The sequence below is a fragment of the Macrosteles quadrilineatus genome, unplaced genomic scaffold, assembly GCF_028750875.1.
Source record: "Macrosteles quadrilineatus isolate MER2022 unplaced genomic scaffold, UCM_ALF_1.0 Scaffold_8__2_contigs__length_117827958, whole genome shotgun sequence".
Classification (NCBI taxonomy): Eukaryota; Metazoa; Arthropoda; class Insecta; order Hemiptera; family Cicadellidae; genus Macrosteles; species Macrosteles quadrilineatus.
In genome coordinates, this window is record NW_026542601.1 from 6,106,122 (window position 1) to 6,231,264 (window position 125,143).

At 33.8% G+C, this 125,143-nt stretch overlaps 4 protein-coding genes across 6 annotated transcripts; 3 read left to right on the forward strand and 1 right to left on the reverse strand.

The window, feature by feature from the left end:
- Positions 1 to 14,418: 14,418 nt before the first annotated feature.
- On the forward strand, positions 14,419 to 19,467 carry LOC128999523 (pro-resilin-like). The gene is made up of 5 exons (XM_054426089.1): positions 14,419 to 14,463; positions 15,379 to 15,470; positions 16,314 to 16,899; positions 17,885 to 18,022; positions 18,880 to 19,467. Exons 1-5 carry the CDS (start codon positions 14,419 to 14,421, stop codon positions 19,321 to 19,323), a joined length of 1,305 nt encoding a protein of 434 aa, XP_054282064.1. The 3' UTR covers positions 19,324 to 19,467.
- An 11,744-nt stretch (positions 19,468 to 31,211) lies between these two features.
- Positions 31,212 to 40,502, forward strand: LOC128999525 (keratin, type I cytoskeletal 9-like). Its single transcript, XM_054426092.1, has 4 exons — positions 31,212 to 31,223; positions 32,988 to 33,228; positions 33,944 to 34,098; positions 39,119 to 40,502. Exons 1-4 carry the CDS (start codon positions 31,212 to 31,214, stop codon positions 39,863 to 39,865), a joined length of 1,155 nt encoding a protein of 384 aa, XP_054282067.1. The 3' UTR covers positions 39,866 to 40,502.
- A 4,917-nt stretch (positions 40,503 to 45,419) lies between these two features.
- Positions 45,420 to 108,004, reverse strand: LOC128999526 (collagen alpha-2(I) chain-like). The gene is made up of 15 exons (XM_054426093.1): positions 107,948 to 108,004; positions 102,666 to 103,139; positions 101,432 to 101,679; positions 95,787 to 95,829; positions 94,389 to 94,565; positions 93,419 to 93,553; positions 89,144 to 89,209; positions 88,274 to 88,603; positions 87,627 to 87,844; positions 84,211 to 84,627; positions 82,802 to 83,093; positions 64,865 to 65,044; positions 63,883 to 64,175; positions 56,675 to 56,804; positions 45,420 to 46,779 (listed from the first exon to the last, which is right to left on the reverse strand). Exons 1-15 carry the CDS (start codon positions 107,954 to 107,956, stop codon positions 45,532 to 45,534), a joined length of 4,260 nt encoding a protein of 1,419 aa, XP_054282068.1. The 5' UTR covers positions 107,957 to 108,004; the 3' UTR covers positions 45,420 to 45,531.
- Positions 70,731 to 84,756, forward strand: LOC129001480 (keratin, type II cytoskeletal 2 epidermal-like). Of its 3 annotated transcripts, none has more exons than XM_054428783.1 (5): positions 70,731 to 70,818; positions 82,679 to 83,074; positions 83,306 to 83,440; positions 84,097 to 84,298; positions 84,341 to 84,756. In XM_054428783.1, the coding sequence occupies exons 1-5, from the start codon at positions 70,810 to 70,812 to the stop codon at positions 84,655 to 84,657; spliced, it is 1,059 nt and encodes a 352-aa protein (XP_054284758.1). In that variant the 5' UTR covers positions 70,731 to 70,809; the 3' UTR covers positions 84,658 to 84,756. The 3 variants fall into 3 exon arrangements, with proteins under 3 accessions (XP_054284758.1, XP_054284757.1, XP_054284755.1); XM_054428782.1 differs by having other exon boundaries at positions 82,679 to 82,913; positions 82,956 to 83,074; positions 84,097 to 84,756; XM_054428780.1 differs by having other exon boundaries at positions 84,097 to 84,756.
- Positions 108,005 to 125,143: the final 17,139 nt, after the last annotated feature.

Consider the following 125,143-nt stretch of genomic DNA (forward strand, 5'->3'; position numbering starts at 1 on the left):
CACACGTTACAGTTAACCAGGAGAGGACTGTGGTCGACTAACATGATTCACATATATCACGTTTGCATGAGAAAAATTACTTACATTATTTTGTTTTCGTTTTAATTTTAATAACTAATCTGGACAGTCAACTTGATCTATTGCATGTGAACGTACCACCAACGTTTCATATTTTTAAAATATATCTGAAATATTTACCTACTAATATAAATACAGTATTGCTAAAATGTAAAGTATAAATTTGCTACACGATCCTCCGTGGTTTTTTTGCAGTTTTCAAGGCATACGAGGTGGTTTTGCGCGGTAGCTTTCGGTGGTCGGTGATTTCGTCTTTATCGTCGTTTGATAATTCAAGTATATTAGTCTCTAATTTGTGCTGTTCTCTATGAATTAAAACAAACCCCAGTATGACTCTAAGGTGCAACCATTACAAATACACACTACTTCTCTGACAATGCATTTTGGCAGTGACGGATAAAATGAAATAACAGATTACTGAGTACAGTACTTAAACAGCAATTTTTCTTTTCATAGCAAGTATACTTATCAATAGTGAACCAAAAGTGCTATTAATACCTTGATTGTTTTACCGAAGTTTTGTTATCTGGAAACGATTCATCGTATTCCAATGTAGGCACTCGCCTAAACAGGCAGTCACCTGTGTTAGTTTCCAAGTCACGAGCTTGTCTGATAGTCGGTTCCTCTGCTCCACGACATCATGATTTATTTCACCTAAGTAGTTATTTTAAAAATTAATCCGACAGTCGTGACCCGACAATATTGCCAACATGATACACTTTCATTTTCATACATTACCAGCCATTGCCGAGTGGTCAGACTGCTTTGAATGGGATGGAACTAGGCTAACTGATGAGTATGCTGTAATACACATTCTAGTGGACTTCAGTGTATCATTTAGGGATGTTAAAGCTGATAAAGTAGTCCACGATTGTTTTATGAATCCATGCACATACGAAGAGCCAAATCTGGTTACTGTTTTACGAACCAACAACAACACTGTATACTATGATGATAGAGTTAAACAGATATTTGATTACAATTCCTCCCTTGTGATTTCATCTGCACGAACTGTTTCGGGTCGCTCTTCACTGAGAGCCGGATTTTCGCTTTATACTGTTGACCCATCTATGTGTCAGTTGTTAGTTAGGTAGGTAATTGATGTAGTGAGTTAGTTTGTTGATATACACTATACAGGGTGAATCAAAAGTGAAGTCCCCATATAATACATATAAAGAGATATGCTTTTGATGGTCGTGCAATCTTAACAGGTAGTTTCATTTTATGATTTTGAAAATTTTGAGTGGCCCCCAAAAATGGGAGATTTTGGGGGCATCTGACAAATTTTTAATGTGAAGCTCCTTCAAGTGACACCTAATTTTGAAGTGTTTACAAAAACCTAAAGAATGGTTAAGACCAGAGTTTCGTATCCCTTCTTTATCCAAAATGGTAGCCCGTCAAATATTCAATCTAACATATTAAAAAGATAAGAGAAAATAAATGTAATGGTAATATTGGCTACTTTTAATTAGAAGAGATAACGAATGCCTGGTCTTCACCATTCTTTAAGTTTTTGTAAACACTTCAAAATGTGGTGTCACTTGAAGGGGGTTTACATTTAAAAATTTTGAGTTGCTACCCAAATCCCCCATCTTTGGGGGACACACAAAAATGTAAAAATCATTTAAATTTAAATTTAATTTGTTGTCTATTTTGTTTGGATTGTTCTTATTAACTTTAATATTTTTATTTCCAACTACTTTCACATGATATAGACTCCTTTGGTTATGTGGTAACAAGGCTGAGATTTATAAAGTTTACTTTAAGATGTAATCTGAGCTATAACTAAGTTTTCTTTGATTTTTAACTATCGTTACCATTCGAACTAAAAACAAAAGTTTCAGTATATGCAATTCCACTACTATCAATTATCAATATTCTAAAAGTATGTTGTCTTCCAAATAGGCCTAACCTAAGTACTGTCGATTGTTTGTCTAAGTTTCATACAATTTGGTCAATCCCTTTATTTTCCTGTATGCTTTCAAAATTCATCATACAAAAAGATTTCCATGAAGTCGTGGCAGCAAACCTGAGCAATAATTCTGTCAAAATTGTTTTACATTATACTAGGTGTAGATGAAAACGTGAATGCTCTCCGATTAATAACTTCTTTAAAAAATTTCGATAAAGGAACTTGAAATTTGCTTAACTTATAGAACATTTCTGCAGAAGAGGCTCTTCAATACATGTGAATGGTGGTGGAAAATTATTTTTATGAACTCTTGATCGCAGTCCCACTTGATGATCAAGCAGGCCTGAGGTTGCAAGGTGTATTTTATTGCTCCTATTCACTGCAACTCACTCATCGCTTCACATTGGCTGAGGTTTTGGCCTGAAGAGGAATAAGGCAACCTGACGAAACGGCGTATGTGAGTTGCTCATGAATAATGTGAACGCACCTGCTGTTTGTCATGACTGTGAAATAATCTTGAATGTGCACCTGCCTCAATTTAAAATTATATTGAAATAATAGTTTAATCAAATTAACAAGGCACCAAGAGTTTAAAAAACAAATATCGCAAGAAGATAAATTAAATTGATTTACAACAATGTCCTGAGTACTGACTTATTTATAAAATAACCCATAAACCCACCTAACTCATGTACAAGTATTATGTGATATATGCGTAATTATTATTACATATAAAAATTAAATTTAAATAGTTTTTCGTAGTACGAATTTTTATCAATTGATCGTTAAAAGAAACGAAATCTGTTTATTGAAGATTACTTAAACATAAATGCTAAAAGTAACGTTATAAAAACATTGAACTTTACCCAACAAACAATATAAATTCAAATTTATTAAAAAAATTTAAATCTTACTACACATTGTAGTCTGCTGTAGAACAAAGAATTTTGTTATTTACATTAAATTTTGCAAGTTTGTTTAAACCTAATTATGATAATTGTTATATAGGTGGTTTCTTATAACATTAATAGAAAATTTTATGGCTGTTAAAGATATTAAATATAGCACTTGATTTTCCAAATTGAATTTCTTCCAAAATTTCTCAACTTTTTGAGGAATTGTTCCTCTTGATCCAATGAGCAGTCCATATACTTCAAATTTAGATATTTTATATTTCTCCGAATAATAGGGGATAGTTTTCTTATAAATATTGACTTTTTCTTCATGGACTTCCTGTGGATGATTTTCATTTGTCTCAAGACGAACTGAATTATATACCAATGAAAAGTCACTAAATAATTGAAGTCACAGTTAGAAGCAGCTCAAATGGTATAGTTAGAATCTGTGCTATCTTTAGCTATGGGTACATTTTTAAAAGGCGTGATGGTTAGGCTAGATTAGCTTAGGACAATGGTTGACTTTTAATAACTTTAAACCAAATATTTGTTTTTGACATTACTATTTAAAAGAATATCCATTTCCATTCAAGATGATTAGGTGTAGCCCTACATTTGGTCAATTATTATTAATTATAGATTAAAATATGACCGTGTAGCTTTGTTACAGACTACAAAGCCTAATGTAAGCCCAGTAATCAAAAATATGGGAAAAACAATTAAATAAATTAAACCACTAACATAACAAGACCTTATTTGAACTTGGACGCAAATGAATACTCATACTGTATTATTAGACTTCTTCCAAAACATGAAGAATCAAAACAGACTAGGAAGTGAAGAAGGTGATGCAAGGGCTCGTTTACAATGGGGTGACGACGAGTCATGGTAGTGGGCGAAATGCATTACATTCACCCTGTGGTCCATTCATGGTCTGTACGTAACTAGGAACTAACTGAGAGTTAAACCAGGTCAAGACAGCTAACTATTCTAGTCTGATAACTTATACAAGTCTTTGGTTAGAGTGCGAATCTCTGCCCGTAACTTCTATAGCTGTCTAACATTTACTATCATAATCACAGCCTTTGGAAACTAGACCCAACTTTCCCTCACTAATGAACTGTAATTCTGGTAACATATTCAGATAAAGATCTGAAATAAAATAAAATCAGATTTATTTGCAAAATAATATGGAAACAAAATAATTTTTTTTACAAAAACAAAATACAATGTAGAAGTCTAGAATCATTACGTAAATTGGTTCCTGAAAATTGAGGTAAAGTTAAATTTAAAAAAAAATTAAAAGGTAGAAGCTACATGAAACTTCTCATTTACGGAATGTAAATAAAAGAAACGTCTTATAACGCTTAAAACATATATTTACGCTTATACTGTTATTCACAAGACGGTAAATATACATAAAAGATGGTAAGTGGTGATCGATTTCGATTGGAGTTAGAATCTAAATCGATCACCACTTACCATCTGTTATGTATATTTACCGTCTTTTGAGTAACAGTATAAGCCTAAAAATGTGTTTTAAGTGTTAGCCTATATGACGTTTATTTTATTTACTTTTCGTATATTTAATGTAACGTACAATGCTGATCAAGAAGTTATTTACATCTCATTTATCCAAATCTTCCACCCTTAATAAGGTTATATTAGGTGTTAGTTAAGTCCCCACCCCATTAGGATTTTATGCATTAATATCGATAGGTTTAGGCCTAACACTATTAAATTACTTAAAGGACGATTTTAAAATTTATTTCTAAAATGAATTATGTGTAATTGTTACAAAAAGACATACTGAGATTCAAGATTCATATTCTTAACAATTAAATGTACACTTACGCATTGTAATTCTTTTATATTAGCTATAATATCTTGCTACCTAGAGCTAATAAAATCTGTTTAGATCTTTATGAAACAGATAGTCAACTTCCTCACAATCTTACACTTGAAACACATTTCACATCAAATATGCCAAGTAGGACGAATCCTGAAGTGTATAGAGGAGTGTCAAGAGATATGTAAGATGGCGTTTCTTTCGCTTCCTTATTGTACAATAAATTCGTACCCATCAAGTCTCAGATATGATCAAGTTGTAAAGAACAAGTTATGCTGCTCAGTAAAAGTATGGAAGAGACTGACTCTTAAATCAGCATGATTCATAACATTACTTTAACAATAGAAAGGCATTATAAAATATCCTTATACGTCTTCTGGTTGCGTGGATTTAAATAAAAAAAGATAGAACAATGATCTTTGGTATCAAATATTGGCTACAAAATATTAAAACCTAGACGACAGGTATGAATAGAATTATTATTTGAGGAAATACATTATTAACTTTTATATAGTGATTGAATTCATCAGAGAAATTAAGATACATTATGTTAATTGTTATTATTCATCTTTTGGGTTCAGGGAAAAAGTTTTTCCTATTCAGAGAAGGTTCTCCACACCTGAGAAACATATTTCTTTTGTTACTTTAATTTGAAACACATATCTAATAAAGTCTTAATTTGCTAAAGAAATGCATCTCAACTCAATGCAATCACATAGCTGGCTGTCCCTCGTTACAGACAGACTAATGAACTCAACATAACTACATCAGCTGATTTTCAGTACTTCATTGCAACATTATCTTTATCATACAGTGAAATTAAGCCTTATACTGTTTCTGTGTATAGCTGTTACCTTAGACTATGAATAAAACTAGACCTTCCATCGCTATGTTAAACTGGTTGTCACCAATTTCTGGATAAAAATGAACGCTGTGTATTGAAACACTGACAGACTGCGCTGATAAAGAATATTATTTTTGTTGTATAGGCATGTTTTAAAACAAGCCAAATGTCAATTTTGAATTTAGGTAAAGTATTGTATCTTATACACCATGTACCAAACATATTATAAAAAATGTCAGCTAAAATATAACTGTACAAACCATAAGGGTCAATTCAGGGTCAATATGGGATATATACTCTAATACATTTATTTCAATTATATAATGCCCTTGAAATAGCACCCTTATAATAATAACGTTCTTTTTTACAACATTTATTTTAGTATAAAAATCATTCTGTAAGTAATGTTTAACAGGTATTTCTTCTTATTTTACAGTTTGCCTATTAAATAGTGCACAGTTAGTTTATCTTTACAGACTGTAAGAAGATATCATAATTATTTTAGTTTTAATTTCGTGAATAGTAAACTTTACCTCTGTGATAGTTATGTAAAATTAGAATTGGTTTGTATAAATAAAACTTTATATTTAATTTACTATATTGAAACAGAACTCGATTCTCGCAACACTTATCGTAAACTAAAGTAGTAAACGCAACGATTAGTTCTCATCCCATCCCGTATAAGGACGAAGGACAATTTGAAGGACACTTTGGAGGAGCTTTGAAAGACTCGCATTCATAAACTCATAGGGAGCACCACGTTTATTCCTCAAAGCCTCAATTTCGTAATGACCAAAGATAACTTTCAAATAGCCTTCCAGCCGCTCCCTTACCCAATGTGGAGACTTAGACGATGGGACGAGATGATGCTCTGTTAATCTACCTCTGTTTGCTACGGTTAATGTGAAAATAGACTGTTAAACTATGTTAGCATTCTCCACTTATTTCGCTGTTGCATAAGTGTGTGTAGGCTCATTTACTGGGTTGAAATGGTGAATGCATTTCGGTTTTATGTTTTATATGTACCGGGAGGTTTTTGAAAATCCGTACAAGGGAACGGTGCAAACCTTTGTTTTTTTTTAAATATTTCTAGTCATAACAGTCAGTTATATTGTAAAATCTGGATAGTTGAATAAAGAATAATAGATAACTGTAAAACTGTAAGGTTAAGGTGGTGAGTTTGTAAAAATTAAAAAATGGTGATTTCGCCAACATTGCTTAATCTCTAAAAGAAAAAAACTTGATCTCTAAGCTTAATCTCAATCAATGCCATTTTAAAATTTACTGTGCTGTTTAGTTTTTATTTTATTTTCATGTAAATGCTACACATAGAAACCTTATTGAACTGGATTAGATTCTATAGAAACTAAAATGTTGGAAGAAAACCTTTATGGGTAAAAGTACAGACAAAAGTCACTGAACCTGACGGCGTTTGGATGAACGGATTTGCAATGTTAATAAGGCATCATACATAAATTTGATTTTAGACACAAGTAGTAACTACTGCTTTACATCATCTTTGTAAACCTTTGAACTCTGCAGGTCTGAAGATGATTGAGAATTGCGTAGGCCTACTCCACATTCCAATAACTGATGTGGTGATCCAGTTCTTCTAAACTAATCAAACCATGATGGCCATTTACCAAGCTAGAAACGAACTATAGACGATACCTTTACTGCATTTGGTATCACGATGCACTGATGAGTAGTTAATGTTGGAGAAGGCGATTCTAGGTCAACATCTGCATCAATATCTCCAATGAAGGTGGAACAATTTTAAGAAAACGTGACTTGCATATGGATACTTGCAAGATTTCACAGAAATCGATTTCAGTGTGCGTTCTGCAGCATTTTCTAGTTTTTTTTGTTTTTTTGTTTATTTTTGTTTTTTTACTTAAATGTAGAAATTCCGAAACCCTAGTGGTATATAAATAAGGTTGCTTGCACTATTCACTCAGCACCACCACATAAATAGGGGTTTAATTCTTATATTTTTAGTTGGAAGTCTTTTTTATGTTAAATATGGATGAATAACTTGGAAAGTCTATTTTTAAATCGAACCAAGTATCTTTTCTCATTTATGAAATTTAAAGTACTGTGTACTTTTTACATGTTTAATGGAAATATTGAAATGGCTTGTATCAGCTGAGTTAAATAAAATATAGAATAAATGTAAAACATAAAAGATAAAATAAAATCAGTTCAAGAAAAATCAGCTTGCCCTCATATTACGACGATTGGTTTTTGCGTAATTCGGATGTTTATTGTAGTTGACATTTTAAATATATTGTCTACGAATGTGTAATGCTAAATATATATCTGATTTTGGTAGGGTAAAATCAAGTACCACTTGTGAATTATCAAATGTTTATTGAAGTTTCCATAAGGAAGCTGATACCGTTTTGTAGGTCTCATGGTAAGAATTCGGGAGTGATTCACTTTTTCAATTTGATGTCCCCAGAGGCCAAAAAACATATTCGATCATACTTTTATACATACTTTTTGTACGTGTGATCCGATAATTTTTGTCTGATTTTGATTAAATTTTGTTGGAAAGGGGTCGGATGGGAAACTTTAATGAATTTACAAACCAGCATGATCGGGTCAAAGGAAAGAGGTTTAACTTTTAAAATTGTTTAAAGAGCGTTTTTTATGTGTACCATTAAAACTTGTACTTTTATCTTACCCGTTGCAACAAACCTAATAACTCCGTAAATATTTGACTATTTCAATTGGAAAAATAGAACTTGTTTATGGAAATATGTTTGTAAAAATTCAATCAGAAACTTTTTTGTTCTCTTAATATGCAATGTTGCTGGGAGGGGATATTTTTTATATTTACCTTTTTATTATAAAAAAACCTTCAGTTTTTTGTTTTAAGATATTGATGACAATAGCTTTATATTTAGTTTTCTGATTATTTAAGTTTTCCCCTACCACCTAACCTCTACATGTTCTCCGTTATTTACTGGAAGAAAATCAAGTCGGTGTTCCAGCTCTTACTACAAATTGTGACAAATTCTATTGGATATTTTCTCAAAGGCTTCCTTTGCTTCATATTTACCTTTAGTTTATCTAAGTTTGAGATCGGCGAGCGATGCTCTTAATCTTTCACAAACCCCCAGACTAGAAAATCACACCACAGATTTCTTTCAACTGCACCTCCATATTGCAACTGTATGTTTTGAAAATTCAAACGTGCCAACAGATATGGAATCCTTATATATAATACGTGAAGGTGATTTCTACGAAACACTACTCCTCCTCCATTAATACTCGACAGATTTTTACAAACAATGTGTCAAAATTAAGTATTTTTTGTGTAGACTCCCCCTTTTACCAGATTCTGTAATTTAAGTCCTCGGGCCTTGCTCCACAGGCCATCATAATCCCAATAAATTTCTTATGACGAAAAGATTTTGTTTACTTAAACAGACGAATAATTTGTATTAATAACAGCTGTTCATAATAAACACATGATACACACAAGAGCGTTAGTTTTCAGAGTGAGTTCGTTTTCGGTTTCGATAACTGGAGTGGAGTGTTTGACTACGTTATCTTTGGGTTGACTCTTTTAAGTAATCGGACATTATGACTTTTATTATTCATTTTGAAATATTGCCAGTAATACTTTGCAATTGCTCGAATTCGAGCAACAGGTGCACTTGTAGATTATAACAGTTGAAGGCTACTAAAAAAAGATGCCAGCTTTAAAATTAGCCATAGTTTACTTGTCTACCACTCTTAGTAATATCACATACCCTTGGTATATCAGGCAATAGATTGAAAATATTTTTTTTTGGGACAAGGTGTATAAAAGAGAGTTAATTGCATAGTGAACCAATCACTCCCTTAGAGATTATAACAATAGGGCATATACTTCGATATTTGACGAAAAAAATTCGATAATAATTTATTATTTTGAGGTAAACATTACAAACAGAGCAATTTTTTTTAGTTGTAGGTACATGTTTTTGTCACGAGTAAGAGCGAGTAAAACTATTTTAAACCCTACCCATACTAGTTGTTATATTATAAATTTTGAAACTCAATTTCAACATCGGGGTCAAAATTTCGCACCAAGGTGGTCTCAAATTATCAATTTTAGAACATCCTTATCTCCTGATCACTTAACACCTCGACTGAGGTAATGGCAGTCCCGTAAATCATACCCGACAGAACCACGACTCAACCATTATGCGAACACCCATTTTGAAGACATTATTTTTAAAATAATGTCAAAATATAATGCTTGTACAGAAGTTTGATACCACTATTTTGGGACTTAGAGGCATTCTTAGTCTAACAATGGTTAGTATATGCATAAAAAAATTACCAAACACAACGGCAGGAGTCTGGGGAATTATAGAGACTATATGAGCGAATTTGTCATATAGTTATCACGGTACGTTTGGGTGCTTTCAAATATATTGATTTGATACTTAAATATTCTGGACGTATTTCACTCATATACGTACATAATTTTAACAAGGAACACTACATAAGCACAATCATGATGATCCTTTAAATTGATATTAGTTAAAATATATAAATGTTCAGAGGTTAGTTCAGAGTTAGGTTAGTTCAGAGGTAAGTTACCCATAAATATTTATTTTAGTCATCTGTAATTATTGGTTATGAAGTTTTTCATATCGGCTTGAAGAAGACTCACATTTAAGGAAGTCTTTGAGTATAAAGCTGTTTTAATAACTGCAAAGGATAGGTTGTCAGTAGGTCAGGTAAAACTAAACTTAATTTTTGTAAATCTTTGTCACATTTAATTTGTGCCCTTGGGGATCTTCCAAAGGTTATATTTTATTTTAACTACAGCTTTAACATATAGAGCTAATGCATCTGGACTTTTTTACTCTCATTATTTCTTCGACGTAAATTTAAAACCAGAAGGACAAATTAATCTACTTATATTTTACAATGTTAACATATCACAACTAAATATTCAGAGTATACACACATTATATCAACCATGGATACATCAATATGTCCTTTCTTTCATTATAAATTTGTGATTACAGAACTTTTCCTCCTATACTAAGAAGTCACATATAAAGTTATTATCCTAGTATTTATTCACTGACTATTTTGAGTTGGGGGTCCAAATTTACTCAAATTTAATTGTTAAACTCTTTATAATACGAAAAGAGACATAGTTATCAGTTCTACCATCTACATAGTATCATCTTCACCAAGAGTCCCCAATGGCCTATTTCCCAACAATGACACCAATCAAACTCATATTTGAGGGTGCCATCCTAGTCCCCTGAAGGACCCCGTCACGTGACCTTGCCCCCGGTCAACACCCCCCCACCCCTCGTTAGCGAAGATGCCCGAAGTCTCCCGATGTAGCAATCTGGACCACACTGATGACTATCGCCCGTTTCGTAACCCTAATTATCCTGTAAGCATTTTCACAGGCAGATCCCAGTTGGGCCGTATGACGTCAGTCCCCACCCCCACCACCCCCGCTCAGCTGTCTGATCTAGTCTAGTATATAAACATGTCTGGACGACGCTCTGGCACACGCTCAACATGGCTAAGGTAAGCCTACACTTGCTTACATTTGGCTAAGTTATCTGATAAGATAATTTATTGTATGATAAGATCGTGATAAATTATATGTAGCATCATAATTATAGGTTCATTGATTTTTAAAATTTAAAATGAGTAGTTGTGGGTTTTTTTATAGATACAAAAGTTTTCAACTTTTATAACACAAATAAAATAACTGTAATTAAAAAAGATTCCTTTCATTATTGCTTTACGTACAACGAGGTATTAACAAAAATAATGGAATGTTTAACTGTGGTTTAAAAAAAAATTCGATAGTTATTTAATATTTAAAAAATAAAAGCGTGTAATATAATAGAACAATGCCTTTAAGTGATAAATCAACTAATTATACCAAGTATATAACAGGTCACTTTAAATCAAATTATACTACTACATACATTTAACAATAATAGAGTGTTTTACAAAGTAGTAGTTAGTAGTTACAGGTAATAATTATTAAACCTAAAAAAACCCTGTATGCTACAGCGAACAGTAAAATTTTTTTATCCTAAATGTAATCGCCATTATGTGGTTAGTATTGACAAGGTTATGGGCACTTGTATCAAAGGTCACTAACAGCCCACTAGCTAAGTCATTGGAAATTAAAATTATATTTTGTTTTCTATGCTACAACAAAAAGTCTTAATACTTATTAGTATACAACAAATAATAATTCTGTAAACAAATTAAAACAAAAACGTATGCAATAATAATAATGAACATTTATTTATAGTATATAATTATTGACCTTTATAACCATTACTTAACTTAATTCAGTCAGTAATACTTAACTTTTTTTGTTCATTATACTACATTTTAGACTTATTATTATTATTATTATTATTATTATTATTATTATTATTACATTTAAAGACAATGGTAATGCATTTTAAAACCTAAAAACTTTAACAGACAGCCGATGGATTTTTGTAGGTAAAACTCCTACTATACCTAAAAGTTATAATGTATTACTTTGTTTTCAAATATAATTTTTGTGATAGTGCTGTTCAAAGAATTATTGTGTTTAATGGTCTCGTAGTAACGTTTATTAAACTGAATAAAAACTAACCCAAGAGGTTTTTATTTTAATAATAAGATACATTAACTTGCATTATTATCAGATATTTCATTTCAAAATAATTTTAGAAATTACCGGAGAGTAAAAATTTAAAAGTACAAAACAAATAAAGGATTCTTAGTTGTGTATCGGCAATAAGATAGATTAAGTCGTAATATTTACATCTCACGATATCATAGTCATTAGATGTTAAAATAAAAATCTAGGTTATATAATACAAATAGTTTGAATATAACGTTAAATGCGGTGTTTTTTACACCTGATAAACAGCCAAACGCTATTGTATTTTATGGTAATAGTAGAATAACTTCAAAATCTGTATATTTCCAGGTATTTGAATTTATCGGTAGACAAATCTATACTATTATAAAGAAGAGGTGGTGTCTGTGTGTGTGTTTGTATGAGCTAATCTCAAAAACTACTGGTCGGATCGGGCTGAAATTTGGCATGATGATAGCTCACATTCCCGATTAACATATAGGCATATTTTTATCCCAAAAAATCCTTCGGGGCTCCGCCCCAGTGGCTCTGGAGTTTCCCATGTTAACCTTATGAGAAATGGAATTAATGAATCTTAACAGCTGTTTCAATTAAACAAGTTGGTTCTGTTCTATGATGTTCAATAGCATTAAAAGTTACAAGGATTACCAACAGGGTTCAGCACTAGCACTATTATTTCTTTTACATTTATGACAACAGCAAAAGGTGAGTGAGCGTAGCGAACGAACTTCAACCTGGAGGCGAGTGAGCGTAGCGAACGAGCTAACCTGAAGGCAAGTGAGCGTAGCGAACGAGCTAACCTGAAGGAAAGTGAGCGCAGCGAACGAGCTCCAACCTAAAGGTGAGTGAGCGTAGCGAACGAACTTCAAAAAGAACCGAAATTTCTTAAACCATGTCCTCACTCATAACTGCTATAAGCATTTGATACTTATATGCCAACCCCGTACGAAGGACGGGTACTCTGCTAGTAATTGATATAAGTTTCCTAACACTAAAATCAAGTGAACATACTTTAACAACAGTTTTTTTGTAACCAAGCAATGAGCATTTCCTAAACTAATCATTTTTGTAGTTGTATATATAGATTCAAATAAAATAATATAAGTCTCTGTCATAATGTGTCAGTATAAAATAACTGTTAGAGCCAAACTAGATTTTAAGGTGTACATCTCCTAACTTTACCTAAGGAATCTACGTAACTCTTTTCAATAATTTAAGTGAATTGTTTCAATACACCCTGTTATCAAGGACATCAGTGTTTAGTATAAAACTATCTAGCCTAAACCCCCTGACTTTCTCAAGATTTAGCAGGCAACGTCCTGATAACAGAGCACGGTATAGTTGATAGATAATTGTATTTTACAACTGTGTACAGTCTACACAATTTGTTATAGGAAAACTGGGTTCTCCTAATACGTTGTGTATAGTAAATTAGCAATGTATAGCTATCAAGCTCACAGGCTGTTTACATCTGCACATCTTTAACAAATCGCAAAGCAAAATTGTTAAATGCTGCTTACTGCTTAGTACTAATGTAGGAACATTTTAATATTTTTATAAGATGTATGAAAAAACAACACTGAATCCAATTTTGAACCATCGGTGAGCTATCTGGTCTTGCGGAAAAGTGCAGGGCTTCGGTACCCGAGGTTCCGGGCTCAAATAACACAAATTACCATTTTTTTGTCCTTGGACCCTAGGCACGAGCCTGGAATTATTTTTTCACATTACTTCAGGCTAGACCTAGGGGTTGCGGCATTATAACTTAGATATAATTCATTCGTGATTTGGCGGAATTTGAACTCGGGACCCCAGGAACCGAAGTTCCACGCTCTAACCACTAGACCAGCTCGCTCCCCAATTTTTGGTCTCGCAAATTACCTATGGATTTGATCTATTTGATGATGCCGTAACTCTCTAGGTCTAGCCTGAAGTAAGTGTGTGAACCAGACAACTACACTCCTTAACAAATCGTACAGCAATTGTATGGAGTTGCTTAACTGGAGGAACTCTTTCACTTTTAAATAAGCCGGATTGTGGCGCTCTCCCGCTATTATCCGGTAGCCCACAGTGTCACATTGCGTCACCAGGTGACAGCACCGCGCATCACCTGTATAGCGCATGTGCCGTTACCGCGCATGCGTTGTCCACCCCGCGCATGACGTCACAAGGCCGCGCATCTAGTCTGGCACGATGCACGACGCTGCTTTCAGATCATTCATGGCTGACCTCACCTCAGTGAGAATTATATCACTGCACAGATCGCAGCCTTATTTGGAGTGAGGTCATGTGTATGAATAATAGGCAGCAATAAAAAGTAAAAAATTAATAAATCGTTTTTCTTGAATTCCAAAATGCATCTGCAAAATCAACTAAGAGAAGTAATGATTAAGTAATGATTGTTAGGTACAACAAATGTTGTACCTAACAGTGAGGACAGGTGTACGTTAAAGAAATCAAACACAATGATTGAAGATTTTGTTATTACTGTATAAAATAAAGCCTTGGTTAGATGTTAACAAGTGTGCCACTTATGTTGTAGGCTATATTAATCAATTCTTCCCCAATGATTTGTTGTGAATCGTCAAGGAAGTCAGTTTTATCTAACATTTTAGGAAAATATTTAATACGTAGTTGAAAATAAAATAATAATTTCAATACATGCACAGAATAAATTTAAATTTAATGAAACTGTTCAATATTCAATAGAAGATACTTGGCTGCAAAAGATGACGAATTTGGAGATCGCTAAGACTTTAAACTATATTTAATATGGTCTTTCACTATTTATACAACGTAAAAGTCAATGATATGACTAAAATAAATTTTCAATAGGTTCTTAGAGTATTTACTATGTATTTCGCTAATAAAGTAGCATCCATCTTTAAGTGACAGGTTACATGGTGTAATATATTCGTCGAAGATTTCCAGCCTGCAGACGTCATCAGTTTTATTGCAAACCCAAAACAACAACGTGGAATAGAGGCATAAATTATACCTAAAAGGGTTTGAAATTTGATACCACACACAATGTCACATTCTGAGCTTCAGATAATAATGGATTTTTTTTACCGTGTTAGATTTTTTTAATAATGTAGATTTTTTTTATTAATGATAATGGACTTTGACTCATACTCAACGATGGTGTTGCAGGTTCTATTGGTAGTTTCATGCTTGTTGGCGGCGTGTATAGCAGAGCCTCCAGTAGGGGGCGGCTACCTACCCCCGGGGGGTGGAGGCTACAGGTTGGTGGTTTGTATTTCTACTCAGCCTATTTATGGTTATTATTTCTTTGTATGGTAATCAAATGTCGAGTCTAGCTTCACAAACCAAAACTATTTGATACCCTACGCATATGTTCAATGCAATCTTTATTTCAAATATTATTAATATCCTTTTACATTGAATAAGTCATATTTGCGTAAGTGTGTACCACGAAGTACATTGTCAAAAGGGCTTGTTGATGTTGTTTTTTTTTTATTACAAAAAAACTTAATAATTTTTGGCCTATATCATGATTTTGAGCTTATGCTAATTTTCTAGTGTGAACATTAGATTTGGCTATACATTTTTTCCATTACAATCGAATTAGTATACAGTTTTGTAGGTTATTCGAGGTTAAAGAACTTGATTTTATTGCAATAGCTATTAATTTTTTGTTGCAATTGTTCATCAGCTATTATTTTTTATATAATCATTTGTCATGTCGTCAGCTTTTTTGCACCTTTATGAGGGTTTCCTATGCCATTTTCATATCACAAAAACTACTAGCTTGACACAAGCAATAACACAATGTTTTATGTGACTGATAGTATTTTAAATATTTTTTCAGCACAAATATACTTTTTTCTGGGACGCTAGGCACGAGCCCGGGTTTCTTTCATATTTCTTTCATACTTCAGGCTATACCCAGAGGTCGCAGCATTATCACTTGGATTAATTCCTGTGATCAACCACTAAACCAGCTCGCTCTCTTAATATGATGTTGAAACTTAAATGTAATACTATAATATCAAACCAACTACATGATAATGACATCATTATGGTAAAAATTTCGTTTTTGTTTTACCCCGTTTTCTTCATTCCAGAAACGGTGGTGCCGGCTCCCCATCTGGAAGGTACGGCGTGCCTAACGGAGGCAACGGTGGTAGACCTTCCTTCCAATACGGATCGCCCGGAGCTGGAAGTGGATACAGAGGGGTCAATGGCTTTGGAGGCTCCAGTGGAAATGGCTACGCTTCTGGAAACGGTAATGGCCTCACGAGTGGAACTGGCTACCAAAGTGGCGGTTTTGGAGGCACAGCAGCCAATGGCCTTTCTAGTGGCAATGGGTATGCTGCTGGAAACGGAAATGGCTACGCTGGGGGAAATGGAAACGGTTATGCCAGTGGAAATGGCAATGGCTACGCTGGTGGTAATGGCAACGGCTACGCTGGTGGAAATGGCAACGGCTACGCTGGTGGAAATGGCAACGGCTACTCAAGTGGAAGTGGAAACGGGTACGCTGGAGGCAATGGAAACGGCTATGCTAGTGGAAGTGGAAACGGCTACACTGGTGGAAATGGAAACGGCTACTCTGGTGGAAATGGAAACGGTTACTCTGGTGGAAATGGAAACGGTTACTCAGGAGGAAATGGTTACAAAAATGGCAATGGACAGGATGACGACCAATCTGTAAGTATTTGTTTTACCAAAAATACGTTATGAATTTTTAAGAAGGATTAATATTAAATTATTAAAATTTAAACCCATATTTCATTCATTTTTGAATGTTTATTAAAATTAAATTATTGTTCAAGCCACGTACAATTAGACTGGAAAACACTTTTTAAGTAGCATTTTACTAAAAATTCTACACATACTTTCCTGTTGGTTCAATGTACAAATAAGTACAATATTCTTTTTTAACGTTACTTATCTTTTTTATTTCAGAGTAATTTTTCCAAATTAGTATGAATATTATTGCTTCTCATTTCAGTGTACAACGAAAAAACTATCGACATAGGAAATTAATTACATTGCAATTTCCTTTTGAGTTGGGCTCTGAATTCTGAAAATAAAACTAGTTTGTTGGAGATGCGCCTTGGGTTTGACGATACACTAACTTTCACCTTGATGTATAGCCTGGATGCGTTCTCCAGGAACTGGCAGTTGGAGATAAATCATTATTCACTCTCTTTACGAAAACGAATTTAGTATAAGCTACATAATTACATACGTAAAAACATTTTCAACTAAGCCTACTGAGTTATTTCGAATACAAACCCCGTCCAAACTTCTTAATGCTTTAATATTCTTTACCACCTGTTAATACACCCTTATTTATTTTATTACTATATGAAGCTATTTACAACTACGGACATATTTCTTTTACAAATACCCTTTACGATAGAATTAAAATGAGATTAGAGCAGTTATGCATTATCCCTAGAACTGGATTCATTTTGTCCATGAGTTTATATACAATTATTTCCACCTTGGGTCCATTTCGTTCCCTTATTGTGTATGTTCTATATTTATTTTGTGTTTTTCTTTTTTACGTAAATCTCTACAGTATTCTTTTTGCCTTCTAGCGTCAACCTTTTCATTGATAGCCTAATGTGAAATGACCTGGGAGCACTATAACCCCTCGTTTATCTAACTCATGTTCATGTTCCAGGAGCCCGCCAACTACGAGTTCTCCTACGACGTGTCAGCTCCGGAGTACGGTGTGGAATTTGGTCATCAGGAGCAGCGTCAGGATGAGGTTGCCCAGGGCAAATACTACGTGCTGCTGCCCGACGGCCGCACCCAGCAGGTCAGAGTTGCTTCAGCAATTCAGCATAATAAACAAACAGTAACGATTACAGCTGCTGTATGAACATCTATTTTGGTTACATAAAAATTGATAACTCTTGAAAACTATCTTCCTGGAAGGAAATTTGCTAAACATAATGATTTGGTGTTGTTTCGTGGTCACTTATTGAATATTTTAAGGGTTTGAGCTCAAAAGTCCCCATGAATTACCAGTAAAAGTTTAAGAGTGGATTAAACAATAATCATACTCCCTTATGAATGTATCATCCTATTGGATCAGCTGAAGCTGAAGGAAATTTCAATGTTACTTCCACTCGGTTCATACTAAGGGTGTCCTTTTTCACTATTTTTTTCTTGTTATTTTACATATCTTAGGAAGTTTTCGCCAAATAAAGCTATCTATAAATAAAAGCACGTCCTCTAGTTTGACAACCAATCAGTGTGTTTGGTATAAAGCGAAAATCACAAAATCTACCCTAATATAAGATATCAAACATTTTGTCGACACTAGCGCTCAACGTCACTAACATAAAACACATATAACCTGGCTTAGGATTAATATTCTACTAGTACTATTCAAAGTTACAACGGTTAAGGTTATTGAAACGTAATTCCTACTCATAATATTCATGGGTTGTCAGGTTCTATTTGCTGTGATCCCATTAAGTCATAAAAATTAAAGAGACATTACACTATCGTACGCCTAAAATGTACTGTAATTGTTTTTTGTTTGGCGTTTTATACTTAAAAGTAAAGTGGCTGAAGATTCTTAAATTAATTGAATACATGATTTACTTAATACTTTGCAGCATATACTTTGATCAATATGTGCTTACATAGAATATTTGTGACATTCAGGTTGAGTACACTGCAGATGAGGACGGTTATCATCCCATCATCACCTACAAAGAGAGTAGCAATGGAATTGGAGGAACTGGCAACGGTGGATACGGTGGCGGAAACGGAAACGGAGGCTACGGTGGAGGAAATGGCAACAGCGGCTATGCTGGTGGAAATGGCAACGGAGGATACTCTGGTGGAAACGGAAACGGTGGATACTCTGGTGGAAATGGCAACGGTGGATACTCTGGTGGAAATGGCAACGGTGGATACGGTGGTGGAAACGGCAGTGGTGGATTCGGTGGTGGAAACGGTGGCTACGCTGGAGGAAACGGCAACGGTGGTTATGCTGGTGGAAACGGCAACGGAGGCTACAGCGGTGGAAACGGAAGATTATCGGGAGGTAACGGAGGCTACTCTAACGGGAACGGATTTTCTTCCAACGGAGGATATAAATATTAACATAATATTGTGTACTCTCTTGTATATAGTCAACATTTGAGTTACGTTTAACTCAGGCTTTGCCATAATCTCATTTTGAAGTTACCATTAACTGTATATACATATTGTACAAAGTATTTTTTATTTGAATAAACGTGATATTTATTTATAACATATCTGTCTCATTTCCTTTATTGAATTTCTCTTAAGTATCCTGGTCAGTTTATCAGCGCTTTTCAGATTCAATGAAACCAATCTGTAAAACCTTATCAATAATTAGTTTTACCTTTATGGTGGATAACTGACGTTTTTTTACGTTACATTATTGCATGGCATAAACATGTTTTTAAATATTGTCTTTCATGATTTAATTTTTTACGCATAATTACAACAATTTATTTGCTTAACAATTATGGCAATGAATACAGTAGTAATATTCCACATCTTGCACATTCTTTCTCAGTAAAGTGCAGTCTAATTTAAAGCAAGACAAGATCCAAACTAGACTCTTGTGGTACGCCACTAACAAGTCGGGTCAAGACTAACCAAGATTGTTTGGCTTTACGGTATTTCGCACAAGTGAGAATCATTTTTCGAAATGAAATATTCCCGTAATTGCTTAATACCACTGACACTTTCCAGAACAGCTCTACTCTTGCTTCTAATCTATAAGAATACTAATGATATGTAAAAGGTTATTTTACACTTATTGTTTTACAAATAGTGAGGTTTGTAATCTCCTTAAAGTATATAAATTTTGTACAAACTCTTGCAATTAAGCAGTAAAATAAGCCTTCTATAACATTCCTAAAAGTGTTTATTTTGTTCTAGTTTAAAATAAATATATCATGTTTTGAATCTCTATATTTTGCAAATCACTATAAGACTAAGGGGGTTTTTGAGGACAAAGAGGTAAATAGTACTATGGTCGAGATAAGGAGATTTTTACATATAATTAATTAAATATATTTGAATTAATATAATATAAATATATAATTATATTATGTAATATGAATATATTTTATAATGAATAATATTATAAAAAATGAACTACCACATATTTATCAACAAACACATTTCAGAAAACATTAGTAGGGCCTATTAAAAAATATGTTCATATAATTTGTATTGATAGTGCATATATAATATCTCAATTATTGTATGTACTAAGATTAAAAACACAATAAAGCTTTAAATGAACACATTACAAAATGAAAATGATTTAAAAACTAAAAAAATATGTTTTAACTGTATTTTGTTTAACAACCCACCAAAAACTCTCTTGGTGAACAAAAAGGTAAAATCCGAATCAGAATCGCATACAGTACAATTAATTTAATGATCAGAAAACTAATTATCCGGAAATAGTCAACGAAATGCACAAATAATGTCATAGACATTAAATTTATTTATCTTAAACTTTATTTTACTTGTTAAGGCATATTTCAGGAGATTTAGTTATACTTTCTCCAAAGTATGTAAGAAGGCAACAGCACATAGATTGCGTAGCTTTAGGACATTTTTTGTAAATGAAGAATTTAACCTCATTACTCTTGCATTGACCAGTATAAGTCAACTGTCTTATTATTTTATCTTAACCTAAAAATAATTCCTTAATGAAAAAGATACATAATTTTACTGACCTTTCCCATCGCCAGGTCTAGACTTGTTACACAACTTGCGGACATTGGACTGAGGCTGAGGTCCAGATAATGTTAATGTTCCTACAAGATGGAACGGGCTACGTGTGAGGCTTAGATTGCCCAAATTAAGGAATAATGAAGACAGTTCATCATTAACTGCGCTGCTGGACCATCACAGCTTATTGGAGTGACGTCATTTAGCCTTAAGGTTAAAGTTTTAGGATTATTGTGGCTACATATTACACAAATAACGATAAACAAATGGATAGGGAATGTTTAAAGTAGTAGACTATTTTTCACCCTTATAGTTCAAGGTGTTAAATCCCTTTTTTGAAACGTTTGCATGTTATTTTTATTTAGTTATCCATGTATTCATTTTTAGAATCTACAAAACTCCATTTTTTAATTGATAAATCAAACGTTAGGGAAGGAATATTAGTAAAATTTTTTACTCAAAATGTTACGTACATTGTTTTGCAATGAGTAGGATATTTGTGTTGGCGATGTATACGACCTAAATTCCGAAGTACACATTGCTCACCAATCTTTGAACTGAATAGAGATTATTTTCATCGTCACCCATCAATTTATATTTGTTATCGAGTTGTATAACTCAATTTACAGCGTGTTTCACCAATGTATGTAACTCAATACATACATTCTAATTCATTTTGTATTACACTTTAAAAACTTATATTGCTATTATACTTTGCTTTCCCTTCCCTAATCCTTATGTACTGTTCACATACATATCGTGAATGTCAACTAAGTAATGCGAAAATTGCAGCTAAATATCTCTCAATAAACTAAAATAATTGTGTAACATTATATTAAAATGCAACAAAGAGTATTTAACCCAAATACAGAATAAGAAAGATATTTGAGTGGAATGGAAACTGGTGTCTTGTTTAGTTTTACCAATTACTAATACTAACTATTTTTTTTTATTATTTATTAAGGTACCAATGATCAAGATCAAATAGGTACACTTTCGAGCTATACAACAAGAGTTCCACTTTTCTCAATATCGAGCCGGAGATCTTCTGGAACCCCCCATAACTCCTGTAGTTCAGCTACTTGAAAATTGATGATAGTCAAAGCCTTCTTTAAATTACCCGCCATTTTCTGTGACACTTCCTATTTCGCAGTATGTGGCTGGGTTACGAGTTGATATGAGTCTGGGTTACACAATTGACTATATACACTCGAACAAATTTGATGCGAGGTCCACGGACGTACAAGTCATCTACAGAACCAACTGTGGAAGTCATTCCATCATAGTCATAGACTTATTTGTTATACATACTTAAGGTTATACATCAAGTATAATTGTAAATTAACAGTTGAATAATAGTGCAGCTTCGCCTCATTTTTCTTGTTCGCTGTTACAAAACTTATATCTGGAGGAGTTGCAGCAGGAAAAATAAATCTAGTAATATTTAGATGGAGGGTATCATGAATTAAGGGCATTGGTTATTTCTGTGTTAATTGTCCCTCCTTCTTCTCTTTTCAAACCCTTGCAAATGTACATTTTCCAAGGTTATTTTTTAAAGTATTGCTCCATTTATTAATAACATACCGGTTGAGTTGAATAAAACTACTACTGTATATTTAAAATTAAACGTTCTACAGTATTTATAATACAACATGATACATGATAAAAAGGTATCGTGAAGGCTTAAAACTATAGTTTTTGTTATTTTTTCTAGAAATTATTTAGATATATATATTTTTTATTATATCTATTTTTCCTACGGCAGTGGCATTTTTACCCTAGCCTTTTTACCATTCAAATGTCGAAAATTTGGTCGATAGCATTATAATTGCAAGTCCCAATGGCAAATTCCAGTTGATCTCGCGGAATCGAATCAGCGACCCTCAGATTTAAGGTGAGCATAACCACTTGGTAAATAATAAAATAAATGCATACAAATAAATCAATCTAGCAATCTTCAATTTGCACCAAAAGAGAAAGGGCATTAAAGAAGATGACCAGTCGCGTTATGGCTTTAAATCTTCAGATCTTAAAAGGTAAACGAAAGCTGTGAATGGATGAGACAAGCTGTTTTAAACAACAGTCAAACATATGTAGATGAAAGGTAATGCAGAACGGTCGGTAGTCTTTGTAGATGAGTGATCGTGTATTGTTAATAAACAACATGTGATTCAACAAATGCTGCTAACCATTAGGAGTATTAGGGACTTATAACTGTGCTATTAGTCACTCTTACCTCGCTGCCGTTCAGAACTAAGTCATCTACTTAAAAATATAAATATGTATGGACATATAATACTCAACTGGACCAATTAGTCTGAAACGAGAGCTCGCCCCGTAGTCGAAAACTCGACCAAAAGTATGTATTGTGCAAACTTTTCTATTTTCACCCCATACTGTAAATAAAATGTGTGATAGGAATTTCTTCCATTTGTTTTGATTTTCTGTTTATATTTTGTTGTTACTTTGTCACCAACATCGCAACCCATAAAGTCCATGTAATTTTTTTAAAACTTTAAATTGATTTTTATTCTTATTTTTGAGCATATTTTAATTTAAAAAAGGGAATCTGCACATCTACAGGTAAATATCTTTCATTTGGTACCAACCGCGTGTAATTCGGTCCAGTAGTATAGTCATGCTAACTGTCATAAGTTTTGCAAAAGTTTTTTAGTATATAAGATTGTACACAAAGCTTACAGTTGTAAAATAATATAGTGTGTGTCTATTCTGGTTACTATAACGACATGGTCTTTTTAGCCTAAAACAAGATGGCAACACTACTAATTCTATCAGCCAGCATTGACGCTGCATGACGCAGTGTTTATTTTATAGTTTAACGCGGGGTAGCGGATTTTTATCCCCCTGGAATTTTACCCCCTGGGCAAACGTGACGTCACAAACCAGGGGGTAAAATTCCGGCCGCGAACTTTTGAGTTTCGCGACATCAGCTCGATGGATTAAACGCGGAATTAAACATATATTTTCACGGTTGTGAGTTTAATCAGAACACATCAAATTATAAAAACCTAGAATGTACGGCCCGGATTTTTAACCCCGGAATTTTACCCCCGGAATTTTACCCCCGGAATTTTACCCCCCGGAATTTTACCCCCCGGAATTTTACCCCCTGGTCAGATATAAATTAGTGAGAATGATTAATTATCGTCATTCAGTTTTAATTTAATGGTAAACATTTTATTATTAAGTAGCCTATCTTAATTTATATGTAACATTAACTAATCGAACAGGGTTTTAATATTAATTTTGAGATTCGAGTGTCAGGATTCAATCTTTGAAGCCAGCTGTTGGTTAATATGATCAAAATAAAACAGCGAATTCTGTTTACTTAGTTGAGATTACAAAATAAATAAATAAAGATAGGCTACTAAATAATGAAATGTTTACAATTAATTAAAAACAGAAATAAGAAAATCAATCATTCAATTTCTAAAATCAGCCAGGGGGTAAAATTCCGGGGGGTAAAATTCCGGGGGTAAAATTCCGGGGGTAAAAATCCGGCCCGTACATCTTCAGTTGCCTAAACGCTAGTTATATGGACAGGGGGTAAAATTCCGGTTTTTATCGCTAATCTAATTAATCATGCTCTGACTAATTTCATTAGACTTCCAAATCCGCGGGGGTAAAATTCCGGCCGCGAACAAACTTTTGGCCACTCAGGTTACTACGTCATAGTGACGTCAGCTTTGCCCAGGGGGTAAAATTCCGGGGGGATAAAATTCCGGCGACCCTTTAACGCTTTGGACTTAAATTAACCTTAAGCTCTTGTTGAGAGTTAACATAAATATTACAAACCAATAAGTTAAATGATATTCATATGTTGATTCATTATGTTTGTGAAATTTCATTCAGACTTAAATATTTGTGTTACCATTTTATTAAGGGTGTGATATGTTTGTGATACAATTACATTCAGCATTTTATTTGTGAACTTGTTGAATTACATAATAAAGGTTCACTTGCATATGAAGTTACCCATCATGTATATGCTTTATAGTACCTTAAGGAAAATATAATGTGTAACACGAGTTGCGCACTAGTTGCATAAATAACTACTATTGGGAAGCTAAATAGAAGATCTATTTTGAGTCGTGATTTTTAAATAGTGTTAATTAGTCTCTATGGTAATAAGGCCCCACTATGTTTACAATGTACCGTTAAGATATTTGTTTACATTTCGATAAAACTTTAAGTTTAACTATAAATTTCAGTCTAGGAAATGAACAAGCTAAATCACGAATGGCTTTTAGTTTATGGATTTCTCCAACAGATAAAATTATCCTCACAAACATTTTTATAGTGTTTTTTTATATATGTTAGCATCTAGTAATCTTTGAATAAAATCAGCTTGTTCATCTTATTATCTCCTCAAGAATAGGTCCTAGGAGCCATAACCTTTCGTATGGCGAGGTTATCTACGCCAACCTGCTACCCTCAACACGACAAAATTACCGAAGGTCCATTCATATTGCACCGATAGCCTCTCTCTAGGAATCTGCCTTATCAAATCGAGAACGCCTCGATTAGAAACCCTCCAGGCTAGTGTGATGTTACTCCGTTCACTTTAATCTAGACGATCTTATCGACTACGTATTTAACCTCTTTTCGAATCTTTATTCCAAAAACAATGCGCTTACCGTTCTTAAATGGTAAGATCGGTTGTTCAAGAGGTGAAGCGGTATCTCAGTTAGCTTGACGGGACTGCAGAACCAAGTTATGGATGTTATGCTTTCACGTGCTGGTATCGTCAATATTTTATCAGTGCAGTTCAGTTATCTTATAGGCCCACTCTGGTCAGGAAAATCCTAAATAAATTATTAATATGCAACCATGTGTCTTGAAAACCTTTTTTTCTCAGCTCGTGTGAATCGCAGGGAATATCTATGAATAGTATAGAAAGATATTTCTTGAAGATGTGCAGAATATGTATTAAAAAAAATAAATTAAAAAAAATCATCATGAAGTTATAGGTTGCCATGCTGGTGACGAAATATCAACGAAATATAAGCAGAAAATCAAAACAACTGGATTAATTCCAAAGACATATTTTATTTACATTACATATTTTGGTCGAGTTTTCGACCACTGGACGACCTCTAGTTTAAGCAAAGAGGTCGCAAATCAATTAAAAATAAATCAACCATTATTCGTTTGTCGTATTTTCCTATGTTACGACTTTAGGATTAATTTTAAGTGCAATGTATTATCGTACACACAGTTTTTATTTAAGGTAAATTAGAAATTTTTTCAAATACCAACCGTTGTGTATTTGTACTATGTATGAAACCTTTCGCATTCTATTGACGTGTGAACGTAATTCTGTGAGCCAGTCACAGAATGAGCGTCTAAATTTTTATTTTATACAATTTTTTGTTGCTGACCAGGTTGATGGATCATAAAAGTTACTATAGTTCACCATTAGTCATCATCTAACTTTGACTTGGTAAAAAGGTTTGTGTACTCGACAGAATTTAGTAATAAGATCAGTGCAATCTGTAGGTGGCTCACATCAATTACGACGATTTTGATGAAATTCCTGGTTACAAATTTAACATGGGGATGGAATGTCTAATCGAGAAAGACCTGTGCAGCTGTGTACACCAAAAACACATTGACATTTCAGTTTAAATTCACCTGTCGTCTGGTGTCTGGTGGTGTTCGCTGCGGTCTGTGTGATGATAAGTGCCATTTTATCCTTCACCTTACCGTACAAGACTGCACGTGATGTGTTTGACACAATTGGTCAATAATTTACCTCGTAAAGCCAGTTATGGAGTTCCATGGTTTTATTGTGTTTGGTTTCTTACAAAAAGAGCAATTTGGGTGGGCTTAGAATTTGGTGGGTCTTGTATAGTTTTTACTTAGACATTTAATTACATGTTTCAATGACCACAATGGTTGTTAGGAAAACATATATGGTGCAATGTCACTATCGGTACTTTGTATAATTTTAGATTGTTCTTTACTATAAATATAATATACAATATATAAATTCAATACCGTGAAATAGACACTCCATCCTCGTGTAAAAATCGTAGGCAGTTTAAAAACGATTTTTAGACATTATCTTAAGTGTAGGTAGGACCACCATCTTGGATTTTCCGCCCATAACGGCAATTTTAATGGATGAAGCATATTCGGCATTGTTTATTGATATAAAAAGTTAGTTGCGAAGTATCTAATTTTAAAGCTATTGAAACCACGTATGTGATTTGCTATGAACTTTTAAAATTATAATTGTTATTATTTCGTCAGAATATGTACATAAATATTTTGACTTAAACTATGATTTTTTCAACCTCTAAACAAAAGTTTTTAAAATCCGATGAGCAGTTCACAGGAGAAAAAATATTTAAGTTTCTCGTGGCTATAGGAGGTATTTCTCCCATGAATAATATTTTCCTTACCCACAAGACTTCTACTCAACTAGACTACAAATTGTAGTGGACGAGCCACTGGGTCCCATTATCACATTGCATGAAACCATTGAGATTTGAACCTCAGATCTTCAGGATGGAAGATAATTGATATAACCATTGCTCCGGCTGAGACAATTCATAAAATAAAGCCTACGTGTAGGCAATATTCTCAAATATTTATAAGATCAAACTTCTTTTGAGTCCTTAGGCAACTTTTACATTGATTTGTCTACACACTCAAACCTGTGTCTGCAATTGCGAGAATAATTTGAAAATCCACTTTACGCACTCCGCCACACCAACTCATTTCCTTCGGTAATCAACCAATACCACCCAATATGGGATGCGATAGTTGATTCTCGAGTCTATTGATCACATGTTTACATCTACGCATATGCGACATACTAATTGCCTGCGCATCTTCCCTTTGGCCTAATTCCTACATGATTAAGAGTTGTTGATGGACCACCGAGTAAATTGAGCCGTGAAGGTTTTCGAGTTTGGTTCTGAAAGACCCGGTTTTGGGACGTGTGCCTCCAGGCGGGTGAGCTCATCCTCGCACCCACACTCATCGCCGCCGACCTCATTGTGTTGGTCGATGGAAATTAAATCGTGATCATTGTCATTACGTCGTGGATGTTCAATGTATGCGGAGAATGTTCATTGCTGTCACTAGGTGTCAAAAATGTTAGCGTTCGTCTGGTAATAAGTTTAGGTAAGTAGATTGTCGTTGTGGATGGCTAGCTGAATTCACGTTTAGAGTCTTATTATTCTGATCTGTATTTATTTCTGAAGTAGAATGTGCTGATGTTAAGTTTGGTCATCATACTTATTTCATTCCTAATATGAATGGTCTAAAATTCACGATTTTAGATGTTGTTGTAGTATTGGTTATTAGATTTATTACTTGATAAGTCCAACTATAACTTTTCAGTTTCTAATTTCATCTTTTAGCACAATTAGTTTTTAACAGACATAGAACTTTATGATGATCGTGTTTTGGACAGAAGTAAGTTACTTTGGATATATAATAGTTTGCACTGAATTAAAAAAGAATAATGAAACGAACGCACAGTATAAGGAAGTGAGTGGGCGAACCTTATTCATATAATAGATTAACTCAACCCATACTTTCAATCAGAGTGAGAGCAGAGAAGAAATTACATTATATATTACTTTAAGGGTAGTATGCTGTAAAATGGGTTAACTATATTTTAAAAGATGATATAGCTTTTTGCCCATTGTATGCTGTCTAAGAAAGTATATACGTTTTTGCGTTACTCACATATTAACAGCTAAATAAAAATACATAATGTTTACACCTACTTAGTGCCATGTTTGGATTACATATCCCAAAAGTTAAGTATTTAAGTGTTTAGGCACAGTTTTAGAGAACACCAATAGGACTAGCGTCTTGAAATTTCCACTAGTTGTTCGTCGTAGAGAAAAATGATGAATATGTAATATTATCCACAGCTTCAAAGGTGTAATTAATTTCTATTTAACGGTTGTTAATAAAATTGAAGTATAACATAGTTTTAGTAACAGCCAATCACATTTACATAGCGTAGTATGACATTGCCTAATCAAAGGCTTTCAGTAACAAAATGTATTGAATCCAAATTATAAACTGCCATGGGCCAGCGAAACGGGAGGGAAACCAAGATTAGTTACAAAAACATTGGCCTTGTGAATAACACCAATACCTAACACCCTATTTCCATGTGGGTGGTATACATGAAGATCAGTATCTATATGCACTCTGGCATGTGCAAGTTAATGCTTTGAGTTATCTCAAAAACGATAATAATATAAACTCCATGGCTCTACACAGTTTTAGGAATTATCCTCAGTGGTCTGTTTTGAAGTAGTATACAGTATACAGTAAAATCCAAAACTGAATGTAATTCTCATAACATGATCAAAATCACCCTGACCGACTGAGCTACACCTATGTAGTATTTTAATGTAGATCAGTTGGATCCTTTTTCGTATGAAAAGGTATTTCAGAAACCACAGTCGAAATATGGGGAACACAATTTAAATGGCGCCTCTTAAGATACTTTAGATATTATCTGACATATTACATCACGATATGCATTAAAACAAAGTTTTTACTACCTTTTTGAATACAGAATTTAATCCCATCCTCACATGAAAACAGACCTAAACTATAATACGATAAGTACCCAAACGCACCAAGGCTTAAAAAACATAATAAGATAGGTACCCAAACGCAGCCAAAGCTTAAAAATATATTAAGATAAGTACCCAAACGCAGCCAAAGCTTAAAAATATATTAAGATAAGTACCCAAACGCAGCCAAAGCTTAAAAATATATTAAGATAAGTACCCAAACGCAGCCAAAGCTTAAATAACATAATAAGATAAGTACCCAAACGCAGCCAAATCTTAAAAAACACAATAAGATAAGTACCCAAACGCAGCCAAAGCTTAAAAAAAATCACAATACGATAAGTACCCAAACGCAGCCAAAGCTTAAAAAACACAATAAGATAAGTACCCAAACGCAGCCAAAGCTTAAAAAAATCACAATAAGATAAGTACCCAAACGCAGCCAAAGCTTAAAAATATATTAAGATAAGTACCCAAACGCAGCCAAAGCTTAAATAACATAATAAGATAAGTACCCAAACGCAGCCAAATCTTAAAAAACACAATAAGATAAGTACCCAAACGCAGCCAAAGCTTAAAAAAAATCACAATACGATAAGTACCCAAACGCAGCCAAAGCTTAAATAACATAATAAGATAAGTACCCAAACGCAGCCAAAGCTTAAAAAACACAATAAGATAAGTACCCAAACGCAGCCAAAGCTTAAAAAAATCACAATAAGATAAGTACCCAAACGCAGCCAAAGCTTAAAAAATAATAAGATAAGTACCAAAATGCAGCCAAAGCTTAAAAAAACAAAATAAGGTAAGTACCCTAACGCATCCAAAGCTTTAAAAAACATAATAATATAAGTACCCAAAAGCAGCAAGAGCTTAAAAAATCAGAATAAGATAAGCACCCAAACAAAGCCAAAGCTTAAAACAACATAATAAGATAAGTACCCAAACGCATCCAAACCTTAAAACCATAAGATAAGTACCCAAACGCAGCCAAAGCTTAAAAAACATAATACGATAATTACCCAAACGCATCCAAACCTTAAAATAGACATAATAAGATAAATACCAAAACGCAGCCAAAGCTTAAATAACATAATAAGATAAGAACCCAAACGTAGCCAATGCTTAAAAATTCACTGAAAATCACACTATACATAGAACTGCATCGAAATCACACTACCTATCTAAAAACACACTAACGGATTGTATATTGATGTAAGTTAGTAAGTAGATCTAGTACTTTTCAACAAAATGCCCACATTACATTCCTAAGCATCGGATCGTCAGCTACACCCATGGGTTGTATATTGATATAAGTTAGTAAGTAGATCTAGTACTTTTCAACAAAATGCCACATAACATTCCTAAGCATCGGATCGTCAGCTACACCCATGGGTTGTATATTGATGTAAGTTAGTAAGTAGATCTACAAAATGCCCACATAACATTCCTAAGCATCGCATCGTCAGCTACACCCATGGGTTGTATATTGATGTAAGTTAGTAAGTAGATCTAGTACTTCCAACAAAATGCCCACATTACATTCCTAAGCATCGGATCGTCAGCTACACCCATGGGTTGTATATTGATGTAGGTCAGTACGGAGGGACATCAATTACTGTAGCAGGTCCGGCGGATCGTATATAGCGCGCCCTGGCGGGAAAGGCTTCATTCTGCCCGCGCATCCGCTCCTAGATGTTGATACATGTGAGTATACAAAACACTTGACTAGTGACTAGCTCGTGTCAACTGTCAACAAATTATTGAAATATTGTCATTCATAACTAGTTGTTAAACACAAAAAAGGTCTTTCGAATTATTTGTTTGGCAAAGTATGTTTTTCTAATTATTCTATAACATTTTATTTTTTTTTTTGTAAATATTGTTTTGGACCTTTTCCGTTGATTCACTATCACTAGTAGAATGTGGTTAGGTTAGGTTTTTCTAACTCTATACTAACCTAACCTAACCAAAGTTTAATTTACTACCACTTCTATTGCTAATAAATTTTCTTTTTTTATGTACAGGAATACCCTGTCAATGACTATTGAAAATATTGTTTTATTTTTTGAGAAAATAAAATATTCTTATTTTTATCTATTGCTCTAAAAGCTAGTGGTAGTGAATTAAGAGAAAAGGTATATTGTTTTATTTACCAATATTTATGGGGTTGTTTATTAAGAATTTTTCTGGGTTTTAACATTTTGAATATATTATAGTGGATACAAGGCATTTCAACGCCTGTATGCTAATCTCATCTTCCTTCCTTCAAAATAGATTTTGGATTTGAGTATGGGAGAATAATTTAATAATTTAGTTACCGTTGTGTATGTTATTTTTGATATTTTTCGTCTACTGTTAAATTTAAAATAAATTTTAAAAAATAGATAAAACAAGATTGTCAATAAATTTCACACATATATTGTTATTAAAATAATACACAACATCAATATTTGCTTACTTGCCTATTTTATGTGTAGTACCTATTTAACAAACGTTTTAATTTACATTCATTTGTTTACAGTTTGTATGGATTTGAAATGATTATTATTTTAATCATAACTATATTTAAATTAAATTCATCCTCTATATCCATACTATATTGTCATAAAATGGGGAAAGTGTTTTCTACGATAATATTTGTTATCTTATTCTCAATTCAAAATATTTAAACACATGTTATTTACCTTATGTATGTAGGAGTATTCAATGCAAATTATCGGTATTCTACTCATATTTTTGCATAAATAATTTATATGTTTAGTCCAGAAAATATATAGCCTATTTTACAAATGTTTATGTTTATTTTACTATGTAAAAAGTTATTTAAAAAAAAAGATATCAGTTACAATAGCTCATTATACTCAAGGGGGCTTGTTGACTGATGTTAAGATACGATTCATATTTTTTACACCTATAGTTGGATAAGAAGTAAAATAAAAAAACTTTTTTCAACCATCCCTAGTACAGAGCATCTTGAAATTTGTCTTACACCTTTCCATAGAATTGGGCAAAACTTCTACTTCACATGGACTTCAATGTAAAATATTAATTTAATGTTTTAAATATTTTTTATTCTGTTTAAACTAAATCTGACCAAAACTAGCCCTACAATTCCTAATCCTATGGACATTTACACCCAAGGAGGTACCTGAACTCACAACTGCCTCTTTTCCCATTATCCTTGGCGTCTTCTTCATGAACTATCAACGTGCTCAAGTCATTGGCTAAAAGATTACACATCTCATTGATTCTTCAGGGGGCCCTCCATCATCTAGAGTTTACTTTAATGCCATATCTTCATGTATTGTCCAGTCCATCTTAGACGTTGGCATTTCCCTTCAGTGACTACGTATACAGCTTAAATCAGCCCTTAGTTACAAATACATCGAATAAGTTATTATGATGATAGAAAACCATTTTTTTTTTTTTCAAGAAATAAATACTAAAATTATTATTTTTTATTTCCAGATAGCAGTTTCGTGCTGCTTAGCGGCAGCATGCCTAGCGACACCCCAAGGATACGGCGCCCCCGGTGGCTCCGGTAGTTATGGTGGCTCAGGTGGCTCCGGTAGTTATGGTGGCGCCAACCGTAACTCCGTGGTTCAGGGCAGCGCCCTTCCTATGAGGTTCTCAGTGTCGAAGGGCTCCCAAGGCAAGGGCTACCTCCCACCCTCCGCTGTAGCTACAGCGCAGCCCCAGTACCAGAGTGGTAAGTTTTTTAAATTATATTTGATCAGTCATATATTCTGAAAAACTTTATTTTTTTGTCAATACCAGTGGACATTTTGTGAGGGAATTCTTCAAGGGAATGCGGTCCGAATCCACGCATAGAAGTTCAAGACACTAACAACTGTGTTAGCAACACACGAAATATTTATTTAAATAACCATGAATAATTAAATTATGTTTTAGATACAAATAACATTTAATTCATAAATAAACTGAATACAGGTGTTATAATAAAGATTAAGATTTTTGTAAAAACTATTAATTTTACAATGAGAGTATTGGTATTACTAGTTTACCAGTGTATTTATTTTTTATGTGAGTAATTCCAAAACCCATTTCAGATTATAATTAACAGTATTTAATTATTAAATAATAAATATAAACAAATATCTCTCAAACACTACATAGTGTTTTTCCATTTAGTTATTAATTATTTTGTAATATCATTTTTGTTAAGATAGCAGTAGCAAATAATAAAATTTATTTATACAAAAGCTATCCAGTAATCTAAACAATCTATGGTAAAAATATTCCAGGAACAAATATTAATCAAACTGCATATCACATCACTAAGAACAACTCAATAACTATATACGTTTGAGAAATAGAAATAGTTATTACTTAATAACACATACAAGTCTGTAATTTATTTAAATTCTGTGAAAAAATTTTACTAATACTTTTTAATATATCAGGAGGCAACGACTACCAAGGAGGATCACAATACCAAGGGTCTACAGGATCAGGATCAGGAAATTATCAGGGTAGTTCAGGATCTTCCTACTCCGGTGGAGCCAGTCAATACGGCAATGGAGGAGGTTCCCAATATACGACGGAGGATCCCTATGCTGTAAGGAACTTTTTATACATTTGACTTATAATCTAGGAAAAATTTAAAAGTTGTTAGATGGAATAAACTACCTAACGCGTAAAACTTTCAACTTTGAAAGTATGTAAGGCCCATCTTAGGAAAATACACTAAACAACTTTGAAAGTCTGTAAGGTAGAGGGTTCCTTTAGGAAAACCACCCGTATTCCCCCCTCAGGGACCCTTGAGAAATTCCCCCTTACCAATAATTTGATGACCACTCAATGAGATGGTAACAAGAACAGGCTTTAATTGTTCGGGTTCCCTTAAAAAGCTCTTCAAATTACCCAAGATACACATAAACACGTTTTTCGGTCCTGGATTTTGAGTTGTGCCCTTTTAGTATCAATTGTAAACTTTGTGGTTATTAACAACATAATAAAAAAAATCATATCACAAGGTTACCAGACACCACAACTTCCTTAACCAAAAAATCACACTAATATAACAATTATTTACAACACATTTGCGCCAAAATCCTGGCCACGTTTTATCTGTGAAATCAAAGTAAAAATAGAAGGATGACTTGTTTCTCCACAGACATTCAGCGCCAGAGGCTGCGGTTTGAACGTAATCTCACTAATGTGGTATGATCGACTCTTCCAAAGATCCTTGAACTGGTTATACCGATTTGCAGTCTAATATGAGGCTGTGCATTCAATTCCTTTTTCGGAAAATTCACTTTTCGTGTCTCAGATCTATTTTTGTTGCGCAAAGCTCTAAATGTGTAATGGTTTTTATATGTACGTTTCATATACAAATACAGATAAGTATACAACGTTTTATTTTTTATATACAGTATAAACTATATTTACTAAATAATGTTTGTTTTCCTATTAAAAGTACAGAGTGGCGGTTAAATGTGTGATATATTTTTGTAATTTAAAAGTACGCCATGTTTCCTTTAAGAAAACTTTGTTTTTATTGAACAATATATGTTTAACAAGTTATTTTATTACAAAATCTTCAAATATTAAAATTGCTATGGAAAACCAACCACTAATAAGGTAGTTTGTACTAACTCAAGCTCCTTATACAATACAAGTTATTTGTAAGTTGAATTGTACGAATTATCACAAATTTTCAATTTGAAACATCTAGTTTCGGAATATTTTAATAAGATACTGTCACTACTAATACATCTATAGTTCAATACTCAGTAAAAGGTAACACTGCATGTTCAATCTGACCTCAGAGAATATAGGTTATTTAATACTTTGTACTAACTTAAATCAATATCCTGCAGTGGGGAATTTTACGATGTTCAATTAGACTAAATAAAAGTTCTCTCCTACAACACAAACAAAATATTGTAACAGCAATTAGGGCAAAACAATTAGAACAAACATAGGTGAATTACTTTGTCTAGCTTTAATAGACTATTTAATGGCATTATAAAAATTTACTGATCAAAATAATTTTTTTGCAAATAAATATCTCAAACCCTTAAGTCTTTTATATCTTAACAATTTGTTAAACAATAAATATTTACGCATTTGTTCAAGTGAGAAACGTGTTACGTTAAAAATGTGCAATTTAGGATTGCAACAAGGCTTACATGAAGAAAAGTAATTTGCAAATGGAGTTTGCAACGTATGGGCGGAAACCATTTTGTGAATGTAGAACTGCGAAACACTAGGGATGGAATTATGGAAATAATTACAGCTGGGAGTGAGTAATTCTAGAGTATCCGCGCGTCTCGGACCAGGAAACTGCAAAACCGTGATAGTGGCAACCTACATGCTATATCAATGTACGTGAGGACATTTAGAGCTATTCAAGAAATAATTATTTGATGTTTTTCAAATTTTATTTTCCATTGCTTTGTTTTACATAGAGTGTAACGCCTAACTGCGTTTAGTATAATTGTTCTTTCAATGAGCCTTTTTGTGAAAATTCCTCTTTTATGGCCAACTTACAACAATTAGTTTGAAAAATATTTAATCTATTATGATTTATTTGGTTTGTATTTATACTGTTTTTATCGTAAAAATATTTATAATCCATGCAAAACATTCTTAAAATAATTAATATAAAAAATGTTATCCCATTGTGTGAACCTTTTTGGAGAAAAAGTCTGGAAGGAATACATGATGAATTTTATATTTTTATTTACATGATGAAATGTTATAGTCTCGTTTACGAGGTAGGTCTATCGTGAACTTAATTCACCAAGAGGGTGCTGATTAATGTCTAGAGTCTTTGTGGCCTGGTTCAAATCCCTCCGGTCACCAAACTTTTAGTGCCGTTTCCTGGAAACCACTACACGTATCCAAACCAAAATCTTCCCTTTCAAGGAACTCCATTCACTATACCTCATACTATAAATTACTTTAATCCATTACCGTGAGAACTGTTTTCTTCTACATCCCACTGGAATGATGTGATCCAATCTAGAATCCGTTTCATAACTATTCCAAGGTTAAAAGGCAAGGTTATGAGTAGAAGATGAGCAATCAGAAGGGTTATTTGACGATTGCTCGGGGCAGTGCCTTTATTGACTGACTGCCGGGGGCGGACAAATTGTTGTCATCATCTGGTAATGTGGGAACTTGGGATGAGAAATGTAGTCGCATCCTGTCATTAAGATGACAAATTGAGTTTTCCTCATTGGCGGCAGAGTTTAAATGATAAAACCGCATGAAATAGACTATGTAATATGATCCTTGATATCCTAAGTGAAAACTATACTCTATCTTGTCCTCGGTTTATATAATTTTGTTTTATATTTTTTTTGGGTTAATTTTTTTATTTTCTCACATTTTCATTTTTGTGTATTTTAGTGTTTGTTTTTTTATAAACATACCAAAATGTAGCCTGAATAAATATGATTATCATCAAATTATTTTACCTAATAATGTTGTTAACTAACTCAAATCAAACAAGTGACTTTTTCTTTCGAATGCAATTCGTTTTATTTGACAAGCTTGATCTTTTAATTTTTTCCAAACAAATAACAAATCGATGCAAGCTCACAACATCCTAATATATAACCAAAGTTAAGGATGGTTGGATAAATATGTATAGTTTTAGGAATATGATTATGAAGGAGAACAAATAATTAATGAATTGCCTCTACTTCTTCGCTCATCTGCGTATTCTCCAGATACATTCAAACATTACATGACTTTTAGTTTATATTCTTCTGGCATCCAGAATGTAATTTAATATTCGTCTTAACATAGATTAGACATAGTTTACTCTCTTTTGAACGACCAGTCCATCTCAGAAGTCTGTTTTTGTTTTTTTGTTTTTTTTATCTCAGCGACCACGAATGGTATGAATCATATCCCTTATATTCCGATTGAGTGTCTTTCTCCTTTCAATTTTTTTGTTCGACAAAAATTTTCCTGAGTAATATATTTTCAAATTTGTCAAATGCTACCCGAATCTTTGCATACTCCCAAGTTCTCACTTCAAACTAAACCCTCACAACACCATACATACAATCAAATTTGCTTTTCATACAAACTTTATCGCAACTACTATTTAATACGTGTCGAAATAGAGCACCTTCATAATCTGGAATGTACGCAACGAATGGTGGAAATTAGCTATAATAAGCAACCTGGGTTAAACGGTTACGTCCAATACGTGTGTGTGTGTAGGTGTGTGAGTGTTTATGTGGACTCCGATGACGTAAGCAGCTCATCCTAGCGCTCGCTTATTCCAAACCTAATTAACTTGTCGAAATGAGCTCCGTGAATTATATCGAGAACTGCTTTCACTCCATATCGCCTCAACGCCGGGATTGCATCGTACTTAAAAATATATTGGCCAATCAGAAACGGACGTTCACTTGTGTGACCGCGAAACTAGATAGGATCCACATCTCGTTGTGGATCATTAGAGCACTTTCATCATCCACTTGGTCAAACAGACAGTAAAAGAAAAGTGGTAAAATAATGTTACGATGCGTATTTCAAAAATAAAAAAGCTACGTCATGTATATGGAAAAATTCCACGATCAATTTGTTCAAAACTTGAGAGATTACCACATTTTCCCCCGGTAAATCTTTTATTGGGTTGGCAGACTCTTTTAACCTCGTAATTTGCCTCATAGGCCACTGGCCTGTGGGTAAAACTTGGCCAGCAAAGCAAGTACATAACAAGAGTGTTAACAGAACTGATAACACTTTATAGCAGACACTTGAATGCGAATTTTAAATTGCAACGCTTTTCTTTGTTGCGTGATCTACATCTGCCTTCCCTCTGGCGCTTCCACCATCGTATGGTAATCGCAATCGCGAGCGTTCGTTATTCCGACCAATCAGAAGCCAAACTGGTTTCTGAGTTTTAGGCAACGCAATTTCCTCCGTATCAATTACCTGTGGTCTCGTCTTGCAATCTGCACAACGGACTGTGTAAACCTAGAGCTCGAGGCTACACTGGGCGAAGAATGGGTCTAGGCTCGGTGTGTGCGAGTTGAATACAATTTATGGAAATTGGCATACTATTTTATTTACGTTATGTAGGTAAGGTAACCCGATTAGGTATTTATATTCAGGTGAACATGTTTTCCTCTCATGTTTGGGATTTCCATCAATTTTAGAGATCATGTTTGATTCTTCAATAAAATACTCAATTTAAAATGTGCATCTACAGGAAAGAGAATGTTATAGACCGATAATTTGTCTTAATGTGTAAGAATTTGTCTTATATGTTACTTTCTCTTTTGATTGGGTTTTATTTTTCATTGTATAAAATAAAATCCAAGTTGATCTGTTAATTTATTAGTTAATCCTATTTGTATATATAAAAAACCAGCAATACTTAATTATTAAATGTATGACAAGTTAATAAAGAGCTGCTATTAGTCAGCTACGTCACAAAACTCACTCATCCCACACTTTCATTCATTTCGGAGTAAAACAACCTTCAAGCTTCCCAATCTGAATCGTTAATAATTTTTATAGTAAAAAAATCAAATTTTATAATAATTACGTATACAACTAAGTAAACAATATGTTAAAATGTTTTCACCTCCTCTGTTGCCCCATAGGAACCAGCCAACTATGACTTCTCCTATGAGGTGAACGCCCCGGAGTACGCCGTCATGTTCGGTCATCAGGAGTCTAGGAGAGACATGTTTGCTAGGGGCTCGTACAGAGTACTGCTGCCGGACGGCCGCACCCAGGTAGTCGAGTACGAGGCAGATGAGGAGGGATATCGGCCTACGATTACATATGAAGAGGCAACAGGCGGATACCAGGGAGGAAATCAAGGAGGATATCAAGGAAGTCAAGGAGGATATCAGGGAGGCAGCCAAGGAGGATATCAGGGTGGAAATCAAGGAGGATATCAAGGAGGCAGCCAAGGAGGATATCAGGGTGGCAGCCAAGGAGGATATCAAGGAAGCAGCCAAGGAGGGTATCAGGGAGGCAGTCAAACAGGATATCAGGGAAGTAGCCAAGGAGGGTATCAGGGAGGCAGTCAATCAGGATATCAGGGAAGCAGCCAAGGAGGGTATCAGGGAGGCAGTCAAACAGGATATCAGGGAAGTAGCCAAGGAGGATATCAAGGAGGAAGTCAAGGTGGATATCAGGGAGGAAGCAGCCAAGGAGGATATCAGGGAGGAAGTCGAGGTGGATATCAGGGAGGAAGCAGCCAAGGAGGATATCAGGGAGGCAGCCAGGGAGGATATCAAGGAGGAAGTCAAGGTGGATATCAGGGTAGCAGAGCTAACGGAGTTCAGAACGGTGGAGGGTATTCACAAAAGAAAAACGGAGGCAACGGAAAATCGTCTTAAGGACAGAAAACTATTTCAGGAAACCAGAGCGGTGGGTACCAAGGATCTGGACAGGGGCAAGGTTATAGATACTAGAAACTAACACTTCTGAAAACTTTAGTTACCATTGTTGTTAAAACCCATTGTTTGTCATGATGATGTATGTGTAAAGTATTATCTATGTGTAGCCATGTAAATATGAGCTTACGCTTGTGGGAGTGATGGAGGCCAATAAAGCACTTACGTTTAACATGTTTCAATCATATCTTTGTGCCAAGTTATATAGGTGGCTTTTCAAATGCATAATATGTAAATAGTAATCATTTCCATGTAGTTTGGGGCCAAAATCTGTAAAACAACCATATTTTTATTTGTATCTAATCAATCCAACGTCCAATGTATCTAAGCAAAATTAAACTCATAGAGCCCATAAAAGCTTCCTGAAAAACTATCGCTTTGTAAGCACAACACTGTTCTGAGAGCTTCAAAAATATTAAAAGCCACTAAAAGTGCCATAACCCTGCCAAGTTTTTCCTCCAGCCTAGGTAATAGGCATTTTCAGTATTTTGTTGTTAACTATGTTACCAGAGTCAGTATTTATTAACATATATGTATTTGTTAGCCTGTGTACATATTGTATACAATTTGTTTTGTACTAATTTGCTCAAATATAACTTTTTGCATTATTTTTAAATGTATATAAATGTGTTTTATTTCATTATAACCACGTTTTCTAAAGGCTACATCGTATCAAACTGCTGCAAGCATTTATTTTTATTATTATTGTATATTATAATTTTTCCTTTTGCCTAAAGTAATTATACAAAACATGGTCTGAGGTCTTAAATGTTTTTATAGAAAGATATTAAAATGAACAAGGTGTTTGCAGCTGTTACAAATAAATAAATTTAGTTTTATTTGATTTTTATACTTGACATTAATATAGGACTATGCATCAACACTGACAAACAAAACTCAATCTAAGTGCAATTATGGTTGGTAAGAAATCATTTATAGTTTTTGTCAAAAGTTTAAGGATACGCCAAATAAACATAATTATTGTCTACTGTCCTTAAACTATTAAGGTGTAATACATTGCTGTATTATACAAATAGCCTACATTTTTAGGATTAATTTAATACCAATTTGAACATTCTATGTTCAAAAAATTTTCATTATGGAAATTATTCTGTTTGAAAACAAACAAAAAATTCTTGTTTTTTGAGAAAAAATAATAATAACTTTTTAACAAGTGGGCATACAGTAGTGAATTTTGGTATGTGTAAAGGCTATTAATAGACGCATCTTAGGATATTTTTATTTCTATAAAAAAACTATTAGAGGCTTGAACATAAATTTCAATTGGAAAAGATATTCGTTTATGTACTAACACGATGCTTAATGTATTTGTGTCATTCATAAAGGATATTTACTCATTTGAAACCAGCCAAAAATCAATGTTATCCTCCAGCAACATCTACAAGTAATTAATTGTTTTGTTCATCCCAGAATGGACAGTAATCTCAGGAGAGCGTAATTGATCAGTTGGAATACGATGGAAAACACTGTATTACTTCTAGGGAATTCTATATTAACTGGAAAACAGTCGAGGTTATGTATAAATCATAATTTTAAATCGGCCATAAATGTTAACATTAGTCCTACATCATACTTTGCTTATAGTTTTCTTTGGCCATACCCATTTATACAAACGTGAGTGGGCGTTCGTATATCACAGGATTCAAATAATGTGAACTAGAGGTCGTCCAGTGGTCGAAGACTCGACCAATAACATATAAAGTACAAACTTCTCTGTTTTTCCCCCACGCTGTAAATAAAACGTGTGATTGGAAATTTATTTTATTTGTTTTGATTTTCTGTTTATATTTCGTTGTTATTTCGTAACCAGCATGGCAACCCCATAAGGCTTGACTTATTTTATATTGATTTTTTGACGATTTTTTAGCCTATTTAATTTATAAAGGTATTCTGCACACCTACAGGAAAATATTTTTCTAACAGTATGCGTATATTTTCCCACCGATGCACACGAGCTGAGAAAAAAGGATTTAAGGAAACATTATTGCCTATCAATATATAAATGCTGGGAGAAAGTTTAAAAAAATATTGTTCATGTCAATCAATGTGTTCGGTAGGTGTTGGTTTATCTCAATATCTATTCCCATTAGACCTCTAGCAGTATATGAACAGGAAGCAAAATAATGCACATTTATGAAATTATGATATTTTTATCACTTCTTTAAATATCCTTCTTGCATATCCTCAGAAAATTTGCTACTAGCGAATCACCCATATAGGGTTATTTGTATTCGTAGCTTTCAACCTAAAAATATTAATTATGTAATGAATTGTGAATTCAAATTATTTTTAGTCGAAGACTGTTTAACGGTTGTATGAAAATTGCAATTATTTTTTTTCTTTTTACTTGTTTGTGAACAGTTTTGTTATCAAAGTGGTTTTAAGTAAGAAAATTCACGTGAAATAATGATCGGAGATTTTGTACATCTCTTTACTGCATCTGGAAAATAATTTTATTTATTTCCTATGTATGTATTTAAAGATAAATATTTTAAGTTACAGTAAGATTTGAAAGACATTTTATTAAAATATAATACACCGTTTAATCAAGTCAGACGTTTCAATGAACTCTTAATATTGTACTAGAGACTATTCTCAGAGACTTTTCTGCAATAATTGGCTTGTTAGTACCTTGATTAATATTAATGCACTACATACTTACTATACTTGATGATGCCTTTATTAACGCTTATTTGAACACTATTCCTTTGTTATCTCGTTTGCTGCAATTTGCCTCATTCAGTTCAACCATTGTGAATTGTATTTGTGTACTGACATTCTTGTTCGTAGTTTTACTCGCCATTCGCCACATCGGTAATACATGGGCCATATACTTCCATATACTCCATATACTTAAGTAGTTATAGTAACGAGACATTTTAAGACAGAGATCAGTGACATAGTTTTACTATTGTTTGTGGAGTCTTCTTGTAGTGTACTTTACTTCAAATACGTACCTATACAACAAAATTCAACTTTTTTATCTGAGAGTAAAACTTTATTATCTAGTTCAATACATGTATTTACACACCTAATCCATAAATATATAAACGAAGATGATCTATATTGATACTTCAATTTGTACATTGGACTGTGATTGTAACAAGTTTGATTTTATTACAAAAATAATATTTGAAAATAAAAACTAGTGGATGAGGTTAAGTATATGTATCGGTTTAAGTACCAAGAGCCCTAATAAAGAAAGTTTAAACTCTCAGTTACGATCAACCGTATTGTTATTGGTATTATTTTTTTATTATTGCCTTCAAGTAGCATAATGGATGAACATTGTCAAGATTAAAGTATGTTTTTTATATCCCCAATCAAAACAAATCTTGACATTTGGAGTGAGTAGTTCGTAAAGGTTATGATTAATAATGAAAGAAACAAACTTTGCAGGTTCGTGCAGCATGATCAGCTAACCGCTTGATTATAAAGCTAAAATCACTGTTCAATGTGTGCTTTAAAGTAGAAGATGTGTATTCGCAGATATTCTTAAATTTAGTGTTGATATGTTCGTCACCATGGTGGGAAGAGGGTATGGTTATTAGAAGAGAAGTGGTATTGATCATAAACATAAACAAACGACGTAACTGTGCCGAATCCTATATTAACATGTGGACAGTTAAAAAATAATACATACAGTTCCTATTCTAATATTCATGGAAGAGAGTTACATGCTTCGTAAAGGGGCGTCTTATTGTGCTTTAGGAGAATGAGAAAACAATATAAAAGTTGTTTTAGTTTTCAATATCTCAGGATGAGTAAACATAAGTCTACAGGGATTTCGGTCGTCTATATGAATGTGAATTTTGATTACTTTCTTTGCAGAAGTGGGTGTTTATATACAACACTACATATAGCCCAAATAAAACAAGCAGCAGCACATGGTGATCTATTGAGATATGATTTAAATGTGAGTGCTCTCAACTTGAAAGTAATACTACAATGGAATTTAAAATCTTCATTTAAAGTTTTCCAATCATTTAATTAGTGTACTTCAACGAGTAGTCAAATTGCGAATTTGGAATTCCGATTTCGTTGTCAAATATAAGTTGACATATACATTATTTAATTCATTAGGTGCACCTCAATTTTAAATTTCAACCGATAAGACCCAAATTGGTTGACGTACTATTGGTTAAGATTTTATATATTTACGTTAATGTTAAAGCTTTTATATTTTTAACATTCCAAACAATCGTAAAAGACATGGTGGGTGCTGCGATCTCTAGCAGGCTGACTGAACTACTTCAGCACTTCTTACGTTATGCTGTACTGCGTTATCTTCGCAACACACGAACATAATTGCAAATTTTATCACCAAAATGTCTTCAGTATAATTATCCCTATCTTTATCTTATGCTATGTCGTTTTGGTAATTTTGTCAAAAGTCTACCCGTTGAAAATTATATATAATTAATTATTAATTAATATTAATTATTATTAATTATTATTAATTAGTTATAGTGGAATAAGTCTGTTTAACAATATTGCAATTTTGTGTTTTATATTGGTGTTTTAATTTTTCAATTTTACTAATAAAAAATTATTTAGGTTTGAGAATTATGTCAATCGGAAACAATAGTGTAAGAAATAGCTTAAAAAATAAACTTGCTGTTGGCCCGTTCTACGTACGGAAATCAAGTAGTTGATTAAAACTAAATATGATTCAGAACAGCTAGTTTACACGCATTCAAAGTATCACTCTGGTAGTTTTAAACGGGAAAATCATGTTGTAAACAAAATCACGTGACCACCCTACATACTTCTTTCATCAAATTGTTAGGTCAATTCGATATGCATTTTAAATTGTGCTTTTATGATCTGATATATATATTTTATATGTATTATAATCGAGAGTAAAATTTGTACATTTTGGAGACACAACAGTTGTATATTTCATAGCAGTTTTTTAAGCTTGTAAGAGGTTAATAATACAACAATATGCATATTATTGAATGGAGGAGTTGGTAGACTGTTTTCAAATACACTTTCCGTTATTGTTAAAATGCTCTTCCTGATGGTTTGTAGATAACATTTATCTTCATCACTGTTATTCCATGTAAGAGTATTTTGTTTTAATGTGAGTACACATTTTAACTCCAAAATACCTACTACTTATGCTACATAACATTTATAACATTATATACAATAATTTGTATAGTAGTTTGTACTGTTTAACCTTTCCTAAAGAAAATATAATACGTACAGTTGTATTATTTTACCATTTTCTGTAACACCTTCACATTTTAAACATTTCTTTTTTTATTGTTATGGCAATACTTTTAAAACCAATTAACTACCAATAGGAAAACTATTTCATTTAGGTACTGTATTAAAATTCAAAATCTGTAACATAACTGTTAGTCATCCAAGTTAACGAGGTAATAACAGAACAATAGTGGCATATATTTCGAATTCATTTAATAGTTAAAACATCAATACAAAAGGCATCAGAACATGCTACCTACCTCTAAATGAGCACATGCTAACTTATATGTACAAATAAATAATATCACAATATGTGAGACAAATTATTTAGCAAATTGCTGAGAGAGTGTTTAAAAGGCATGTTTTGAGGTGGTTTAATACACGTATCCTCCGTTAGAGCCAATGGCAGTACCTGGGGTCCCGTATTGACTTGAGGGAGCACCAGATCCGAACTGACTGGGACTTCCGTAGGTGTTCGTAGGAGAGCTTCCTCCAAACCCACCCCCGGGAGCACCATACTCGCTGGAAGGGGATCCAAATCCACCACCAGGAGCCCCATAGGAGCTTGACGGAGATCCAAATCCACTTCCACCAGGGGCACCATAAGAGCTAGAAGGAGATCCAAATCCACTTCCACCTGGGGCACCATAAGAGCTAGAAGGAGATCCAAATCCACTTCCACTAGGGGCACCATAAGAGCTAGAAGGAGATCCGAATCCACTTCCACCTGGGGCACCGTAAGAGCTTGAAGGAGATCCAAATCCACTTCCACCCGGAGCACCGTAAGAGCTTGAAGGAGATCCAAATCCATTTCCACTGGGAGTACCATAAGAGCTAGAAGTAGATCCGAATCCACTTCCACCTGGGGCACCATAAGAGCTTGAAGGAGATCCAAAACCACTTCCACCTGGGGCACCGTAAGAGCTTGAAGGAGATCCAAATCCACTTCCACCTGGGGCACCGTAAGAGCTAGAAGGAGATCCGAATCCACTTCCACCCGGAGCACCGTAAGAGCTTGAAGGAGATCCAAATCCACTTCCACCTGGGGCACCATAAGAGCTTGATGGCCCACCGCTTCCGTATCCATTTCCGTTTCCAAATCCATTTCCACCACCGAATCCATTTCCTTTCTTCTTAGAATTTCCTAGACGGAAACTCACTTTAGCTGCAGACGGAGCGTATTTGTTGGAATCACTTCCACCGAAGCCGTTTCCGCTACCTCCATAGCCACCATTGCCTCCTCCAAAACCACCGTTGCCACCAAACCCAGGTGCTCCGTAGGAGCTGGATGGTGATCCAGATCCGGAGCCACCAGGGGCTCCGTACTGACTTGAGGGAGATCCAAAGCCACCTCCAGGGGCTCCGTAGCTGCTAGAGGGAGATCCAAATCCACCACCGGGGGCTCCGTAGCTGCTAGAGGGAGATCCAAAGCCACCGCCGGGGGCTCCGTAGCTGCTAGAGGGAGATCCAAATCCACCTCCGCCCGATCCAAAGCCTCCTGGAGTTCCATACTGTCCCGGTAGAGACAGGGTGGGGGAGCCTGCTGGTGGACCGCCTGAAGGATAACCTACAGGAGGCTCCGCTAGGACCATCAGCACGGAGGCCGACAGCACCAGGAATAACTGTAAACGAACTGAGATTAGTATTTACAAAACCCAGTCTGTTTCAAGCATCAATTTTGTATCATTAACTTATATTGAAGCTTAGATCTCAAGAACAATTTATAATTCATCTGTTGTTGCAATCTCCTATTATTAATGTGAATACTAATTAATTTCCAAGCAATTATAGTTTCAATGTCATACAAAACTCTATCAATCAACAAAACCTCTTATTTTACAGGTTTCGATAACAAAACATGTCCATATTTTTTACTTGGGTAAGCCTAGTTGTCTTACGATGGTTCTTTTCCAATCACCAAAGCATTAACGGTTTTTTCAATCTCTTACAAAACCCCTAACAGTTACCAATAAATTTTATTTTGCAGGTTTTGGCCAAAAAACCTGAAGTATAAAAAATATCATTCGTATAGACGAATGATCTTTTTTTATACTTCGGCCTTTTTAACAAACCTTTCCCATAATTCATTACTAAACAAGTAGTATTGCATTCCAGCATCTTTCATGAACTTTCATATAATAAACCTTAAACGAAAGAAGCATTGTTTCTTCCTTAATTTGCGTTAAAAATGCTAAGGATTTCAGTGTTCGATAATTTCTAAAATTGTAAAATTAATGTGTCGCCCACAAAGTTCGTTGGCTTGGTCTGGTCTTAAAGTTGAGATTGAATAATTATATCAGATATCAGAGTTTTAAAATGCAAGGTGAAGCTGGGTTTTACGTACTTATTAAACTATTATTTTACTGTCATAGTTGCCTAGGTGACCAAATAGGTTTTTAGACTTTATAATAATTATTATTTATATCCTAAATTAATATTATTTGCCTTCCATTAAATTTACTTTTGATTAATGTCCAATAATACTGGATTTCAATCTATGTCTATACGAGATGTTTATTCATGATGTACGAAAATGTTAACGAGTGTATTAATTTAATATAATAATAAAAAAAGTGAAAATAAACTGAGAAAAGAGTATGACAGAGCAATAGATAGTGTAACAATCAGTGAAATAAACTTGTATAAATTATGTCGCTTCAAATAAAATAAAAACACATGATATACGAGAAAGGAAAGGGGAGTTTCTTTCTATTCAATTATAAAGGACTAAAATGTAATATATTTGAGTTTCAGGGGTTACAATCCTTAATATACATGTTGTGAAGTTAAATGTGATATCACGTTTAACTGAGTCAAGTGTGTACATCTTGTTTACATGCTTTTAAAAATATACTCACCCGTGACATGTTTAGAGTTTTATTTTTTATTTCAAATAACAAATGTTAAATTTATTATACCATAATAATCAAATGAAGTTGTTAATTTACTAGATTATTAACAAAAAATAAGACAAAACTTCATACAAATATAAATATAAGAGTTTTACCAAATAAGTTCCTTATGAATAATTAATTGGCTAGAAGATTCAGAAGAAAAAAAATAGACAAAAAATGTAATACTGTATACAGTAGATTCATAAACATTACCGGTAATAAATGTGTAAAAACATTCCTTCAAACAAAGGATCTTCACGAATTTGTGATCCAAGTCAACAAAAATAACGGTATTATGTATTGTCCACTGTTAAAAATACAACTATATTGTGCTGGCATATTTAAATTTTAATTTATAAATATTCGTGACTAAGTGTGCCTTTAATTAATAAACAAAAACATCTACTAAAAAATGCAAAAGTAGATAGATTATTTTAGGATAATTAAGTTTACATGTGGTAGCTAAACTAGAAACCTATCGATTAGAAAATAAATATTTTATAAAGTAATATAAATCATATAGGTAAAGTATGAACATTTTAATAAATATTACTTTCAGATTTTATATTAAATTTTTTTTTAAAGTTAAAGGTTACTAGAGAGCAAAATATTATATCGCTATTTGTGCATTTGATATTGAACACATACTGTATATTTTTTTATAATTAGTAAGGTTGTTTACTACATTTAATGTTTTGTGTTAATTGAATTAGTGTTTTAATTAAACATATTTTCTATAATATTCTTGCGTATGGTTTTTAAATGTGTTCCTTAAAGCGGTGTTTATACAATTTGACAATTTTGAAAGTTTGGCAATGTTTTGGAATACAACGAATGAGTTATATATTAAAGATATACAAGAGAATCTTAGTTCGACTTGCTGCAAATTTACTTGATTCCCCATAAAATGGTTTATACTTTATTCTAAATAGTTTTGACTATGACATTATTATCAATTAATTTAATTTGTATGACATTAAATTGTCTATACTATTGTAAAATTGAGGTGGTGTCTGTTTGTCTGTGCGGCTGCCACGACTAAAATACTAAACCGATAGAGCGATAATGAAAAGCACCGATAGTCTACATATCTAGGAATGTCATAGGCCTATTCACTTCCCTGAGTTCCTCTCGGGCTACGCCACTAGGATGTCCAAACGTTTTGAGGTGAGGGTTTGAAAAGTTAATAATAATTGATCTCCATGGAAGCATGAGAAAATGCATAACCTTTGTTTACCTTTTTTTTACAATTAAGTTATGATAATTATGTTATTGATACATTTTAATGTTAAGAGTAAAACAATTCACTGTAGGTCATACTTTTTTGTATAAATTTGGTGGCTTTTGTTTATTAATTCGAACTACTTAACAAGTGTTTGCAAGCATTAAGCGCTATAGTACATCTTCCCGTTGCAAAGCACGGGTACAGAAGCTAGTTTTTAATAAACAAAACTCTAGTTTCTATATTTAAGTAAATGTATATTTATAGGCATTATTAAATCCAAACATGTGAGAGACATGAGTGCTGGGTCAGTGCGATGCCTTTTTATATTTTTGTTGCCGACTTAGATCAGCTGTGTCTAGGATAGACAGTTATACTCAATATGCGGTTTTATAACCCAATCTCTGTTGAATTTTCACAGACCAGAACTTTATGCATTCAGTATTTAGTAACGATAAATTATAATTGGTTGTGTAAATATTTTAGCTGAAGGATTATTACATGCTTTGAATAACTACTGTTAGTGTGATTGCAACCGACATGTTGATAATTTTGTTATTTTTTTAAATAAAAACCTCTATAACCAATAAAGTGACATTTTATCCCAAAAAATATCCAAGCATAATTTTTGTATACTTAATGATTTTTTCACTATTAGTTTCTAAAAGCAATAAAATATTTCATTAAAATGTAAACTTTGTGTCAAAACTAATAGTGAATAATAGTGAACGTTAAGTGTTTCAAATACTTGGATATTTAAATGCAGTTTGTTTCAAAAACTATTTTGTAAAGCATTAAGTAGTTGTAAAAAAAAAAAATGTTATTAATAACTGGTAAGAAGTTGTATTTGTTCAATGAACTTGTTACAACATTTATGTAATAGCGAGACAAAGTTTTTTTTTTCACTAATTATATTTGTTGGTGTACAACTAAATATATATTATAATAAAGTGAGAGAGATTTAGTTAACAAGGTTTGTGTTTATTTCGTTGACCCTGTTTGGCCAAAACCTTGTCCTTAGTTGTTACGAGGCCTGAATAACTAAAATGTGTCTTAGTTAGTTTAGTTACAAATGCAGTTGTTAGACATCCCCAGCATTGCTAACGAGTTAGAATAAAAACTGCACTTAGTGGTATGTATATAATGGATATAGTTTTATTCCATACTGAGATATTGAAACAAAGTTTTATTGTGCAGAAAAAGTTAAAGATTAATTTCCATTTATACTAGACTTGCTATAAAATATTAAAGTTAGAAAATAAAGAACTATTTCTCCTTCGGTTGGGAAGATTTCCTATCAGACGTTAGAATTTTACAATAAATCATAATGTAATTAAATTTATAATTATATTATTATTACAATAAAACATTATTATTTATTTAGCTTGATTCTTATTTCTTTTTGTACTATTATTAAATATAACTTAAAGTGACTGCCCTTATTGGCATGTTATGGGTAGTTTCTTTATTTATGAAAAATGTCGTCATTAATGTTGTGTTCTTTTAGAATTTATATCGGGTTGAATTTGGACTTCATTTAGAATTTATACTGTATTATCAAGGTCTTTCTATTAGTGACTATAAACAGCTGTAATAAATGCATTTTCCTTTGTTTTGTTTGGGTTCAAATGTTTAAAGTTTTTGTTCAATATTTCGGTAGCTGATAAGATGATCCATGGATGTTTTATACAGTATAATGAATGCATAGTATGATTTTAAAGTTGATACTAGTCTGGATTTACATGCCTGTATTTGTTCTTAGAAATTATATTTTTAAGTTTTTTTCTTATTTGTATTTATATTACCACTTCTTTTTATCAAGATTATTTATCGGTGCTTATATGATGTTTTCTGACTTTTATAGTTTATAAATTCAAAGACAACGGTTTTTGTTTTTACGCTGTTTTGGCATTAGTCTTTTCTAAAGTTTCTGCTGTATTTAGAGTAGTGTTTTAAGGGATACAGATATTTTCTTGTTTTATAACCTCTAGCGTGTTTTTATTCGCCATATTATTGAGCACGTTGTTTCTTTATTTATTTGAAATGCAATATATCTTATTTTGTCCTTATAATACTACAATGCTATAAAAGGTTATGAATTATGTACAAATTTTTGAAAAATGCCATAACTTTTATCTTGTCACTTATTGGCTGTAATAAGTTATTAAGCGTGTTAAAAACGCAAATTTCAATTTAATAGGCCATGAGCTTGATATAGACTGTTATTTCGGAGGAAGCAATATTTTAAATACTTAATATTTTGAGGAATCTTTGTTTCATTGGAGAAAATATATATTTCATGAATAAAATAAATTGTGTATTATCTATTTAAAAACCAAAAACCTATTTTTTATAGGGGAGTTTCTTTTTTTCAATTTAATCAAAACAAAGAAACAAATAAAAATATTACTTTACGTTTAAATAGACTATAAATGTTTAAATGCAAAAATCTATTTACCCATTTTTTATTTCATTGCCTAATATAAAACCAATCTTTTTATTACAATAATAAATCCATAAAAATCCGTTTTGTTATGGCTAAAACAAATACAAATAAAAGTAACTAACCGACTAAAAACTGATAAAATTTTAGATTAAAAATTGCTTTTTAAGGTTAAACTTCTAACGGTTTCAGTTACTGAAGAAAGCCTATTCAGTTTTGACACAATCAACAATAGTTATTTTTATAATTAAAAAAAGTTTTTAATTTACATTATGTCAAATTATTGTCCAAACAAATAATCCACACCCTAAAATACCCCAAGTAACTCCCAACATGTTATCCCTACACTAGGTGTATTTACCTTAGCCATGTCGTCTGCTGTGGTGTACTATAATGGTGTAGGAGTAGTGGTGGCTGTAGATATATATGTGCCTATGACGTCAGCCCTCTCGCCACCATATCAGTGGCAAGGTCACGCCGCCTTTGTCTTATCAGTCGCCCCGGCGTGGGTGAAAGTGCAGACTGATGGTCCCCCAAAATATCAGACGATTTTGTAACTTTACTTCGTAATGAGTCAAAAGACTCCCCACCGGGACATAATGTCTGACATTAGGTGTTGCTTAATGTTTTGTTAAGGTTAAAGTGAAAATAACTGTGTGGACTGTGCAGTTAGATTTTATTAATTACTAGACGCTGTGACCGTGCTTCGCAATAGGGAGAATGCTGAAGATGATTATGTGTGCCATATCTGCTGAATAAAATAATTACACATTGATAGTAGAGCCAAGACTTTATTTTACTGATTAGTTAAGTAAAAATATGTTTCACTTAATTCAGGTAAATCTTTAAAAATCCCTTGGCTGCCAGAATGTTTAGGTGGCGCTGATGCACGTTTAGAAATACTGCATCATTATAAATTGCATTTACTATAAATTGATTTAATTTAGAACAATACGCTTACTTAAAAGTGTACTTAATGTTAAATTTTAAGTCAAACAAAAAATCTATACACACCGTAGTGTAGCGACTAAACTAACTACTTGTTATTGATGACACATAAAATACAGATGCTTAACACACTATTTCAATTAACTCAAGACTCTTTAAATGCAGCTCATTATAAAACTTTATCATATTTTCCGCTAAACAGCCTCAATCTTCACATAACAGCATTCAATTTGCTTAAAAAAACATCTATATTATAGTGTCATTTTGCGTTTTAAAGCTATGTCCAATCATTTGACAATTGAGCTATGTCCTGATATTCTAAAAATAACCCTTTATAAAATGACGTAGCCTACATTTAATTGCTACCTGCATGACCCGTGGTGGTATTGTCAGTTAATTTTTCAAAAGTAGATTCTTCTAAGATAAATTGTTAAAGACAAATAGGATTCGTCAAATTGCATTTTTCTAATATATTTACTGACATAGTCGATGTACGAATTTGGACAAATAAATTATTTTTTGACATTATACTCCTGCTAGCACCTCCACACCAAAGCGTAGCAAACTGAAGTTTAACGATGATTGTAACAAAATCTTTGACGACCTTTCTCTGCCAAATTGTACTGGCCAGGATTTCATATCCCTTCATAAATACCATATCATCTTTTCTCGTTCACAAGCAACCCAGCCACAAATCGCATTGCCTACTGCTCCATCTTCCAACCAAGTTTAAATTCCACGCTTAGCAACCCTGAAGGTAGGTTCGGCATTAACGCGTGATCAAATCATGGATCTACTGACATTTGCCATTGGGACTCCAATTGATGTTTCTAACTAACAATGTTGATGTTATACTGTATAGCAGAAACCGGAGTTTAGACCCATTAAAACAACGTAAAAACCCCCATTGCGTAAAAACAAGCAGTAAATGGGTAAATGGGTCTGTTTAACACATTTGTACATGTTCCTATGAGAAACGTTTCCATGACCCAACCACTTTCCTGGACTATTGTTAAAAGGGTGTTCCATTAATTGGCGCAATGTCGCCGTACAAACGACCTGTGACCCGCACGTAAGTATTTCACAACAAGACGTACGACCAGAGGAGCACCACGCTCCTTCTCACGGCCATCACTCAGTCTGCATCCTGTTGAAAGAGGAGCAAACAATTCTGTAATTAGGGAACATTTAATCAGAGCTTTTAATCATTCAGTATAAAATATTATACTTTAATATTTTTTAATACTTTTCAATGAAATGGCGACCATACAAAGTAGGTATTTTAAGCCAAGTATGAATAGAGATGATTGTAGGAGTGGGGCGATATTGTAGTCTTGTGAGTGACTAAGGCCCACTTATTCCTTAGACACAGCTGTTAATTAATAGCCCATACAGCTAATGTCAACCAAGGGACCTACAGTTTATAGTGGAATCCGAACCACATTTTTGCCTTTTGCCTTGGTATACACGAATTGGTCAAACTTTCAGGATAGTACTGCGGATAGTCGTAGTACTCACTCGTGCGGACGTTAATCCACACCAGGGAGTATCGCATCCACAGTGCATGCATATAAATATCCACAATTCGTAACCTCCTAGTAGCTGGATTACAGTATGACGCCACCCGTCCCATTTTATTTTATTTTATTGCTTAAGAGATATAGTTTCAATTGTGCTTAGGTGTCCTTGATCATTCTGCTTTTAATAAATGGTCCTGACCAATAGAACAGTTCATCTTAGTCATTAACAAAGCTATACAGATGACCTCACTCCATTCTGCATTCACCTAGCAGCTTAAAAGACAAGCCCAAGTGTGTAACTCTTTTTCATAGAGTTGCCAATTAAATAATGATTGATGGATGTGAGAAAATCTATCAACAGATTCCTGCGTCGTACTGGACCGGTTAAAGTGTGTTGATTTATATTTGGTTGTAGGTGTTTATGAGTATGGTGAATGTGTGTGTTTCAGTTATCAGATTTATTTGGACTGATTGGTCGTTTATTTGTGTGAAATTTGACAAACATTTAACAAAATTATGATTTTAAGACTTCCCAACGCTGCTGATGTTAAGCTATAATTGTTTAAACTCATGAATAGTTTTTTTTCAAACTGGAAGGCCCTGCGTGAATAGATTATGATTACTTCTACAATATCACACGATAACATGGAAATTATAATTACTGTTATCAATTATCAACAACAAATATAACAAAGGAATTACAGGTGAATCCGTTATACTAATAAAAGACCACGATTGTTTCCATGTAGTACTTTGAATATTAACGTTAAGTCTGTACCTGTACCTCTAACTTTAAAGTGAAAGATTACTTATTTGCTTGAGCCACAAACCCACCACAAGTGTGATGCTAAAAACCCTCTTCCTTTTTTCACTCTAGCATTTAAATCATACCAAGCTGGAATTGCTGTTACATAATTTTCTGTTATTTAATTTTCTCATCAAGTGTGATAGTGTAATGTAAACCTAACGAAGGAGGAAATAGAATTTTGACATTATAGCTCTGTTCAGTTGTGAACTCGTTGAGGAGACATTGGCTACAACCAGTCCATTCTAGCTACTTCAGTGTCCAAGGCCAATCAAATGATTTGGAAAGCAATCTGTTAATAAATCTTCAGAACCGTCTGATTCAACATTTACTATCTATGTAATAGTTTGGCCGTGTAATCTTCAACATTGTACATATTTTACAGCCCGTTCACTACATATTTCACGTGAGGAGCTTAAGTCAAGTAAATGTTTCACAAGAGGTCCTTTCACCGAGGAAGACTTGTGCGTTACAAGTGTCATTGTAACATTCAGTCCTCAGCCATATTGACTGCGATTATGAAACAACATAAAAGATATTTGCAACGTAATAACCAAATCCATCCATATTTGTACTGCCCTAACTGAAAATAACTAGTTGTTACTATATATAGTTTAAATTTGTATTGTGTATTTTAATTTTACTTAATCTAATTGGACTATAATGGCAAACCACAGCAGCTATCATGGATTTTTTTGGCGTTTCATAATTAAACTAGCTAAAAAACAGTTGTTTTTGTTAGTAACGAAAGTGCACTTAGCATCTTAATTCAATATAAACACAACCTTTGCTCATTTTTGGGTTAAATACGCCTAGCTGTTTTTACGCCACCATTTACCATTTATGTAAATGGTGTGTTAAACCATTTATGGTTTTTACGCCCTATCTAAAATCGGTGATATCCAAGCACCTACTATAACTTGAAGATGCTCAGCTTTTAGAGGTCCCTAAACAAAATTTGAACTTAGGTGGTATAATCATTTGCAGCAATGCAATTATATTAAATATTGTCCATTTTCCCTTGTAATACCCTGGGGTTGTACATTTTGAAAATTGGAGTTTTGTTCTTGGATTTAGTAGAGTCTAAGTAACTAGGAGCCTAAACTAGGAGTTTAAACTAGGAGCTATGTCATCTATAGTTATACAATTGGTAGCCTAATAATACAACCAGCTTCACCTAATATAATATGTGTGGGTCATCACCTGGACCAAGACCCCACTAGTGGGGTCTTGCCTGGACCATTGACTTTGAATAGTGCAAGTAGAATTATTATTAGAATTATCTTTCCATTGTAAAGTCCGAAGCGGGTTTGGATGCGGTTACGTTTGAGTACATTAATGTTGACTAAATTACTTTCTCTTGTTTTAGTGCAGCAGTATGTTTACTATTTGCCTATATCTAGCTGGTTTACTGTGTGTGCGATCCCCATATCCTACCACATCCCTAGTGGTTGAGGTCTAATCCAGTGAGTCGATGTCTCAGTTGGTTGCGCAACGGGCTGTGAACTCAAAACAGTACGGTCTTGGGTTCGCGTCCCGCTGCCGGTTAAAATATATCAGTTCATTTCATTCTTGTACTCTACCGGCTACACCTGCTTTGCTCACTACGCTCCACGCAAAGGCCTAAGTTGCTTACAGTGAATACAAGTTTAGGAAATGAACCTAGCATTTTTTATGTATCCTACATGTAGCCTACAGTTCTTCAGCTGGTGTGACTGGTCCATTAACCTAGACCTAGCTGGCTCTCTGTTGCTACTAACCTCCAACACTACAGCTGGTGTCAGTAGATGAAAGCAAGTCTGGGTGCTGAGGTCACTGGGTCATTCAGTCTGCGTCAACTAGACTGAGTGTTTGTCATCGGAGGACAGCTGTTATTAATTGAGTCTTCAGAGAATGAAACCACTTGCTGAAACTCTGTCGCTCAACAGAGCTTTGCAATCAATCTCTAATGAGGTCATTAATTTTGTTCAACCATAACTCATGAATGGATTTTCCTGTTTGATCCTATTAAATTGATATTTTTACGTGGACGACGATAGTTTTTGGTTGATTTCATTAAACATTTTTTCTCAAGTAGATAGTAAACGTATTTGACATTTTATTACATAGTTTAGTAATAAATGTATGTTTTAAGTTTTACTATACGATTTTTCATTCATAAAAAAAATAAGTTAGTACAAGTGAAATGGTTCTTCCCGAAGAAACAGCTAGTCAGTAAAAAAAACTACACCGGTAATCACACTTTTACTAATTTATCTTACATTCATTATATATAGAATACACCTCCTCTTTGCTCTTTTAAAATTAAAGGGATATTTAATATTTTCCCAGAGAATTGAATTTGGAGATGGTCCCTTCACTGTGAGATACTGTAAACAAACTAGTGAAAAGGAAAATGACCAGACAATCGTAATCAATACATTTCTTAAAAAATCATTCGTTTTGCGAAATATTGGTCAACAATTTTATACGTTACCTGATTAATGAAATTTGAGAACGACAGTTGTAAACATCGTTAAAAAAATTGAAAGTAATTATTCCCCGGTAATGCAAATAGCAATTTAATACAACCAAACCCAACCTTGCTTAATGACACAGCTTCATAAATTTTCTATGTAACTTTGATGTAATACTGCAGAACTCTACAACGAAAGGAAGGTAAACCAATCTCCAACTAACACATCTTACCTTCCTTTTGCCCTTTCAGGACACATACATCTTATTCATAAGACTAATTTCGATAATGTAGTTTTAATAAGTGACAGTTTGGACTATCAGTATCCTTGGGAAAGTAGAACGGCCTTGGATGGGATGTGAAGCTATTAATTTGAAGACATAATAAGTGCGAAGGTTGTGACGGTCTCGACCGAGTGACAGACGCGGCTCAGATGATGCCCCATCAGCTGATATTGGCATCATCAGCTGATATTGGCATCATCAGCTGACAATGGTACAGGATATCACACTATCTCCTCACCATCTCTCTGTTACGACCGACCTCGGCATCCGTCTACTATTGTTCTGTTTCTCAACATCTCAGACGCGAACCGTTTATGTCATTTTTATGTGGAAATCCTTTAAGTTTATCGGCTTGTGGTAGCTTTACTCATGTGTAAACTGTCTTCAGTATATGGGGAGTACTTGGTGTGTGAACTAAGTCAAAGAATGCAGAACATTTTACACCGTTGTAATGGGATTTGGATCTTATGATTACATGATGGGGTTGCCACTGGTGTATTGGTTAGAGTGAGACTTTGGTCTAGAAGGCTTGTGTACAAATCCTTCTATTCACAAGTTAATTTTAGCTGTATGTGCTTGGTCCGGTGGCTCGGAGCCTACATTAGTAGGTTCAATTATTTTCTAAAACAAACACGGATAAGAATAAGGTACAGAAAACGTTCCGTGTATTTGAAAGCTTCGCTATAAATCGTACGGATGGATAGTAAATAGCCTCTAAATCACGTAGCACATTGGTGGTGGTAAGTATTTATTCGATCTGGTTATAAGATTCTGATGAATATTCACGTTTGCATTTCAATGAATGATTAGAAGAAACTGCAACTGAAATTGTTGCAGGGAAATTGAATCGAAATAAATGGACTCTTCTACGTAAACCATGAAAGGAGCTTTTTTAACTAACTTTTTTTATGTACTTATAAATGCATAGATATTGTGAATAACTGAGAATAAAGTAAGTGAGAAATGTTTTTATCTTGTAGGCATTTTTGTCCTTATTTTGCCCAATCCCGGGATTGTTTTCATATCACTTCAAGCTAGAGGGGTTGACATTATCACTTAGATGCATTATCCATTATGGTTGTGACATTATCACTTAGATGCATTATCCATTATGGTTGTGACATTATCACTTAGATGCATTATCCATTATGGTTGTGGCATTATCCATTGGTGATCTGGTGAGATTTGAACCCTGGACCTCAGAGACCAAAATCCTGCGCTCTACCACTTGACGTTTTGCAGTACCCCCCATTTTGTAAGTTTTGCAGTATTACCATTATAATTGAATCAGTATTGTAAACATTTACTTGTTAGAGCGATCAATTTGTATGTTGCTTAAACAAACCTAGTGGTGAAAAATTGCAAATATACTACAATTTAGTGTTACAGTATTTCACCAAACATATTCCGAAAGAATGTGCACCCACAGGCACTGCTTTTAATGGTGATACTACAAAAATGTGAATCGGAGCAATTCTTGAATCCCTTACGGTTCAAGACGATCAGAAATATTATCTGCACCTTCAGCTTCGTCATGTTGAATAACAACTTTAGTGACGTGATAATCATATAACATTAGAAGATGGTTTGTTAAACTAATCATCAGCTTACTGTCATCGTTGGCATATAAAGGTTTAATCTACTTTTTACAAACATTAGTGAAGCTGCATGGCTTTTAAGTGAATATAAAGCGTTGTATAATTTCATATAAAACTAATGTTGATTATGTTTTAACTATAGACGAAACAACATTTAAAGCTACCTTAGTTTATTCCACTGTAGATTTAAGACCTAATGTGTTTGCTTATTAAAAAGTTACACAACTTGGTAAGGAGTAAGAGGCAAATATTCATGGGTACCAGTTACTATTTGTATTCAAAGTGAGAAGTATTGTTTAAAACTTGTCAATCAACAGTGTTGGGTATAAAAGATTTTCATTGCTGAGTTATTTTTATAACACTACTCTAAACCCTTCTGCTTTTTCTTTGAAAAAATTTCCATCCTGAAGACTGTGACTCACCCAAACACCTTACATTATTTGTAAGGTTTTTACTCCCACACTTTACATTGTTTGTTCACATATTGTCCCAAGTTTGGATATGAAGTGTTTGGTAAATGCATACACTCCATTGCATTGGTGTAAATGAACACCAATAAAACACGGTAAATCAGTTCCAGACCCTCCCACCTGGAGCGCTCGTGACGCGTCGTCGTGACGGGTGGCTTAACAGCATCGCATACGACTGCAAGTGTATATTAAATGTTACATATGTTATACGCCATATCACGGGACCGGGAGCTATTAGTGATTACCGCTGCATGATCGTCAATCATCCGGCCACACGATCAAGGCTCGTGATCATCATCATGATCATGATCGTCTTACTTTAAATGAATGCAATCACTACCACAGACCACCAAACCTTGCCAGATGATTTATGCTTGATCAACTTTTCCTTTCGAAGGTTACGCGTTTGATGCAATAAGATGCGTATCTAATATAGTGTAATTCTTCACTTGTATGTGGATACAAGACATAGTCCACTGTCAACATTGACAGTTGTAAATCCTATCATGTGCCTTGCGTTAAGTCGCTGATGATCCAATATCACTTCAGTGTCACTTGAGATTGGGACTGCTGAGACGTATTTGTGCTGAAATATGAATAGAAAATCCGTGTCGTGGGTGATAGATGTTTTGTGCAGCTGTGTTATTTCTTAAAAGGTAATTTATTAAAAGGTTAACTATTGCGGTCAAGGCCAGAGGTTATGCTAGTTTGGGGAAATTCCTTAGATATTTAACAGGAGCATATAGGTGAATCGTTATAGCTTATGACAAAAAGTTTCCAAAATCTAACAATAAAAATGTTTTACTCAATTCCACGATAATTTTTCTGAACAGTAAACATCATGCACGACACTTCAAATACATGCTTGTAACCTATTAAGTGTTCTTGTGAGAAGTTCTTGTGCTTCAATGATTCTCCGTTTATTGACTTCTGGTAAGGATATTTTCCTTCACATCCTAGAACGCTAGTTCTAGCCTGGAACTGTTTTATACATCACTTCAGGCTAGTACTAGTGGGTTGCGGCATTATCACATGGATACAATCCATTGGTGATTGGCGTGATTTGAACCCGGGACCTCGGGGACCGAAGTCCCGCTCTTTACCACTAGACCAGCTCGCTCCTCTGGGAAGGATATGGTACTGTAGGGGTTTTATCAGTACTATTTTATTTCTAGTTCCCATAACCATGACGGGTTTTATGTTCATGTGTGCCGTTAAATTTCTACTTACAAACAATTTTTTGTGGAATGGAAAATTAAAATAGTAGATTTATACACAATTTAGAAATGTTTATAATGATATGAGATTTTGAAGTGTATTTGGTCTTAATCCTATCAGATCCTCTTTAATCCGAATCATTACTTATTTTCGTTAAATTAGATCTTCTGAGTAAACTTTTAAGTTTCCAGCCCCTCCAATTTAGGATGTGCTTACACAAAGACAATTAGACCTAACACATTTATGAACTTACCTAACAAATCAGGCTAACTTTTCATGAAAAAATAAATGATTTTTCATTCCATTTCATTTTCTTCAATAAATTACTTTAAGCCAGTTTTACAGGAGACTGATCTAAAATGGTCAGAGTCAACTTTTGTACCAATTATGATTTTATACCCTGTAGTCAAGACCCTAAATTGAACGACAAATTATATTATATAAGTTGCATAACTGGAATTGGAAACTGCAATTGGATATTTTTTTAACTAAATAATGTAGTCAACATCTAAAATCTAGATCATAATCGGTTGGTTGATCAACTCTTTTAAACGCAATGTGGATCAAGGTTGTGACTTATACTCACTGTATGTACTTTTTTAGGAACTATTTTGTCATAAATATAATTATGGAGATGAAATAACTACCCTGGTAACTATCAGTTGACCAGAATGAACCAACTTTTTCACAGCACACAGGGGTGATCTAACGGAATTTAACTGAATTCATACGCAATAACTTGTAATAAATGAACATTTAAACATATTCTTGACTGAAAATTTATGTTTGATTATAAAGTAAACCTGCAAATTATTGATTAGTGTAGTACCTAGAAGTATATGTTAACTAGATGTAAACGTAGAAGTTAATAGACGAATAAATTTTAAGGAAGAACGTAAATGAAAGTAATTAATGTAAAAGCAATTTTTTTAAAGTACCATTTGACACTGCCATCACTGATATCTTACTATTTTTCTTTAAAGTTTACACTAAAAAAACTTTAAATCATGGACTTCAATTTTATAACTTTATAAAAATAACAAATATATAAATTACATGTTTTTACAAATAGCCATCATTGTATAATATCGTATGGATCACCTTTGTATTTTATGGTGTTAAACAAATTTTATATAAATATAAAACAATTTAGTTATATTTCTTTTTTTACTTTTTTTATTTTCTTTGAACGTTTGAACCTATTAGTTTAGGAGCTTTAGCAGATTTATAAAAATATTAACTGTACATCTTAACTATGAGTCTCTCAGAAACTATGACTTTTGAATGAACTTAATAGAGGACTTTATCATTTATTTGTTATCATATACTCTTATATCAGCTATGTTTGCTTGTATGTTTGCTTGCACACGATTTCCTTCAAATGTTGTAAATAGTTAATTTCTGGCCTAAAAACGTGTTTAATGCAGTTTAAAATGCCAACAAAAATCTAATTGCGTAAAAAAAATAAAATTGAAAGTCAACACTTTTTTTTACATTAGCCTTATGAGTTGCTAAGTAACAATGTTGGTTGAACAAAATGACAAGGAAAAAGTAAAAAAGACTTGTGTTCATAATAAGCCATCTACCCACAGTATATTAGCAAATTACAAAGTACAGTACAAAAGAAAAAACATCAGTTGTTACTATTGAGCAAAGGAAGATAACTCATACTGATAACACTGAATTGATAACTGATAACAACACTGAAGATAACTCGATATAGGTGAAAATTGTTCCAAGTCCCGATCAAATACTGATTATTGAACTTGGCTCTCTCCTACCAAAACTTAATTCTTAAAGTAAAGTTATTCTCAAGACCAGTCACATGACTAATCCAGGGTCCGTTCCTGACTCCCAATTTAACACATACTGTAGCACACAAGTCCTTTGGTAACATTATTCATTAAATTATGGAAAATCCAGTTCTTACAATACGATGTATGTCACATTCTGTTTTTTTAACTTTCGTGGAATTACTTTCTTCCAGCTAAAGTTTCCCACAAAACCGTTCAGCTCGTACGGAACAAGATGTTTGTCTATTACCGCTTAGACATTATTCAAACAAATTAGTTTATCAATAAATTCCTCCAATATAATCTTTTGGAACTAATTCAGATAAAGGTTTGCGGAAGCCTTCTATTTCGTACCAACGGATGATAATTAACAGCAGATGATCAGGTTGATGTTAAATACTTTGCATAATACCACAACTGTATGTACATTAACATACAGTGGGGTTGTTTTTTAATTACTAAAATAAATTGACTCCATCCGTGCATAATAGAATATTTAACGTTAGATTTGATTATTGTTAATTTCACTCGAAGGAATGAGGAAAACAAACAAAACCTCCACTCCCGATATATTTTATGTTTCTCTAAACTTTTGCATTGTTTCTATAACATTTAACCTGCCTGAACGTCTTCAATTAATCTTTGCTGACACCCTGCATAATCTACATAAAACCCCCAGCTTAATACAATGGAGTTTAAGTAAAAAATATATACATTTACTTCGGGAGGAAGACATGTTTGCCGTCAGGCTCTTTATTACACTTACCCTAACACCTAAGTTAAAATCGAGCGCTACATAATGATAAACAAAAGGAAAAGTAATAACGATATCAATAAAAATATTGTATTTGTTTTTTTTAAATCTGCTACAAATTATTTAACACTCTACAAATTTTAATTACAAAACTTACAAATTTATATTTGCACACAAAAGGTTTTGTGATAATTGAATTTTAAATAAAATATAATGTGTACATTTATCAATAGCTGTGGGTAGAATACAAAATATATACAGTTTGGATCACTTATTCTAGTTAATATTTGTACAATATTATGTCATCATTTTTATCTGTACCTATATCCTCCTTGTCTACCGGCACCCCCATTGCTGTAACCGCTATTACCCCCACTGTTATATCCCCCGTTTCCTCCACTCCCGTATCCTCCGTTTCCCCCACTGCCGGGTTCCTCATAAGTGATGACCGGGTGGAACCCTGTCTCGTCAGCGTCGTACTCCACCTTCTGTATTCTCCCGTCTGGCAGCGCTACTGTCCACATGCCCCAAATCTCGCCTCCAGGTCGTTGGAAGTCCTGCTCGTGGGTGAACATGGGGCTGTCTCTGGGGTCCTTGTAGGCACCTCCGGCTCCCTGGGAAGACAAGCAAGTTTTTGAATAACTTTTTGGGACATCCTCACATATATGCTTAAACATATCCTTCCTGATTTATAGTAGGGAGGGTTTAAAAGGGCAAGCACTCTCCAGTTATCTTAAAGCAATCTGTTTTCCAATTCTCCATATTTTTAGGTAAAACCTTCATATTACTGAGACTATTCAGTCCTGTCCACTAACCTTAAACTTAAGTTTATTTTGCCATTAGTCCAACAGAAAGACGAATACTGGTTTCGATCCCGCTAATGGTAAATTTATTTTAACTGTGATAAAGCCAGGAACCTAAAGCCTTAGACTGGATTAATGTGCAAAACCGCATCGGACTATAGAGCTTTGGGTTAAAGAAATTAAAGGTAAGACATATAAAACATTAAAAACTTCCTTACTTTGGTAATTTTCCAAGCAGCCTACTTATTGGTCAACTAATAATCAAAAGCAGTCTTCAAGTTAGGATTGAACTAAAACTGACGATTTTGTAATCCCGCTTATCAACAAATCAAAATTAATGTTGCATTAGATTAATGTGAAGTCCACGCCGTAAAGTGACAACTGTATGACAATTGAACTGTGGTAACTTAGGTTGTAAAATGTTTTGTTTTTGAGATACTTAGTTTGGATAAAAGAACATTTCTCTTCATACTTTTGACTATAACTGCTATTGAACATACCGCATATCCTCCACCGGCCCCAAAGCCCGGAGCTCCATACTGAGACGATGGTCTGCCACTTGGGTAGCCTCCACCAGGGGCGCCACCAGGGTAGCCTCCTCCAGGGGCTCCGTATTGACCCTGGGGTACTGGGGGTTCAGCCAGCGCCACCGCCACTAACGCCGTTAGCATCAAAATACACTGAAAAAACAAATTTTACTTAGTTTAATGCTGTACGTTTAATCTGTTACTAATGATTATTCACAGTGAACTCAAATATTTCCAAGCTTAGTTATAAACAATGTAGATGAACATATAAACCCTCTTTGGAGGCTATCAAACCATAACAGGATTTCTAAAGTAATTCTTAGTTAAAACTACCAACACAAATTGTATATTAGTTATATGTACTGAACCATGTCCTTTTGACACTAAAAATAGCCTTATGATTCTGTTGTAAAATGTGCAATGTGTGCCTAATAAATGTTTCCTTTTTATGTAACTATACATTTTAGTTATCGTACTTAATTTGTGTAATTAAGAAATAGGACAATCAATGGCTTATAAATTTGTCACGTTGGGTTCAAACGGCTTTTGAATTGGTAAAATACATAAAACCCTGCAGTTGACTCAAAAATTAAAGTTTTTGAGGTATCTATTTATTCAGTATTCATGATTGTCCATCGTTATTTATCTCTTATATCTAAACCACCCAGCTAATGTATGCATATGTCCAAGACGAATTCAATGTTATTGAGGTTGGTCTGAGCCAATATGAATAGATCCTTAACCACCGCCAAATTAATTTGTGTAAAATGCTACTTACTTTTGTGTGCGGTATTGGCAGTTTAATTTCACGGAAATTTGTATTTAGTAGGACTTAAACACTGTTGTACATGGAAGTTCTTTTATAGGCAGTGTCAATTAATTGCTTTGCTTATTACCAAGCAAATATCTTACACTGGAACACAAATATCACTGGAACACCAGTTTTTTTTTTTTATTGGTGGAATAATGATGCATTACTGGATTCATGTATTTTTCCAGTATTTAAAGGAGTGTAACAAAGAACGTATTTATATATTCCAGAGACTTTAACGATGGGTTTTAATGAATTGTTAGGCTTCTATTTACCAATGTTTACTTGTTCACCAGTGCTTTTGTCCTATCACACCATCCACCATTCAAAATGAATAGATTAGATTTAAAAACTATCCGATCAAAGCATTAACGTTTTAATTTTGTAATACAAAAACAAGGAAACGCATTCTTACAAATGATATTTGCAAGACGAATTAATTTATTGATTCTATCTTATATTTTTTAATCTCCTTCAACATAAAATACCAATAAGAAGGTTTTGTTTTATTATTATGTTTCCCTCTTTGTAAAACTATAGGAACTGAATTGTATCCTGGTTGGGTATCCTGTCGATGTCAGCAGTATAGTTATTTTTTAAAGCAAGGTAAATAAGTTATTAAATTATTAATATGAGTTCTTATACCCGTTGTTTTTAAGTATCCTACAGTATTAAGATTTTATATATAATAATAAATGATTTTTTTCGTTTATTTTATTAAGTTATAAAATATTAATGAGGTCAATTTTAGAAAAATCTGTGCTTGATTTTTGCAAATCATTTTAAAGGAAACAATCTAGCACTGCTGAACTAATCGGTGTGTTGCCTTAAAAACATCGCAACAACTGATTGTATTTTTAAAGCTGTAATTGAAAAGTAAAATTCACAGTAGAAGTAAAATATACAGTTTATTAGCTAGTTTGTTGCTACTTACCCTGGCCATGGTGTGTTACAGTGTGTGGCGAGAGACCGTCCCTCCTCTTATATAGTGGCGCTACTGTAACAGTAACAGTCTCTCAGTAACACATACAGACCCTCACTTGACAGTCCGACCACTCTTGGCTTGACAATGGACAAGGTCGGGGGAACACAGACGAGGTACATCAAGTGCCAAACTTGTAACATGTAGAGCACATAGTAGTGTAATACCACAAGCTCGACAGAATAGGCATACCAAATAAAATGTCTGAACTTGATAAATGAATATTACGTTGAACAATTAGAAAGAATTTCAAATGAAATATTTCAAGAACACAAACAATACTTAGGATCATAAAACGAGAAATAATTAAATATAACATTATTTAAAACTAGATATCAATAAAAAAATATATATATTCTGAAACTTTTAATAAGAGATAACATCCCTCAAAGAAGACCTTTTTTAAATACAACAATAACATAATCGAAAAACGGTATCAGCATTCTAAAACATACTTTCTCCTATAAGCTCGTCAACACCCTTTATCATGGGTAAGCCGTGAGAGTAAATATGATATTTTATAGTAACAAATCTCAAACTTTTGAACCGTAATTGTGACAGCAATAGGGGTGTTGTACTATTTTTTTTTTTTTAATTATAAGGACCATAACATATTAATTTTAATAAAAACCAGCTTTTATCAAAAATTTGATTTTTTCTTTTTTTTACGGTTTTATATGGGAAAATGAATAGCATAAGTTACAATAACCTTTGAACCGCCATTTTTACAGAATTGGGATTTGTACTTTTTTGATCAGAATTTAAAGGACAACATACTACATTTTTTTGGAAAATCGTTCTAGCCATTTGCGAGAAAATCCGATTTTCCGTTAATTTATAGGCTTTTATGGAAAAACCTACATAAAAAAAAATTTAAAACTCCTGTAGATACCATTGATTAGAACCTACACACCAAGTTTCATCGAAATCGGACCACAGGTGTAGTCCTTAGCTCTGTACACATTCAAACACACACAGACATCACTTCGAAAACCACATTTTTGGGTCCAGGGGACCCATAACGGATGTATCCACTCAAAACTCAAACTCGAAAAATTGACGAAAACAATGAAAGTTTTCAATGTTAGTTTCTTCATGATATACTATGGTATAGGGGGAGAAAGTAAAAGTATAAGTTTTGACTCAACGTAGTTTTTTGTTACTTTCTGAAATTTAAAAAAAGGAGAAGTTTCCAGTTTAAAGAACTAGAAATATGAATTAATCGTTCGCCTAAATATTTGTGAAAGTCAATCCCCTAATTAATTAATACAAATTTAAATGGTGGTTTGTTGTTATAATGTTTGTTTATTGTGACTAATAATTTCGTTGTTTGTCTGCTCTTTAATTCCAAAAATCGTATTGAAAATTTTGATGTTTATGAGGAAGGGATTGAATCTTATAATATTCTAAGGCTAGAAACATATTATATGTGCGAGAACGTTAAAAGCAAGTAACTTGGGTCAATGAATAATTCGCTGTACAATTATAATGTCATTTTGACATATTCACAACATCCCATGCTAATCAGATGATTAAATTTCCTAACTAAGCTGAAAGGAGATATAAGTACAAAGCTAAGTTTAGGCTTGATGTTTTAACGTTTATCGATGCAATATTATGGACACCATGAACCCCGGAAAACTATCTTATTATGCATCAATAATTTTTTTTTACTTTAATTTCCGATAACGGCAATGTACAAAGCAATTCCAAACGTTTTCACTGTTAAATCTAGAGTCAAAACATCATTTTCAAGCTGAAAGTATAGTTATCGAACTTACAGTGACGAATGAAAATTAGCTAGTGAAATTTTTGGCAATTGTAATTTAAAGTTTTAGAAATTTATAATGTGAGCTACAAAAGGCTCTATCATTTCCTATCCAAGAATCTGCGTGCGGCCTATACTATAAATTTTACTCCTGTAGGGAGAATCAGATCTTCTTCAACACCAACTAATGTATTGAAAGCTGCCCTTTTAGCTAAAGTGTGTCGGAAAGTGTGTTGAAATTACGAGTCACCAAACAACTACATTCTATATATATATATATATACAGGGTGAATCTTCTAAGCTGTCCTAAACAGATTACAGACGAACGGCTTGACATTCAGAGATGAAACAAAACTTTTCCCCAATAACTCATACCCAAGGAACAACGTAAAAATGTTTTTACCATTTTTAAAATACAGGGTGTTCAAGAAACTGGGGGTCATGGGTTCGAATCTCAGAGTTTTCAAACGTAAACATATGTCATGTTATGCATCATTGTAAAGCTCTAGACTAGACAAACAATTTAGTGAAAACAGAACTCATTTATCTTTGTCCGTTTCAAAATGGCGGCCGTTTTTTTAGAAAATATTTATATTTACAGAATACCCTGTATCTTGAAAACCGCTAAACTTATTTTCGTTCTGTTTGAAAATTCATAATCCTCGTAGGTTCAGCTTTAATTTGATATACAACAAGTCAACATTTAAAAAACTAAATATTTTTTCTATGATTTTAATTTTTTTTTAAGTTGGTAGCCTTGTAAATGAAAATTTTTAAATGGTAACATATGTAAAAGTGTGTATAATTTTGAAGGTCTTGTAAAAACAAACAACTTTTAAATTTAAACCTACCGTCTATCTTTGGTCGTTTTATGGTAATTAAGAGTCTTCCTTAGTGGAAGCCATGTTGGATTTATTCCCCATAAGAACAATGTTAAACATTACATCATTTGTGGACACGTAACGGCGTTATTTGTTAAGATATAGCTTTGAAATTTATAATTTGTATTTTTAACATAATAGACTCGTGACTGAGGTTTTTGAATTTCGAAAATCCATTTTCATTTCCTTTCAATAATTAGCTTAATTTTAAGCTAATTAATAATCAATTATTCATTATAAAAATTAAAAATTGTGAAATAAAAAACGTCAATCTCTAGAGGACCGCAATTCCTTAAATTTAACTCCTTATCCATAATTATATGACAATTTGCTGATGAGATATTTGGACCCAAAGTTAACATTGTTCTTATGGGGAAGAAATCCAACATGGCTTCCACTAAGGAAGACTCTTAACCAAAAACTCCAATTGCCCATATAAAACCCATGTTAAACGTACAGTACTGAAGATTAGTGGATGGAGATACACTATTCCCATGGTACTGCGTGTTTAACATGGGTTTTATATGGGCAATTGGAGTTTTTGGTTAATTACTATAAAACGACCAAAGATAGACGGTAGGTTTAAATTTAAAAGTTGTTTGTTTTTACAAGACCTTCAAAATTATACACACTTTTACATATGTTACCATTTAAAAATTTTCATTTACCAACTTAAAAAAAAATTAAAATCATAGAAAAAATATTTAGTTTTTTAAATGTTGACTTGTCGTATATCAAATTAAAGCTGAACCTACGAGGATTATGAATTTTCAAACAGAACGAAAATAAGTTTAGCGGTTTTCAAGATACAGGGTATTCTGTAAATATAAATATTTTCTAAAAAAACGGCCGCCATTTTGAAACGGACAAAGATAAATGAGTTCTGTTTTCACTAAATTGTTTGTCTAGTCTAGAGCTTTACAATGATGCATAACATGACATATGTTTACGTTTGAAAACTCTGAGATTCGAACCCATGACCCCCAGTTTCTTGAACACCCTGTATTTTAAAAATGGTAAAAACATTTTTACGTTGTTCCTTAGGTATGAATTAGTGGGGAAAAGTTTTGTTTCATCTCTGTATGTCAAGCCGTTCGTCTGTAATCTGTTTAGGACAGCTTAGAAGACTCACCCTGTATATGTATATATATATATATATATATATATATATATATATATATATATATATATATATATATATATATATATATATATATATATATATATATATAAGGAGTGTTCTATATATATAAAAGGAATGATCATTTTAGATTTTTATCAAAATACTCATTCCCTCAGCGATATCTGCATTCCTCTATGTTGCCGCAAGACCTTGGTATGACACTTAGATATATTGACAGGTGAGGTAACTGAGGCACGACCCTACAACAGTAACTGTATCATCGTCAGATACTCGTGTATATAATCAGCTGTACAACAGTCACACTCTCACAACATCCTCCTCATCCTCCCGTCATGGCAGTGGTGAGTACAACTACACTTAAAATAAACTTTGCTCTAACTTATTTTTTAAATTTTTTAGCTCAAATTTTAGAGTATTCTTTGATCAATAACACCTATGTGTAGGTTCACTGTTCTTTTCCGTTTAGGATTAGTGGCCATGAAATCACTTCCACCACGCATAGTAGCTAAACATAGTGTTTAAGATGAGACCTACATCCAAAACCACTGTCTACTTCGTTTAGAGTTTGCGAGGTTTAAAACATTGTTGCCGGAGAAAGTATTTATAGCTGTATTTTTGTGTCAATAGCAATGTTAAACACACTGTACTTTATCGTTTAATGAATCGCAGGAGTAAGTGAAACACGTTTAAGTTATATTCAGATTGTTCCTACTATAACATGGTTTATAGGTACAGGTTTGTTGTTTTATACCTAAGTACCCATTACACCTATTTTGTTCATATTCATCATCCATCGAACTTTAAATTTATTTCACACACAAATTTATTAATAAAACTATGAGTTTGCTTTCAAGACGGTAGCTATCTAGGGATTATAAGCTTGATATTACTGTTTCGATTATGATGTCTGCTCTGTCTAATGACTGCAGTCGTGCACATTGCGCTTGTGGTCAAAGATCTGTCAAAACTGGGATACCCATTAAGCTCAGAGGTCGTTTTAGGGCAGTTCAGTGTGCTCAGTGGTCAAATAAGTGGTCAGCGTCTCAGTAGTTGGTTGAATTATTTACGAACATATTTAGATCAAATTTGGAAAATTCATTTATTTTTTACTAAACCATTAACGTTTTTTTTACTCACTTTTGTATCTTCCCTGTTCCAGTAAACTTGTACTCGTTAAAATAATTCTATTTAAATAGGGAATAGATGTGATATTTTTAAGGAGACATTTTAGTGTAAATCCAATCAGGCAAATAGAAATTTGCTTAGTCTGCAGGTTTGCTGCGGTGGGGTTATTTAATAAATGTATTCATTAAGTAATAAAAAGAATGAAATTCCCTACTAGCATGTAAAGGGGACATGCTAAAACTTTAACTTTAATAGGATTAACTCCAAAAAAATTATAAAATCGTTCTTATCAAAATTACTGACCTATAGGTAAAATGGTTGGATTTCGATAGAGGGGCAAATATATAAAATCGCCAGCAACCAGATTCGTAGAAGTAACAAGTTCTAGGAATGTTTCATTAGAATAGTTAGTATTTATGAAGCACATTATTTGAAAACATTTGTCCTGATGGGTAAATGAAATTTCAACTGAGGAATCCGTCTGTCAGCCAGATGCTGCATAAAAATAACATCTTTCTCTTAGAGTATTAGTACGGTTAAGGAGTATTAAGAGCGTTTTAAACACACAATAGCCAATCACTTTCAACTACCGATGAATTTTTCTAGTGTCATAACTAGGCGTCGGTGATGAAGAATAATTTCAGGAGTTATGTGCAGAAGTAACGTGCACATACATGCATCTTTCAAAAGCATAAAACTTTCAAGGCATAAAATAAATTCCAAACAAGTAGTGGTAAACCCAGAATATGACCCCACTTTCGGCGTTTTCGGACTCAGGACTTTTAAATTTTTTGGCGAAAAAACACCCCAAATAGGTATAATATGATGGTTTTACCCCATTTTTGGCGTTTTAGAGGCTATATGGGGGCACTTTTTTGGTAAAAAAATGTTATTAATACTGAAAAACATGTCTGGAAATGAAGAGCTTTTTTTGACCACTTTTTTTAAAGACCCGGCTCTCGGCACGCGAACTCGGGCGCACTCCCGACCTATAGGCATACTTCTGATCCCCAGCGATGACAAACTAAAAGTCTTATGAAAAAATGTTTGAAACAAAAATTGAGGAATATCTAGTCATCTATACTTTTCCCACTGGCAGTTTTTCTCTGACCGAAAAATAAAAAAAATCCTCGCTTACTCACTTTTTCATGTTTACTCAAAGTAACCTTTTTATATTTTCCATAATTAATAATTATACACTAGCACAAATTAAATTATATTTATATTGTATTAAACAGTAGTTCATGTAGAATTTTAATATATAAATTTCATGTTATAAATATTTTTATTAGAAGCTAGACAAACATGTAAGTGATAGGAGGCGCATCACTTTGAACATCGTCATGCCTCCGACAGTGCCGTGCTGGCAACACCTGGAGTTTGAAACCATTGCTATTGCTGAAATTATATTATAACACATTTACATACAAAAGAAACTGGTAAATGGTTTTAATTGTTTAAACTTTTTATGCTGTATTATTATGTAGAAGGTCATGTAGTATGTAGGCTGGAATTTTAGCCGTTTTGTTGTATATCAAGCCTTTTTGAGATATAAATAAACAATAAAGCAGACCTTTATTTACTAATGCTGATATTATATTACAATGCATTGGCATACAAATGAAAACGGTTTGATTTATTTGTACTCATATAAAATAATATAATTCTTTTGAGTTATAGGGACGTCTGGTGATAAAATCACAAATTTAGAACATTTATAATGGACTTTTAAAATAATGGAATTAAGTATAGACTTATAACATTTTCATGATAACTGTTTGATTTATTTGTACTCATTTAAAATAATGTTAAAATAGTATTTGATTTTTATTGTTTTTTATCAAAAGTTGAAACCAATGTAGTGTGCCTAAATGTTTATTTACTGTTTTTTCTGTATCTCAAGCCAATAGATAGAATAGGACAAAGAGGTGTTTTTGGTGTTTTACCTATGAGAATAACATGGGGAGATTTTAAGCCACTTTTTAAAAATTGTGCTTACTCTCTATACATTTCTATGCAAATGTCCATCTCCAAAAATATTTCCAATCCCCATTAATGTCTGTATCATGTGAGATTTGCACCAGTTGGTTTGAAATATTTATAAATATAACGTGTTGCTGGAATCGCCTTAAATGGCAAGAAACATGTAGTCTTGGGACCTCTGGTAAAATATTGGAGTTTTCCTAGTATGGACTAAATATTTTTGAAAATTGAAAAAAATATGTTTTTTACTCAACTATTTTAGTGTCTTGAAACATGTATTACCGAGGAATCAGGCAAATATTTCGTGCCGAAATTATATTTTTTACCTTACGTGAGAACTTGGAATCATTATTTAAACTCAGTCCTACTCCACAGTATTATTGCAGGCTTGCTTCTCGTCCCAAGTGGTGAATTGTGTACAGTTTATGTGTGGTGCAAAGACTAGTTTCTCTTTTTAGTTGTGACCAGCTCATTTCTAAGATGCTTAATGGTATCCACTTTGCCTCTGAACATAAGTAAATTGTAATCTTCAGTTTAGGACTTAAAGTTAATGTCGGATGCGATGCCTCTTTAATCGGAAGTTTGGGTTGTGATGAGCTCAACCCCTATCACTAATATCAGCATAGATCCATTGAACTATTATGTGTTATTGTACTTTGTGCTGATTAATATGTGTTTGGTAAATTAGCATGGCACAACACACAATCCCACATCTTGCTAATCGTAGTTGGTAGTTTAACTTAGCAACGATAATAACAAATTATTATGTCATTGCATTATTATGTCATGTCGGGGGTCTATTTGGTGGTCAAAGTAGAAGTAGGGAGCATTGACTTTCTACAATCATGATGAGATATCCAGCCAGAGCCTCAGACTGTAATAAAAAAATAGATGAAAATGCAAACTCTAAAGGCCCTGACCATGTTGTATACTTCCAGGCTGGAACAACCTTTACGTGGAATATTGTATATAAATTGTTTGTATACATAAGACTCTTGTAGTGAATGTACTCTTTGATGAAAATACAAAATAAAGATGAAAACTACTTTATGCAAAGAAGAGAACGTAATTGTGAAGGGTAGCTACAAACAATTGCATTTTAGTGAGCAATGAAAGTTGCTATAATTATTGGGATTGTTTTGGGTAAGTTTATAGATATGCATTGTGTTTACAGGAATTAATCATAGTGGGGATGCCATTTACATCGAGACATATCGATTTAGTTAAAGTGATAAAACGAAGACCATGATAGTGGTGGATAAAGATTTTATTTGTTGAGCAATCGATATGAGAAGGAGTTTCTTGTTAAACAATAACCTGGAAAACCAATACAACATAATGCACTGTCATCCCTCATTGGTATTGTAACTTACAAGCTCTGTTGTTCTTTACTCATTTTCAAAAACATATAAATTATAAAATAAGCCATTTTGTTGTTTATTTTACTGTTATGTATTGTAAGTGTATATATTGAAATAAATGGTTAAATAAATGTAAGTTGAAAAATGAGCCTTTTTTGTCACTAGTTTATTTACATTGATTTGAATCACATTTTTGAACTAACAGATGATTAAATTATTAATTGCATAACATTTGAAACATAGAGATACAACATTTACATTATTAACTGGAAACTATAGATCTATATTATTGTATGAACATAATTTCTGTATTTCATATATGTAAAAGCAATGAGACCATGCTAAATTACAGGATTCAATAACAAAGGAAGCTGATATTGTGCTATATACCTGAGGGTGTAAATATAGAGGTGGGTATTTCCATAGAGACTTAATGACGAATTAGAATGTGAAAGTTCTATGGTAGAAATATCAAGTATGCAAGAGTGATCATCAGAGGTAACATGGTCATCAGGCAATTCATAGAGAGGGGTCAGTCAGGTTGAACTAGTATATTGCAGTGATTCATCCAATATAGAAACAATAGTTACAAATAACCAGAACCAATTACTGAATATTGTAGTTACCAGTTTTCCTATCCTACTGTTAAAATATGAACCTCATTTTAATATGAGTTGGTGAGTTCATGCCCGGTAACATGAATGTAATAATGTTTCTAAATGTATTTATCTTATTTTATGGTAGATTTCACTATGTGTGCTTACTCTATGGTAAAATTCTTTGAGATCATTTAATATTTAACACACTTATATTAGTGAATAAATCATCAAAGTGCGATATAAATATGCTGGGTGAAACGTATTAAAACTTGCTTCCAGTTTATCTATTAAAGGATTGTCAAACGTCTCGGTTTTGCTAACTATGACCTGGTGTCCTGAAAAGGGCTCTTAAGACCATAAGATGACAATACATAAAGTTTGGACTATTGACTGTGATGTGAATTTATGCATACTTTGTCATAAAAATTTTACACTATAGTATTTTTACGAGTTCTGACTGTGACTGTGATGTGAATTTGTGTGTATTTCATTACATAAATTTCACACTTTTTTCACTCATTTCACACCACTATTATGATGTGTTGTGCCTGCATGAGTGTGTTGAGCCATGAATATCATAGACTACCAAGCTATAAGGACGTATGCTAGAACTGATCTAACCTCTGCCAAACCCTGAATACGAGCCTGGATGCACAGACTTTGGACCAAGGATCAATAATTGTAAATAGACAAACCTGTGTGATAGGATATAGAACACTGAAAAATACAAATGTTAGAAACTTTAGTCTTTTACTTATTTACCCTTACCACCCTCTGTTTTGGAGGAAACTGCCTTACAACCAACATTATGAAGATTGCATTAATACTCATGATCTTGGTCATTATAAAATTTATCAAACATAAATCCGTATTTGCCATTATTCATAAACCTTTCCTTGTCTATTATGAAAAAGCTATCCAACACTGGTGGTAAAGACTTTTATATTGATGAAATGAAAAGTCATTATTAATATGATTGTTAAATATAAGGTTTAAAATTTATATTGCCTTGTTTGGATAATATTAGAAAATGTACGTTATCGCATAAATGTTTGCGTACTTTCTAAGTAAAAGCAGTTAATATTTTTATGTTGACCCATTGAGAGAAATTGTATACTATTTGTACTATAAAAAGTCTATTCATGCATATCAGTACAGTAAAAGTTCTGTTACAATCCAGTCATAGGTCAGTCTCAATTACATCCATAGTTTCTCAGTCAACCTGTCAGTCATTTGGTTACAGTCTGTTTTCTAACTCTTCATTAACCAATATTACATAACATTTTTTATTTAAAACACAATATTCTATAAAATTTTCATTGGCCAGTTGTTGTTGATTGTTATAAACAGTACTTGATATACAAACACATACGTTGTCATCAGTCAGGCGTCCAAACAATTAAAAAATATCGTTGAGAAGAAATCGGTTGTTGTATTTAACAACATAAAGGTTGATTCACAAACGGTATGTAATAGTTTAATCACGTCACAGTGTATACAACAACTGACTGTGACTGTGATGTGAATTTGATTAGTTGTGTGAAATGTGTGAAAATAGTGTGAAATTTTTGAAATTGCTTCCAGTTTATATGTTGTCATTAAGCAAGCGTTTAAAAATCCAACAATATCGTTGAGAAGAAACCAGCTGTTGTATTTGACGACATAAAAATCAATTCACACATAACACGTCACAGTTCAATCACATCAGTTACGACACAGTGTATACACCAACTGACTGTGACTGTGATGTGAATTTGTGTGTACTTCGTCACACAAATTTTACACAAATTTCACACATATTTCACACATTTCACATAACTATTATAATAGTTGTGTGAAATGTGTGAAATATGTGTGAAATTTGTGTAAAATTTGTGTGACGAAGTACACACAAATTCACATCACAGTCACAGTCAGTTGGTGTATACACGGTGTCGTAACTGATGTGATTGAACTGTGACGTGTTATGTGTGAATTGATTTTTATGTCGTCAAATACAACAGCTGGTTTCTTCTCAACGATATTGTTGGATTTTTAAACGCTTGCTTAATGACAACATATAAACTGGAAGCAATTTCAAAAATTTCACACTATTTTCACACATTTCACACAACTAATCAAATTCACATCACAGTCACAGTCAGTTGTTGTATACACTGTGACATGATTAAACTATTACATACCATTTGTGAATCGACCTTTATGTTGTTAAATACAACAACCGATTTCTTCTCAACGATATTTTTTAATTGTTTGGACGCCTGACTGATGACAACGTATGTGTTTGTATATCAAGTACTGTTTATAACAATCAACAACAACTGGCCAATGAAAATTTTATAGAATATTGTGTTTTAAATAAAAAATGTTATGCAATATTGGTTAATGAAGAGTTAGAAAACAGACTGTAACCAAATGACTGACAGGTTGACTGAGAAACTATGGATGTAATTGAGACTGACCTATGACTGGATTGTAACAGAACTTTTACTGGACTGATATGCATGAATAGACTTTTTATAGTACAAATAGTATACAATTTCTCTCAATGGGTCAACATAAAAATATTAACTGCTTTTACTTAGAAAGTACGCAAACATTTATGCGATAACGTACATTTTCTAATATTATCCAAACAAGGCAATATAAATTTTAAACCTTATATTTAACAATCATATTAATAATGACTTTTCATTTCATCAATATAAAAGTCTTTACCACCAGTGTTGGATAGCTTTTTCATAATAGACAAGGAAAGGTCTATGAATAATGGCAAATACGGATTTATGTTTGATAAATTTTATAATGACCAAGATCATGAGTATTAATGCAATCTTCATAATGTTGGTTGTAAGGCAGTTTCCTCCAAAACAGAGGGTGATAAGGGTAAATAAGTAAAAGACTAAAGTTTCTAACATTTGTATTTTTCAGTGTTCTATATCCTATCACACAGGTTTGTCTATTTACAATTATTGATCCTAGGTCCAAAGTCTGTGCCTCCAGGCTCGTATTCAGGGTTTAGCAGAGGTTAGATCAGTTCTAGCATACGTCCTTATAGCTTGGTAGTCTATGATATTCATGGCTCAACACACTCATGCAGGCACAGCACATCATAATAGTGGTATAAAATGAGTGAAAATAGTGTGAAATTTATGTGATGAAATACACACAAATTCACATCACAGTCACAGTCAGAACTCGTAAAAATACTATAGTGTAAAATTTGTATGACAAAGTATGCATAAATTCACATCACAGTCAATAGTCCAAACTTTATGTATTGTCATCTTATGGTCTTAAGAGCCCTTTTCGGGACACCAGGTCATAGTTAGCAAAACCAAGACGTTTGACAATCCTTTAATAGATAAACTGGAAGCAAGTTTTAATACGTTTCACCCAGCATATTTATATCGCACTTTGATGATTTATTCACTAATCTAAGTGTGTTAAATATTAAATGATCTCAAAGAATTTTACCATAGAGTAAGCACACATAGTGAAATCTACCATAAAATAAGATAAATACATTTAGAACCATTATTACATTCATGTTACCGGGCATGAACTCACCAACTCATATTAAAATGAGGTTCATATTTTAACAGTAGGATAGGAAAACTGGTAACTACAATATTCAGTAATTGGTTCTGGTTATTTGTAACTATTGTTTCTATATTGGATGAATCACTGCAATATACTAGTTCAACCTGACTGACCCCTCTCTATGAATTGCCTGATGACCATGTTACCTCTGATGATCACTCTTGCATACTTGATATTTCTACCATAGAACTTTCACATTCTGATTCATCATTAGGTCTCTATGGAAATACCCACCTCTATATTTACACCCTCAGGTATATAGCACAATATCAACTTCCTTTGTTATTGAATTCTGTAATTTAGCATGGTCTCATTGCTTTTACATATATGAAATACAGAAATTATGTTCATACAATAATATAGATCTATAGTTTCCAGTTAATAATATAAATGTTGTATCTCTATGTTTCAAATGTTATGCAATTAATAATTTAATCATCTGTTAGTTCAAAAATGTGATTCAAATCAATGTAAATAAACTAGTGACAAAATAAGGCTCATTTTTCAACTTACATTTATTTAACCATTTATTTCAATATATAAACTTACAATACATAACAGTAAAATAAACAACAAATGGCTTATTTTGTAATTTATATGTTTTTGAAAATGAGTAAAGAACAAAAGAGCTTGTAAGGTACAATACCAATGAGGGATGACAATGCATTATGTTGTATTGGTTTTCCAGGTTATTGTTTAACAAAAAACTCCTTCTCACATCGATTGCTCAACAATTAAAATCTTTATCCACCACTATCATGGTCTTCATTTTATCACTTTAACTAAATCGATATGTCTCGATGTAAATGGCATCCCCACTATGATTAATTCCTGTAAACACAATGCATATCTATAAACTTATCCAAAACAATCCCAACAATTATAGCAACTTTCATTGCTCACTAAAATACGATTGTTTATAGCTACCCTTCACAATCACTTTCTCTTCTTTGCATAAAGTAGTTTTTCATCTTTATTTTGTCTTTTCATCGAAGAGTACATTCACTACAAGAGTCTTATGTATACAAACAATTTATATACAATATTCCGAGTAAAGGTTGTTCCAGCCTGGAAGTATGAAACACGGTCGGGGCCTTTAGAGTTTGCATTTTCATCTATTTTTTATTGCAGTCTGAGGATCTGGCTGGTTATCTCATCATGATTGTAGAAAGTCAATGCTCCCTACTTCTACTTTGACCACCTAAACTACCAACTACAATTAGCAAGATGTGGGATTGTGTGTTGTGCCATGCTAATTTACCAAACACATATTAATCAGCACAAAGTACAATAACACATAATAGTTCAATGGATCTATGCTGATATTGGTGATAGGGGTTGAGCTAATCACAACCCAAACTTCTGATCAAAGAGGCATCACATCCGACATTAACTTTAAGTCCTAAACTGAAGATTACAATTTGCTTATGTTCAGAGGCAAAGTGGATACCATCTAGCATCTTAGGAATGAGCTGGTCACAACTAAAAAGAAAACCCAGTCTTTGCACCACACATAAACTGTACACAATTCACCACTTGGGACAAGAAGCAAGCCTGCAATGATACTGTGGAGCAGGACTGAGTTTAAATAATGATTCCAAGTTCTCACATAAGGTAAAATATAATTTCGGCACGAAATATTTGCCTGATTCCTCGGTAATACATGTTTCAAGACGCTAAAATAGTTGAGTAAAAAACATATTTTTTCAATTTTTTACAAATATTTAATCCAAACTAGAAAAAATCCAATATTTTACCAGAGGTCCCAACACTATGTGTTTCTTGCCATTTAAGGTGATTCCAGCAACACATTATATTTATAAATATTTCAAACCAACTGGTACAAATCTCACATGATACAGACATTAATATGGATTGAAAATATTTTTGGAGTTGGACATTTATATAGAAATGTATAAATAAGCACGATTTTTTAAAAAGTGGCTTAAAATCTCCCCATGTTATTCTCATAGGTAAAACACCAAAAACACCTCTTTTTCCTATTCTATCTATTTGCTTGAGATACAGTAAATAAACATATTTAGGCACACTACATTGATTTCAACTTTTGATATAAAACAATAATACAGGGTAAAAATTTAAAAATCTAAAACTTATATGAATACCATTTGGTAAATAAATTAAATGGTTCCATTTGTATGACAATGTATTATAACATAATATCAGTGTTGGTAATGGTTACAAACTCCATGCATTACTGGTGTGACTTTATCGTTTTAAAATGCTTATTTCTCAAAAACTGCTTGAGATACGACAAATGGTTAAATTTAGGTACACTATGTTAGTTCCAACTTTTAAACAACAAAAAACAATAATACAACATAAAAATCAAATACTATTTTAACATTATTTTAAATGAGTACAAATAAATCAAACAGTTATCATGAAAATGTTATAAGTCTATACTTAATTCCATTATTTTAAAAGTCCATTATTAAATATTCTAAATTTGTGATTTAATCACCAGACATCCCTATAACTCATAAGAATTATATTATTTTATATGAGTACAAATAAATCAAACCATTTTCATTTGTATGCCAATGCATTGTAATATAATAATAGCATTAGTAAATAAAGGTCTGATTTATTGTTTAAAAATACTTATATCTAAAAAAAAGGCTTGATATACGACAAAACAGCTAAAATTCCAGCAACCAAAATAGCCTTCAACATAATAATACAGCATAAAAAGTTAAACAATTTAAAACCATTTACCAGTTTCTTTTGTATGTAAATGTGCTATAATATAATTTCAACAATAGCAATAGTTTCAAACTCTAGGTATTACCAGCACGGCACTGTCGGGGGCATGACGATGTTCAAAGTGATGCGCCTTCTATCACTTACATGTTTGTCTAGCTTCTAAAAAAAATATTTATAGCATAAAATTTATATATTAAAATTCTACATAAACTACTGTTTAATACAATATAAATATAATTTAATTTATGCCACTGTATAATTATTAATTAAGGAAAATATAAAAAGGTTACTCAAAGCAAACATGAAAAAGTAAGTAAGCGAGGATTTTTTTTATTTTTCGGTCAGAGAAAAACTTTCAGTGGAAGAAGTATAGATGATTAGATGTTCCTCAATTTTTGTTTCTAACATTTTTTCATAAGACTTTTAGTTTGTCATCGCTGGGGATCAGAAGTAACCTATGGGTCGGGAGCGCGTCCGAGTTCACGTGCCGAGAGCTGGGTTTTAAAAAAAGTGGTCAAAAAAAGCTCTTCATTTCCAGGCTTGTTTTTTCAGTATTAATAACATTTTTTAACCAAAAAATGCCCCCATATAGCCTCTAAAACGCCAAAAATAGGGTAAAACCATCATATTTTACCTATTTTGGGTGTTTTTTCGCCAAAAAAATTCAAAAGTCCTAGGTCCAAAAACGCCGAAAGTGGGGTCATATTCTGGTATTATATCTACTCAAACAAAATACATTTTTTTTACTTAATCACATCTGCAGCTACACCTTTACAGTATAAGAGCAATGTCTATTGTTCCAGATACCATTAGTGCTGGTGAGTCTTGCTGCATTGGCAGTAGCAGAGCCCCCCGTTCCCCAGGGTCTGTCTGCCCAATATGGGGTACCAGGAAGGTTTGGAGGCGGTTCCGGACAAGGAGGATACCCATCCGGCGGCCCGGGATCCGTTGGAGGCCAGGGAGGATACCCATCCGGCGGCCCGGGATCCGTTGGAGGCCAAGGAGGATACCCATCTGGTGGTCCGGGGTCCGTTGGAGGCCAAGGAGGATACCAATCCGGCGGTCCAGGCTCCGTTGGAGGCCAAGGAGGATACCCATCCGGCGGTCCGGGCTCCGTTGGAGGCCAAGGAGGATTTCAAGGAGGTCTCGGTGGCTTCGGCAGTGGTGGAGGCTTTGGAAATGGAGGGGAAGGAAATGAAGTGAGTTTTGTCATTCTCACTTTAAATGAAATAATTTATATTAAATTCGTTAACGCATTTCCTACCAGGGGTTTTCCTGGGTTCAGGCTTAATGTACCCCCAAATCCATTTGCAGATATCTAATGATTATTTCTTAAAATCAATGGGTTACTAAGTAAAGTTTCAATAACAATAAGCAAGTGATAATAGGTCTACTTATAAAACCTGTAGTAAATTGAACATTTTCTCTAGGAGCCAGCTAACTACGAATTCAACTACGACGTCGACGCTCCAGAGTACAACGTCAAGTTCGGTCACCAGGAGTCGAGACAGGGTGACGTAGCTCAGGGCAAATACTACGTGCTGCTACCTGACGGTCGTACCCAGGTAAAACATCTACTGATAATCTGTGATTAACATTGTCCTGTGGAATTAGCAGTGTGGGCTAGTGTTAGGCTATTTAAAATAAAAGTTAATTGTAGTAAAAAATAGTATTTTGTTTGGCTACTTAATATAGCATGCAGATCTATCAAGCAAAATAAATTAAATTAATTTCTGGCTAAATGACTAGCGTAAAGGTCACAGCCTCGGATTTTGAAGCAAGAGCAATGGGATTAATTCCCGATATAACACAAAAACGGGTTGGTCCGCTTTCCCCTGAAAACGTAAGTGATCTTACTTTATTCAAAATTCCACGGAAGAATTTGATTAAACAAAAAAGAAGAGTCTTAGTCTTACCTTTGTCAGGGTAAGATACCATTAAACCACTCTAAACTCACCAAGGACAGCTATAGTAGCAGTGTCTTCTTTTCTCTTTCTTTGACAACAGAGCATCATTCACGAACTTGAATTAGAACCACTCACACGATACAAGAGTGGTAGGTCCCTTTCCACAAAAGGTCGTAAGGGTTCTGGTTTCTGTTCACTTTCCCTAATGAGCACTTGTATGTCCTTATTCAAAAAATCCAGTGGCTAAGAAAATTTTCTTGGCAAAGAATTACTTCACTTTTATAGAGATATTTTAACCTTTCATCGTTTCTCAGGTGGTAGACTACATTGCTGACCAGGATGGATTCAGGCCCAAGATTAGCTACGAAGAGGGTTATGGAAGTGGAGGACCTGGTGGTGCAGGATCTCTTGGAGGTGCTGGTGGATACCCTAGTGGTGGCCCAGGTTCTCTTGGAGGTGCAGGTGGATACTCAAGTGGTGGCCCAGGATCTCTCGGAGGTGCAGGATCTCTTGGAGGTGCTGGCGGATACTCAAGTGGTGGCCCAGGATCTCTTGGAGGTGCTGGCGGATACTCAAGTGGTGGCCCAGGATCTCTTGGAGGTGCGGGTGGATACCCAAGTGGTGGTCCAGGATCTCTTGGAGGAGCTGGAGGATACTCAAGTGGTGGTCCAGGATCTCTTGGAGGTGCGGGTGGATACCCAAGTGGTGGCCCAGGATCTCTTGGAGGCGCTGGTGGATACTCAAGTGGTGGTCCAGGATCTCTTGGAGGCGCTGGTGGATACCCAAGTGGTGGTCCAGGATCTCTTGGAGGTGCGGGCGGATACTCAAGTGGTGGCCCAGGATCTCTTGGAGGTGCAGGAGGTTACAGAAGATAGTTGCAGATTTCAACGTAGTAAAACTTTTAATTTGTATTTAAAATGTATTTATTGTATATGTGATTTTATTTTATTTAATAAATTATTTGCATGGCTTAAGTTATCTAATGTGAATTTTCCAATTACTGTACTTCATAAACATTACTAAACCTCTAAACACTAAAAATAACTCGTTTCCACTCGCTGAATCAACTGATTTCACTCAACTAATCAACTGATTGCACAGATGGGTAATGCATCTATGAAAGTGATTTATTGATTCCAGTCACTAAACTTCACAATACACTATCACCTTTTTACGGATTCAACTATTGTAGTGGAGTGAGTGCCAAACTAAACTATTGGAGTGGACTGAGAGTCAAGTGAAGGTAAAATTCACAGAAAAAGCAAACATTACCTGAATAACATTATATTTACAGCTAAAAATTGTTTCTGTGTGTTATGATAAGCTAATTATGGTGGTGATAAAACTCATTGCCGCTCTCAATATGAATGGTCACACTCAGCTAAAGCTTCCTACAGTCATCAATGGCACACAAATATCCATACCATTACTTCTCTAATCAATTTTAGTGTTTCGCCAGTTTAATTTTGGTGGAAAAATTGTGAAATCATAATTAGCAGTAAAAATGTGAATACTAAAAGCAAAATCCTTTTCTATACAAACACATAACATAATTTACGAGATCCCATTTTGTTAATTCTATTGTACAAGTTCTACATGACTACTACTTATGAAAACCAGAACTTTGGAACTAAGTTACTCTCTGTTCATAGATTTGTTTCTTGTATCATGGTAAACATGTTTTCTAATGTAATCATAGTCAGAAATTGCGTATAGTAGTTATTTGTACAATAGGTGGCCCCGTGGTTGAAACCCCGACCAAAAATGTATTGTGCAAACTTCTCTAATTTCACCCCACGCTGTAGATATACCATGCGATTGGAATTTCTTCCATTTATTTAGATTTTCTTATTATATTTCCTTGTTACATCGTCATCAGCATGGAAACCCATAAGGTCCATGTTCGTTTTTATTTTTATTTTAAATTCATTTTTTGTGCTTTTGTTAGCTTATTTAAATTTATAAAAGGATTCTGCACATCTACAGGTAAATAACTTTCCAAAAGATTTTTCCTACAATGCACACGAGCTGAGAAAAAGGTATTTCCTATTGATATATAGGATGCTTCTGTCAGAATTGTCGTAAATTCGAGCTACTCACGTGAAACTTGGCTACTTAATATGTTAAAGATCATGTATGGTGAATCCTTGAAAATTCAAAACTTAATATCTAAATTCGGTTGAATCTGACATTAATATCCCTTCATAAATATTTGAACTCTCAATATAAATACACAAATATCCTTTATAAAGGCTACCGGAATTTATTGAGAAAGGGGATTTTAAAGAACCAATTTTTACTTTTAATACTACGCTAACTCTTTCTTTTAAAATAATCATCAATTCTAATTGTTCCATAATTAATTTATATTTTATTAATGTTTGATAAACTCTTTTTATCTCCCCCAAATTTACTTGTTGATCATCTAACAGATGGTTGTTAATCATTGCTGTATCGTTGTTGCTCTTTCAGTCAGATATTTGAAGTTTTTCCAAAATCCACAGTCCCATTTACATTTATTGAGCGAAGCGAGTGGAGCAGGCAAATTTCTTATACTAAATTCCTTCTTTTGATTTACAAACACTCCACCTGAATTTTTGACGTTGACTTACATTGTAAATGTGTTGCAACAATAAATGATTTGACTTTGACTTTGAATTGAGGTCGTCTCCAAGAAATACAAAGAAATAAATCATTTTCAAAAATAAATCACAACGCACCCTGGATTTACAAGTGAGTTTAAATAATAATGTTTTACCAACTAGGTAAAATAACGTTTCCCGATGATAACAGTTTCTCACACCGCTTAATTAGGTGTTAATAATTAAATAGAGTGTGATCCTTCTGAAAATTTAGTTTTTTTATTTTTTTTATTGTGCAGTATTTACGTATTCCTTTGACTGCTCTCCCAAATCGCTTGCTATCAATATAGCACCCTTGATTTGTTTAGGAAGCACTAGAGCACTAGTATTCCTTAGCAACGAGGTAGATGAAAACATATTAGTGTATTCAGTGTTCCTCAAGATTTAGTAATCAAAAGCCTTCTTAAAACGAACACTCCTGAAATTATCTTTTTTTAAACTTATCATAAAATGTTAAGTGGCTATCCATGATAAGACCGAGACATTCTACAGAGTTGCAAGATGTGATCTTCTGGTAAGCAAGAAGAACAATCAAGGGAGCTGCTTTTCGACTTAGTAATTTGAAAATTCATGTTCGATTTGTTTTACTGTTCAAAATTAGTTATTTATAGTAAGAAATTTAAAAATGATTAGAAAAATCAAAAGTCCACCATTCCAAAACAGTTATACATCTATAAAATCAAATAAAATCTAAAATTCCTTTATTGTCATTATCAGGAACACACAGAGTGAAGTTTTGTCAGCGACATTGAAGATCTAAGTTACTTGAGTGTTTACAGTTTATAGTCATGTCTCTACTAGTATATATGCCATCTTGATAACTAGTCTATCATGAGACAATATTGAAAAGATTGTGGTTATCACTAAACATGAAACAAAAACACACTTCGTGTTCGTGTTTTAAACTAAAAATACACAGTCATGGTGGAACTGAGAGAGATGGTGTGGGCAGCTTTTTCTTGACCATAAATCAGCTTTTTTATTGTCAGGACTGTGAATTGAAAATAATATTTTAAGGAGAGCTGGTTCACGTTTGAAACCATCAAAGTTCCTTATAGAACAAATCAATGGTAAATAACGTGTACATTCAAATTTCACAATTTCCTTTTCTCTCGTTTATTTACAAAGTGCATAAAATACATTGATGAATTGAGCAGCACACAAAACTATTTACATTTCAAACAATCCTTCTCTATCTGTACCCCCCTTGTGCCCCCTCAACCCCCTGTCCCATGTACGTGATCTTGGGGTGGTAGCCGTCTTCGTCCGCGGTGTATTGTACGTGCTGGGTTCTGCCGTCTGGAAGCAGCACGTAGTATTCTCCTTGGACCGCATCCTCACTTCGCGACTCCTGATGACCAAATCTCACTCCCGACTGTTGGTCTTCCACGTCGTACTTGAACTCGTAGTTGGCGGAATCCTGGAACATCAGGTTACATGTATTCTTCACCAACAGCACCTTATACTTTTCACCTTATATTTTTCGTTAAATTTCCACGATACATTCTATCATTCTATTACGTCAAATGAGAAACCGCCGACATCTAATTGAAAGGTCCTAAGGTTTACTGTTAACTAAAACCTACAAGCAATGTGTATACCATAAAGTATAGTTTAGGAACCTCTCTCCTATACAAAAAGGAATATCCAATAAATGAAAGCTAACTTTATTAGTGAGACAGTTAAATGTTAGTCTCCAATTCCTTGGTATCAACAACTAATCTACGGATATGGTTACATGTGGTCAACGATTTTCGTATTCAAATCAAGATCAAACTTGAATATTCCAGGAAATCCTCCCACTTAATGTATCTTATAAGGTGGTAAGACTTATAAAATATTTCATTACCTCGTTATAGTCTTCGTATCCACCGTTGCTACCCAAACCCGAGGATGGATTTGGCCTGACGCCACCATGAAACGCGCCACTTTTGGGGGCGCCATATTGAGGGGCAGGAGCGTGTCCATGAGTAGAACCACCGTTGGGGGCGCCGTATTGGGGGGCAGGGGCACCACCGTTGGGGGCACCATATTGCGGGGCAGGGGCACCACCGTTGGGGGGACCATATTGCGGAGCAGGGGCACCATATCGTGATGATAAGGCGCTGTCTGCTTGCTGAGGTTCTATTGGGGGTTCTGCCGAGGCAAGAACCGCAAATACCAATACTACTGCAAAGTGCTGCAACAAAATTTTTTATCTTATTAAATAAAGGGGATTGGTTTGAAATTATTATCTGTGTGGCTTTTTATCAGCTGTTTTATAGAAATTATTTAAAAAATGCCAACACAATATGTTTAGTAAACTGACCAATGTAGACACCATCTTTAAAAAAAACTTTCCTTTCCCTTTTAATAAATAATATCGAGACCTACAAGATCTCCCATGTATCGTTTTGACAGCAAAATTTGTGTAGAAAACTATCAAGTTAGTTATAGTAATTACAGTTTTTAGTAACTTTTGGTCTCCTTGCAAAATTAAACAAACTTAATCTTAAATGTTAAGAAAACCTACACAACAACGGTTTCTAGAATTTTCCAAAAAGATTTAATCTAAATCTTCGCAACCTATTCTTTCCTCTGACATAGATAGCCTCATGTAACGAGCTATGTGACATAAAAAGATTTTTGATTACGATTTTTATATTTACATGCGTTATGAAGTAAAAATATGATTTAAACAGTGCTTAACCCCTACTGCGTTGAAGTAATGGGAACTTACCCTCATGATGTTGAAGGTGTGTCTGATAGAAGATGGTTCTGTCTTCGGGGTTTTATACTCCTTGATCTCAACAGAGATGTTTGAATGTTATATAACAGTACTTGATCGTCATGATGCCGGCTACTTACAAGAGTCCTTTCATTCAACACATCTGCATTTACTCTTGGTTAACTCACGCTTGTGATTGGTTGCAAAGCTACATGAATGCAAACTCAATTTGCATGTTTATTGTGTTTTATTTTATTATAATACATTATATAGTTTCCTTTTCGGCATTTGATCAGCTGTAGCTTTGACTATTAATGCAACTATACATTCCACTCCCATGTTAAATTTGTATCCAGCTTTGTAACCAAAATCGTCATAGTTGATGTGAGCCACCGACAGATTGTGCTGGTCTAAATTACTGATTTCTATCGAATACACGATCAAACTAATGGAAAGACTTATTGTGAGTTATAGCAACTGTTCTAACCCATCAACTTCGCCAGCAACAAAACATAAGGTAGAAAATAGAGTTTTGGTCCCTAGCGCATTCTGTGACTGTCTCAAACAACTACGTTCTTTTTTAACAAACAATTTGTTACAGATGGTCCATATAGATGGGATTGTCTACTTCAGTATCCAACTGAAGTATGGCTGTAGCCAACGTTTTATTGAATGATCATCGTTAAATTAGCCACTTCGAGATTATGCTACGCTCTAAAACTATATTACCTCTCTTCGTTTTTATTCCAGGGATAGTTTATGGGATATTAAAGATGATATTGTTTACAATGAGTTTACTTGTCGGTTTGGTTCGGTGTCCTCTACATTATATATAGTAGTATGTTTTCTGTGACTGAAGTTAGTAGTTTACATCAGCACACGCAGTCGAAGGCTTAATTCAACAATCTTCATTGTTATTTTTAAACTGGTGCAACGCTACAACTAAAGAATAGAAATAGTATGTATAGTTCCATCAGTAGCATAACTCTCACTCATACAATGTGTTCAGTCTTCTCATTTTCATATATCTAAGAAATAACAAGAAAACATTAAACTGCCTCTGGAACCATTAGTTTGTCCTTGATCTGGTATTATCAGCTTACAATTTACTTCTATAATGATAGTAGTTAAAGATTGATGAATAACCAAAATTAATACTGTAAGAAATACAGGTATGTCAATTCATGGTGGTAATGTATTTAGATTTTCATATGATTCCTATGGCGTTTGTTGATAAAACATGTCCGCAATTGACCCTCCAACACCATAAAACTAACATTACCAAAAATGAACTTTGAAACAAAGAAACAACTCCTATTTTAAAGCTTTTTTGTATAATTTAGCTTAGTATTGAAGTATAACAAGTATAATGTATAATTATTACAAAACTAGTCTGATCACCAAATAAGAGCTCATGGTTATTCAGATAAAGAAGGTGAGTTCCTAGATTTATTTTCTTATACTTGCATATTTCGTTAAAGGTTTTTTAAATTGATATTAGACTCTAGAGAACTGTAAAGTAAAGTTATTTTTGTCATTTTATTTTTCTCTCATGTACTGTATTATGTTTTAACCTAAAGTTAAAACAGTCTAAAAGTTAAATTCGTGTTTGTAGATAACTGCCATAAGGGCCTGGAGACTGAAATCTAAATTTCAATTTCACGCTTATTGAGTGATTTATATCTTAGAGGCTATTTGTTTGATAGGCAATTCACCTATTGGGTTTGATGATGATTGGAGTGTCCTTTCGATATCGATCACTACTTACCATCTTTCTTTATGTATTTGCCGTCTGAGTCAACAGTGTAAGTGTAAATATATTATTACAAGTGTCATTAGACGTATATTTCTTTTTTTGATTTCTTTCACCTATTTGTTAGCTTACCAAAAAGACCTAACTTAACTAAATGAATTTTACGAATTGTTTTACAATCCATTCTAATGTCCTTTTGCAAGTTTCAAAACATGCTGCTTAATCTCTGACGTTTATACCATCAGTCAACAACGAACTCTATTAGTTGTGTATGTTTAGTGAACAAGTAGACAAAAAAAACATACAATATTTCTTGTCTAAGTGTAAAAAGACTTTTCTTTGTCTTCATCTACAGTTTACAAAGTCCTCCAGGGGACGAAATATTGTGTGTTTTGGTTTATTTTTTGTGTTCTGTGGCAAACCTGTACTTATTCTAAGGTGAGTTAGCTTGTATCCCCCTTTATTCAACAATCCAAAATCCTAGCCTAAAGCCTTTCCTTGAACAAAACAAACCTTAAAGACCTAACCTTTCGCTTTCCCTCTTCCTTGTTGTATTTTTTTGTTATCATCCTTATTCCTCAAATCCTTATATGCAAATCTCGATTTCCATCTTTCCATAGTGAAATTATTGAAGATTTTCATTTGCAGGGGTTCGAAAATGTTTCTTTTCAGAACTCGTGTTCATCATTGGACAAGTGGTGGTTTCATAGTCAGGAAGGATAAAGTGTCTTGGTCCCCAAATATTTATAAAATAATTACGGGGTAAATTCATGTCGTGAAAAAGAAAGCTGCTGTTGTTTACTTGTTTATACTTTTAATTTTATTTTATTTACATGGTAAATTTGGTTATTAAATTTAGTAAGTTCATTTATTTCATCCTATACCAAAAAAATTTAGTCAAATAGTACTTTTACCTGTCCCGTATAGCAGCAAACCTAAATACTCGTTGGATCCAAAATAATTATTTAAATGGGCAATAGTTTTGTTTATGTTTTAGTACAAATTTAGTCAGGCAAATTGAAAATCACTTAGTCATGAGATTGAAAAGGTGAGGATTTTCTCTAAAGGTGAGGAAAATACCCACTCAAAAGTACAACCAGTAAAATATAACGAACTAAACTAATTTCTCAAAAAAGATTTTTCAGTTACTAAATTACCTTTACTTACTTTCCTTACCATTCCCATTACCCACACTACTTATTACTCTTACGTCTTTTCTCACACATTCATCACTTGTATTCGAATAAAACCACAAAAGTTTTCAAAACAAGAAGGCACATAGGAGAAAAAGTATAAAAAAGACATACAGTAAATTGAAATTATTTATTAAAATTACAATCGAGAAACAATTAAGTTGTAACCCCACTATCATTAATAACTACTAAGTATATATCATGCTTATATCTTAAGTTCATTTTCAAAATCACTTTGTTTACATGTTGTGTTGCAAGTTTTCAATTAATTCAAAAAAGTTATACTATATTATGCATTTAAAACATATATTTTACTCATAGTGACTTATTATGAAAACATATATCTGAAACATTTTAATATATATCGTTTATGATGTATGAATGCATTGGCATACTGAAATTTTAACAATGACTTATTTAATAGCTAAAGTTTTATCAACAACTAAGCTATTGTTTTATAAAGCAACTCTGCTCCCGGACTTCTGGAGTAGAGCTTTGGGAAGAAAATATTAATTGGTCCGTAATAAAAAGTACAATGCTTGTAGCTTTGTAGACTTTAACAATAGAAAATAATTTTAAACTTTAAAACAGTTATTCAAAATAGTTTAATTAGTTACTTTTTAAAACCACTTGACTTTGGATACAATGCATTCCATTTTGTTAAGCTAATTAATTATAGAAATAAAACTAAATTAGTAGAACTTAGTGGCTAACGTGCCATTAACAGAGCGTACTACTACTGATTTCTAATTTCAGTTGTAGCCTTTAACTTTTTAACTTAGACAAACTGAAAGATTGATTTTATTGTAGACTAGCAGAACATTTATAACATTTGACCAATCCAAGTACCAAAAAGTAACAAAGAAATAATGTTTACATTAGCTCACTTTACGAATGTCTTATTCAACTATTCTGTAGTTTATTTATTTTAAATGACCGAAAATAAATTTTTTAAATAAATTTTAAATAGCCGAAATTTTTGACATAGGTAGGATGTATTCACAATTATCCAAAAGATAATTGTAAGACAAAGAACATGTTTATCCTGAGAAAATACTACTGATTATAAAACATCGATTTTACCTATCTGCCAAACCACAGTTTTTGAAAAGTAAATTATCAGAAACGCATTTTCTTAACATATACCCTTTAGTTAAAGGAAATGGTACTAGTAAGATCAAATATTAAACCTATCCTACATGAACATTTACATGGAATACGAACGTACTACCCTGAACTACCTAGGAAATGTCCTAGATAAGGCTGTAATGACAGCCTCCCCGTCTAGTTGTAGGATATCCTGGGATGGTATCCCGTCTGGTCCGCGGTGTAGTCCACCACCTGGGTCCTCCCATCAGGCAGGTCCACGTAGTACCTTCCTCTGGTGGAGTCTCCGGTCCTGGACTCCTGGTGGCCGAACCTCGTCCCATAGTCGGGGGCCGACACGTCGTACTGGAACTGGTAGTTAGCTGGCTCCTAGAGTCGTAAAAGAATTATAATGAAGATGAATAAAAATTGTTTACAGTAGAGCTTTTAGTAAAAATATCTCCGAGACACAGAAAGTCTTCGCCTGAAAGAGCCTTACAAGAGCTTTAGTGGTTGAGAAACTATCTTCTAGAGAGAGCCGGGTCTATTATGATTCCTACCACAACCACTCTCAATTTGTTTTCTTTCTTTTGACTAATTACCTTTGGATACTGATATGAGGTATATTGAACAGTTGTAACCAATTATTTCTTTAAAAAGAACATGTTAAATGAGCCACTCTCACTGGAGTGAGTATGTTCCAGTCTATCCATTTTCCCCCAAAGCTTTCGTTATTATTATTGTTGATGTTACACAAAATATATTATAGTCTACCTAATGAGTATTATTTGTATACGTATAACAAGTTACCCTTTCCATCTTACATCGTTGGTACTAAACAGAAAGTAATATACATCAGCGCTCTCATTTAATGGCACAATACAACTACTTTATTTAAAACTTGTTACAACTTCAATGCGGTAATGGAATATATAACTTTATTTATAGCTATTTCAGATTTTTCCAGTATTGACTGGGTTTGTGGGAGTTACTATAGTTCGGCCGCTTAGAAAGCGACCTCCTCCAGCATTGGTTTAGCATTAGCGCGCAGGTCGTTTTCTAAGCGGCCGAACTATATATGTGTGATTTTTTTAGGTGCCCCTACTTTCCATATGAGTAGAGGCTCAAATTCCAAGTTTTAAAAATATCTTGATCGGTTAAGTTTGCAACAATTCTTTAAATAGCCTAGCTAATTGTCACTGAGAACTTTTCTTTGGATACCTACAGAGTATTCGTCGTCGTACCCTCCGCTACTGAAGCTGTTAGGTCTGTGCGGATACTGGCCTGACCCTTGACCAATCGTCACTGATGGTCGCCCAGGAGGATGTCCAGGGCTGGAATATGAATAACCTTGTGGAGCTCCGCAGACAACCGCGACCAGGAGTAAAAGGGGGAGGATTGTCTGCAAAATATGTACAAAACTTATTTAACATTTACCAACAATGTGTAGTTTATACTACGACTTACAATACTTGTACCGTTCCCTGTGTCAATACATTAAAATATAATTGAAGACGAAGGACTATTTACAAACAAGCGGTTCAGTAGCAGTGTTGTAGCATATACATGTATTTTTTATGAATAAGTGATTTTTTAAATTTTAGCTAAGGATAACTGAAGATGCCACTATAACAAAAATATTTTTTTATATTATTTTCCAAAATATTTTATGTTAAATTTTAATTATTATAATTGCAAATTACTTAGATAAGTACTAATTATTTCATCATCCAAAAGGTTTAAAATTAAATAAATAGTAATAAAGATAAATCACTATCAGTGGTGTATTGATTTAAGTTTATTTCAAAATCTTAACTGCGTTTTAAATTGTCTTACAAAACTTTACTAGTCATAGATGGGTGGTTTTAATAGTTTTACTAGTTGAAGGACGTGTATATAAGGGTCAATGGACCTATAAGAATGGCCTTGACTGTGGTTGAAGGTCTTTTAGGTAATTTGTTGAGTTATTCGTTTGTAAACATGAGGCTACAATCATTGTTTTACCTTGTGAAGTGTTTTAATAATACTTATAATACTTATTAGTCCAACATTAACTCAATTTATTTGCACTCATTTTTTTACAAAAGTGGATTTAAATTAACGTAATTTTTATGAACTTATAAACAATACCCGTATTGATAATTTTTTCTGTATGAATTATTGTATTTTTTGTATTTTGTGTTTTATTGTCCCTGTGTACCTTGTTGTCAAAATTTAAAACCCTAGTAGCTGATTGGGCTAAATAAAATATTATATTTTAATTTTATTTGTAAGAGTTTTTCAGTGAAACTTTAAGTGCCTAACTCTAAAGAGAAATTTGCAAAATCATTAATACACGAGAAATTAGTTGAACAAAAAAGAAAAATTAAGGTTTGCGCAGTGATAATGTTTAACCAAGTGCTTACCTTTAAATCTGAGGTTCACTGGTTTATGTCCAGATCGAAATCGATTATCGAACCAAATGCCGTGTAATGCTATTTAACATAAGTTTGACTTTAGGTATTACAAGACAAACGTTTGAATCTTTTCTTAAAAAAACGTAAACAATTTCAATAACTTAGAAAACTATACGTTTACTAACATCGATGTTATCGCTTAACAGAACAAAAGTACAATGTCCTACCTTGCTCATGGTGTCCTGACTGACTAAGATGGAGTTTTCTGACCTGTATATATGGGAGTACCAACACTCCAGATTACCTCAGCCGTCATCGATGTCCACTTGATAATTGTGCAAGGAGTTTCTAACAACAGGGTTGCCAACCGTGATCTCAGCTCTTGTAATCCCGGCCATTTAGCATTGATTATAAATGCATCACGTCGAAACCTATTGGCTGGAATCGCCTATGTAGCAGTAGAAGGTACAATCATAGACAAAAAGAATTATTCTTTTTGTCTATGGTGCAATCTACCACGGAGGATGTTAGTCCCAAATAGCGATTGATCGGACATCAAGAGCAACATAAAGTACTACTATTAATGCGAGGGTTGCCATTGGTAATGGATAATTTTCAATTGTCAATTATCAATTATCAATCATTGATAGGAGGACGCCACCTAGGTGCGTATTTTAACCCAAATATGAGTGAAGGATGAGTGTAGAATGGTGTGAGATGATCTGTGTAGCTTTGTTTCTGACTATGATCAGCTGTTTCATTAGCCAGGATCATTTATTTAAAGCTGGCATGATTAAAAAACAAGGCTAAAAGTTAAATCTGACATAAAGGTTGACTGTTAGAATCCCTCTTATTCAGGTCTGGTGAGCAACATATTATCTATGGCAAATCTTGGTGGGATATGCCATATAAAGAAAAGGTCCAGTTAAAATAAAAATGTGGACGAATCATCTAGTTTGCCGTGATGGGAGGATTCTTTCAAAGTTCAATTGTAACAACATAACCTACTAACGACTTTTTTGTGTAAATGGCAACAATAAACTACGAGAAGATTTTCATCATATGTGTTCCAATTTAAAAGTAAATTGAAAATAACTGTAGTATATTGTTAGACCTGACATGACGCTGGCCGTCACATAGCCTCCCAAGCAAGGAGACGTCTATGTAAGTCGAAGGCTTAACTCCGTCGAGCAATAGGAAAATTCACATTCATCACTGCAAAGGAAATATTATTTCTCATGCCTTAAAAAATGTGTTAGCAATCAATCAATTGATATTTTACATTTATGTATTGATATGTTAGACGAACAATAAGTCTAATTCGTTTAGATCATGGAAACTTCTTGTGTTTAAAAAGTGCCCTTTTTATTTTCAAAATTTAATACAGTAGCAATAGTTTTTATTTGAAGCTAAACCAGAACTTGTAAACCAAACGCTGTGCAAAATTAATTTCATCCTATACTCTTATATGAGAAATGTTTGCTTGTATGTTTGTATGCTTGTAGGCTTGCACAAACATCTCGAAAACTGATTCGAATAAGATTTCCTTCAAATGATGTAAATAATTTTTCTGGCCTTAAAACGTGTGCAGTTAAAACTACCAAAAAAACGTAATTGCTTAAAAATAATGAAATTTTAAGTAATTTTTTTTTTACATCGGACACACAAGCTGCCAACTAACCTTGTTAGTTAAACGAAATAACAAAGAAAAAGTAAACAAAAATACTTGTAGCATGTCTTTATAACAAGCCATCCAGTAAACTAGCAAATTACAAAATACAGTACAAAGTAAAAAAACATCAGGTGTTACTATTGAGCAAAGATTACACTGAAGATTAATCGATATAAGAGACAATAGTTCCGATCAAGAATGATTATTTTACTTGACTCTCTTCTTCGAAAACTTAATCCCCGCAGTACTGAGACAATCTTAAACAAAATTTTATTTAGCAATGAAATAAATGTCACTTATATTATATATATGTTATATAGATTAGAATCTTAACAAAAGTGTTTAATCAGCTGTTTCCACTGAAACTTAAATAATGAAAGCAAAATTAGGTGTAAATGAAGTGAGTTTCCTTTATATTGCTTATACAATGGAAATAAACTACTCCGAGCCATGGCTCGGTCCCCAGGTACTTCTAAAGTGGTGTGTTGTGTGTGTGTAGAGTACGTATAGAGGTTTGCTTCACAGGTGAGCTACGTTACACCAAGCTGGGAATGTTATTGCTCCTTTGCTTCTCTTTCTGCAACACGCACAAAGTTCATGATAGAAAGATGCATTTATCAACTGAAGGGGTAGAGGCTTCGTTTATTTATTCAAATCTAGGTAGGTTAAAATATTTAAAACTCTGTTAAAAAACGCAATTTACCACGGTGCAGTAATCGTAAATATTTGTTAAGATAATTTTTTTAATAAAATTTTTAAAACCCTTTTTCCCTAAATAAATGGTATTGGTTTAAAACTGCTGCATTTTTTAATTAGATTAACTGGAATATATTAATTTAAATTGTACTCTACTATTTTTACATAAATACCAAGGTATCTTTTAAGTATTGAGGATTGTAAAATGGAAAATCTGTATATGCTACACAAAAGAATTTGGAAATTAATTATATTCTTGATTTTCTCTTTATTCTCACTCATAAAAATAATTTACTGGAAATTGGTACTATGTTTATGTGACACCCTGTACATAAGTATAACCCAAGGGAGTATGTTTAATCTATGGTATAACTAATAACCTCATACTAATATCCTCAGGCCCACATCGGCCTTCTGAATGTGGGAACACAGTAGCTAGAGACTAGCCGCAGCCGAGGTTTCTGTTGACTAATTTTCCTCAATTTACGAGTCTTCATCGCCTAATGGTTCTACTTACACTAATGTCTTAATCTCTTCAATGCAACAGAGGTGCAGTGATCGTCTTGCTGGTAGTGTACGGGAACATGTAGGAGTACTAAACAAGGCTAAATCGTGTATCTTCGTCCTATTTTTATCTAATAAAAGTATCGGTTATTTCCGTAAGTTTCTCTAACATTTAACGAGGTATTGTGTTTCTTCAATAGTTTTTATCTTGATTTTTCGTGGTTATTGTTGGTTCGTTTATCGTATGCGTATACGAGTACGTTAAACCTTCATTGTATCATTGATTATACACAGATTATGTGTATAGTTCAGCTTCTTCGCAACCCAAATAAAGATGAACCAATAAATGAATAAAACGATCACTAGGGTTCTGGAGGAACAGTTTTATTATTTATGGTATGAGTTTTAGTGGGTGGAGGTTTCACAAATGAACGGAACGTTCTCCTCCAGAAGAATATCTTTTTTTTTTTTGTTTTCTGGATAGCTTGAAGGGCTCTAAGCCACCAATCACAGCATGGCCTATTCTAATACATAAAATTGGGCTTACGGAATTAGGTATTATTGTAGAAAATTATTGTTTATTGGTGGGATTTGTTCCCGGACTTCCATAAATCAGGTCCTGTACTTTGAACACCAAAATTCAGTCATTCTAGTCACATTTGTTGTTATTGTACGGATGTCAAAAACGTTATACTGTATGACGTGTAGTATCATTGGTAGAAACAACATCAATGATATTTATTGATTGCACTTGGTATTTAACGGCTTGTTGTCAGTTGCCAAGTCACATCAATTATCGATTTGTATTTTTTACGTAATTGTCCAAACGTATAAAAGAACATAGCGAACCATTTTGTCTCGTCATGTTCAATTTTGTTTCAATTGTAATTCATAACATTTGTTCTATAAAGGCCTATACTACTATTACAAGCTGTTTTATTTGGATGAACTTTACATAGAGATAGTTTCTGCTATTCATGTCTGAATACATTCATTACGGCGAATATGAAGTCGATCAGTTTAGTATAATCACGACTTAGTCAAAAACTGCCTTGTATTAAAGTAGTTGAATGTATACGATTGTCATTTCAAAGAGATTTCTAATGATTACTTGATTTGTTGATGCATTGAGTGGAAATTTTAATATTCTCTTATCCAAAGTAACTTACGAAATGCGTTGTTTTAAACCGAATAAATTTATTCTATTTTCTGTTCAAAAGATGTCTGGGACATTGGATGTTAATAAGATCAAGGTCCTGTTTTGTAAACAGGTATAAGCTTGTAATATAAGTATTTACCTGATATTAATAAATGATAATACTAGTATTGTGTTTCATAAACATATAAGCTTGTAAAACAAGTTATAAGTTTACTGCTCCAAAATAAATTACCTGTTATAATACTAGTGTTTACACAAATGATGTTTCAAAAAACAATAGAGATAATATTATAAATCTAAACGTTAGAGTAATATACTATAAGCCTTTTTTGACACATATAATTTTTACTTGTGTCATATATCATCTATTTAGATGTAGTAAAATATAAAAATATTAATTATTTTATCACTATAGAGATGCAATCAAACGGATCAAGTTATGAAGAAGACATAGAAGATCAAGAAAATTTAAACAAAGGATTTCTTACTTTCAAATTCAAGAAACTTACGAGTTTAATGAAAGGTTTAGGTTAAGTATGAAAATTTCAATATTATTTTGAATACAATAGAGCCTGTGTTACAACACTCGACGAATAGGAACCATGCATTAACACTTAAAGAACAATTACAAATTGCACTTCATTGGATTGGTAGTGGTGTACCATTGCATAGCTGATATGCATGGCGTGTCGAAAGGGACAGTTTGTCACGTTATAAAAAATGTTGTAAATTCAATTAATGCACACTTATTAATTGACACTTTTTGCTGGTCAGAAGATTTAGTATAAACAATCAATGCATTCAGGGGGTTCTCGTTTTGACTGTAAACAACATTAACATGTTACTGGTGTAGATACAGAAAATACAAATTAAGCTATCTTTTAATGAACACCACAAAGACCTGTTGATGAACATTAATAAATGTCTCTTTATTGTAAGTTTAAAAATGAAGTTGCTGATGTAAGACAAGAATGGGTCGACAACTGCACAACAGCTCATCTGCGTCTCAAAGCAAGAATACATAATCATTTTGGAGCCCCTAAACTTAATTATATAAATTGCTGGTGGTTTATTGAAATTTTAAATAAATAAAGACAAAACAAGCCACCAATTATTGTATTAGGAGTTGCCGATGCTAAATTGTTATGGATACTTTTGAAGAGGTTAAGTAGAGTGGTTAGATACGCCACTGAAGTGCTATTATCGTTATAAAAACCAAGACATTTTAAAGGAACGTTTTGTCCGTAACCCTTGAAAGCAGCGATTCTTAAATTTATTTAGCTCTTTAAACTTATTACACTTAATGTGGTAATCGATTCGCATACTATCCGCAGTACTATACTGATAATTAGACCAATTCTAATACCAAGGCAAAAATGTGGTTCGGATTCCACTATAGTAGTGTGGTAGGTCCTTTAGTTGCTATTAGCTGTATGGCCTATTAATTAACAGTGGTGTACCAAACTACAAGATCATGCCACTCATCCTACGCTCATCTCCATTCATACTTTGCTTAAAACACCCACTTTTTATCGTCGCCATTTCAATGAAAAGTATTAAAAGCATATTACTGCTTATACAATATCTATAATCAAATAAATATTACGTCTACGATGTACTGTAACAGAACTGAACAGATCGGTAGTCTGTGGTAACAATCAAGCATTAACAAATCCATAAACTATTTCTATAGAGTATAGGAAGAAAATGATAGTCTAAATTTACACAAAATGTTTATTTATAAAAATACAAAAATACTATGTACAGACTGGGAGCCACAGTGGCTAGATGGTAAACATGGTGAAGCGTATCCGTTACAGCTGCGAGGCTGGTTCTAGTACTGGTATCCTCCGTTCCCAGAGGGTCCTCTGCCGTAGCCGCCGCCGTTGTTGGCGGTGCCCTCGTACGTGATCTTGGGATGGTAGCCGTCCTGGTCCGCGGTGTACTCTACCAGCTGGGTACGACCGTCAGGTAGCAGCACGTAGTATTTGCCCTGAGCTACGTCACCCTGCCTTGCCTCCTGGTGACCGAACTTGACGTTGTACTCCGGAGCGTCGACGTCGTAGCGGAACTCGTAGTTGGCTGGCTCCTAGAGAAGAACAAAACACGTTACGAGAATACCATAGGTAGATACGGTTGTTTACACACATCTCTATGATTTTATTCGAAAGCAAAAAGACTTAAGTGGAAAGAGCTCCCCAACAGAGGAGGAGCTCACAAAAAGACTACTCTTTTTTACTACATAATTTACCTAAAGGATTGCGTAAGGCCCAAATCATTTGATACATCATTATTAAAAATATTTTTTTTAAAATTGTCTCTTGAATGGAAATTGTTGGAAACAAAAATTTGCTATAGGTACAGGTGTTTACAGTATTTATGTTTTTTAAGTATTTTACTGGTTGAGAAAAATGATCGTATACTCTAAATAAAAGTGCCCAAAACCAAAAAATAACTACTGACTTTAAGATATTTCTTTTTGGATAAGATTAGAGCTATTCAAAGTGGAAACTACATCGTGTGTAATTTAAGGTTGTGAGGCGAGCGGAGAGGGATGGGTGTTGAATTTATGATATGATTGCGTTGTTATTATTTCAAATCAACCTAGGTTATATCTATTAAAATGCCAATAATCAAGGATTGGTCCATTTTTGAGCCCTAAAAAGCCACTGGCACCTGGCAAAATCGAACCGGCGATCTTCTGACCAGGCAAGCACTAACTATATCCATTTTCAAGCTAGCAGATGAAGGCAAGAAAATCGCCTGGTATGAAATTTATGTACATTGGTGTTTGGCACAATTTTAACTCATACTGAACACATTTGTACATCCCTACATGATTCTCTGTAAATTGACAAAAGGTGTATTGTATGTGTTTATTGAGTTCAATTATATAAGAGTTCGAGATGCATAATTTTAAGTTCAGGTTGTGCTTTAGTATGAAATAATAGACAAAAAGTTAACAAAATTAAAACCCTTAAGGGTATAAATATCTTCAGCATTTAAGAAAATTATCTTTAACGGAATTTTTAGGTTCAATGTTTCAAAAAGATTTCTCAAAACTATCATACTTACTGAAGGACCCTCATCATATCCTCCTTTGTTGCCTCCATAACCACCTCCGGGAGCGCCATATTGGCTAGAGGGCGCTCCATAAGAGCTAGAAGGAGCCCCGTATGAGCTAGATGGGCCTCCGAAAGAGCTAGAAGGAGCCCCGTATGAGCTAGATGGGCCTCCGAAAGAGCTAGAACCACCGAAGGAGTTAGGAGCTCCGTATTGGTTAGAAGGCCTGGAGGGCCTGGGAGCACCGTAGGAGCTGGAAGGTCTTCCACCGCCGAAGCCACCGGAGGGAGCACCATACTGGCTGGAGGGAGCGCCGAAATTGCTAGAGGGAGCGCCATATTGACTTGAGGGAGCGCCGTACTGACTGCTGGGTGAACCTCCGAATGACGCTTCTGTCTGGAGGCCAGGGGGGAGATACTGGTTGTTTACCGGAGGTTCTGGTCGAGCCAGCGTCACGGCTGTCAGGGAAGCTATCACCAGAAGTACCTGAAACACATGGACATAAATGTAAAAGAATTGTGAAAATATTATTAGTTGCGTCACAAATTTATTACACAAGTAAAGTTTTAAGTTCTACAAACCTCTTGTGTTCTAAAATTCTAAAGGTTTCTATCAAAATAGCTTTCATTTAATTTTTATCTAGGAATGTAAAGCAACTTTGGTGAGTACCTGCGAGGAAAAGAATGAGTTTTCAGCTCCTCACAGAACTGGCACTTTTATTCAAACAATGAGATAAAACATGTTTTTTTTTCGCTTTTTGTAAAACAAACCACGTAAAATAAGTCAGTAGTATTATTTCATTTCCACTCCATGAATATTTCACTACTTATAATACTACCAAACCAATTTCTACTGAGCAATATACCGAATCAGATGCTGTGAACAAATTGTTAAAATTTGAATACTAACAATATTCTTCATTGACAATTGTGGCTACTATAAACATTCTACCACTATAGGTTGCTAGAACTGCTAGTACTGGCTGTAAGCATGGATTCCTTAAACATTTCATTTTCATCATTAATAAATACCAGCTGAAAATAATGGAAGGTAAATTCTGCCCAGTTTAAATAGAGACGCCGTTTGATCCTTCTCAATATTTTTATCTACAAAAACTATTTTAGTTGCATATAACGACCTAACTATAGACAATAGTCTGGCCTCTGTTATAACCAATCCAATCTTAAATCCTGATGCAAAATATAAGAGGGATTTATCAAAAAAGAACCGAAGTGGAGCACGCTTTAAACAGGTGTCAAACTTTATAGTAAGAGAAGTATAATTCTAACACAATTTTAACTTGGGATTTGAATGCCTACTTAATTCCACGGCCCAAAACACAGGACTCGGCGCATGCCCCGGAAACTAGTAGGGGAGACCTGAACGCGCGGACGTACCGATGGCGCTGCCCTTGTCCCCAGTGTCCGCTTATCCAACCCTACTGATTGAGCTGTCGTGTGCACAGTGACCCTGCTGCTACAGGCGGAGCTCCCGGGCCGTTACAGATACGTAACGCACTTGAGTGTTGAACTGTTGTGTGACCCTGCTGCTACAGGCGGAGCTCCCGGGCCGTTACAGATACGTAACGCACTTGAGTGTTGAACTGTTGCGTCACACCTGCACCTCTGATCCGCCCCTTCTCTTCCTCTTCTCACATACGTCCGTTGCACAATGCTCACGGACGATTGTTTAGTGCGATTACTCACGCTGATGCGTCGCGCTTCCACGATTATATCAGTGAGCGGGTGGTCTAGTTCTGGCTGCCGGACGTTGGACGAAACAAGAATGATTTTGACAATCAGTCAACAGAAACTCCAGGACAAATTGTGTGATTAGAAGAAACTGAATAAAGCCTATGAAGAAATATATTTACTAAATTCCTAAATAGTTTCTAGCGTCGGACCCTTTATTACAAAAAGATGTGTTCGACAATAATATAGGGATTTACTTAGGGAGCCAAAGCAAGTATATAATATAAATTACCGAATTAGGTTCTTTTTACAAATAATAAAACGATCACTTAATTGTGTATATATATATATATATATATAGGCACTTTGCATCAATGAATGAATTTTCCGGAAGGATGACATAAAATAATAATTAACAGGATTACAAGCAAATGCACTGGATGCCTAGTGCAGTGTGTCGGGCATCAACAGACCCAGATGCCATTGTCTAATTGAATGATGCTATCTAACAAAAAGGTCGACGTTATATAGTAACAAGACCAGGGTTAGAATTTTTCCATTTAAAACGTAAAAAATTCCACTGGTGTAAAAAAAAAATATAAAATAATAATAAGGATTAGATGGGAGAGGAATCGCGTAAAATAATGTAGTCAACACTACTTAATATAGGCTTGCAACAAATTTGAGTGGAGTAAAACTGTACTATTTATACAAGTTTTGCCTTATAAAACTGAATTAAATATTGACAAAAAGCCTTAAACCATTGGATATTTAAGACCACACAATCACAACTTTTGGGCTTCAAATAAAGTTAATTTATTTGGGATCGTTAGTTAAATATATACTAAATGTCCCTGTTTCAAATGTAATGAGACGAAAAAATCCAAAACCACCCACCATTATTAATATAATAATATTAATTTAAATAAAATATCTTTGTAGTAGAGATTACGCAATATAGTTATATGTTATTTGGTTGTAATTTAAGAGCGATTTCCTACGATTTTGTTCAAGATTTTCACTTTTCATTTTACTATTTTCCTAACAAATTCTTGAGCATGCACTTGTAACCCTAAATGAATCAGGATTGTTCTTTATATAATGTATCTTATTTTGGTCTAGAGTCCATAATTCACCTCAATTATAACCACAAAGCTGTAAAACCACAATGAGGATCATAGAGTTATTGCAGTGGCATTGGCACTGTTCTTCAACAATACAATTAGTAGGCTTGGTTTTTATGAGGGGACTAGAATCCTCGTTTTGAAGTACACACTGCTTGACAGTACTATGGCTATCGTTTCTGTTGTACCACATTCTAACATAAATTGTCAACTGCACAATAAAGCTGATAAAAACTAACCGTTTTGTGTTGGTAAGGTGTGTCATGTTTTTCGTATGTAATGTGTAACAAATACATATGATGAAAATGAACTAACACCGACCTCCCTATTATGAGAAAGAAATACTTTTGATATAAATTATTGGTGCTAGTCTTGAGTATGAAAATCAATTATTCTTAATTATCTTCAACGGGAAATGTTTTTTTTTTTACCACGATGTGGCAAACATTTGTTTCTTCAGTATTCAGTAATTTGAAGACAAAATAATACTACTGACTTTAGAACATTTTTATTTCCTCTTTTTTGGTACTTTCTCGTTACATAAATAAGGATATTCTTGTTCTAAACATTTTATATTAAATTTAAAATGTTACAGATGATTCTGTATTTTTTTATTATTCTCCAGCAAACTACTACGATGAAGCACTATGTCAAAAGTTGTTATGCAATTCCTCAATACGGGGCCTGGGGGTTAATCAAAAGATGTTTACAAAAAGAAGCTTACGAGTTTACATTTAAACCCTTTCAAATTAGAAATGACAAACTTTACCTCATTCATCTAACAACATTAAGCTTGCGTTGTCTATTGAAAAATGGTGCAATCTTTAATTTCTTATTGAAGGCCTAGTTGAGTTTTTTTTTATTTTGTTATTATTCGAATGGTTCTGTGTCAAATGAATTCAATGCATAAAAACATGTCTAAAAGTATTGGATTATTAAGTCTAAGGTAAAGTAAAATATGGTGAATATTTGATTGTATATTAATTTTTAGACTTTTATTTAAATTACTATAAAATTTGGTCTAATTTAATATCATACAAACAAATCGTTAATTACAGTATCTTTTAGTTTATATTAATTTAATTTCCTCTGTAAATAAGTGCTTTTTATATCCATTTATTTTGCATGGATTTCATAACAGTGACAGGCGTGTTTATAGTATTTCAGCGTAGGCCTATATCTTCAATTAGGGAGGTTTAAAATCTGATAAGTGATTAATACAATCAGTAAATTGTGAAAAAATCAACGAACAGATTTAAAGAACATTAAAGTCAAAACCAATAAAAGTTACACGGTTCTAACCCCTCATTATAGCTATATACACCATTAGCATCGTGCTTAATATTGAATAATTGAATTAGATTCCAGATTTGCAATAAGAGCTGGATGGTTTTAATTTGTTAGATATGTTTATGAACGTTAGTCAATAAGTAAAGCACAATTTTTTTAGCAAAATAAAGATAACCCGTTGGAGGTATAAATGTATGATAAACAACTGAGTCTAGTTAATCATAGGGGCTACAAAACTTGTGCAATCAGTTAACCTGAAGAATAGTTAAGTCCTAAACTGTAAAAGCTACATTTTATCATCCTAAACTGCAACAAATAATGTCTTTTAATTATACGTAGTACCTTTTACTATTATCCTATAGTCAAAGGTAGTACCTAAATTGTTAAGAGCTATTTATAGAAATGTGCAGTGCAAAATTTAGGTCTAATAATATAAGCTCGTAAAATACAATGTATATGACAGGGCCGATAAAAATCCATAGCTTACATGTTTTACAACCCGAAATATCTGCCAGTAGCTATCCAAAATGTTTTCAGCATCTTGGTTAGTAAAAAGAGTACAAAATTGAATGCGTTGAATTGAATTATATTGAAGGAGGAACAACTCATCATCAAAATCTACTATCGTTTAGTGATGGTTCGTGAGCATGAAAAACCAAGTTTTTGTCTAATAAATTAAATATCATCAGAGGTGTATAGCATTGCAAGTTGCTCTTTATGTTGTTTTATACAAAATTAAATTACTTTAACTAATTGTATTAATATTTAATTCGGTACAAATAAAACTTAAAAGTCATGAGATTTAATAAGCCTTAATATATCACCATCCAATGCCTATTAATGCATCTTAATTAGTAAGTATACGTTTATTTTGTGTTCTGGATATAAAATATTGAGAAACTTATAAAACTCGAAGGTAAGCGATCAAGGTTTTAAAAAAATAGGTGGTAAAAATGCAATTAATGTAAAGAAGATTCAAGACAAGACCGATAAAAACTATAAATTTTTAACAACCCCAAAAATAACGTAAACGTATTTTAGGCAACGTAGTAAACAATTATTAAATGTTGATAAATTTAATTAAAACGATAGTAAAAATTCAAAATAGTATTTCTTTTGAAAATTCTTAATCCAAATCAACTAAATCTTATAGTTTTATAATAATTGATCCTACTACAGACAGTCCTACCTTGGCCATGTCGAGGGGTGGGTGTGCCTATGATGAACTGATAGCAAGAGGTCGCTTATATACAACTGACTGATAACAATTCCCTGCCTCCCCCGTGACGTCAGGGGGGACGGTACCTTCACTACCCCCTCCCTTGCCCCCCCCTGGCCCCCCAGAAGATGGGAAGCTCCAGTATTGTTACTGTTCCAAGGATCGTAGATTGCTCCGTTTATCTTCCATTCGTGTCACCATAATCATATCAAGGTTGTCGGGGATCCATACCGGTCTGAGACGTTGGTACCACAATCTGAGTCTGAAACGCTTATTGTGTATTGTATATTGTTTATTTCTAATAAATAAATTCATTTGCATTAACAATTCTAATTGTCCAAAGAATTTGGTGTCTGCATAGACAAATGTTATGCATTGGAATTGGAATGAGTATACTGTGTCTGGGTAGCTGAATGGTTATATTACTAGACTGAAAATCAGACGCTTTCAAGTTCGGTCCTTACAAAGGTGGGCTTTTATTGGTTCTTAACCGGGACCAGGTGTTTTATCATGTATAGCTAAGGACCGGCTAATCTTAGTCAGTAAGAAGGCTACAAAGTTATTCAATTCCACACTAAACCAGCATACTGATAAAGCGCATAATACCAAAAGTATAATGATAATGAGTATTGCTGTTGTTTTAAGAAAACCCAATTTGATAATAATAGTTTTAAATACCCAATCAAATCATGTACCTATTTACACAAATCTTGTTTGTTTGTTTACATAAAAAAATAAAAGTTGTGTAGGGAATGTGGACCCTAAGAATGAATGATAAGGTAATAAACAAATCGAGTTATAAAATTTCAACTAATTGTTTTCGTTGATGTAATTGTTTAGCATAACTGTATTTAAAGGTTTCTGTGCAAACATTACTGATGTTGACATGAATTATTGTTAAATCATTGACTACATATATCTAAAGGTAGGTATACATAGTAAATGGTTAAAGTAACGAACGATTGATGTAAATGTATATTGTTTTTAATAATAATAACTTTGTTTGATTCTTACTATGAAAATACAGTCAGCATACAACATCATCATACAGTCATCAGTATTCATCATACAGTATAAGTCTAATGGTGTCAAATTTGGATATTATTTAAAACAAACAAATTATTGCAATTACTCTTTATGTTTTCTTAAACCAAAATGAAAGTATATAAACAATTACCTAAAACTATTTTTATTTCGTCTTTCAATGTAAACTCTTTTCCCAACTTTAACTTTTTGATGATGTGAGATTCAATACACAAGGAATTAATCGTTATGTTATATGGCATCTATGTGAAAAGTGATGGTGCAAAAATATAGCCTTGTAACATTCCCAACTCCTTAACTGTTATGCTAATCCAAGTAGACAGTTCTTCTCAAACATTTTGTACTGAAAGCTTTTTTAATCTGTTGTTTTATCTCAAGTTGTCATGATGGCTAATGGAGTGGAAAGTCACAATTACTTAATTGAATTGTATGACGTCATTTAAACATTGTATTTACAATACTATGAGTTTTGATGTTAAGTGTTTCTTTTAACTGTGATCCGAATTTCAGGGCAACTTTTTATCGATGGATTCTTTTTTTACCAGCTAATATAAATATAATTTTATATAGCATTTCAGTCTACAAAATAACTATATTCAAACTGGAAAACGTGCATGAGCCGTTGTATTTAAATATAAATTGAAACCAAAAACATAAGCAACAAATTATAAGTATTGAGTTATTTGAAATTGATCATTCTAGTTTAAAATTGTCCAACTTTTCATGGAAAACTACTGTACAATAAAATCGATTCTATTAAAAATCATGTTGAGATCCATACGGTACGTCTCACAGCCTGTCTGTATTTTCACGTAGCCTATCTATATTATACAGGTGGTTTTGAAATTTACAATTAGTACTTTACTCATTAAGTATAACATGAGTGAACAAGTGCCAGTTCACATATAAATTTAAATTTAAGAACAAATTGTTTTAATTATAAGGGCGTGTGCTTATTCTATTGCATAGCATGTAAAAGAAAACACTGTTGATTTAACTAATTTTATTTATGCAAGTAAACCTTATTCATTCTACACATATTACAAACAAGCCAATTTTTTTGTACAAAACATTATAAAACCTAGCATTATATTCCTTGTATATGTACATCTGTCTTTGTAACCCGTTGAATGGAATCTGAAAGCAGTTAACGTGTTTATTGCGCAATTTAAAACTTGTTATCCAAAATAATACAACTCCTCTCATGACATGCTTCCAGTAGTTCCAATTTCAGAGGTGATTTATTTCTTTCACAATCACGTCGCAAGCTTCATTATATTTTCAGCTGTTTCCCAACCAGAATAAATCACTTTAATCGAATGAAGATGAACCGATCCACCAGAAGATGCCTGGGTGAAGCTAGTTGTCAGTTTGGAATACTGTTTAATATTATTCTATCGCTATTTTGTTGGTTTTATTTGTGGATGGTCTACATGAAGTTGAAGAGTACGTATTTGTAATGCAAAGGCGAGTGGAGAATGAGGATTGCACAAATTATATGATCTCTTTGTTACTGATTAAAATCAGCTGGTCTAGCCAAGACCTTTTATTAAAAGCCCTACGATCAACAACTTAGACTACTGTAGTTTCCATCCATCAAAAAGCTAAATACTTTTCCCAGGATCACAGACGAACTTCTGATTGCTGGTGACTGTATAGGAGAGTTCCAGTTGGAGACGATCCTCAAATTTAGAGAAACTTCTCCTTACTTGAGGTATCAAAATTATCAGGATTTAGGTGAACTCACAACCTACTATAGTCACCTTGTCACTGCATTGTCACATTATTAGTCTTCACTGGATTAGAACCTTGTGGCAGTACAGTTCAGTTCTCTAACTACTGGACCAGCGCAACAATGTAATGTGTACTAGATAACACTAGTTAGGTGTGCGACTGTGTAGCAGTGGGTGGTAGTTAAACAAACAAGTGTCTCAGTCAGTGTGTTACACGTTATACTTGTGGGGACTTGCTAGTGCAATTAGCAGAACATCTGGGGTCTGCAGATCAATTAGGCGGGGTCTCAGAGTTACTAAATACCTCACATTGTTTGTCGATGTCCACCAACCCACCAACTCATTACGTTAACGGAGCTTTAATTGTGAGAAGTTGGTAATACGATTAAATGTCTACTCAGAGAAAGAGCGATAAGACATAGTATACTGTCTGTACCTCTTACAAAAGATAGTTTCAGAATATATTAAACAATCATTAGAAATGTGTTACTTTTAAGGAACAACTAAAGACAATTTTGAGGTTATGTATTGTCCTGTAAAGTTTGTGTGCTTTAATATTTGCTAATATTTAATGTTGTGTTTCAAACTTTACATACATTCTGACCAAATACACCCATCTTTGTAAACTGCTTTTAAATTTTACTAACATGGACATTATATAATGTGTTTAGTCTGACTATTATTTCTTCTAACCTTAGGTAAGGGTAATCCAGGAATATCGTAATTACAATGAATATATGTTCTTCAATTCACAAAATTGTAAGAACTTCAAACTACTGAATGATTCTATGTTCTGTTGGATTGAAAACTACTATAAGATTAACCCAGCACAAAAGTTTATCAACTGAAAATCAACCGAGTTGCAATTTTGAAATTCTAATTGTTACAAGATCAAATTAGAATAAGAAAGTAAAATCGGAGGAATAAAATCGTTTGGGAAACACAGATTTAAATATCGTAGCAGGCCGTAAATTGAGCGAATCTGAATTTCAGATCGTACGATGTTGTGTCGTGAGCCGAACCAGAGCAATGTCCTTACACTCGAAATACGACGTTAAGCCAAGCACTGCATTCCGTTCATTACAGAGGGAAGTGAGGAAACGATTTCGCAACACTTCTTATTATTTAAGAGATTATTGTGGTGTTTACCCACAGGGTTGATAAAAGAAACAGTTTTCATGACGTTTTGGGATCTGGAATTCGATGCCGTTCGCAAGTGAGCAAAGTACCTAAAGTATAACAAGATTAGCACAGAAATCGGGATAAAACCCACACAGGGGACTTTATAGTAGTCTACAAAAATAAATTACTATCAAGCTAAGAATCTTCTACGCGAACTTTTTTTGTTTGATAACACCAGTTATTGCTACTTCGGATTTTAGTAGAGTAGTGCAGCACTTTCTTACACGTAGTCCTTCTATTGGCTTTTAGATACATCTCATCTATATGGACCAAGTGTATAAAATGTTTTATCTTGAACTAACGGAGCTTAATGATATTCTATTACAGAGTGAGTGACAATAGTTACATTTTCCTTTTAATTTTAGTACTATAATAGGGGGATATGATTTTTAAATATTATTGGTTAATAGGACCTCTCAGTTTGATGTTATTAGTGTTTTGTTATTGCACGTATAAACTCACTTTGAACAAGAATCAAAATAAAATCTCGAAAATACTGGCAACCATACGAAAGTAAGTAACTCAAGCCAAGTATGAACGGAGATGAGTGTAGGATGAGCGGCGCGATCTTGTAGTCTTGTTAGTGACTAAGGCCGACATATTCTTCAGAAACAGCTGTCAATTAATAGCCCAAGGACAACAAAGGGTCCTACAGTTTATAGTGGAATCCGAATCACATTTTTGCCTTAAACGAATTGGTCTAGTTACCAGGATACTAATGCGAATAGTCATATTAGTCACTAGTGCGGGCGTTAATCCACACCAGGGAGTATCGCATCTACAGTGCATGCCTATAAATATCCACAATTCATGACCTTAGTCAGCTACTAAGGTCATGAATTGTGGATATTTATAGGATTACAGGACGACGCCCTCGTTCCAGTCAAAAAACCTATATATGCCGATGTAACGTAACTATTGCAAGGAGAAGACCGTGGTACTTGTTCGGACGACAATTCCCATTGTATAACATCGCTGTCAGATGGTCGCGATCGCTAGTGAATCAGATGTTTTCGGCGGTGAAAGTAAGCATAAACTTGATCGGCAACACGTTGCGGTCTGTTTCTTTCTCAATGGGCCGTATTCTTTTATGTTAGGAAGTGCTGTGTGACATGTTTACAATGTGTTCTTCCTTACATTTTGGCAGTAGGATCGTAAGCACGCAGGTATAGATTTATAGGGAAGGAATATTTTAAGAGTACTATGGTAGTACAGTTTTTTTCCTAGGACGCTAGACACGAGCCTAGGATTGTTTTTCACATTACTTCAGGCTAGACCTAGCGGTTGCGACATTATCATATAGATAAAATCTATTGGTGATTTGGCAGGATTTGAACCCGGAACCTTAAAACAACTTTGAGAAATTCTGGAAAAATTATGAATTATGTGAGAAGAATTATGATTTGAGAAAATTACAAATATTTTCTTCTACTTTCCACAAAACAAAGTTTTATGAAAAAAATCTATATTACAATGGAAGGAAAGTATTTAACAAATTACCAACTAATATTCAAATTTTAATATTAATAGAATGCAGTACAATTTTTTTATTCTTATTGAAGATCCGATCTATTCTATTGAAGACTTCAATGAAAAATGCATCAAAATCTGAAAATGAAATACTATACCTAAGTTAAAAATTAATTACTTGTACAGTCGATACAATGTATATTGTCAATACAATAAAGTATTTATTTATTTGGACCCAGTTGTTCTTGGTCATTCAGGTTTTGATTAATGGCCCTTGGCTGGGAAACAGCTGTTTTTATCAGTAACAAGGATCGCCTAACAAAGACAGATCGACTCACTTCATTCTAGCATCGATTTTTGGATAGGTACTGAAGTAGATACTCAATCAATACCTACCAGCTGTGGACAATCTTCTGCCATGTTTGTGATCATTTTTAGCTGTTTGAACACGCGCTTTTTGGAATATAATGTTTTCTAACGGTTAATTTGCAATTTCATTATGAAAGAAAAAAATAAAGCTTAATACAAAGAGTACTAGGTAAATCTAGTTACATATAACTGATTTACACACAATAAGTGCAAAAAATTAACGTCTCTAAAACACTCATAAACAGCAGTAATTTTTAAAATGTAACATAATTATTTTTATACACCCAATTATTGCTATGGTAATTGACAGTCAACCTTCATAGGTTGTGGTTGAACTCTTCATCGAAAGTGATTCTTCTTTGCGAACCTTGAAATCTACCTACATAAATGGGCTTTATGATTAGGTTACGTTATAAATTAACAAACAAGGACACGAGGAAATGTGGAGCAAAGACGAGCGAACGGGGAACGGAAGATGATGAGAATCAAGAAGGCGGTGCTGATGACGTCACCGATGTCCCTCTTTGGAGATGACCAACGCTAGGTGGTGCACCGTCCAACAATGGACCATACTGTCTACCTCATAATCAGGGTGGATTCCAAACTGGGTCATTCCAGATATGGTGATATGAGCGTGGAGACTTTGGGAACAATTTGATTTTGTTACTTTGCTCGGCGCTGTATGAAGGCTGGGTTGCTGTATAGTGATCGTCTACAATAGAGTCTACGAATTAAATGAGCAGCCGTTTAGTCCGGATGAATGTTTTTGGTGGTTCGTGGCTGGTGATTACGATTTTTATAAACGGTCTTGGAAAAATCTTCATTAGTAACAAACCTAAACCACACTCCATTCTACTCATCCTTCGCCCATATTTAGCATAACAAAACGACCCTATTAGTGTTTTATACCTACATCTAACCTACCTATTTTACGTGTCTCAAAAGCAAATATATAAGAGCAAAACATAAAACTTTCTAACGAAAGTATTTCAAATCAAGTATAATAAATACAAACGTGTCTATTATCATTCAACATTACAAACAAGTTTTTGTACTATCTGACTATCTAACATTGATATTGTCAAACACTAATGTAGTAATGTTAAGATAGCATCATTAATTTTCATTTCATCGGCGAAAACGTTTATCTCTGTCTGGAATCAGCCCGCGCTGAAATATCTATATTTAAATGCGAGCCCTCTAACCAATCGACTGCTGAAACTATATTTTGGTGACATTGAGTTTTCGGTCATTAGTTTCAAATTGTTTGGAGTCAGCTGTATTAAACATTGAACCTTTCAGCCATGAATGGTGTAACACAGATCCCTAGTCAGCACTAGTCACACTAGTCAGCACAGTAGGAAGCCTCTTAGACAGCTACCTGCTCGAGAGCAGAGCATGTCAGAATGAACCTGTTTTCCTTGACCTCTGAAGACTGGAGCGTCTGCCGCTGTTACCATATGCGGTAGCTCATCCATCTAGATATGTACAGTAAGTATGAATGTAAATTTTAAAAACCGGTTTGGGGTTTTTTATGACTTATGCCTTTGCTAGCGACTCGATTCACTTGATTAATTGATTTCACACACATACATAAAAGCAAATGTATGGAAATAAAAATGGCTGTTTGCCTTATACTAATTAAATGGAAACAGCAATGCTCGGATTACATCAATATTTGTATACATATACATATACATATACATTTGCACCCATATGCATGATTTAATAGACAGGTTTCCTTCCCCAAATACATCATTCAAACACTTAAGAATAGAGACATCCCACTCTACTAACATAATAAATTTAAAACTAGTTTACATACATATGTCGGCCGGGCATTAATTGCGCCAACTGACCTGAGTCAGGTATTCGGGCATTCCTGAATTGCGCCAACTACTTCAGGGAGCCACCCGATACCTTACGCCAAATGGTGGCCATCTTTGACTGTATAATTGAGGGGGTCAGGTTGGGTTGGTTATGTTAGATTAAGTAAGGTTAGGCTAGGTTAGGTTAGTTTAGGATGACTCGTAAACAAGGACATTCCTTTTCCGGCAACTCAGCTCTAGCTGGCTTGGGCTTGGCGCAACTAAGGAATTTTTTTTGGTACCCATTGAGGGCTTGGCGCAATTAACGCACGACCCATACATCCGCAACACAGAAAAAATAAACTTATACATAAGTCAGGGTTAAACCCTTAAAGTTTACATAATGAGATATTACATGGACTACCGCTGTATTGAAAAAAATGGTTCAGTCTGTTATGAAGTAAAGTTTTTAACTTATAAATAAAAGGCAATGATGTTAAAACACAAGTTTAGATGAAATTTAATTGAGAGACATAAAAATAAAATTATTGCTGCAAACCTGTCAAATTCAATATGACGTATTCCCTAACTAAGGCGAGATTACACAGCGTAGAGTGGTGTAAGGATGATTTATTTACCAAGAGTTCTTTTACGGTTTGGATGAAGAAGTTACTCTTATTTTCGACCAAATATGTACAATGGGGACTAGAGAGCTTAAAATTAAGTACACCCGCTGCTGCTGCTAACTGTACTTTAGCTTCCTAAAACCAATCTTTGTGAAATGTATTTAATTTAACGTCTGTATTTAAAATTGGAATGCAATACTTCTTTTGGAAATTATAAAAATTGTAAATATATCCTAAACTAACCTAACTTCCATATAATAAGATGGTGACTGCTAAAAGACTTAGTCTTTTTTAAGTCACATCAACGTCCGTATCGAAAACTTAGTTAGAAAGGCGGCGTTTCACGTCAACGCTCTATGAGAAGATAAATTAAATTCTGATTAAACTTTAAACAATGTATATGGTTTGTCAATATAGATGCTCTGCCCTAGTATCCAAAAGTTAGTGGTCACAACCTAATTACTAAAGTCTAGACGGCGTCAATGATCCAGTAAGATGGGTTAAATATTCAAATAAAGTGTAATCCACTTAAAATATCCAAAGGATTATTTTAAACTGACACTAAATCTCAGTAAATGTAAACTGGACGATGTTCAGCTAAACAATCGAATTTCATAACTGATAAATAATCCCTATAATCATATTGAACATCCACTAATCAGCATGCCCTCAGCTCTAGTCTCATCAAAGATCATCCTAACGTTGAAAGGATCTCTATATGAAATCCTTGAAAATATCAGCTTACAACGTTAGATAACTATTTCTATCTCGTCTAATTTGCCCTGATATGAGGTGACCTTGCTACAGGTTTGGAGAATGTTCGTTGGTTAAACCTTATGTAATTCAGCCCCAGTTTACTTGTTTTACAGTTGATATGAGGCGACGTCGGTCTAGTGGTTAACTATAGACTTTAACTGAAGGATCACCAATTGAAGGATTGCCTATCTAGAAAAATGTAAGGTGAAAAGTTTAAGTAAAAGATACAACAAATTATAAGTCGAAATCGATCCTCAAGATAATTTAAACACAATTAATATTCGTATGGTTGTTAATTTTAAGTTGACTGTGTGGATAGTTTAGTGGATGTAGTGCTTTCCTTTTAAACAATGGACCATTGCATTGTTGATTCAGATTTGAGAAGTCGAGAGCTCTATCATGGGTTGAAAAGACCTAGCTGTTTTGATCATTGTTCTTTTAATAAATTGTTTTAACACATCACTAAGAGAACAACATACTTTGTATGCTCATTGAAATACACATAATACTCACGCTGAAAAACCTAATATGATTTCAGCATGAGTGCCATGTGTTTTGTGGAGTGGATGATCTGAGCCGCTTGTTACTGAATGAGATCAGCTGATTATTTTCCATGGAACATGCGTCCTTAATCTTCAAATGCGTAACTTAAAGACATGTGATTCCAATTTCAGACCATGAAAAAGTTACTGATTGTTTTCAGGATCAAACTGTTAGCCTTCTGATTATTTTCATAGCCAATACTATTGCCAATTAAGATTGAATCGTGGCCTATTTAAATATTTTAACACAAGTATGAGAGTAGAAAGGAGTAAGATGTCTTGTGTACTGGCTAAGACCAGCTGTTTCGTTAGGATCATTTATAAAAAGCCCAGTTATCAAGGACTGCTGGGTACGATTTAGCTCTTTGACTACAAACTTTTCTTAGGATCGAACCTGCAAAATTGGCTAAGAGATTGTGTAATCTAATCAACAAAGCTACACTCCACTCTCCACTCATCTATCACTCCTATTCAGGTTGAACATACAGCATCGTATCCCTGTTTTATTTTGTTGTTTTTTTTTGTGCTAGAACGCTAGGCACGAGCCCGGGATTGGTTTTCACATTACATCAGGCTAGACCTGGGGTTGCGGAATTATCACTTAAATCAATTGCATTGGTGATTTCACGAGATTTGAACCAAGAACGTCAGGGACCAAAGTCCCGCGCTCTGCCACTAGTGATACAACATTGCTTCTGTTTCAATTTAACGACAATGATAATCATAATTATTGCATGCACCATTGTTTGAAACTATTCGCAGCACTTCACCCTTGCAAATAAGGCCGAAAGAATGTACAAGAAGCCGATGCACGCAGTATTAGTCAATAATGAAGAGATCTTCACTTGTACTGACAGTTCCTAGAAGGGGTCCCGGCAGTGCCCGCTCTTCGCACTTGGCACTTGGCACTTGGCACTCGAGATTCCACTCTCTTGCACAACTGTTCGCCGTGACTCCCCCTCTGATTGCATATTTTGTACTCGACACTTTAACGATCATTAGTTTTGTAAAACCGTAACGCTCCAGCCTTACATCGTAGGTGAGGCAAGTGTCAGTGTAGTGTCGTGACCGTTCTGTGGCTTTGTCTACCCACGTGTAGTGTGGGGGGGATTTAAATATAAGATTTATTCACTTGCAGTATCGTTGGTTTTGAACGGAGTTTGTAAATAAAGGCTCTTCTCGCCTAAAAGACCATAAGTTCCCTCGCCTCGTGGTTTTTGTTTTGTATGTAAGTGGATCTGTCACCACAAGTAACTGCATCATCCCATTAGCTAAAAGCTCTGGTGATTGTTGGGCTTAGAACCGTGGCGTTCAGGGCAGAAGGTTCTTGCTCTGATCACTAGAATAACCGTACTCAGCTATGACGGGTGGCGTCGTCCTGTAATCCAACTATTAGGAGGTTACGAATTGTGGATATTTATAGGCATGTACTGTGGGTTTGATACTCCCTGGTGTGGATTAACGTCCACACGAGTGAGTACTACTGCTATTTGCAGTACTATCCTGAAAATTAGACCAATTCGTATAGGTATGCCAAGTCAAAAATGTGGTTCGGATTCCATTATAAACTGTAGGTCCCTTAGTTGCCATTACCTGTATGGGCTATTAATTAACAGCTGTGTCTAAGGAATGTCGGCCTTAGTCACTAACAAGGCTACAAGATCGCTCCACTCATCCTACACTCATCTCCATACATACTTGGCTTAAAATACCTACTTTGTATGGTGGCCATTTCATTGAAAATGTATTAAAATATGTTACGCGTTTCTCCGAACAAGAAAAACTTTCCTCTTCACCTTAAGCTAGTAAAACACCAAACCTAAAGTTTTTTTTTTTTTTTTTTTTTTTAATAAAGAGAGTTTGTATATAATTTAACTAACTTATAGTTAAAAGTTATCGTATGACTTAGTGAGGTCCTCAAATACAGAGACAGTTATGATAACGACAGACTATTGTTTGGATAGGAGAACCTATAAATAGTGGGCTTCAAACTATTCTCACGGAATTATTACATAGGATTAAACATAAATAGTGATTGGCAATATTAGAACCCGGTACTTTAAGCCAGAGGTTTCACGCTCTGATGACTCGATCGCCGGCGCCCCCTTGATGAAAATTCATTGAGTACTTCAGTTTTAAATTTAAAAAATGTTTTACATGTACCTGCTTCACTTGTCACCATACTGACTAATCGTGTTAAAGCATCATTTAAAGACATCGTTACCGTGAGAGTCGCAAGGCTGGCCAGTGATGTCTACATAATGACAGTGATAAGACAACTGACAAGGAATCGCCTTCATGACGTCACCACTGAGCTCCCGTGTTCTGCAGAAATTGTTTAAAAGTCTGCAATCCGACAAGATTCTCAATGCATGATACCAATTGATAATTTTTATTATGTACCTATTACTGTTTCGAGTGGTAGTACTTCTAAAGGGCCTAGTTCTCTTATACGTTTTATTAATTTAAACACTGTATATTCAAGAGTAGTTAATCCAGTTGTGTAATTAACACTCTCACCGACTCGTCGGAGAGAGAGCTAACGACACCAAACATTTGTTTCGCTTTTTGGAATTTTGTCGTAAAATGTAACAGTTTTCATTGATTGAATTATGTACTTTTGGAACTAAACTTGCCACTTAAAGCCTCACCCTTTATAAATTTGTCAAAGTTTCCTTTTTCCCTTTTTATGTTGTTTTTTTCTTCTGGACATGTCTGAGAAAAATGGAGGAGAAACCTTTCCTCCGGTCCTACTAAATTCCGTTCGCGTACACTGACAGTAATTTATATAGAGAAGAAAGGTAAGCGAAAACACACTTCACGTTTGATAATACAAATAATAAAGGTATAAAATATCCACCTTACCACAGGATTAACCTACGTCCACATAAAGTAACCACGTCCCAGTGCTCTGGAACGCACAAACATAAAACAACTCACGGTAAAACTCATGGAAACAATCAGCAAGGTTAATTTACAATACTATAAACCATATTGACGATCCGATAAAACACTATTAATTGTGCACTTTATGTCTACTTGTGAAGAAGAGCGTGAGTACTACAGACCATCTTCCACATAAGTTACACGAACTCAATAAAATCGGATCAGTTGTAAAGCTAAAGAGCAAGGTCTCCGAGTGAGAGGAGTGTTTGATTTTAAGGCGATGTAAAAGTTTTTTATTCGTGATATCAACTGGAGAAGATGGCTGTGAAAGGTTTTTGTTTATTTCGTTTAGAAGACTCATCCTAGTATAGATGTTTATAGTATAGTAAATTGAACATATGTTTTGCGACAGGTTACGTGACCACGGTTACACCATTCCTTTCATGTTACCTTTCATGGAAATTTTCATATATGAGCTAGTCTTATTGTGTCAATGATGTTAAATCAATCATGCAAGATCTATTTCGATCCATCACATCGTCATCAGTAGTACAATATTTAACATTTTACTATCAACAGTCGAACATTGATTATTCTAATGTTATTCTAACTCACACGTATGCTATACCGCACCGCGTAAAATCGTAAACCTAAAATTTTTATGTAATGTTGAAGTAACTTGTAGGAAATAATGTCCACTTATGTATTGAGAGAAGGGTGGACTCAGGGTCCTAGCACGTCAATGTTATTGTGTATTCCTCAACACACTTATTTATCTGTGTGAGCAAAAAGGTTTAACAATGTGCGAATTTAAAATCACGAATGCTGATAAGTGATATTGAACAATGATATGTTGCAATATATACAGCATGAATATGGTTCAACGTTTTAGACATCATAACCATCATAGACATCATAGACGGTGCGTCTAAATTATAGACACCATTTACACCATTACTTTAAATTGGTATGTACCGTTGGAAGATTAAGTAAATAGATTACTAATCGCAGGTGTTAAGAGACATAAGAAAACTCATAGAATCACTACAGTACTAATATAGAAAATAATGTTGAATCTGAATAGAACTTTTCAACTAATGGGATATTTTTACTTAATATACTAGATTTTTAAATATAATTTTACAATATTTTGAAACTGCAAAGTGGATTTGGGAAACTGTGATAATGTAAACGTAAACATTTTTGTTTTTTGTTTGCTTCCGGCGAGACCAGAAATGATTTGAGTTTTATCTAAGAGCTTTAGAATCCTTAGTCATAAACTCTAGGGAGATATAGTAAACATCAAATTGTAGCTAATTCACATTAGCTTTCATTTTCACAAATGTCTGCCTTATAATCTAATTTATATTGTTTTCGTGAGAACATATAACTCAATGGTTCGCCTGAATAAATGCTAATGCTGAATACGACCAGGTGCGCATCTTGTTAGTATGTTGCTTATAGAAGGCGTTACGTATTTGTGAAATAAAACAACGCTGTCGTTCATGAGCTTAAATCAAGCAAAAAGTTTAACATTTGTTTATGAAATTATGTCTTAAATGAGTTGAAGGTGTAAGCATAAAAATGTTGAATAGTACTTTAAGAGGTATTTTATTACTGTATTAGCTGTTTTTCCTGTCTTCGATCGGGTAAACTTTAAAATTTCAAAATAAATTCATCGCCTGTAATAATATATAGCTGTTAATATTGGGAATCAACATCAGATGGTGAACTAGGTGTACAATGCAGTTGTCTGCTTGCAATATTGAGCGGAGCCAGCATTCAATGTCAATGATATGTTTGGTTCGCATTTTAAATAGAATGCCTATTGGCAGTAGGTATCCAAAGTCAATCATAAGTCAGGATTAAGTGAATGAATTGTCTACTTGCAGGAACCGTATATTCTATGTTTCATCCGGTTCTCATAAATTAAATGTCTACTTGCAGTATCCAATGCCAATGATATATTTGGTTCGCATAAATGGAATGCATATTTACAGATTCTAAAGTCAATAGTACTGATATTATCACAAACCAAGTGGTTGTGATTTCATTTCGTAAAATGATTTTGTATTTTTGGCTACAAGTACATTTTTTACAAATTTACTTGCAAATCAAGGGCGGTGTGATTTTTGTTGGAATGATTATGTTTTAGTGTTTTTTTAATGACCTCGTGTATCTTCTCCTTCTCCAAGCAACATAGGCCTAATCAGTCGACTATTCATTGTTGTTAAAAAGAACAGAACTATTTTACAATTAAATATAACCGGCATGATTTTAATCACTCAATATAGAACTGATTGTTAATCAATTCGTATTACAAGCAATAGACTAATGCTAATATGCTCTTTAGTATTCATCAGATTTTTTTCTTTTACTGTATTTATAATGTGGTAGATTTGTTGACTAACATATGTCGAGGCTCTTGTTTACTTTTTAGTGTTTACTCGCAAATAATGTCATGGCGACCAATTAACCCATAAGGCCCATGTTAAATTTCTAAAAGTTTGCATTCATGTAGGGAAAAATCCTATGGTCCGATTTGTACCATTTCAGATTTATACTTTCCCATGGTTGGGTACTATGACTGTGTTAAATTTCGTGCAGATCGCTTCAGCCGTTCAGGAGGAGTATTTGTAAAACAAAAGCAGGAGTGTAGTATAAATTGAATGAGTTAGTCGTCACTAGGCAAAATACCGCTTTCAACAATTGTTTTCATCCCAAACGAAGTCATCTGGAAAACACTGTTGTATTTCTTTGAATTTTAGAAACAAATTTCACTCTCAATAAGATCATCAAGAATGAGGCTATTTAAAGATTTAAAGATATGGACCAACTACCATATAGTTCGCGACCAAAAGTAATTAAAGCATTTTGTGTGACTATTTTACATCCCCTACTCAATAATAATTTTAAATTAGCCTATATTGTCTTCTCGTGTCATGTTGGTTATGTTTTCAACCACATTATAATTCCAATAGCTCGCCGTATACTTCCAATGGCCTGCAGAAGGTGATACATAAGGGGATTATGTACTACTTACAACTAATAGTTGAACACTGCCACACACTCACAATCAAATGTAGAAATAAAACTAAGATGGGCCCCTTAGATATATCTAACTATATTTTTTAATTCACTGGTTCTGCACCGTTAACTTATTATTTTTTTCCTAAATGTAGACAAATTGAAATAAAAAGAGCATTTTATTTTATTTTGTGCTTTTTCCATTGTTGCTATGGAGGCTAACCAATGTTTTATTTTAAAAGCTTGAAACTCCGAAAACCTTAGTTTAGACGATTCGGTATATTCTGTCTTTGCCCAGAAAAAACAAGTCACTCAGACGGAAACTATATTTATCACTGGGTCGATTTGGTTCTGCAACGGTATGTGAAACCAAGATAGAGTATATCTCCCGAAGCCGTCACTCGAAATCTATCACTACAGTTCATTCTCGTATCAGTTCATCTTTTGATTTGCTTAATATGTTCCACCGATGAACACAAACCCAATAAATTGTACAAACCTTGGAGGGTTGTCTTCATTGGACTGACAAATGCAAGGATGATGAAGGCCACCAACCTCTTTCATAATAAAATGTAAACTTTTACAACAATATAAAAAGTCTGATTGACATAAACTGTTTAACTGCTCCACAATGACCATGTAAGAAAAACGTATATGATAGGAAGATAAGTCTTTTAGTTCAGGATTCTCTACATCCTTGTCATCTCCAAGGTCTCCTCTTCATCATTGCAGCAGTTTTACCTTTTACTACTCCTGGGATGGACTTAATCCTTTTCCAACTGCTCTAATTTCCCCGAGGCGTTGTTCTCCAGTGATCACTTCCCCTTAGACCTTGGACATGATCACTTCCTCAGTGGGGGGTGACGAGGAGGAATCTCTTATCAGCAGTCTCGAGATCCTCGAGGTCACCGCAGGGGTTTGTGAGATGAGGTTTGAGGGGTTCTTGAATGATTTCACAACAGAAATGTAGTTTATAACTTGCTATGCTGTTTTCTGAAGACTTAAAAATTCAAGGTTTCAGCCTTACATTGATGAACAATAAGATGTTACAAGGGCTGTACGATATTGCACATTACATTGTTGTAGGAAGAATTGTCACTTTGCACACACAAGAGTCGGTTTGTAATTTCCTCACTTGTCCTAAATATATTTGAGTTTTTATTCTGCCTCCTTTACAAACCAGTACAGTCACACAAAAAACACCTAAACAATAAAACTAGAACTAAATATCTAAAGGGCAAACTAAATATTTGGTTCGAATCAACGAGGGATCGATTCCAACCCAAATGCCATTTGTCCTTGGGCTATCCGTTAATAATGCTACTGTATCTTACAAAAAGTCAACGTTAGAAAGTAACAAGACCAGGGATTGGAAAGTTCCCTTTCAAATACGAAAAAATGCTATTGGTATAGATAAACACAAACAAACTTCGATTGTAATTCCTTTACTTTATATCCTATGGCCTAAAGTGTATTTCAGCTGATATTGAAAAACGAGATGCTGGGGGGAAAAGTGCAACATAAAAAGCAAACAAAGAGAACATCTCCTAAAATAATTACTGTATAATAACCACAACGACAGGTGAACGTAAACCATAGCATGCTGTAGTCAAGGTCCCCGACTGTCATGGTAATCGCATTATCATATTAATCCCAGTGACGTAGGTGTATGTTATCATCCCATTCATGAATTGCTGTACATGAACACACTATGGGTAACGGG

Bases quoted from the DNA above. Each gene is read 5' to 3' on its own strand.
- LOC128999523 (XM_054426089.1), top strand. From the start codon at position 14,419: ATGCACGACGCTGCTTTCAGATCATTCATGGCTGACCTCACCTCA. The intron at 15,471-16,313 runs GTTGGTGGTTTG...TCTTCATTCCAG, and splicing joins CCGGGGGGTGGAGGCTACAG to AAACGGTGGTGCCGGCTCCC. The intron at 18,023-18,879 runs GTCAGAGTTGCT...TGTGACATTCAG, and splicing joins CCGACGGCCGCACCCAGCAG to GTTGAGTACACTGCAGATGA.
- LOC128999526 (XM_054426093.1), bottom strand. The intron at 95,830-101,431 runs GTACTAGAACCA...CCATATATACAG, and splicing joins TCTGGGAACGGAGGATACCA to GTCAGAAAACTCCATCTTAG. The intron at 46,780-56,674 runs GTAGGATACATA...GTTCGTTTACAG, and splicing joins TGAAGAACTGTAGGCTACAT to TTATTCCTGGTGCTGTCGGC.
- LOC128999525 (XM_054426092.1), top strand. The intron at 33,229-33,943 runs GTAAGTTTTTTA...TTAATATATCAG, and splicing joins GCAGCCCCAGTACCAGAGTG to GAGGCAACGACTACCAAGGA. The intron at 34,099-39,118 runs GTAAGGAACTTT...GTTGCCCCATAG, and splicing joins CGACGGAGGATCCCTATGCT to GAACCAGCCAACTATGACTT.
- LOC129001480 (XM_054428780.1), top strand. The intron at 83,075-83,305 runs GTGAGTTTTGTC...CATTTTCTCTAG, and splicing joins ATGGAGGGGAAGGAAATGAA to GAGCCAGCTAACTACGAATT. The intron at 83,441-84,096 runs GTAAAACATCTA...ATCGTTTCTCAG, and splicing joins TACCTGACGGTCGTACCCAG to GTGGTAGACTACATTGCTGA.